This window comes from Lethenteron reissneri, chromosome 27 (genome assembly GCF_015708825.2).
Source record: "Lethenteron reissneri isolate LAM-NWPU_2019-01 chromosome 27, ASM1570882v1, whole genome shotgun sequence".
Lineage (NCBI taxonomy): Eukaryota > Metazoa > Chordata > Hyperoartia > Petromyzontiformes > Petromyzontidae > Lethenteron > Lethenteron reissneri.
Genome location: NC_083805.1, coordinates 17,685,842 through 17,830,020, shown reverse-complemented (window position 1 = coordinate 17,830,020; position 144,179 = coordinate 17,685,842). Strand labels below are relative to the sequence as shown.

General features: G+C 48.6%; 4 protein-coding genes across 4 annotated transcripts in view; all 4 read right to left on the bottom strand.

The window, feature by feature from the left end:
• LOC133348674 (bromodomain-containing protein 4A-like) overlaps positions 1-21,096 on the bottom strand; it is a 43,040-nt gene extending 21,944 nt beyond the window's left edge. Inside the window, 12 exon segments of the mRNA XM_061561614.1 lie at positions 713-939; positions 2,280-2,365; positions 2,959-3,202; positions 5,431-5,559; positions 6,479-6,653; positions 7,282-7,370; positions 7,373-7,672; positions 8,194-8,300; positions 9,730-9,856; positions 10,638-10,775; positions 11,405-11,619; positions 20,949-21,096. Coding sequence (XP_061417598.1) covers positions 713-939; positions 2,280-2,365; positions 2,959-3,202; positions 5,431-5,559; positions 6,479-6,653; positions 7,282-7,370; positions 7,373-7,672; positions 8,194-8,300; positions 9,730-9,856; positions 10,638-10,775; positions 11,405-11,619; positions 20,949-21,081 — 1,970 coding nt within the window. The 5' untranslated portion in view covers positions 21,082-21,096.
• A 50,672-nt stretch (positions 21,097-71,768) lies between these two features.
• Positions 71,769-89,497, bottom strand: LOC133348672 (ubiquitin carboxyl-terminal hydrolase isozyme L5-like). Its single transcript, XM_061561613.1, has 11 exons — positions 89,365-89,497; positions 85,543-85,606; positions 83,573-83,678; positions 82,257-82,382; positions 80,512-80,573; positions 79,921-80,051; positions 77,744-77,807; positions 76,065-76,167; positions 75,132-75,230; positions 73,708-73,806; positions 71,769-71,890 (listed from the first exon to the last, which is right to left on the bottom strand). Exons 1-11 carry the CDS (start codon positions 89,441-89,443, stop codon positions 71,846-71,848), a joined length of 978 nt encoding a protein of 325 aa, XP_061417597.1. The 5' UTR covers positions 89,444-89,497; the 3' UTR covers positions 71,769-71,845.
• Positions 89,498-92,062: 2,565 nt separating this feature from the next.
• Positions 92,063-124,536, bottom strand: LOC133348234 (bactericidal permeability-increasing protein-like). Its single transcript, XM_061560952.1, has 15 exons — positions 124,329-124,536; positions 119,777-119,864; positions 116,542-116,670; positions 113,923-114,078; positions 113,004-113,067; positions 108,947-109,007; positions 107,690-107,781; positions 107,092-107,268; positions 105,717-105,776; positions 104,115-104,282; positions 102,256-102,323; positions 101,234-101,276; positions 99,465-99,528; positions 97,143-97,219; positions 92,063-92,584 (listed from the first exon to the last, which is right to left on the bottom strand). The coding sequence occupies exons 1-15, from the start codon at positions 124,429-124,431 to the stop codon at positions 92,543-92,545; spliced, it is 1,392 nt and encodes a 463-aa protein (XP_061416936.1). The 5' UTR covers positions 124,432-124,536; the 3' UTR covers positions 92,063-92,542.
• Positions 124,537-133,141: 8,605 nt separating this feature from the next.
• On the bottom strand, positions 133,142-137,578 carry LOC133348497 (uncharacterized). Its single transcript, XM_061561335.1, has 3 exons — positions 137,527-137,578; positions 135,876-136,948; positions 133,142-133,290 (listed from the first exon to the last, which is right to left on the bottom strand). Exons 2-3 carry the CDS (start codon positions 136,936-136,938, stop codon positions 133,142-133,144), a joined length of 1,212 nt encoding a protein of 403 aa, XP_061417319.1. The 5' UTR covers positions 136,939-136,948; positions 137,527-137,578.
• Positions 137,579-144,179: the final 6,601 nt, after the last annotated feature.

Below are 144,179 nucleotides of genomic sequence, written 5' to 3'. Positions count from 1 at the left end.
ATTCTGGGTCTACGTGTGATACAGTACGTGGCGGCATACCCTCATCTCAGTTCTTTGTCTCGCCATGGGATGACGGCAGGCTGATTTTATAGTGCAAATGCGATTCATATTGGCAATGTTTAATTTACCTATTTATGCCCCTTCATGTATACATTAATTACTTGCTTAACACAGAAATTTTCAGGAACGCATCTACTGCGCTAGCAGCTGCCGACCATCGTCATTTAGCTGGTCTGGCCTATGCCTTCCAAACACTGCTGCTAAGTGCTAGCATCATGACCGACTCAGCACTGCCTGGACTTCTGTGGAACACAGGAGGTGCGTTGGACGTGTGCTGGGGTGGATAGTCCTCTACTCAGGACCGGAGACCATCAAACAACAGGGAGTTGCTCGTCTTGTCAACACATGAATTAACAGTATATGGGAACAAAGCGGTGGTGAGGTGTGGGATGAATCGAGTCCCAGGCTGCAATGGGCTCTCCTCCCCATCAACAGAAGGCGAGAAATGGTGGTAGTGGTGGCTTATGTTCCCCCCACCCAAGATAAACATCAGTGGAGTGATGCAGGCAAAGGTTGATGAGTAGGCTGCTTTCAATGACCTCTTATTCGCTAAAGTGACCCCGAGGAATGGAGTCACTTTATCGAGTAACGTCAATACAGTGATGCATATGCGCTCGCACACACACACGGAGAGACACCGTGAAGCACTTACTTTACTGGGAGGGCGGCAGTTCCTCTTTTCAAGTGCTTCTTAGAGGCCGCGACCTCTCGGCCCCGTTCCCTTTCTCGCCGTCGCCCCTTCCTCTCCCGCTCTCGCTCGCGCTCCCTCTCGCGCTCACGCTCCCTCTCGCGCTCCCTCTCACGCTCCCGCTTCTTGTTGCGAGGCTTCACGAGGGGCGCCTGGGACAGCGCGGCCAGCTGCTCGTGCACGGCTCGCAGCTGGGTGGCGCGGGCAGGCGACGAGGGCAGCGCGAGCGACGGGGGTGCACGACATCCGGCAACGGAAAAACAGAGAAACGCAGAGAGCAGCGGTTGGGGTGAAAGAGGATGCATGGCACCGACATGGCCCGGCGGTAGCCCCATTCGCCGCTTGTCGTCAAGGATCACGGTTTGAGTCAAGCGGACGCCCCGGTTAATACTGCAGTGCGGAATTAACCATAAAAATACCACGCGCCGTCTGCTTCACGCCGGACATTAAAAATCCCGTGATGCCATTCACAAAAGTGGCTTATTGTGTGTCGCAGTCAAAATGTGATAGGGGGAATTTGGTCACAGCGGGCAGAAAATATCTTTGGAAGTGAAACCTTTTTTGTAGTTAGAAAGCAACGTAGTGATGCGTCAGTTTTGAGGTTTGCCACTGTCCACATGCTCTTTGTATTTGCATATTCGCATGTGGGAAGAGGAGCACTGTTAGCATCGCCGGTGTAAGTGGTGAAGATGACATCGCAGCTGCTTAAAAGGTTAACGTTGAAGCCGGTCCAGTTCTCTCGTGTTTAACCAATGCTGCTCAATAAATGCACTCCAAGAAGGCCATGTGGCTGACAGGATGTGCAAAGACTACTTGTAATATATTATGAGGAGAATGCGATGATAAGGCGTAATCTGCATATTTGTTATTTATGTTCATCACAACGATGCAGATGATTATCGCGCGTTATCCGTTACATAGTTCTGTTGGTTTAGGCAAGCCTGACTGCTGATGGGACAATGAATGTCAAAACCAGTGCATACTTTGCTTGTATTAAACCAATGGTGCTGAAGAAATGAACTCCCAGAAGGCCGTGTAGCTGACGAGATATGTAATTAATACGTAGTCTGTTTTTCATTAATTCAGTAGTTGCATTCTTGAAGAACACCAGTGTTATGGAAAAATCGCGTTATAATTAACTGAAAGACCCAACGAATATGTAATATGTAATACAGGCTAAAGCACAGTGAGATGCATATGCAGACTGAACAAAAACTGAGGCACGTGGGTAGCATCTCGAAGCATCCTGCTTTGTGATGCTACGCCGGGGCTGCCGAATAATGGCATAGATCCAATTAGCATCTGCGTTATAAAAAGCATGTGATCCCTAAAACATTCACCATCGCGTTATATACAATTCGCGTGATGAAAACACACGTTACAGAACATTTGTTTTCTTATGTGGAGGGACAGACATGGGAAGGAGAATTGTCTGCTTATTAATTTTGTTACGTTGGTCGGAGCCCGGATTTTGTGCAAGACCAAGGGTGCACGCGGGTCAGGGGCATCGCTGTGTGGAGACAGCGGGTACCTGCTCCTGCAGCTGCACCAAGCGGTGAGTCCGGTCTTCCTCGCTGCCAGACTCCACGCTCCCCGAGCTCTCCCTGGCTCGCACCACTGGGAACAAAACACCCACAAATCCGGCACCAGCTTCCACTTTCAAACCACTCCCTTCTCGCTCGGTTGATTTTCCACGTCAACTTACGCGGAGATTCCCAACTCGTGATTTTGCTGATTTTTGTGGGGAGCGAGGATCAGATCAGGCATGAAGCCAAGACTGCACAATGCAGCTCAGCGACATTGGAGATGTTAACTACCTCCCCTGGTATACAGGCAGTTGCGAGTTCGATTCCGAGCTTGACGCCTGCTGTATATTTGGAGTTTGTGTGTCTCTCTCCCAGTGATCGTGTGGATTTCTCCTCGGGTTCTCTGGTATTTCCCTCCATATTTATAAACATGCATTCAGAGTATTTGGCCGCTATAAATGTCCACATAATAAGCCACTTCGTTGAGCTATCATTTGTGGCCTGGTCACTTCTGAAAAAGACCTATATAGCTCAGTGGGTCATACCTGATAATATAAAAAATAGTTTAGTAGTAGTTTACACCGAACACTACAGCCGAGCGATTATCGCGATCGTGTATCTAGTTTTCAAATTACATGACATACAGAGTTCCACTGAATACCCAAGGAAGAAAATTATTTGCACCATTTTTCACGATGCTGTTGTGATCATCAATGTCCTCATCCTCCTCATCAGAGGCGATGCTGCTGCCGTCTGCGGAGCTGTTTCCGAGCGAGCACGTGTCGTTGGAGTGGTTGACGTGGCGACAAATGCCGGGCGACAGGCTCCGCACGGCCGCCGGCATCCTGGCAGGCTGACCGCTCGCCGAGGGGGGCGGGGGGTCGACCGGGTCATCGGGCATCCTCGCAAATCGCATCTCAAACACGTCCTGCATTCACACAAAGACAATGACCCCCCCCCCCCCGTGCAGCCTTAACAAAATGTTGGGGCAAGTGCTGTTAGCGAGCAGCACCTATGAAGGCTGACACGGTACACGAGGGGATGGGTAGCCAGCACCACACCTGACCGCCATTGACTCCCCCAGTGGCGATGTTTGCACACCACACCAGATACACATTTGAGTCGACCTACAGGAGGCCCAGGAGCGGTTCAGATGATCGTCAATGGTGTTTGGCCATGAGAGGGAATCGAACTCGGGTCGCTGGGTTCATGGCGCAGCACGCTAACCGCTACACTACCGCTTCCCACACACACACCCACAGTCCTCAGTCTCAGCAGACCAGCTATCGGCATGCTCGATTCTGCTTGTGAATTTATTGGCATGTGCCACAGATCTAATTGGTAAAGTTGGTAACAAAATTAAATGTTTGAAGACCATTTTTTGTTATCACACCAATGTTGCCAATTAGATAACATTAATCTATATATATAAAATCGCAAATCTGTCTGTCTGTCTGTGTGTCTGTGGCGCCGGACCATACGCAATTTCATTGGACGAAATGTGAGGGATTTGCGAGACACGATTGGTCCGGCGGTTGCCCCTGGCAACGGGTAGCGACGCATTCGCTGCGGGGTGGACGTCCTTTTTAATTCCCGTTAAAAATATGCGCACGCATTAACACGCGACTCTGAGGTAAATTCATCAAAGTTTCACGTCCTCTTCACTCCGCCGCCACCCCAATGTGTGCAATTACTATTATAGGGTCGGTAGATAATAAAATTATAGCGATTAGACAGTATTATTGTAGAGCGGGGGGGGGGGGGGGTAACGGCCCCGGTACCCAGCCTCAGCCGGGTGGGCAATCTAGGCGAGGCCGGAGGCTCTGCATGGGACTAGGCCTCGACACCCCACCACACTATAGGCCGTACATATCACTGCACAGTGGCCGAGGAGCTCGTGGCTGGGGGGGGCAGGGGTAGCAGCCCATCTGTGTATATATGTAAGGTTATTAAGAAATATATTTTTCACCCGGGCAACGCCGGGTACTTCTGCTAGTATTCTCTACATATTTCACAGCAAACTTTCACTTTAAGGGGTTATTTGTGGAATTACAATGTAATACTTAAGGTAGAGGTAAAAGTAAATTTGACAAACGATGTGTAATGTTTATTGCTTTGCTTAATTCCTCATTGTATATACGTTAAATAATGTAATGTACACAAGCAACAACATGCCGGAATCAGCACTGCACATTGCGGATGTGTTGAATTGCAGTATTGATGCGTGTTTCGTGTGTGTTGTTTATGTTCATTGCTGTTGTGCCATGTTCCTCATATAATTGGCAAAAACGAAGATCTTGCTATTTTTCCTACTTTTGAGCTCGTATGAAAATTTGAACCGGTTGAAAGCAGCTGTCCGAAACTGAACCTTCGGAGAGAACTTTAGCTTAACCCAAACCGTCGCCAAAAGTGAATCCGTTTGACCACGTGATTCGCACTCTTCCCAGTCATGTACAGTTACAACATGCAGGCACTGCATGTGTCAGTCACGGGTACTGCAAGTTCCGACCATGTCCGTCCAGTGTTGTTGTCCTTCTCCTGCATCTCCGATTAGCACGGTTGGCTACATACGGTGCGAAAGAAGTTCAACATACATCCATGCAGTGCTCGCTGAGCTGCATTGGCTTCCGGTTGCCGAATGAATACATTGTAAGATCACACTCATGACACACAAAGTGCTTTCCACAACTGAATCACAATTCCTTGCCGATTTCGTCAAGGAGCATAAATTATCACGCAAACTCCGGTCCTCCTCGCAGCGGGGTTTGACTCGCCATCGAACAAAGACGGTCACCGCATCGCGTGCTTCCAGATGCACTTCTGCACCCGTCTGGAACGCTCTTCCTCCGATATTAGGAAGCCCCACTGGAGCTATGCACTTTTAAATCCAGATTGAAAACTAGTTTTCTTCTAACTGGTTTTAGTGTTTAGTTTACTGTCCTTTCCCCGCACCTCCGACTTGCGTGGACGGATACGTAGGGTGCAAAATAAGTTAAACATACAAACAATGCTGGGACATTCCAGGCACGAAGTCTGCTTTGCTGTTCTGGGCCAACCGCACTGTGGCCTTGTGGGTGAAATGCGGGACGGCATGTGCCACGTTTGACCCATCCTTGCGGACGATCCGACGTCGTGAGGTGCCGTGTGACCTCTGACCTGCAGTTTGCGGGCCATAGCCACCACGTCGTGCTCCGGCGGATTGTATTTGTAGCAGTTGGAAAACATGAGTCGCACGTCGCTCGCAAACTCTTGACCGTTTGCGTATTCGCGGGCTTCCAGCTTCCGCTATACAACACACACACACATGCGCGCACACAGGAACATGTCAATATTGATATTAGTGAGACTTTAATCATATATACAGCATGCCCGCCTCCATATGGCCATCCAGCTTATCAACATTTGACAACTGCAAGGTCTTGCATCATCTGTATCAAAGTTGTGTTAAAAAGTTTAACACGTAGGCTTTCGCGACCAATATTATTCATAATCAACATTTACAATTTTTTTTGTAAATGTTGTGGTTTCACGCTTCAACACACCGGTGGGCTAAAGCAATGAACTATTTGTCTTTTGTCAATGTGACACTTTTTTTGATGATTGGCCGTGTCGGGTGGTGGATGGTTACGACACATTTATAAATAACGCGATCTAAACCCAAAAACGTTGATTAGTGTTAAAAAGTCAACATTTATTTGGGCAACTTCAATACCAGTAGAATTGAAACAGATGAACATACTTTGCCAACATGAACAACAATTATCCAAGACATAATAATAATCACTTTCAGTTCTTTGGCAATCTACTGCTGGATGAAGGCCTTCCCATGCCATATGGGGATTTTAGACCATACTTCACCACGCTGGTTTGTGCAGCCAGCAGCCTCCATTGCAAAAACAAACGGACATCAGAGAAATAACCGGACGACACGATGCTTCAACAGAGAAATAAATAAATAAAAAGTTCAAATATTAATTACGTTCTATTCGCAGAGATCAGGTAAAACAACTCCATAACCACAGCTACAAATTGATAAAAAAGTAAAGCGTGCAATGCCTTATATTAGGAAATAAATTACGACGACTTACAAGTTTGATGACTGTAGGGTTTGTTTATTACTCAACAGCTACTATTCATATGCCAATTTAAGTAGGAATATTTGTATCATGGAATTCTCATGGTGTTATAGAAGTCTCCAACTCACCCTGATGGTGCCCAAGTCCATGGGATGCTTGATTATATCATGGTAGTCGTGCAGGCCAAGGGCGCGCGCATCGACGGGGTTGTAGAAGGGCCAGGCATACGCGGCGTGGTTCTTGCTGATGAGCTCCTTGAGCAGCGAGCCGCAGTAGCGAAGCTGCGTTGACGGGCGGCTTCTGCTGCAAAGCGTGAGGGCACACGACGCCACGCGAGTGAAACGCACGCACGAGTCACGCACATAAGTGCGCGCGCATTTACGGGGCACAGTATTCATCACACGTGCCCATGCACAACTTTCCCTGTATATTGAAAAAAATATATATATCTGAGCAAATGTACACAAACCAACACACAGCACTAACAAGCATCTTTGCTCGTCCCGTGATCCAATTACAATCGGATTAAGGAAACAATTTTTAACTTGGTTTAGAGACATGAACGCACATGAACGTGTGCAGACAACACAAGCACAAAGTAAAAAAATCCCCGTAGAGCCTTTAACAGCCTGTTGGGGCCAGTGCTGTTAACGAACAGCAGCTATGAAGACCGGCACGGCACATGAGTGGGGAAGGTGGCCAGCATCACGCCGGGCCGTCTTTGTCTCCCCAATTGTGATGTTTACACACCGCACCATTTGATTTAGTAGCTGGTAAATCGACCGAGGGAAAGCCCAGAACCAATTCGATAATCATCATGGATGTTGGCCGTGAGCTGGAATTAAACTCAGGTCACCGGTCTTCGTAGCGCTGCGCACTAACCAATGCGCCACCGCCCCCCACGCACGTATGCAGACGCGCATGTACATACCTGCGCTGGGTACTGACGTGCGTGGCCCCTACTCCTACTCCTGGGCCCGTGCCCACGCCCGCGACCGCAGCCCGTGCCCACGCCCGCTGCCCACCGCCACGTTGGCCATGGATATCTCTTTCCGCGGGGGCTTGATCACTCGCGGGCCGCCCCGCTCCCGCTTCACGCAGCCCTGGGCTCCCCCCGCCGCCTCCCTCTGCGCCCCACCAATGCCAGGAGCCGCCACGGGGGTCGCAGCAGGCAGCGTGCTGTGTGCCACGTTCGGGGAACTCTCCTCGCTGTTGATGCCCGGCGCCGTCAGGCATCGCCCTCCGGATGCCGTGGGCCCTCCGGGAGCCGGGAGCATGCTGGGCGTTGTAGTGTCCGCTTTCCTTTTGATGCCTTTCCTCACCTGTGAGCACGGTACCAAGAGACAGCGACGGCAGCCATTACTATCATTTATTTCGTTACGTTTGTTTATACCATTTTTAAGGAGGGTACGGACACGTATTCGGAGCAATAATCACCGTGTATCTTCCAATCGGGAAATTTGCAAGTCATTTTTCTAATTTGAACCATGAAGCCAGCACACAATGGGCCTACTCTTGTGAATGATGTCACCGGATCTTCACCGTCCACTTGTCGAAGCAGACTGCTGTGTAGTATTTGTATTTCATTTGCTAATCTACCCCTGCAGCATTAACCAGGGTGGCCGCTTGATTCGAACCGTGAAGCTCTGCAACAAGTGGCGAATGCACTACCGCTGGGCCACGTCACCACCCTGGAAGACTGCGTGGATACATACGGCGTACCAATGCTCACGCAAAGGGGACACCTGTGATTAGGATGAAGTTATTAATTGAGACTGCATCAATAACTGTGCTGTAGACACACGTGCGCACACACACACAGTCGTGGCTGTGCACATCATACCCTGGGTATTATGTGCGTCGCAGTGCTGGGGTTGACGCTGGTTGCTGTGGTAACTGGTGGCCCATGGACCAGTAATGGAGGAGGAACCCCAACCAACTTTGGAGCTGCTGTAAGAAATCACAGAAGTATTCACACGCAGATGTTTACAAATTAATAAAAGCGGACACTCAATGCCTAGTATCGTAGCGGTTTGCCCAAAAAACAAACATGCTACGCCACACCACTATATGTTCATTTAACAAAGTTATTTAAAATAATTAACAGGGCTATACTTTGATTCATAATTGATTTCGGGATAGGCCACAGAATGACCTGAATAGATTTGTGTCGTTAAGACCCTTCAGATCATTATGTGGCCGAATCCACAAAAAAATATTGAGAAGAATTTTTGGATGCCAAAAGCATAGGCATTCAGATAACCGTATTCTACTGATCCTCTATATAACTCGTAGTTGCTCATGGGTAGAGGCTCCTAGAGGGCCTGCACAGGGTAGAGACAGTGCCTACCGCAGGGGTTGCACCCGTAAGGGTCTCTCTGACCGAGGTTCCACGGTGGTGCCGTGGGAGGCTGGGATGCCACCGAGTCACAACGATCGCCCGCTGCACGAGTTACGTGTGGTAGAGGAGCGTCCCAGAAAGTGACGGCGGACTGGACTGCATTGCTAGCCCTTGACCTAATAAGACAATGGCCTGTTCATATGGGCATGAACATGTGGGAGATACGCGTCCCCCATCCGTAGCTTGCAGTACCTCCACCTCAGTGGTTCTCAACCTTTTTGGTACGGCGATCCCCCACTAAGGACCAGAACTTGAATTGACTCTTCGGTGCAGATATTACTTTTACGACAGATGATGAGATGAAAACTGCGATCAGTGTGTGTGTGCTCATGATTATCCTGTGTGGTCTAAATGTGAATGTAGAAGCGCCAGTATTAAACGTATTTGTCCTACAGCCCATATTCACTGATAATCACAAAGACCCCTCCCGTATAGTCTGTAACAGACTTTTGGGGCAAGTGCTGTTAGCGAACATCTATGAAGGCCAGCATGGCACATGAGGGGGTGGGTGGCCAGCACCACGCCCAGCCGCCTTTATCTCCCCCAGTGGCGGATTACACACCACACCGCACCAGGTACTCGTATGAGACTGCATCGACCTTGGGGAGGCCCTGGACCGGTTCAAATAATGGTACACTGGTGTTGGCCGTGAGCGGGAATCGGAACTCGGGTCGCCGGGGTTCGTAGTGCAGCGTAGCGCTAACCACTACACTACTGCTCCTGACAATCACATACACAAGCACACAGGCACTGGCACTGTCACCCTCATACACTCGCAGCCACCTTCCCCTCTGCGGAATCGTGGGAAACTCGGAATGGGAACCGTTTAGAAAAGTGCCGGTGTTACACATGTCTGGTGTTCCGAGTAGTGCCGGAATGGCATTCTGTCATATATCGAAACGTTTCCACGGCCACCGATTGTCCCTGAATGCCCATGAGGGGCCCAACCATCGTTTTTTGAGCCAATGTGAGAGGTACCAGGTTTTCGCCCCCGCCCTCTGGCGGCGCCTGTAGTGACAGGCGTCTCCTCCACTGGCATTTCTGTGATCTTCTGGAGGAACGCCTTTTCAAGAGCTTGAGCCATAATCGCGATGTCATCGCCAGGCTGGAAAAGCACACAAACACACAAACGTAATAGTTCATTTTTGGATGTCCCCAGCCCCAAACACCTGAGTGTACTGGAGTCTTTACATTGTATCTCATCTTAAAACATTTGAAAGGGCACACCCAGTGGCAACTGTCCCTGTGGGTACAAGGTGACACGGCATCTCGGCCTGCAAGCGGACATTAGTCTGCCAGTAGGGGGGCAATGATTGCGATAAAGTGTAATCCTAATTGAGTAGTTTGCAGGTAATGTTAAAATCTGGCAAATGTGAGCACACATTGGGGATTGTTTTACACGATATTTATATTTGTTTACTCAGGAAAACTACGCGGAGACTCATGACTCTTTTTGAGTAGGGTCCAGCCAAGCTTTCACGGATTCTAATTGGATAATCTATTAATACTAATGTGGGAAACTGTCAAGGGTGCAAGGAAGATACTTGATTAATGCACAATAATGCACGACATACAAAGACAAAGATCCCTGTATAGCCTTAACAGACTCGTTGGGACAAGTGCTGTTAGCGAGCACTTTTTAAGGCTGGCACTGCACACAACAGAAGTGGTTGGTCAGCATCATGCCCGGCCACCTTTGTCTCCCTCGTGGCGATGTTTATATACCACACCAGGTACTCATTTGAGTCAGAAAATCATCACTGGCATTGGCCACGAGCGAGAATCAAACACTGGGTCGCCAGGGTTCGTAGTGCAGTTCGCTAACCATTCCACTATGGCTCCCTAAGCAATGGGCAGCACACGCGTGTTCACGCACACAGCCTCACCTTATTGTACACGTAGCAGTTGTTGAACATCGTCTTGAAGTCACTGATGCACTCGCTGGCACTCCAGTAGTAGCTGCTTTCCAACCGCTGCTTGATGGTCCCCATGTCCATGGGCTGTTTTATAATCTTGTGGTAGTCCTGTAGCCACGCGCGCATTGCCACAATTATAATCACCTTCAATATCACTTGCGTTCAGATCAACGTGTGGGCATCTTTTGAGTGCGTGGCACGCTTAGTGACTTGACACCGGATGGGTAGCGAATGATACCGATCCCACTTCTGGACCCATAACCACAACCCGTACCTCAGAGCGGGTCGCTGCCTGAAACATCTGGCACTTCAGATAAGGATCAGAAGATATATTTACAATGGAGGAATCCAATGAGCTATGAAGCTCTTTTTCACAGATGTCCAGTAGGGGCGAGGAAGAAAGTTACAACAACAAACAATACAAAAACACGATACTAGTGCAAAGTACAAGAATGGTAAACAAACCAATCACACACATCCAAATAAAACTAAACCATCCCCATCCTGCCAGGCATAGCCCACTGACGAGAGACACTGCATGCCTAAATGGTCCAGAGTTTTGCTTGTCTTGAATCAATGCAGGTGAAATGACGTTCTCCCAGAAAGCCCTGCAGCCGAGGAGTTGTATAATAAAGACTCTTAACATTCACGCAGAGAGATTGATAGGTGCAGTAGACGCATAGTCTACTTCTCTATTTTTTTGTTACACCGAGGCCCTTCGTGGTTGCTTTGGGTACCGGCAAGTTGAGTGCAGCCGCATCCACTGGCTGAAGGAAAGGCCAGGCGAAGTGATGTCTCCACAAGACCTTGAGCACGCTGCGCTGCATGAACTGCAGCTGGTTGGTGAGCTGGTAGGGGGCCCCTGGCCGCGTGGTCTCGGGGGGAGGAGGGTTCACGATCTTTCCCGGAGGGTTTGTGGTCATTGTCGGTGTCGTCGTCATGGTCGATGAGCCTGCGAGAGTGGCAGCAACAGCAGCAGTGTCACAGGAGCTCCGCATCACACAAACACACCCACTTTCCGCATCACACTATGGATGCTCGCATCACATATAAGCCACAAGCAGGCCTATAAACGCCTCACGTGCAAACGATATTCTTTTCAGAATGGTCAGTCTACATCAGATTTTGAGAATAGGTCACAATGTCCACTGTCGAAGTCAGATTTAATGTTCCAGCGCTGTATATAACATCACCGCACCTCTGATTAGCACGATTGGCTACGTTCGGTGCTAAATAAGTTCAACATACACACGGTGCAAAAGAAGTTTGACATACATACATACATATCAGGGCAAGATGAGAAGTTAATATTCCGTTTGTTTACCCAGGAAAGCCTTACTGAGCTCAAGACTTTTTCATGAGGGTCCTGCCTACATTTGCCCAGTTGGGGGCGATGTTGCTGCTGTGTGATCCAAATTGGATATGCCACAACCCATCACGCAAACTCCGGTCATCCTCGCAGCAGCGGCTTTTGGCTAACCATCGAACAAAGACGGTCACCGATTTGTGCGCATTCAAATGAACTTCTGCGGCCGTCTGGAATGCTCTTCCGATATTAGGAAGCCACTGGGAGCTATGCGCTTTAAAATAATCGAGATTGAACACTCATTTCTATGGAACTGCTTTGTGTTTAATTTGTTGTCCTTCCCCCCGCACCTCCGATGAGCACAGTTGGCTACGTACGGTGCGAAAGATGTTGAACATTCAGTACATACACCCAAAGATATAGATTTTTCTTTACTTATACAGTAGCTGCAGTGTGGAGGGGAGGTGGATTGGGTAAAAGGCGGAGAGGCCCATGGTTTCTCATTTGCACATCAGGCAAGCTGCCAACACAGCCCGGATCCCAGTGCTCATGGAAACGAGGCACTCATTAATGCCTTGGCACCCTTCTTCTGCTGTGCCATTCCCAGAGTCATGACGTCACTACATTACCACAGCAATGAGATCACGTACGCTGCCACGTCGCTCACCTACTCAGCAGTGTGAGCGATAATATATGAATATGTACAGAAAACTAAATACGCTGCCTGCACTATTTAAACTGACGAAATAATAACATTACCATATTTTCTTACTTTCCCAGTTTAGACACTTGCCTACAGGGGCTGTGCCCTGCCAGGGGCAGTTGCTGGGTGGTTGTGGGTAGGGGAAAGGAAATAGAGAGAGAAACCCGATGAGGAGAAAACAAGAATGAGGTCATGCAAAAGCTGCGGACTATGGTTTGCAAGACAAGCCAGTGGACTCTCGCTCAATTCGTGAGCGAGGGTCCTGGTGTATGACCAGGCCTACATAGTAAGAGCTTGGGAACGCTGTCATACAGCGGTTCTCAACTTGTGGTGAGCAAACCACTGCGTGGTTCCACAAGAGCCAGGGAAAGTGCTCCACGGAGCTGTTGCGGAAACAGTAGTAGCCTGGTTAACGTCGGCTATGCATTCCCGAGAGGTGAGACAACGAATATCGAAACGACGTAAATTAAAGCGATTTTTCCACGAGAGATAAACAAAGACAGATGCGGGTACATGTTGACGCTGCGTTAATGCACACATCTTCATCCTAGACATACCCACATTACTTTTAATTCCTCATAATACTGTACAGCACTAAAATGTTAACACAAAATTTACAGGGTAAGATAAGAAAAAGTATGCTATAAAAATCACCAAAATACTGTACGTAAATAAATATATTGTACTCTATAGTGCAGTACATTTCTTCATGGGCGACGCAAAGTCGTTTTTCTACAGGGTAAGTGGAAGCGAAAGGCCGAGGAGACGGACACGAGAAAGGACGGACGATGATCCTGCCAGCGACGCGAGTGTGGGCTGAGGCGATGCAAATCAAGTCGCGGTGTTAATAATAAAGTGACGACATGTTTGGGAAACGACGTAAAGGGGGGAGGACGTAATACAGAGTATGTCCTCGGATATTTTTCACAACACAGTATTTTTTGTTACTGTCCATTGTGCAACTATTTAAATTAGTAAAAAAAAGAGTCATAAATTAGTTGCATGGCTGTTCAATTAACATCTTACGGGGATACCAATTTTGAAAAATGTAAATGGCACATGGTGGTCTGTGAAAATAGTTTGAGAGCTGGAAGCGGTCTGTTGGGAACAGATGCTCGAGGCCAGGTCTCGTGAACACGTGGGCTATTACTGTCAATCTGTCAATTGCAAACATAGAATGAATTATTTTCATTGTGATTATGGTCAGCCCACTGTCATCTCAACAGTGAAATCTCTGATTAGCACGGTTATCTGCTACATACGGGATGAAAGAAATTAAACATACATACAGTCCATTCTCCTATTACCCGGTAGTTGCGTTTCTGCAGCTTATCGCATTATGGAAAAATTACGTTATAATAAATAATATATAATATGGGGGAAAGCACAGTCCACAATAACACGTGAAATTCATATGCAGGCCGAACAAAGAGGCATGTGGGTAGCATCGAGAAGCATCCAGCAGCATCCCGCCTTATGTGATGCTACGCCGAAGCAGCCGTACGACCGCGTATTCGTACTCGCGCGACGTAGTTCCGTTTGCTCAACCACATTGCATCCAATTTGCATCCGCATTGTCAAATATGTGTTACCTAATACATTCAACACGTTACATCGAATTCGCGTGATGAAAACATGCAGCGTTATTGGGGAACAGACTGCGCATACAAGTTGCGGATTCATGTGGACAGCACCAGCCTATTTACAATACTGCTCAATTGATGCAAGGAATCACACACCAGAACTGGCTAAACCCGCCATCACCCAACACAGCAATATGTTTCCTTTCTTTAAATAGGTAGCAATAAATGCATGACATCAACTGACAGGTTGAAGCCAAGTAGACGTGTCAGTCTAATTACAACTCAAAACCAGGCTGGCAAAATTGGTTAACAGAAATGGCCGTGACACACTCATGTCTGTTGGTGTCATGGCCAATATTTCTACATTGAATTACTCAAAACAAGTTTGACAAAATGAGAATAAGCGCATTACCAAGGTTATATAGTTTCCATTATGAATCACCCAGTTAAAAAAACATTTAGACATCAAGTACTAGAACTCATATTAGCACCGGTGTGGTGATGTGGCCCCTCTGTAACACCTTCAGCTCGCCACTTGTTGCAAAGGATCACGCTTCGAATCCAGCCTTTGGTTATTCCAGCGGGTGTATGAACATTAGAGTGAAGCGCCTTCTGCTTCACAGTGGACGTTAAAGTTCCCGTGGCAAGAGAAGGCCATTGTGTGCCAGCTTCATGGCCAAAATTTGCCATGAAAAAAAAACTTACACCGGCAAATAAGTCAATTGGAATCTATATAGCAATCACGCAACCCCGAGTGAGAAAAATTGGCAGGACCCTCCTGAAAAAGAGTCATGGACTCAGTGAGGTTTTCCTGGATAAACAAGCGTAATCATCCATAAGAGTTTTTTTGGGTTAGAGCGCAAAAGCATAAATCTGTCGTTAAACCCGCCATCACCCAACACACCCAATTAGTAAGGTTTGTCACGTAAACAAAACATGCCAATTCGTTACTAGTTCAGCACACTGGGGTGTTGGAGAGTAAACCACAACATTTACACTTCGAGTGCCGTGACGTTTTGCGTCATCATAATAATGACAACCTACCCATCAACCGAGGCCTCAACAATGCACCTCACCGCTGACTCAAGTTCCGATCCCCCTTCTGAGAATCACACTGCTGTTACCATCCTATAATCTCACCCAGATACAGAATGGTAGTTAACATTGGAACAAAGCAGACGTCCAAAATAAACACCTATTTCAAGACCCAAACATAGCACGTCCTGGCTTTGACATTCCTCAAAGACACTGGTGTAACCAACAACTGCATCAGAACATCACCAGGCTGATGCGCACATCTCCTTCTGGAAAATTCAAGACAAGCCAGTCATGCGAATTTGGCCGTGCAACCCAAACGATGGATAATACCGTACAAGTAAATCAGTGGAGTCTTTGCTCCTTTAAGGGAGGAGGAATAAAACAATGACACAATCTCTCTTCTGAAGCCCTCTCATCAGGGCCAGCAACAGGCCTCGACATTGCCATGTAGCTCCTGAACATTTTGCCAGACACAAGAATAAAAGAGATTGCTACCTACATTCTCGGCCAGCTTAATGTTGGTGTCACTGACCTGTACTTCACATTCAGACATTACTTTCTTCTTTAATAAGGCCATACAGTCGATTGAAACTCCTTTCTTTGTATTTCCTAACATCATTTTATCCAGCGTCCTGTGAAAATCTCTCTCAGATTATGCAATGAATACATTATCATCTGCAAATCTCAAGTCTATTATTTGATCAGCAACCTCTACTCTATGTGTTGTAAAATGGAACACCTAATATATACTTGATGTTGAGTTAGTTTTTTTTTACAAATGAAGACACGCACAGCTGATGCATACAGGATCACAGGCCTCCTGGAATGGCGTGGTAGCAAGAGAGGCTGCACAACACAAATGCGGAATGCCTGTTCCCCACCCCACCAAGTAACTCGACGAATGGTCCTCCTCATCGTCATGAATTCGAGCACGCGAACTAAGCCCTCCGCATTAAGACCCCAGCTTCTTTGTGTGTGTCTTTGGCTGCAATTATTTTTCAAGAATCGTTTTAATATTTTGAACCAATTTTAAGTGCCGTAAAATCTAATAACACTGGGGTCATCTTAAGGATCTACTTTATGTAATACGTAGAGACCCCAGGTGTTACACGCAGCTAGTATAATACCATCAGGCAGCTCAGCGATAGAGTGGACTCACAATCGGAAGGTAGCGAGTTCAAATCCTGGTTGGAGGTTGACTCAGCCCAGCATCCTTCCGGGGTCAACAGTGGATGTCCTATGGATAAACTCGCCCCCACGAAGGGCAATGTGGAATGTCCACCACTGACTCAGGCCTGCAACCAGGAGATAAACACCAATGCCTCAATCCTGATTGTGGGCAGAAACTCACTCTGTTATATTTACTTGAAGCAACCGGGCTTCGACACGCACCCTCTGGCACACCATGAGGAGAGAAAAATACATCTTCAAGTCATTAACTTGCCAATGAGTCGATTTTGGGAAATGTTTTGTATAATCAAATAAACGAACCAATAATCGACTGAAAAATGTATAAACACTGTCAGTTTCAGGTAGCTCAATGGATGATTATAGTTAAGCTGCATATGCGACTCCTATGTTACATTTCGTGGGAATCAATCAATCCTAGATTTATAATGCAAAAAGCTGAGATAGAAGCACGGATGTCACAGACAAAATGTAAACTACTAAAACTAAATGAACGAGAAAATACATGCACCGATTGGCACAGCTGACCAGACTTTAGTTGGCAAGTGGTTCACAAGAGGAACAGTGGTGAAGTTACTCACTGAAAGAGATGGGACACCCCAAGGGATTGAGGGGACAAATGGATGGGGAGTCCAAGCGAGTCCTATTAGTGGGGGGCACACCCAGGTCACTCATAGGAGTGGGGCCAACATGATTTATAGGTGGGGGGAAGGGGGTTCAGCCATTTCCAGAAGGGGACCGAGCCGTCTGTGGTAGACAGGGGGTCAAGAGACAGATGGGAAAGGAAGCCACCCCAAGTAACTGACGCGCATCCCTAAGGACCTCATTCACTGCCCGGGCACCAAACGCCAAGCACTCAACGTTACCGTAACCCGACAGAGCAGGGCTCTTATCCTGTCGGGTATGGCAACAACCATATCAAGAACACCGTTCCTCAATCAAGACCACCACGGTTACACTAAAGGTCACATTACACATTGGGACCACATTTCCACATCCCTAGTCAAAGTGCTGTCAGTAAGGCATGCAGTGAGTTGTGTATCAGTGAGTTGTGTAAGGCATGTGTAACAGCGCACACACCGTGACACAGTGCACCCCCACGCACATACCCTGACACTGCGCACCCCACGCACACCGTGACCCCACGCACACCATGACCCTACGCGACCCGTGAAACTGCAAACACTATGACCCCACGCACCCCATGACATCACGCACCCCGTGACGTCACGCAGACCATGACACCAAGCACACCGTGACCCAACGGACCCCTGACACCAAGCACACCGTGACCCCGCGCACCCCGTGAACCCGCGCACCACATGACACCACGCACACCGTGAGCCCATGCACACCGAGACACCGCGGACACCGTGACGCCGCACTCCCCATGATCCCACGCACCCTGTGACCCCACGCACACCGAGACCCAACGCACACGGAAACACCACGAACATCGTGACACCGCACTCCGCCTGACACCTTGAACACCGTGACCCCACGCAAACCGTGACCCCACGCAAACCGTGACGCCGTGATACCGTGCACACTGCGGACACCGTGAGACTGCGCAAAACGTGAACCCCATGACACCGCGCACACTGGGTGACATTCCCCACATATCGTGACACCGCAAACACCAGCGACACCTCACACACTGTGACACCACAAACGTGACACCTCGCACACTCCGAGAACACAGCACACTGTGACACCGTGCACACCATACCACCACCGCGCACACGGTAACAACACGCACGCCATGACAACACGTACACCGTGCCACCAGGACACACCGTAACAACAACACGTACACCGTGACACCGAGCTCCCCGTGAAAACACGCACACCGTAACAGCATGCACAGCGTGACACAGCGTACACTGCCACTTCCACATCGCCGAGAGGCAGCTCCACTCGCCGCCGCGGCCGCCCCACAACAAAAGCACTGTAGGGAACTGTACGGAGCGAAAACCACATTCCAAGAAAACGAAAACCAGCAGCGCGCGAGACCCAACCCCATCAACCCCCCCCAGTGCCGGGGGCCCGTACGCCCCTTTCTCCTGGCCAGGTCTAGGTTCACTCGATACCTTCTGCTCCCAGCGGTGCGTTCCCTCCCGTCCCTGGCTGTCACCCCCTCTTGCTGGCTCCGTCCCCTCTGCTCCGCGAGGCCTGTCCCCTGTCCCCTATCCCCGTCCCCTGTCCTTGGGCCTGCCTCCTGTCCCTGGCCTTGTCCCCTGTCCCTGCCCCCTGGGCCTGCCCCGCTCCTCTCACCGCGAGGCCCGCGCCCACTGCTCCGTGCCCTCTGCGTGCTTCTTCATTCACTGGCGTGACCCTGCGCCCAGTCGCTCGCTGTCCGCCCCCGCGCGCTCTGCCCCTTCTTCCGTCTCCCCCTGCCCTGCCCCTTATGCTAAGTGCCCCTCTTCTATTCTATGTTCCATCTACTCCGATGTGCACTTCCTATTAGCACGGGTAGCTACATCAGGAGCGAAATAAGTTCAACATACATCCTGTTGACGTGCTGGAGGCTGTGTACTGTCCCCTGTGCTGTGTACAGTGCGGTCCCCTGTGCTGTGTACAGTACTGTCCCCTGTGCTGTCCCCTGTGCTGTGTACAGTGTAGTCCTCAGTGCTGTGTACAGTGCCGTCCCCTCTGCTGTGTACAGTGCTGTGTACAGTGCCGTCCCCTCTGCTGTGTACAGTGCCGTCCCCTCTGCTGTGTACAGTGCTGTCCCCTGTGCTGTGTACAGTGCGGTGTACAGGGCTGTTCCCTGTGCTGTGTACAGTGCTGTCCCTTGTGCTGTATACAGTGCGGTGTGCAGTACTGTCCCCTGTGCTGTGTGTACTGCACCGTCCCCTGTGCTGTGAGTACAGCACCGTCCCCTGTGCTGTGTGTACTGCACCGTCCCCTGTGCTGTGTGTACTGCACCGTCCCCTGTGCTGTGTGTACTGCACCGTCCCCTGTGCTGTGTGTACTGCACCGTCCCCTGTGCTGTGAGTACAGCACCGTCCCCTGTGCTGTGTGTACTGCACCGTCCCCTGTGCTATGTGTACTGCACTGTCCCCTGTGCTGTGTGTACTGCACCGTCCCCTGTGCTGTGTGTACAGCACCGTCCCCTGTGCTGAGTGTACTGCACCGTCCCCTGTGCTGTGTGTACAGCACCGTCCCCTGTGCTGTGAGTACTGCACCGTCCCCTGTGCTGAGTGTACAGCACCGTCCCCTGTGCTGTGTGTACAGCACCGTCCCCTGTGCTGTGTGTACTGCACCGTCCCCTGTGCTGTGAGTACTGCACCGTCCCCTGTGCTGTGAGTACTGCAACGTCCCCTGTGCTGTGTGTACTGCACCGTCCCCTGTGCTGTGAGTACTGCACCGTCCCCTGTGCTGTGTGTACTGCACCGTCCCCTGTGCTGTGTGTACAGCACCGTCCCCTGTGCTGTGTACTGCACCGTCCCCTGTGCTGTGAGTACAGCACCGTCCCCTGTGCTGTGAGTACTGCACCGTCCCCTGTGCTGTGAGTACTGCACCGTCCCCTGTGCTGTGTGTACTGCACCGTCCCCTGTGCTGTGTGTACAGCACCGTATCCTGTGCTGTGTGTACTGCACCGTCCCCTGTGCTGAGTGTACAGCACCGTCCCCTGTGCTGTGAGTACTGCACCGTCCCCTGTGCTGAGTGTACTGCACCGTCCCCTGTGCTGTGTGTACTGCACCGTCCCCTGTGCTGTGTGTACAGCACCGTCCCCTGTGCTGTGAGTACAGCACCGTCCCCTGTGCTGTGAGTACAGCACCGTCCCCTGTGCTGTGAGTACAGCACCGTCCCCTGTGCTGTGTGTACAGTACCGTCCCCTGTGCTGTGAGTACAGCACCGTCCCCTGTGCTGTGAGTACAGCACCGTCCCCTGTGCTGTGAGTACAGCACCGTCCCCTGTGCTGTGAGTACAGCACCGTCCCCTGTGCTGTGAGTACAGCACCGTCCCCTGTGCTGTGAGTACAGCACCGTCCCCTGTGCTGTGAGTACAGCACCGTCCCCTGTGCTGTGAGTACAGCACCGTCCCTGACCCGGCCCCGCCTCGGGGTTTCTCACTGGAACACAAAGTCCCGGCCGCCCTTCGTCCGCGAGCAACGAGGGGAGACACGAGGAGCCGTAGGGGGACCCAAGGAGACCGGAGACCCACCGAAGCCACAGCAGCGACACGGGGAGACGACGAGACGCCCGGAGACACGAGAGGCAGACACGGGGAGACAGAGAGCGACGACACGGGGGACACGGGGGACACGGGGAGCCTCACGAGAGAGACCGGGAGACGACGAAGCACACAGAGAGACTATCAGAGACGCGGGGCCGCGGGGCCGGGCTCAAAATGGCGGCGATGGCGGCGCGGGCCGAGGGTCTCGGCCACCTCCGCGTCTCTCCTCGCCCCGCTCCCCCCCGCGCGATTTCGGCACAAAGGACGAGGGTTTCGCCTACCTGGAGCCCGGGCGCCGCGGCCGCGAAGCCGCTGCGGCTCGGATGGCGACGCTTTGACGCCCAAACACAACGGATGCGACGCGCCTCTCACCCGGGCACAGCGCGACCCTGGCGGCGAGCGACTAGAATCCATACAGCGGATAGGCGCCTCCACAATACACACGGCGGGTAGGCGCCTAGAATACATACAGCGGATAAGCGCCACTACAATCCATATAGCGGATAGGCGCCTTCACAATGCATACAGCGGATAAGCATCTTCACAAGAGTACAGCGGAAGGGCGCCTAGAATCCATACAGAGGATAGGCTGTTCCACAATACAGGGCTGATAGGCGTCTAGAATACATAGTGCGGATAGGCGTCTCCACATAATACGTACACATTCCACATAAGCCACTTCGTTGAGCTATCATTTGTGGCCAGGTGGCTTCTGAAATATAAGCTAATAGCTCAGTGGGCTTTAATGGGTAAAATATAATTTATTTCCAATTTGTATTTTTAGTGAATTGTTTACAGTTCCTATTATTTGCACTCCTATCGTGTTTTGTATTGTCGTTTAAACGTTCTGACCCGCCCCCGTTGGACATCTGTGAAAGAGCTTTAGAGCTCATCGGATTCCCCCAGTACAGGATATTGCCTCTGATTCAGCGAACAGGATACTAGAATCCATACAGCGGATAGGCGCCTCCACAACACGGGATAGGCTACTAGAATCCATACAGCGGATAGGCGCCTCCACAACACGGGATAGGCTACTAGAATCCATACAGCTGATAGGCGGGTCCATAATGCATAGAGCGGATAACCGCCTAGAATCCATAGAGCGGATAGGCGCCTCCAGCAGAATTTCCTGCAGTTCATTTCCATTTCCCCTATAATATCCGAGCCAATCTGAGATGGTTCATGCATTCGCCATTAATATTCACGACTTTAATTTCTCCAATCCAATCGTTTCATGTCGCCGTGATGGCGAAAGCGTGTCCCCTTGCTCGACTCCCACTGCCATGAGCACAGCTCTTACATTTTTGTACATTAATTTAACTAATTAATTATGTTTATTTTTTTAGTGGACAGGCGCATCGAATATATACCGCGGATAGTCGCCTACACAATAACAGGAATCTCATGATTCCAGACACAGCTTAAAGACCCAGATGGGTTGAACTATTTGAATTAATAAAACATTAGTAATGTATATAATGTAAACGTAAGGCGACTCTAAACTAAAGCGTTGCCTCTCGCTGGACATCATCTCGTCGCTGTTGGCTTCTCAACTCGCAGAGCCACGACCGCGCCTCGGCCCGTCCCACGTGTCTCGTCACGTGACGCGGCGCCCCATCAGCTGTCTAGCGCTCCCAGCACGCGCCCCCCCCCCTCTCACCCCCCCCTCTCTCACCCCCACGTGACCACCCCCCCCTCTCACCCCCCCCTCTCACCCCCCCCTCTCACCCCCCCCTCTCACCCCCCCCTCTCACCCCCCCCTCTCACCCCCACGTGACCACCCCCCCCTCTCACCCCCCCCTCTCATCCCCCCTCTCACCCCCCCCCTCTCTCACCCCCACGTGACCACCCTACTCTCTTACACCCACGACTCGTGAGTGAAAGAGGGGGGGGCGGTCACGCGCGCCTCACGTGACCGCCCCCCCCTCTCACCCCCCCCTCTCACCCGCCCCCCTCTCACCCCCACGTGACCACCCTCCCCTCTCACCCCCCCCTCTCTCACCCCCACGTGACCACCCTCCCCTCTCACCCCCCCCTCTCACCCCCCCCTCTCACCCCCACGTGACCACCCCCCCCTCTCACCCCCCCTCTCACCCCCCCTCTCTCACCCCCACGTGACCACCCCCCCCCTCTCACCCCCCCTCTCACCCCCACGTGACCACCCCCCCTCTCACCCCCCCTCTCACCCCCCCCTCTCTCACCCCCACGTGACCACCCTCCTCCCTTACACCCACGACTCGTGAGTGAAAGAGGGGGGGGCGGTCACGCGCGCCTCACGTGACCGCCCCCCCCTCTCACCCCCCCTCTCACCCCCACGTGACCGCCCCCCAAAGACAAAGACCCCCCGTGTAGCCTTAACAGACTGTTGGGGCAAGTGCTGTTAGCGAGCACCTATGAAGGCTGGCACGGCAACCACGTCCGGCCGCCTTTGTCTCCCCAGTGGCGAAGTTTACGCACCAGGTACACATTTGAGGCTGAGTCGACCTAGGGGAGGCCCGGGACCGGTTCAGACACAATCGTCACTGGTGTTGGCCGTGAGCGTATCAACAAGATACGACACGGCAGATAGTCGATTAGAATACACACATTGGATAGGCGTCTTCACAATCCGCACAGCGGATAGGCGGGGGCATTAGAATGTGTAGAGTGGACCGGTCCCCTACCGCTGAGCCCGAGCCGGGGACGTCGTATGGGGAGTCGATCCAAGAAAGAATGGAAATCCGTTTAATGTGGTCCATATTGGAATCGACTCCACCACCCCCCGTTCTCTTAAAAAATGTTGTCATCGAAACGACACGCAAAAAATGTACTTTCAAACGTACTCATTTATTGAATTAACGGTCATAATTAATGCCCATTGTAGTCATGTGAGGTACATTGAGTGCCCCTTGTTAGGAAACGACACGAATCTACTGTGCACTTGTGGCACATGGCGTCAGTGAGAGTGTCAGTAGCTTCAGGTGCACGTGAGGAGGGGTCCCGCCATCATCACACTTGAGGCTCAGTTTATAACCGAGCAGACCCCCCCAACCCCCCCGGGGTATGCAATTCCTGGAAATTTTAAAATATAATCTTTCATGAGATTTAAAAATTTCTAAAATCATGAGGCCTCCTTTGCGGGTACCAATATATACTAATAGGGGTTTTCCCCTTTTTTATGGCAACAAAACTGACACCTAAATTTCGATTTAAAGCTTGCGTGACTGCAGGGATTCATCTTCTTGGTTCTTTCGGTAAAGTCACGTAGAAGGGAAATAATAAAATAATTAAAATAAACATAAAATACAATTTTCACGACGTTTCGGCTACAACGCAAGCAGGCGTCCCCTGACTTTAACGAAAGAACCAAGAATAAAAACTGACACCTTTTGCAAGGAATCATGTTAACATTAACCATAATACTTGCAGTCAAATGCAAACAAAAAACAATACTCTGATAATCAAGGGCAATGCATAAATGATCAGAGTATTGTTTTTTGTTTGCATTTGACTGCAGGTATTGTGGTTAATGTTAACACGATTCCTTGCAAAAGGTATCAGTTTTTTTGCCAGAAAAAATGGGAAAACCCCTATTAGTATAAGTGCTAAAATGTTTGAAGCAAACATTCAATTGTGTGGGGGTACAGTGCGACACGTGGTGTCGGTTATAGTCGGAAAAAACACTCCCTCCTATCAAATGAAACTTTACTTAACACAATTTGTGCAAGTAGTGCAATACAACGTGCTGTACAGTTCTAAATGACGGGATTGACTCATCAGGATGCTATTAAGCTGCATCCCCAGGCCAAGACATCTGATCAGAGCTCAGTGCTTAACCTATGCAGGTTACCACTGAGACACTGGCCGATGTAAAGGTGTACGGAAGCTGGGGGTTTGAGCTGGAGTCCCAGATTAAACGAAACCCACCTGTAACAAGTCTCCACGTCCATTGTTGTGCGCCTGTTGACATCAGAATTCACTCATTTTCTTTATGATTAAACTATTAATGCTTAGCCACCGAACTGGACATACGCTATACAGTTTGGAAGTGCTACACACTTAATCATAGGCGCAGTCGAGTGTTGTTGTAATGTTCTGACCCGTCCCTTCTGGACGGGTGTGAAAAAATAGCTTTATAGTTAATCGGATTATTCCAGTCTAAATAAATATTCTGATTTTGTCTCCTGCAAGGAACAGTGCGAGTGAAGAGAAAATACAGCAACATCGACTATGGTAGCTGTGTGGTGTTCACTTTCGTTTGTCGACGAATTTAATAAGAAGCTGAATCGTGGCATTTCCAAGAGACATTGCTGCACACAATGACACACGGATGTCGCCCACGTGGAAACACCACGGACTTTCCCATACCTGTCAACCCATACGGTTTACCCGTATTCTTGTCCAGAGAAATTGAGTAAAAACACATTTTGTCTATTTGTTTGTGTTTCTCCCTAGTAATGAAATTTCGTAGGATGAACGTTGAGATTTATAAGGGCACGTGGTGACCAATAAAGTTTCAATTGGTCTGTAGTAGGGTAGGCACCCATAAGGGGTTGACAGGTATGGTTTCCCATCGGACAGAAACATGGGCACAAATAAAATAAAATCCGCAGATATCAATGTTTCCCCGAGTGATTAAAAATAACATGAAAGCATGTAATTCACCCAGCATCGGAGTCATAATACTATACCAATGCAATTACAATATAATTTTACAACGGCAAAGTATTTTTTTATGGACAATCCAGAGACCTTGTGTGTGGCACAAGGCGTAAGGCAGGGGACTGAGAGAAGCCCCCTCATGTATAAACACTCTGTAATTGGCTGAACAAAAATCTTGAACAAATCTTTTTTAAATACAATGCAAGGACCCCTTCTAAAAAGTCCTACGACTGAGTGTGGCTCTCCTAGACAAGTACTCGGGCCCCTGGAGAGAGCATTTCAAAGACAGGCTCAACAATGAAGCCCAAGCAGGTCAACGTGACTCGCCCTGCGCTACAATCTGTAGAAGAAGCAGACACTATTGGTGTAATTGTTTAAATGCATGCCGAAACAGGTCCCCATAGTTCTGTAGTGACATAGAATTGGTCACATAGCAGCATAGCGCTCGCTGTTGGCGGGGAAGGGGATCGGAAGCTTACAGCAGCCCTGACTAACAGCAGGCCAGGTGATAGACCAGAGAGGGATCTAGGAGGAAGGTCACGGAAGGGGCACATCAATAACCTGCTAGTAGGTTCCAGTATAAGAGGGGCCCCTGTAGGGGACCTCGAGGCTGTCGTGTGGAGTGGGATCCCCTCGTACTGCTGGAGTCTTCGCCGTCATCTCCGTCTTTACCATCTCGGCGTCGCCAGTCAGGCAGTCTACCAGCTGGCCAGTCATAAAGTGTTAACTCTCAGGCCGTGTTAATAAACAGAGTGCCTCCTACTCTGAGTGTCTCCGAGTCAGTCACTACACTTCAATGGGGATTACCGTTGAACAGACAAAATCAGGTACTGCTATTTAGTGCACGCAATCGACAGGAGGTACAAGAACAATGGGCTTGCATAATCCCCATGCATTATGTGCGTTACCATACAAATAACCCAATTGGCAATGGATATGTGGTGCCACAGCAACGGAGCAACTCCGCCGGCGCCGCCATCCCCTCGCACCCCTCCACACGAACGCACGCACACCCCCACTAAACACACGCACCCATGTAGGGTCTCGAAGGGGGGTGCCTGGCCCACGGGTTTTCATCCGAAGGGCCCCTAGCAGAGATGTCCCCCGGTTTCCCATTGCCAGGAGATTGACCGACCCCCACCCCCCCCCCCAGGCCGGATCCACATGGTGGCCCCCCTGAAATCAACTTTAAAAAATCGTAGGGGTGCATAGAGCTTTACAGGCTGGCGGCGCTGAAGCACACACAACACAGGAGATAGGGCCTCGAGGGCAAACACTCAGCGGGCCGCGGATGTGTATTCCGCGGGACGGCCACCCCGACCAAACCAGTTGTGGCCGGGGTGGGGAGGACGGGTGCGTAGACAATAGGTTAGGGCGTAACGGAAAGCAATGCTCCAGGTAAGGGCGGGGCATCGGTTTCAAATCGGAAGGTAGGCGCCCGATTGGCCGCGCAGGGTAACACCACGTGACCCTGGATCGTCGGATTCCGAGGGCATAAAAGGAGGGAGCGAAAAAACGTTAGGGGTTCTCCTCCAGCCGTTCAGCCGCCTGGTCCGACTCCCAGCCGCATGCAGCGTCCGAGTGCCGCTACGACTCGACCCCAGGCAGAGACCCCTCGGATCATTGTCCCTCCGAAGTAGAGTGGGGGTACACCCAGGGATTGAATTGGGATAAGCTAGGCGCTGCTCGTAGAATATTTACTCCGGGCCGCACAGGGTTTTCTTTAGACGCGCCATTAATAAACTTCAGTTCAGAAGATCAGTGTAGTGTGCTTTCTGTGTGTGTGGGTGAACTTCGGCGTGGTGTCTGTGATTTCTGTGTGGGGCGACTGCAGGCGGGGCGGGGTGCGCGAGAGAGTGAGCGCGGGGCTGCAGGGTGTCGGCGCGGGGTTGGTGTGTGAGGTGCGCATCTATTACCATCTATACGACCGCCACTGGTTACGAGGGTTTTCGCGCGGTGTGTAGAAAACGTGCACCTGCTGCGCCGTTTGCGCGTAGATTACCATCCCTACGACCGCTATGGTTTACGCGGGGTTTCGCGTGTGTGTAAGACGCGCGTCTGCAGCGCCGTGCGAGTGATTTGAGTGTGCGCGTGAAGCACGTGTACTGCAGCACACATGGCCGCCATCGTGTGCACGTGCTTGCGCTCGTGTGCGTGTTTACACAGCGCGCTTTACGCAGCGCGCTTACACAGTAGAAATCGCGTTAACGGTGAGGCGTGCCCCCCTAGTCCTGTCCCAGCCGTTCCTTTCCCGTTCGCTCTAGCAGCTGTTTGCACAGCGGATTAAGGCTGAGGGGACGTCCATAAATGACGTCACGCACCTAGGGGGGGGGGGGGGTCAGACATTTGTGACGATGTGTGACGATGGGGGTGGGGGGGGGATAAATGTGACGTCACATCAAAATGCGCAACTTTCAATAAATATAAACACGTTCTACTGAATTAAATAGCCTTTTTAAACAGGACCCTGCGGGGTGGGCTGGTAGGAATAATACTAATACCGGTACAGGGATATCGACCGGGTATAGAGGAGTTAAAAAGAAAATTATTTGTGCATGGGGGGTGAGCGATGACGTCCACACCCCCCTCCCCACTGACCCGCGAGCCCACAGAGCAATGACGTCAACACCCCCCTCCCCACTGACTCGCGCGCCCACAGAGCAATGACGTCCACACCCCCCTCCCCACTGAACCGCGAGCCCACAGAGCAATGACGTCCACACCCCCCTCCCCACTGACCCGCGCGCCCACAGAGTGATGACGTCCACACCCCCCTCCCCACAGAGCAAGGATTGCAACAGGCGATGTCATTGGCTGTGCCGGATGCGACGGCCATCTTGTTTAGTTCATTTAGTTCACGGATCGCAGGGGGAGCAGGCGGCCATCTTGTCGGACAGACGGACGGCCTCGCGAAGCCTGTCGCAGTAGCCCTCGCGAAGCCTCCTGCACTAGGCCTCGCGAAGCCTCCTGCAGTAGGCCTCGCGAAGCCTTCTGCACTCGGCCTCGTGAAGCCTTCTCTGCAGTAGGCCTCGCGAAGCCTTCTCTGCAGTAGGCCTCGCGATGCCTTCTCTGCAGTAGGCCTCGCGAAGCCTGCCGCACTAGGCCTCGCGAAGCCTGCCGCACTAGGCCTCGCGAAGCCTGCTGCACTAGGCCTCGCGAAGCCTTCTCTGCAGTAGACCTAGCGAAGCCTTCTGCACTAGGCCTCGCGAAGCCTTCTCTGCAGTAGGCCTCGCGAAGCCTTCTCTGCAGTAGGCCTCGCGATGCCTTTTCTGCAGTAGGCCTCGCAAAGCCTGCCGCACTAGGCCTCGCGCCGTGATTTTCGTGCACAAATAAGGCGATTAAATGTATCTCGTGTCTGTGTTAATATAAATATATCTTGTCTCTGTGTTAAAAAAAACGTGCTGCGTTTCAGTAAAGTAAATTTGAAGCGAAGTTTAAGGTTTCGCCATGAGGCGCCGGAAGCGACGGCCATCTTGTTTAGTTCACAGATCGCAGGGGGAGCGGGCGGCCATCTTGTCGGACGGACGGACGGACGGACACATTAATCTATTGGTGGTCTGGTCCACTTCGTTCCTACCAGTATAAATGTTTTCTCCTACAACATCAGAGTGCAGTGCCACATTAAATACGCACTACAATGACAATTGTTTAAAGCGATTTAAAGCATGTTTTATATGGGGGGGGGGGGGGGGGGGGGGAGAGACCTTTGTGACGTCATATTTGAGGAGGGGGGGGTCTGACTTTTTGTGACGCCGTGTGATGAAGAGGGGGGGGGGTCCAAAATCGTGTGACGTCATTTATGGACGGCCCCTTATATGCATTAGTTAACCCCCTCTACTTCGCTCAAAAGGGCTCACATGTCATCACATCTACCCCTCTATTTAAGGAATGACACAGGATTTCTTCACAAATCTGACTGTCGCCTGATGACGCAAGTTGTAATTACTGGCGAAACGTCGGACTCAGATTCTAAATGTTGTGGATTTGCTCTCCAACGCACCGGTGTGCTGTGCTAGTAACGAATTGGCACGTTCTGTTTACGTGACAAACCTCACTAATTGGCTGTGGCGGGTGGTGGCGGGTTTAACGACACGCATATTTACGCGATCGAACCCACAAAACCCTGTAGGATGGATGATAATGGTCGCGAAAGCCTACAACGCGTCAATACACTGATGATGAGACGCTTCAGACATAAATATTGTGAGACTTGGATGGAATCGATTCCGAAATCGATTCCACGGACCCCAGAAATCGGAAGCCCCCACACTGAGCACGCGACGAGGCGGCTTCAGAATCCCTAGTGCGGATTAGCGCCACCGCGCTGAACCTTTTAGAATCTCTAGGTCGGATAGGCACCCCATTGCGTGCCGGACTAAGACGCTATGGAATCTCCAGGGTGGATAGGAGCCCCGGGGTCCACGAGTCTCTGTGGGTGCCGCGAATTATTCCAGCCTGTGCTTGTGTCTCTCTCTGTGCGTCCCTCTTTGTCTCTCCCTCACTCTGTCGCTGTGCGCGCTGTGGTCGCTGTTGCTATGGCGACGCGGGATTTCGATTCGTTGAGGCGCGTGCTGCGCGCCCATTGGCCGCGCGCGACCACGTGATGCGCCGTGTTGTTACTACACCCAGCCAACCCCCTTCCACGCACGCGGCGCGCGCGTAATGAACGAGACCGCGCATGCGCAGTGCGCACCGGGTACCCGAGAGCGGGCCCCTCCCACTCCCCAAGCCCCTCCCGCCGTTTTGGCCCCTCCTACTCCCTAAGCCCCTCCTACTCCATAAGCCCCTCCTACTCCACAAGCCCCTCCTACTCTATAAGCCCCTCCTACTCCCCAAGCCCCTCCTACTCCATAAGCCCCTCCTACTCCCTAAGCCCCTCCTACTCCCCAAGCCCCTCCTACTCCATAAGCCCCTCCTACTCCATAAGCCCCTCCTACTCCATAAGCCCCTCCTACTCCCTAAGCCCCTCCTACTCCCCAAGCCCCTCCTACTCCATAAGCCCCTCCTACTCCCTAAACCCCTCCTACTCCCCAAGCCCCTCCTACTCCATAAGCCCCTCCTACTCCATAAGCCCCTCCTACTCCCTAAGCCCCTCCTACTCCATAAGCCCCTCCTACTCCCTAAGCCCCTCCTACTCCCTAAGCCCCTCCTACTCCCCAAGCCCCTCCTACTCCATAAGCCCCTCCTACTCCATAAGCCCCTCCTACTCCCCAAGCCCCTCCTACTCCATAAGCCCCTCCTACTCCCCAAGCCCCTCCTACTCCATAAGCCCCTCCTACTCCATAAGCCCCTCCTACTCCCTAAGCCCCTCCTACTCCACAAGCCCCTCCTACTCCCTAAGCCCCTCCTACTCCCCAAGCCCCTCCTACTCCATAAGCCCCTCCTACTCCATAAGCCCCTCCTACTCCCTAAGCCCCTCCTACTCCCCAAGCCCCTCCTACTCCATAAGCCCCTCCTACTCCCTAAGCCCCTCCTACTCCCCAAGCCCCTCCTACTCCATAAGCCCCTCCTACTCCATAAGCCCCTCCTACTCCCTAAGCCCCTCCTACTCCACAAGCCCCTCCTGCTCCATAAGCCCCTCCCACTCCCTAAGCCCCTCCCACTCCATAAGCCCCTCCTACTCCATAAGCCCCTCCTACTCCACAAGCCCCTCCCACTCCCTAAGCCCCTCCCACTCCATAAGCCCCTCCTACTCCATAAGCCCCTCCTGCTCCATAAGCCCCTCCCACTCCCTAAGCCCCTCCCACTCCATAAGCCCCTCCTACTCCTTAAGCCCCTCCTACTCCACAAGCCCCTCCCACCGCCTGAGCTTCGCTCACTCCACTGGCCCTGCCCAATTTCGAGAAACGACCGCGTCAATCAATGTTGGTTTGTTTCTATAAAACAACTCAATTGTTTATTATTTTACCCGGTATGGCCCACTGACCTCTTTTTCATAAGTTATCTGGCCACAAATGATAGCTAAACGAAGTGGCCTATCATCATGTGGACATTTACAGCAGCCAAATACGCTCAACGCATGTTTCTAAATGTGGAGGGAAAAACCGGAGGATCCGGAGAGAGAGACACGCAAACTCCAAATACACAGCAGCAGGGGTCAGGGTCGGGATCGAAGCCACGACCTCCTGTACACCAGGCGAGGTAGTTAACATCTCCTAGCCACCGTGATGATGACGAGAGAGAGAGACACGCAAACTCCAAATATACAGCAGCAGGCGTCAGGGTCGGGATCGAAGCCACGACTTATTGTGTACCAGGCGAGGTAGTTAACATCTCCAAGCCACCGATATGAATTGGAGACGATTTAGAGGTGGCAGTGAAACATTTGTGCATGGGGTGTCGGGGGAAGGCAAGGGCTGAGCGGTGCAGCGGGACGAGGCGTAGTTGAGTGGGGCTGGAGGCGAGGCTGTCGATGAATACTCGTCAACGATGGGGAGGATGGTGGCTGCGACTCTGTCAGGATGGAGCTGAGGTGAGATATTCCGTCTCTATTTCTACAGAAATGCATCATTTGCTTTCATCATATTGGTTATACGATTAATGTGAGCCTTGAAGAACAATTTTAACAGTTTTGAGGCAATGAAAACGCCTAGGTAATTGGAGTTAATGACCTGTTCAATGGGATGTGAGTCCAGGAACACAATGCACAGGGAGGCCAGACTAGGTTCGGAGTCCCGGAGAACAACATGACTTTTTTTTTTTGCATTGAGGACTAATTTTAAAGTATTTCAGCTGTAGCTGCAGTTGTAAATCGTCCATTGGCTTCCCAGAGACCATCAGGGCTGTCACTGGCAGAGGGATTGATGCCCCAGTGCAGGGTTGAGGTACCTCGATTGTTGACGTACAGGAAGAACAGGCGTGGCCCAAGGCATGGGCCCTAGCGCTTGGAACCGGTCAGACACGTCGGGGTGTATCTTGTCGATTGCACACTTCTGAAACTTGGAGGCATTCTAATATTTGTAGCATTACGTCATGGTCAACAATATCAAATGATTTAGACAGGTCGAGGATCAGGATGGCACAAATGGCCACGCCATTCAACACTGGCGAAGATGAAGTCGAGGGTTTCAAGTGCTGTATTATTCTCTCAATCCAGATGGCTTGGGATGGAATACATTGCTTCCGAAACGTCGTGATTTAATTTAGCTATTTGTATTTTATTATTTATTATTTTTCACCTACGTGACTTGACCGAAAACTTCAAATCGAGAATACATTTCAAGTTTATTTTTTATTTGTTACACGGATGGTCCCGTTCGGCCAGTTGCTTGGATATTTAACAGGGGAAGATCCGTGGTGCGTGAAGACAGCAACAATAAAACAAAGACAACAACAACAACAACGTGAATATTGCAGGGAACACGAGTGCAGCAGGGCCTTCAAGGAGTATTGCAACAACTAACAAAACGAGGCGGTGAACGGTTGTAAACAAAACACGCGCGAGTCGGAAAAGAAACGCAGCGCAAATATAATGAGAGCAAGAGGCACCAGAAGAAAAGGCGTGTTTCAGGTGTAAGCTGTATTTATTTCAAAGTATAACAGTGACATCAGCACACCCGAATCGAAAAAGAAAGTGGAAGCGTGTGGGGGGAATAAAAAAACAAGTAAGGTGCACGTACGCTCTCTGTTGCTGTTTAACAGGAGTAAAGTGGGGGTGGGGAGTGAAGGGAGGGAATTGAGCTGGAGATGAGCGGCGAGGGGATTCAAAGACACGTGGAGAAGCAACGCGAAAATAACTTTTTTTTGACCAAAGTTTTAGCAAATGTAAGTTTTCGTAGGACTAAGGAGGCACTTGGTGAAAAATTGTCTTGAGACTCATTGAAGCTTTCCTGGGTCACCAAGCGTAATACATCATAAAGTGGTTCTAATTATGAATTGACTAACAACCTATCAGAAACTAACCAGACATCATTCACATATTCGATCCAGACCCTGACGCCTGCTGTATATTTTGAGTTTGCATGTTTCTCCCCGTGGTCGCGTGGGTTTTCTCCGGATCCTCCGGTTTTCCCCTCCACATTTAGAAACATGCGTTTAGAGTATTTCACTGCTATAAATAGCCACATGATAAGCCCCTTCATTGAGCTACCATTTGTGGCCAGGTCGCTTCTGAAAAAAAGCTATAGAGCTCAGCCGGCCTTACATCGGAGGTGCTCACTAACAGCGATCACCTACATGCTCACCACTGACCTGAGGCACTCTCCACTCACCAGCTACCATAACCTGACACACCAGACAGATTTATCTGACACAGCTGATACACTCACCCCTCATTAGACACACCAGGCACATACAGACAAAGATCCCCCAGGAGAGCATTAACAGACTGTTGAGGCAAGTGCTGTTAGCGAGCACCCATGAAGGCAGGAACGGCCAGCACCACGCCCGGCTGCCTTTGTCTCCCTCGTGGCGATGGTTACGCACCGCACCAGGTAATCATTTGAGGCTGAGTCGACCTAGGGGAGCCCCAGGACTGGTTCAGATAATCGTCACTGGTGTTGGGCGTGAGCGGGAATCGAACTCTGGTCGCCAGGTTCGTAGCGCAGCGCACTAACCACGACACTGCCACTCCCCACCACACACACACTCACTCGACACATTCACCTCTCACCGGCACACTCACGACTCTCCAGTGATGATGAACAAACACCCGGGGAGCATCGAACACACTTTTTTTAATGTCACACTTCACATGAGCATCTCCCAAACAACGCATCACATTCCCCACTCCACGTGCCCATGGCTGGCTAAGACATCACCCGCCACTGATGATGATGATGGTGGCAGCCGTGGCCTGGAATCGAACTCATGTCGCCGGGTCCCACAACACCGCGAGATCACCGTGGTCCCGCATCTCCTCGTCATGTCAACATCATACCGGGCCGATCGATGTCTGGAGCATAACAACCGGGGGTGTTGGGGGAGGTGGTCTGGGTACCGAGCTGGGCTAAGGGAACTCAGGGTCCCGGGTTAATGTCGTCTCGGGCAGGCGTCACAGTGGCTGCCAGGCGCTTCTCTATCCACGGCAGCCACATCCACGTGTATGTTGAACTTATTTCGCACCGTACGTAGCCAAGCGTGCTAATCGGAGGTACTTCTGGAAGTCCGCGAACTCCCCTCTTGTTCTGTCGTGGCTCGGGCGCTCCTGCCGGGGAGGCGAAGCGATGCGGCTCGCTGCTGCTGCAGCAGCGCGGTCGACGAGGAGGCTCGTGGCGTCTCCATGCGGTGAGAATGAAGCATCGTGAGTGTTTCTTTAGTCAGGCATTCCGGTTCTGCTGCACTCCCTCCCAATGGTTCACTGTCGAGTAGCGATTTCACCTCCCGATTGGCAGCACGATGGTGTGGCGTCATTGTAATCATCGTCGTCGTGTGTAGTTTTATATATCGCAACCTTCAATCAAATCACATCTCTCACAATCGCTGAGGAACCGCGGACCAAGTTGAAAGGCAGCAGCAGCAGTCAGGCAGTGAGCCGGCGCCACCAACAATTGCCAAAGCTCTGCTGTCCTCTATATATTAAGATGTTTTTAGCCAAGTAACGAGTGTTTATACATGTGGGAGGCAAGCGGCGCACCCGGAGAACATCGAACGTACACGAGGGGGCAACACTCTATCCCACACAGAAGGAACAGATGGAGATTAGTCCACACTTTGCTGTACTGTACTACTTTATCCTGGCGTGCCAGGCTATGCCACCTCGACACCCTACGAGGAAGGGAGTTTCACGTTTGTGTGCGGTGATGCGCTAACCCTCTCTGCTGTCTCCACAGCGCTGAATTAGAGGCAGCATCCACGTGCAGCATAGCGAACACCGCCACCCGACTGTTGAAATCGATTCCATTGAAATACGTTGTGACAGCCGAATACATTCCTTCTATTCGTGGGCATGTCCGACCAGTTTGCTTGTAGATTAACATTGCTCCACAGGGGATATATTTACATTTTATCAATTTCCCAATACCGTGCAGATTGACATTGAAAATGCAACACCTTTGTCAATCGCACCTCCGATTCGCGCGGTTGGCCATGTACGGTAGGGAAGAAGTTCAACACGCATATATGCAATCACCAATGATTTCCTTCGTCAAAAACCCCATTAACATTCACCCTCCATCAGCGCTTTCTCTTGAAAGGCAAAATGAACACAAACTTGAATCGCGAGCGTTGGGAATTAACATTTGTATTAATTCTAGATTTGAAGTTTTAGTGACTGCAAGGATCCATACTCTTTGGTTCTTTCGGTAAAGTCACGTAGATAAAAAATAATAAAAGTAAAAAATCTAAATAAAATAAAGAATAAAATAAATTAAATCACGACGTTTCGGGCGCAATACAAGCGCTCGTCATCAGGTGGGGCCACCACAGCCAGAAGCAACTGCGTGACTTTACCGAAAGAACCAAAGAGTATTGTAGTAATTGTTTTTCCAACATGTATCCTGACAACATGTAACAACAGCGTCGTGGCATCACGCCACGAGGAATCCGTTCGGAAATCTCGCGACCCTTCGAGCTGGAGACTGGCCTTGCAGAAGCGGATATCATTGAGCTACCTCGGAGATCCCTTCTGCCAGTGGTCTGTGGTCCACACGCAGTCGAGGTTAATGCTCGGAGCATGGCAGTCAAAGTGACGCTTTAATTCTCAGCGCTAGAATTTAGCCAATTTAAGTGGGGAACCACATTTAATTTGATCTTACGTTGTGCAGCCATTCGTGACCAGTTTTTGTACTGTTTGTTGTTGCAACTTTCTGAACATCTGTGAAAAAGAGCATCATAGCTCATGGGATTCCTCCAGTCTAAATATTAAACCCAGGATCTTAGCAGTACCAGCTGGGCCCTCTGCCGTGGCGCGCTACGAGGTTGGGACGCCTTAGCTCGAATCGAACGCTGTTCGAGCGTGACAGCGCGGTGACGTCAGGCACCCACTCTGCCAATGGGCGCGCGCGTTGCGTCCTTTCGCAGGAAGGTTATGGGCGCCTGCTGGCTGGACTTTGACACGCCCACCGAACGTGAGCTCCTGGGACGCTGATGCGCTCTGGGGCTGCTCACGTGTCGTGCAATGGGAGAAGCGCTCTGGAGCACTCTGCCCATTGAACGCGCCTCTGGCGATGAGGTGCGGCGGTGGCATCGACGGCTTTGGCCGTGACAACGTCTTGAACGATCACAGCTGTTCTTACCACAAATGCCTGTCTATAGGAAGAGCAGAGTATCGCCTTGATCAGTAAATAAAACACGAAATGGGTTAATCACACCGATATTGAATGTGCACTTCAACACAGCGGTGCTGGAGTTCGCGTCAACGTTTACACCGTGCGTTTGCGTTGCTCTCGAGCACATCATCCCAGCTTGCGCAACTTCAAGGACACCGGGACGCGCATGTTGGGGAGTCACGTAGTGTGGGTATTGCATCGTGGCGTTGTAGCGTGATGGCATGGCATGACGTCATTGCCCTTTGGGCATGGCTTTTTTAAAATATTGCTTTTGAATGTGGCTGCTGATCTCAGACACGCGAGTCTGCTGTCGTTATTCGTTGGATCTAGAACAAGGCGTGCGTCCTCTGCATTGCCGGTGTTCTTGCTGAAGTCGGACATTCTGGATTCCGCTTACCGTCGATGCGTGCCGGGTTTTACGGGCATCTTCTCTCCCCGGCACCCTCCGTTGTAACCCCGTAGCAGCAGCAGCAGGGACCCCACGTTATTACTCACGGTACGAGGCGACAGAGCGCGGCGCGTACCCCGGGAAATAACGCGGGGGCGCTGCCGGATTTCCCAAACAGCCCCCCAGGTCCAGCTGTGTGACGCGGAGACTTTTGATGCCTGCTGGCTCCATCCTGGCAGCGGTGTCCAGTGGGTGTCTAAGTCGGGCAGAGAAAAAATAGAGAAGCCGTGAATATTGTAAGCGTATTCAGATGAACGCGCTGTGGCAGGAGTCGGACTTGACAGGAGGATGATTCACTGCCATGTTCATGAGTTTCGCGGATTGTGAATGACAGACACGCCATAGCCAGTTACTCGAGCCAAGCTGGTATCAGAGTGAGTTGCTCCTCTTGATTGTCCCTGTCGTGACATTCCGCATTCTACAACAACACACCCCCAAGTGTTTAATATCTCACAACACGCTACGATTGCCGAGCACAACACTGGAATGGTCTCCACGTGTCCGCGGACCGAGGCGAAGGCTGAAGAGCAGAGGGTGAGGTGGGACTGTCAGGGCACACAGATCGTGGAGGTCTCTGCGTGTCTCGAAAACTAAACGATTAAACTATTTTTTATTTACCAAGTAATGTCCACTGAGGCTATGTAGCTCTTTTTCAGAAGCGACCTGGCCACAAATGATAGCTCAACAAAGTGGCTTATTGTTACGTGGAAATGTATAGCAGCCAAATACTCTAAATGCACGTTTCTAAATGTGAAGCGATAAACCGGAGGACCCGAAAAGAAATCCAAGCGACAAAGAAAAAAATACACAAACTCTAAATATACAGGTATCAGGGTTGGGATCGAACCCACAACCTTTTGTATACTAGGCGAGGGAGAAAACATTTCGCCACCGTGGCACCCAGTGGCAGCAACAGCACCTGCGGGTTCTGGGGAAAGGGAGAAATCCCTTGGTAGCAAGGTCGTTAAGATCTGCCCACTGCACCCTTCCACGCGCACCTCGATCTCGGGGTTGTGATCTTGGGGGGGGGGGGGGGGGGGTGATCGAGCGTTTACTGTGCACCACCCCCCGGGTGTGAAACTCCCGACTGGTGCCCCCCTCTACCCCGTTGGAGGTGAGGCTCTCGGATGGTGTTCATATATTTAAGTCCCGACTACAATCCGATTTGAGAAAACGTTTGTCCTTAATAGTGTTGTTCTTCTTTGGCTCTTATTTTGCCACCCGGGATTTATTTATTTATTATTGTTTGTCTTTTCATGCACGACGCGTGAAAGGCACACATTTAATTATTATTACGACAATCTTCGCGGGCCATGAGCAGCTCACCGCTGGAAATGATTCTTCAACGAACACCTTCGCACTACTCCATGGGAATGTCCCCGCTCACTGATGCCATGGTAATAATACATAATTACATTTATATAGCGGCTTTTCATCAAGGATCTCATAGCGCTGTACAGGACACAGCAACAGCAGACACTCAGCATACAAATAATATAAATACATTTAGAGACTAATGTACTAAAACAACTAAAATTTAATAAGCAAAAACGTATACATAGGTTTTAAAGCGCATTTTAAAAATGCCCACAGACTCAGAGGTCCCTCTGATATCTCGTGGAAGAGCGTTCCATAGCCTGGGGGCTACACAGGCAAACACTCGGTCACCCATAGAACAAAACCTCGACCTGGGAAATCAGAGAGAAGATCTGCATCCCCACATCGTGGGGCAAGAAACGAGTCACCACGACGGTCCTATTTGCTCTACCACCAACCCTCCAGAGGCGGCTGGCTGCTGAATTCATAGCCTCGATATCCACAGAACGTTGCTAATTTCCCCGTCATACATCAGACGCCGTACTTTTACTGTTGATATTCTACAGCGTATTGCTGCACAATTCGCTCTCTTCATCAGCGCAACAATTTCAACAGTTTTACGGATACGTTTTGGGAAAGGTCCTATCACGTTGAGTTCTATCGACTGCAGGATGAAGGCCTCCCCCACATCGTCAGCATCCCCAGCGGTCCTGCGATGCCGGAATTCGCCCCGCTGCTGCACGAGTCCGCGTCAGGGATGCGTTCCCGAGTTTTGGATTCATCGGAAGATGGAACCTCATTCTCGGGGTTCATCCCGTGAATATAAACAATGGTGTGATGTCACTTTCGTTCGCGTATCGTCACGTAAGTATACATTTTACATTTCTGCAGAATTTTAAAATGTGAACGATTCACAAATCGTGAACGATTCACAAATCGTTCACAGCGATGACCCACCATCGCATTTCGGATATGCCAAAGATATGAAATGTTTGTAAAAAAAAAATCTGAGAATATGAAAAGTGTAAATCTCAAACTCATCGCTAGTCTGAGGTTTCATTCGCCCAGGACCAGGAGTCGGCAACTAAAATAGGAAGAGACGTATTCTTTTTGAATTCTGTAACAAACAAATACAACTCAAAACATTAAGAGCCGTCTGTAGCGGAGTCGGCGCTGGGGGTCCGGGCTGGAGAGCCACGCGCTGGCGGGTCACCACGGGAGCGCGCCTTGCCTGACTCTTACAGTTTTACGTTCCTCTCCGAAAAGAATAATAAATTATCGTTCACTTTTTTATATTACAAATAACTTCTATCAAAACGTTACTTCAGATAGTGTTAGTTGCGTGGTTTAAATGCTCGGCAGCAGTGTTGAGAAGCCTGCAATGCAATACGTCTCTACAGACAAGTCAGCTCACAACCAAAATCCATCCGCAACAACCGCCGATTCGTGGGGTCCCCTCTTTCTAGTCCGCGCTGCGTGCAAGTTTAAAAACAGTAACCGATTCCGCTAACGGTTACCGGTTCTGAAAGTCAGGAAGCGCATCACAGATGCCAGCGGAATTCCAGCAACAATGTCCCTGGCTCAAGAAATGTACCCTGAATGTTTTAGCAGGCCGGGAGACGGGAGCCGAACCGGCGGTGGTAAGTCCGGTGGTGCGCTGCTGACGCCACTGTGTCTCCATCGCCACTGTGTCAACAGCAGCAGCAGCTGCTGCTCCCTGCACTGGGAGCTGGGCATGCACAGCGCAGCCTTTCCCCTATCCTCCACACACGTCAAATGTCGATTTAAAGCTTTCGTGATTGAAGTGATTCATACTCTTGGTTCTTTCGGTAAAGTCACGTAGAAGGGAAATAATAAAATAATAAAAATAAAAGATAATAACATTCTCACAACGTTTCGGCCACAACGCTGACAGAAAAACAGCGTCCGACAGCTCTGTTCTTCACCTGAGGACGGCTGCTTGCGTTGTGGCCGAAACGTCGCGAGAATTTCATTCTTTTATTTTTATTATTTTATTATTTCCCTTCTACGTGACTTTACCGAAAGAACCAAGAATATGGGTCCTGTCAAGTTTTCACAGTAGGGGGGGGCGATGTTGCTGCTGCTTTGTGTGATCCCAATCGAGTAATCCGCAGGTATTATTGTTTTTTTAGCATTACAATGTTTGGCCAATACCAGTTACAATGTGAATGTGCGTTTAGCTATGGGAGGAAATCGCTAGACATCAGAGGCAGAACGTACAAACTTCACACGGAAAGGAGCTTGAGTCTGGAATTGAACGCAGGAGCTTGTTGCTGTGAGGCACGAGCATTACCACTGCGCAATCACCCTGCCACCCACACGCACATTGAGTACAAATACACAAACACCCAGGAAGCCACACCGACTCCGCAGACTTTCAGCAGGATTCTCAACAACAGCTGAAACAAAATAAACCCGCACGAGTGCTCTATGTTGCTAAACAATTATAAAACGATCCCCGAGCAGAAACATAAATAAATTACCATTGGCAGCCGCACGCCTGGCGAACAAAAATTGGAATTGGCGACAAAGCCTTTGCCGTTGCAGCACCAATGTTTCGGAACAACCGCGTTGCCTGCCTTAACGTCGTAAATGTTCCTTCAAAGACTATCCGTGAGGCAGAAGAAGATTAGTGGTGGATACAGCAGTCACGATTGCAAATGTGATGTGCAACGTTGATCCTTACCCGTGTAGTATCGATAGTTCAACGTTAATGTGTCATGCTGTTGAGGGCCGACTGCTGCGTGGTGTTGTCTTGGTGAGGTCTCGGACTGTGTTGTTGTTGTTCTTGCTGCCTTGTCCAAGCTTGATAAATCGGACTTAAAATAAATATATATACTGACTAAAGATGTTTTATTGTTTATTGATATTTAGTGACCTGCTTCCCTTTTTCTCTATTCTGCACTCCCCAACTGCAAGAAGCCTCCACGTCCATTGTTGTGTGCCCGTTGACATCAGAATTCACTCGTTTTTCTTTCTTTCTTTTTAAACAATTAATGTGCAGACATCGAACTGGACATATGCTCCAAAGTTCGGAAGTGCTGCACCACTCAATCATCGGCGCAGCCGATTTTTGTAACGTTCTGACCCCGTGTCCCTACTGGACAGCTGTGCAAAAAGAGCTTCATAGCTCATCGGATTCCTCCTCCAGTCGAGATAAAGATTCCGATTCTGCGTAGGAGCTCACACAGCGCACCTGGGAAACGTGCAGCGGGAACAACGCACACGGCTCGCTGCCCTGCTGCTCGGTGCACAGTCCACGCGTGGATGCACCTGGGTTCGATTCCCGACTCGGGAGCCTTTCTGTGCCGAGTGTGTTTGACGTTCCCCGCCCGTACTGCGTCGTTTTCCTCCCTTCGCTCAAATGAACCATCCGCATGTAACTGGCGCTGAACAAAAACAAGCATCCCCCGATGCCGAAAACGTACACTGCACATTACTCGATGGAAGTATACACAGCAGCAGCAGCAGTGGCGGCAACACCGCGGCCCGCTTACTGAGAAAACTTGGCAGGACCCCCCGTGCTGACAGAGAGTCGTGAGACTCGGCGAGGCTCTGCTGGCTACACGAGTGGAGTCGAGATTTCGAGTGACGGCGCCAACTCCGCAACGAAGCGACTGCAGCGGGCAGCACTGCCCGGAGACACGTCACTGTGCCGCTTCTCCCAGGTCAGCCGCTCTCGCAATCAGAATATTTACTTGTACTGGGAGGAATCCGATGAGCTATTCAATCTTTACTCTTTGGTATACGTGACTTTATCGAAAGAACCAAAGAGTATGGATCATTGCAGTCACGAAAACTTCAGATCTAGATTTTAATTTAAATCTTGTCTGACAGATGTCCAGTAGGGGCAAATAAATCGGCCAAAGACGTACGAATAAAACGAAACCACCCCCATCATATCAGGCAAAGGCCACCGAGGTATGTACTTATTCTTCAGAAGGCACCTGGCCACAAGTGAGAGCTCAACACAGTGGCTTATCATCACGTGGGAATTTAAAGCAGCAACATAATCTCTCTTTGTCACCGAGAACAGATACGCTGCGTTCGTGCTCTAGGAGACTTGGGATGCTTACACTTTTTAAAAATCCATAATGTCCCCACTTCAACACAATGTAAACTCTCTTTTCCTTGTTATTTATATATTGTGTCACCCCCTCCACCCAGATGCTATCCCGACTGTGCTATCCGTGTTGCAAGCGTCGTGATGAAACGAAGCGCTCGTCTAGAAGTATCGCGCAGCAAAGGGTTAAAGAACGGCCCGTGGACGTGGTAATCGCAGAGCTACCTCTGAGACCGACTTCAAGTAACCTCTGGGCCCACACACGATGGTCGGCAGCACTTCCCCACCGGCTCTGCGTATGAAGAGTAACGTTTGTTCCGTGAAAAGTCAAACCGATATATACATTTTTGTCACAAGCTGGAATTTAGTCAATTTCATTGCGGAACCAAATTGAACGTGATGGGGTTTTTTTTGTCCGTGCGGTAATTTGGGACCTGGCTGAGACCATCAACTCCCTACACCACTCCCCGTTGCTCGCTCGTGCACTTACAGCTTACAAGAGCCTGGTCTGCTCGGGCACCGAGATCCGCTTACCCCACCCGCTGCACTTCTCACCAACTCGAAACCCAACACCGCCTGTAACGCATTAGAAAACCCATCACAACAGCAGCGAACCCTGATGACTGTGCACTACTGACGAGTCCTGAAGAGGACAAAAATCGGTCCACGGTTGTGTCACTGTTTCACCACTGTCTGACGGAACGGCCACGTTTCCTCCACTCTCGAAGCCGATGCCCGAGGCAACGGCACGGCCGTGCGGTCAGCTCTTCCGAGCGCGTGGACGAAGCCCAGAGTCCATTGGATGCAAGGCAGTGATCACGTGACATGCATGCAAGGCACGGCGGGAGTCGTTTCGATGTTGGGGCTCAAGGTGCAAGAGAAACCGGGGGACTCTGCACGCAGAGCCACCCCAGCACGAAACCCAGACGGCGAGACGGCAGTCAATCTAGACTTGAAGTTTTCGTGACTGCAGGGGTACATCCTCTTTGGTTCTTTCGGTAAAGTCACGTAGGTAGAAAATAAATTTAATCACGACGTTTCGATTTCAAGCAATCATCATCAGGTGGGAAAACCACGGCAAGAATTTTTTTTGCTGAAGTGGGAGAGAGAGTTGCGTTTGAGTATTTTATGTTTTACGCGGATGGTCCCATTGAGCCAGTTGCCCAGCTAATTAAGACGTGAAGATCCGTGGTGCGTGAGCACAGCAGCAGCAACATGAACATCGCAGAGAACGAGGGCATCACGGTCCTCAAGGAACATTGCACAACTTACAAACGAAACACATGCGAATTGAGAGAAAAAACTGAAGATGTGAGTAAGAGGAGTCAGAAAACAAATCAGGTATCGGTGCAGCAAAGATCCGCCGTCAACTTTAATTGTACAAGTCTTGGGCGTAATGAAAGTGCTGCAACTGCCCATGGACCAGTAGCGTAACGATCGTGGTAGCAGCGGGTGCCTCGTCCCCCCCTGGTGACCAAAGCTACTAGTTGGGGTCCCTTTTTGGCAACCACCATGGGATGTTTTCAACGACAAGAACGAAAACATCTAAAACGCGGTTGAAATTTATTCTTCTAAAAATGCTTTCAAATTTGCGTTCCATTAGAGCGGTGACGTAATACTGCAAAGAGTTGATACGGAGCTGCAGTGGCCGCATTTCGCTAAGACCGAGCACCGCGACAGCGTGACGCGTTCACGAGCCCGTGAGCGAAACGACGATGCGATTAGGGGCCATCCATAAATGACGTCACGCGATTATGGACGAATTTGACCCCCCCCTTCGTCACACGGCGTCACAAAAAGTCAGCCCCCCCCCCCCTCTCAAATATGACGTCACAAAGCTCTGTCCCCCCCCCCCCCCCCAAAAAAAAAAACATGCTTCAAATCGTACTCTTTGTTTTTTTCGGTAAAGTCACGTAGGCAAAAAATAAAATAAATGAAAACAACTAAATTAAATTACGTGACTTTACCGAAAAAACCAAAGAGTATGAATCCTTGCAGTCACGAAAGCTTCAAATCTAGAATTAATGCTTCAAATCGCTTTCAACTATTGTCATTGTAGTGCGTACTTAACGTAACGTGTTGTCTATATTTATTTAAAGTTGCGCATTTTGATGTGACGTCACATTTTTCAAACACCCCCCCCCCCCATCGTCACCAGAGGTCGCAACCTCTGATCGTGACACATCGGCACAAATGTCTGACCCCCCCCCCCTAGGTGCGTGACGTCATTTATGGACGGTCCCTTAGGCAAGAGGAGCCGCGATATATAACAGCCTCGAGGTGCGACCGTGCGAGACAAATCACAATGTTGGAGCCCCACCTGACCGATTGCCGCACCCCCTGAGCTGATGATGTAGTTACTACACCACTGATAATGTAGTCACTACACCACTAATAATGTAGTCACTACACCACTGATAATGTAGTTACTACACCACTGATAATGTAGTCACTACACCACTGATAATGTAGTCACTACACCACTGATAATGTAGTTACTATGCCACTGATAATGTAGTCACTACACCACTGATAATGTAGTCACTACACCACTAATAATGTAGTTACTACGCCACTGATAATGTAGTCACTACACCACTAATAATGTAGTTACTACGCCACTGATAATGTAGTTACTACACCACTGATAATGTAGTTACTACACCACTGATAATGTAGGTACTACACCACTGATAATGTAGTCACTACACCACTGATAATGTAGTCACTACACCACTGATAATGTAGTCACTACACCACTGATAATGTAGTCACTACACCACTAATAATGTAGTTACTACGCCACTGATAATGTAGTTACTACACCACTGATAATGTAGTCACTACACCACTGATAATGTAGTTACTATGCCACTGATAATGTAGTCACTACACCACTGATGATGTAGTCACTACACCACTGATAATGTAGTTACTACACCACTGATAATGTAGTCACTACACCACTGATAATGTAGTTACTACACCAATGATAATGTAGTCACTACACCACTGATAATGTAGTCACTACGCCACTGATGATGTAGTCACTACACCACTGATAATGTAGTCACTACGCCACTGATAATGTAGTTACTACACCACTGATAATGTAGTCACTACACCACTGATAATGTAGTCACTACGCCACTGATAATGTAGTCACTACACCACTGATAATGTAGTCACTACACCACTGATAATGTAGTCACTACACCACTGATAATGTAGTCACTACGCCACTGATAATGTAGTCACTACACCACTGATGATGTAGTCACTACACCACTGATAATGTAGTCACTACACCACTAATAATGTAGTTACTACACCACTGATAATGTAGTTACTACACCACTGATAATGTAGTCACTACACCACTGATAATGTAGTTACTATGCCACTGATAATGTAGTCACTACACCACTGATGATGTAGTCACTACACCACTGATAATGTAGTCACTACGCCACTGATAATGTAGTTACTACACCACTGATAATGTAGTCACTACACCACTGATGATGTAGTCACTACACCACTGATAATGTAGTCACTACGCCACTGATAATGTAGTTACTACACCACTGATAATGTAGTCACTACATACTGATAATGTAGTTACTTACTGCCACTGATAATGTAGTTACTACACCACTGATAGATGTAGTCACTACACCACTGATGATGTAGTCACTACACCACTTGATATGTAGTACACTACACTGATAATGTAGTCCACTACACCACTGATAATGTAGTCACTACACCACTGATAATGTAGTTCACTACACTGATAATGTAGTCACTACACCACTGATAATGTAGTCAACTACAGCCACTGATAATGTAGTAACTACACCAATGATAATGTAGTTACTACATCACTGATAGGTAGTCACTACGCCACTGATAATGTAGTTACTACGCCCACTGATAATGTAGTCACTACACCACTGATGATGTAGTCACTACACCACTGATAATGTAGTCACTACGCCACTGATAATGTAGTTACTACACCACTGATAATGTAGTCACTACACCACTGATAATGTAGTTACTACACTGATAATGTAGTCACTACACCACTGATAATGTAGTCACTACGCCACTGATAATGTAGTAACTACACCACTGATAATGTAGTTACTACATCACTGATGATGTAGTTACTACACCACTGATAATGTAGTTACTATGCCACTGATAATGTAGTCACTACACCACTGATAATGTAGTTACTACGTCACTGATAGTGTAGTTACTACACCACTGATAATGTAGTTACTACACCACTGATAATGTAGTTACTACACCACTGATAATGTAGTCACTACACCACTGATAATGTAGTCACTACACCACTGATAATGTAGTTACTACACCACTGATAATGTAGTCACTACGCCACTGATAATGTAGTCACTACGCCACTGATAATGTAGTTACTACACCACTGATAATGTAGTTACTACGCCACTGATAATGTAGTTACTACACTGATAATGTAGTTACTACGCCACTGATAATGTAGTCACTACACCACTGCCACGGACCCTAATTGGAATACTGTAGTCCAAAATAACCCTTGACCAGTGCGGTGTAACGCTCACATATGTAATCTTTCTCTTGTTGAATCACGGAAATTACGTCTTGGACATCTGCACGCTTAGCGAAAAAAAAGTTGACGCGACTAAGGTATCATGTCAAACTAAGCTAGAATCGTCCAAATCTAATTATTCCAAAAGTAATTAATACAAAATAGTATCCACGTGTTACGTGAAGGAGGCGGATTATTTGCGTATCTATTGTATTATTCTCCAAGGCGATTCAAATGATTACTGTTACGTATTAATTGTTTTTGTCCCAAACTAGGACCTGTGTCTAAGAGAAAGGCGGCCCTTGCCGACAAACGCGAGGCACTTCTCCAACTCGGCCGACGAGACACCGCAATGTCGAAAGCCGGTCCAGAGTCTTGCCCGTGATGAACCAAATCGCCGCTGAATGTGTGCACCCCCCAAACGGCGGCGCGGATGGCGGCGATGCGGAGCACGGACGGACGCGGACGGAGGCAAATCTCTTGTCCAGATGTATTGGTGCGGTTTCATGTCACGTGCCCTCTCGTGTTTGATGCGCCCCCCCCCCACTTCACCGCCCCGTGACTCTGAGTGGGAGACGCCGCAGCGTGACGGGGGGGGGGGGGTGCTGACGATCAGCAACTCGCAGACGGTCAAAATGACACCGACTGCTCTCGATCATCTCATACATACGCGTGTGGGGAACTTTATGCGCATCTCTTTATATATATAAAACAAAGTTAGTCGTACACGCTCCAGATGCGATACTCGAACCAGCAAATCGATGTATTGTTGTGAATGTTATTATGCCTGTTCTTTAACCCGCTAATGCCTCACAGAATGGTCTTGCCAGGATCTTTGCATTACGGCGTGATAATTGCTGCTGCTGCTGCGTGATCCCAATTAAGTGATTTGCGGTGTCATTGTTCATCATTGGGATGATGCTTGTCCTGTACCGGTTACATTGTATGTGTGCGTGTATATGTCCTGGGCCTCCCCAAGGTCAACTCCGCCTCAAACGAGCACCTGGCGCGATATGTAAACATCGCCACTGGGGAGACAAAGACAGCCGGGCGTGGTGCTGTCCACCCACCCGCCCCTACCCCCGTGTGCCGAGTCGGCCTTCACAGGTGCTACTCGCTAACAGCACTTGCCCCAACAGTCTGTTAAGGCTACACGGGGGGGGGGATCTTTGTCTTTAGCTACTGAGGAAACTCGAGAAACCGGGGGGGGGGGGGGGGACCGACGATGGAGTAGCAGTCAAAGGAGGGAACGCGCCCGAGGGGAAGTCATCTATGGAGATGGAGCAGTGAAATCAGCTAGACAGACGGCAGAGGCTTGTAGAAGTCTTAATCCAGCAGTGGATTAACACACAGCCTATGATAATCATCATCGGCTGTGTGTCAGTTTGTCATATCTCGCTGTGACGATTGTATTTATGTCGTGTTGTCGTCATCGCAATAGCCAGTGGCATGGTGATCGTGAGGGTTAGAGGTCATCGTTTCGCGCCGTGGTTGTGAATGAGTTCGCGTTGTCTCGTTGCATGAGTGTAATTGTCTTAGTATGAGATTGTTACAGCCCTGTTAGTTCCACAGGTGTTACAATTGTTAAAGTCTTTTCTGGATATTGTTTAGTTATGCAAGCGTGTGCACACTGTAAGCTAATTATCATTTGCCTAATCAATTATTACAATACAATGTAATATTTAATGGGGAGCTGAAACTACGTGTGCACTTCTCTCGAATGTGTTCAACAGTCAAGTGGCACTCCTAAGTTAAATATTAGAGGTCATTGTTACACTTGTTTTGGAGTCGGCCAAACATCCAAATGTAGGACTACAGAGCTTGGGAACATGTTGGTAACACCGGTTCTGGCTGCCTTCGCGCTCGTGTGTGGTTTTTCCCTGCATCCCAGAAGCGTTTTCTTTTGTCTCTCGAAGTGGGAACGTGAATACTGTGTGCGTTACAAACATTATATTATAATTATACGACGTAGAATTCTGCTAACATTTTATAAAATAGCATTATATATACACACACACCATATATATGCACACACATACAGTATTCGGCTTGGCATAGTTTTCTCCGCGGTTCCTTGTTGTATTTATTATGAGATGAAGCTGTAGTGGTCATAATTTGAGCAATGCATTGGCACGCATCTAAATAATATCTTTGTAAAGTGATACGCCTGTCAGGTGGTGGAGGGTTACCGACACGAATTTTGTCATGAAACTTGTCACCACCAAGGACGGCTTAGTCAAATCAGCCGATTTCCCGTGAACACCGTTATAGTCATCACATCAAAATGCAATTCCATGTCGGGTGGAGGAGGGTACACGACGCCGTATGGCGCTATATAGTAAACCCTCTCTACCCGTTAGGGTTACGTTCTTGAAAACGCTCGCAAATGCAGAATTCGCGAGTGCAGGAACCTCGTTCCAATGGGGAAAATTGGGTTACGTTCCTGGTACTCGTGCACAATAAATAATATATTTTTAAGAACAATGTTTTTTTTTGTTTACCTTCGACGATGATGATTGACAACGAAGGAGGTGGTGGTGATGGTGAGGAATTCAGGAGGATGATTCATCGGGAGATGCCGGCGTTTGACAACAACGCCTCACAGCTGATGTCATTCTTCTGGCCGCGACACTTCCCTGATTGCATTCGCGTTCATCTTTTCATGGACCTCACAGTTGACTCGCTTATACCAAAATAAATAAACGAGTCCACTATAAGTACTCTAAAGTAAACGAATGCAGAGGAGCGAGTTCAGAGCGGGGATGACTGCAACATGTTGATGTCTAAGTGGGTAGCCGAGCGGGCGTGCCTAATCTTCGGTGTCGATGGTCTGGCACCATGTACACCCGCGAATAGCGAAGCGCGGTGGGGCACGAATAGGGAATTGGTCTACAGTTAGTAACTCGCGAATATGCGAAACTCGCGGATAGCGAGGCTTTACTGTAATGTCGAGCTATAATCAAAACAACTATCACGAAACAATGCTATTCTGTTCCCTTCCAGCTGAACTCAAAGGAACAATAATTAAAATCTGTACAATTATCGAAATGTTTGTATATACATTGCACACCTTTGTCTGTTGTTAAATATCGCTGAACACACTCAGCACATTTCGTCTTCAATGCACACAAAGACAAAGATCCTCCTATAGCCTTTAACAGACAGTTGGGGCAAGTGCTGTGAGTGAGCCTTCAGATATTCGTAATTGATGTTGTCCGTGTGCAGGAATCAGACTCGGGTATCAGAATTAATCGCGCAGTCTGCTAATCACTACCCGACCGCTCCCCACAATACATGAATCCACACGCATACAAAGAAATGCAGGTAAAGACAGAGATCCCTCATATTGCCTTTACCAGACTGTTGAGGCACGTTCTGTTAGCGAGCACCTATGAAGGCCGGAACAGTGGCACACAAGGGGGTGGGTGACCAGCACCACGCCTGGCTGCCTTTGTCACCCCGCACCAGGTACTGATTTAAAGCAGAGTCGACCTAGGTCAGTCCCAGGACCGGTTGAAATAGTCACCAATGTTATTGGTTGTAAATAGGAATCGAACTCGGGTCGCCAGGTTCGTGGCGTGGTGTGCTAACCACTGTATGGTTCCCAACAATACATGTACATGCGTTTGCATACAAACAGACACATGTACATACAAACACACAGACATAGAAAAACGCGCAATGACACGTAAACAATAATGTTAAATCGATAACCTACACAGTATGCATTAAGCAACTTAATCACATCCACTTATAGTTACGATCAAGACCCCACTGTAAACAACTTGGAAATCACAACACGTGACGCCAGTTGCAGCCGTAAAAAAACGAAAAAATATGATTCTAGATTTGAAGCTTTCGTGACTGCAAGGATTCATATTCTTAGGTTTTTTCGGTAAAGTCACGTAGGTAAAACATCAAAATTAATAAAAAATTAATAGAAATAAAATAAAATATTATTTTATTTTTATATTTTATTTTATTTTTTATTAATTTTGATGTTTTACCTACGTGACTTTACCGAAAAAACCTAAGAATATAAAAAATATGAAGTTGTTAAAAAAAGAAAGAAGTTTAATTAACTCAACTCACTCGGATACACGCGGCGCAAGTTTGACTGGAGCCGAACAACGAGGGTCAAGCGTCGCGTGTGACGTCACAAAGCGAGGACGGTCACGTGCGCGGCGAGCCTGCGCGTGGTCACGTGCGCGGCGAGCCTGCGCGTGGGCGCCCCACCCCGCTCTGTGTGGCTCCCCCTCCCCTCACCCCCCTCCCCTCACCGCGCCCTCCTAACACCACCCCCTCCCCTCACCCTCCCGCCTCCCCTCACCCGCCTCCCCTCACCCCCCTCCCCTCCCCTCACCGCCCTCCTCACCTCTCGCCGCCTTGCGCCGCTGCTGCTGTGAGACTCGGAGAGCGCGCGCACCCCTTTCATACCCCCGTGCCGCTTCCGGTCGGGGGGCGGGGCTTCCGGTCACGAGGTGGGCGGGGAGCGAGGGTCGTGATTTCCGGTCCATTGTTCTCGTTTCCGGTCTCGACGAAAAGTGTGGGACGGGGGGGAGGGGCCCACGACACAGACACAGGGACACGCTCATAGACACAGGGACACGGGGACATGCTCATAGACACAGGGACCCGGGGACATGCTCATAGACACAGGGACACGGGGACATGCTCATAGACACAGGGACACGGGGACATGCTCATAGACACAGGGACACGGGGACATGCTCATAGACACAGGGACACGGGGACATGCTCATAGACACAGGGACACGGGGACATGCTCATAGACACAGGGACACGGGGACATGCTCATAGACACAGGGACCCGGGGACATGCTCATAGACACAGGGACACGGGGACATGCTCATAGACACAGGGACACGGGGACATGCTCATAGACACAGGGACACGGGGACATGCTCATAGACACAGGGACACGGGGACATGCTCATAGACACAGGGACACGGGGACATGCTCATAGTCACAGGGACACGGGGACATGCTCATAGACACAGGGACACGGGGACATGCTCATAGTCACAGGGACACGGGGACATGCTCATAGACACAGGGACACGGGGACATGCTCATAGACACAGGGACACGGGGACATGCTCATAGACACAGGGACACGGGGACATGCTCATAGACACAGGGACACGGGGACATGCTCATAGTCACAGGGACACGGGGACATGCTCATAGACACAGGGACACGGGGACATGCTCATAGACACAGGGACACGGGGACATGCTCATAGACACAGGGACACGGGGACATGCTCATAGACACAGGGACACGGGGACATGCTCATAGTCACAGGGACACGGGGACATGCTCATAGACACAGGGACACGGGGACATGCTCATAGACACAGGGACACGGGGACATGCTCATAGACACAGGGACACGGGGACATGCTCATAGACACAGGGACACGGGGACATGCTCATAGTCACAGGGACACGGGGACATGCTCATAGACACAGGGACACGGGGACATGCTCATAGACACAGGGACACGGGGACATGCTCATAGACACAGGGACACGGGGACATGCTCATAGACACAGGGACCCAGGGACATGCTCATAGACACAGGGACACGGGGACATGCTCATAGACACAGGGACACGGGGACCTGCTCATAGACACAGGGACACGGGGACATGCTCATAGACACAGATATAGATACACAGAGACATCCTCATAGATACAGACACAAAGAAACACATAGACGCAGTGACCTGCTCATAGACATAGATACATTGAAACATGCTCATAGGCGCACATCCAGACACATAAATACATGCTCATAGACACAGACAAAGAGACACGTGTGTGATGACGTGACGCGTGGCTCTGTGTGTGTGTGGATGTGTCGGTGTGCTCTGTCGTCACACAAAGTGTTTGTTCCCAGTAACGAGAACTCTACATTCTAAATTCATCATCAGCCATGGTCCATCCACTGCTGGATGAAGGCCTCCCCACGTCGCCACCATCACTCGCGATCCAGTGCGACCACCGAAAACCAAATCCCGTCGCTCCATCTCCGCTGTGGGCTGCCTCTTGGCGTCGGCTGCCATTTTGCCGCCAGTCTCGTCCATCGGGCCTCGTCCCACGTTCAACGTCCGACACGATGACTCTCTCAATTCGTGTTTCTTCCCCCCGTGGCCCGTGACTTCATTTCGCCGTCGCTCAACGTCAGTTGCACGACAGCTCCCGCACCCGCGTGCGCTTCTTTTCGCACGTGCGACCTTTAGTCCCGTTTTGTCTGCGCGTGGTGTGTCACGTGTGCCACGTGTGCCACGTGTGTCACGTGTGTCACGTGTGTCACAGCGGGCAGGATGCACCGGCTGAGAACTGCCTCGTCCAGACGCGGCAGCATCCTCCTCTTCACCATCACATTCACCATCACCATCACATTCACCATCACATTCACCATATCCACCACGCATCCACCTTCCCATGCGGCTCTCGTTCTCCTGTGTGGTGCTGCTGTCGTTTAGATACCAAACCGCTTTCAATAATTGCCCAAGGTAAAATCTAATCTGATGATGCAGTACTCACTGAGTCACTCCAAAGACAAAGATCCCCCGTATAACCTTAACAGGCTGTTGGGCCAAGTGCTGAAGGCCGGCAAGGCACACGAGGGGGTGGGTGTCCAGCACGACGCCCGGCCGCCTTTGTCTCCCCAGTGGCGATGTTTACATATCGCACCAGGTACTCATTTGAGGCTGAATCAACCTAGGGGAGGCCCAGGACCGGTTCAGACAATCGTCACCGGTGTTGGCCATCAGTGGGGAATCTAACTCGGGTGGCCGGGTTAGTAGCGCAGCGCGCTGACCACTGCGCCACCGCTCCCCACTGAATATCTCCAGGCGCACACTCACCGGCGGTCAGTCGCCTCCTCACCACTCTTCCATGGCGACTACAACTGCTACTGCTGCTGCCACCAGCGTGGCATCTGTTTCAGTGTTGACGAAGCGGACCGCTCGGGGCACATGGCAATGTCCCAGGGGCGACGTGAGGTGATGCATGAAATGTGTGAAATTATATCGTAAGTTGAGATCCATTGGCGAATGATCACGTATGATTCTGCCAATATGAAATGACCGCGAATAAATGTTTTTAATCCACGTGGTAACCTCGAACGATATAAAAGACCTTCATAAACTCATTCATGGTAAACGATGTGGTTTCCAAGAGGAGCCAGCGAGCGTGAACACATTGCGCCACGCGTGCAGAGCGTCCGTTGACTTTGTCTTTAAAACGCGTGCAGTTGCTCGCAGCTAGCTTAGGGTATACCTCAAACAATGCACAATCGTTTAAATATATCGATGTTCATTATTCATACATTTATTTCTCAGAACCATGTTGGGTCAGTCAAAGGAGGGTGGGGGCTGGGGGTACTCGGTTGAAACAAAATTCAACAAGGGGGGTAACAGCAGTCGCCGAACAAGGTTTAGAACCACGGTGTGAGAGTGTTTCATCTCACCCACACAGCGTTCAGCCACCCGTCTGCAGCTCACACCAGCAGCTCACCCACCCACGCATCCACTCGCCATGCTGCAGGTCAACAAAGACAACCATCTCCCGTACAGCCTGAACAGACTGCTGGGACAAGTGCTGTTAGCGAACCTTCATGGGTCCTCGCTAACAGCACTTGCCCCAACAGTCTGTTAACGCTACACGGGGGATCTTTATCTCTGTTCTGTCATGCAACAGGCCCATTACTCCCAACGTCGACAACATCCCAGCACAAGAATGAGTGGTGGGTCGGGTTGTTGAGGAGATTGAATCTGCCTCAGTAGCCCGTGACCACAAATCACTCTTTAATTCTCGCAAAAAAGTTAACTTGCAGCGCCACACCTATCACCATCCTTAGGGGGAAAAAGGTGATCCGGTCTCCGACCCCCAGGAACAGATTTTCAGTTTTGCTGAGCATTTATGTGAGTTATTGGGGTTGCTGTACTTCTAATATCGGAAGAAGTAGCCACCCCCAGTGAGTGGATGGCTGAGGTGCCATCTGTAGAGGAAGTATGAAGAGCGATCTAGAGTCTAAGACTAGGAAAAACCCCGAGCAGAGATGATTTCCCAAGCGAGCTGCCGAGGGACGGTGGCGTTTGTCTGCAGACTGGACTCTATGACATCATCACAACTGTCTGGACAACAGGATGGGTCCTTGCAGAATTTAAAGGGTGCCCTGCTGGTGCCCATATTTAAGAATGAGGATTGTACTGATTAAAATAACTACCAGGGCATCTCCATCCTCAGGGTGACAGAAAGGTCCTGGCAAGGATTATTCAACATCGCCTTGCCATCCACACGAGAAGAAGCTTGCATAGCCCAAATTTGGTTTCAGGCCTGGGCGGTCCTGCACAGACACCATATTCTCTGACCCGACTACTACAGCAGAAGTGTAGGGGATTGTAACGGGACCTTCATGCTTTCGAGGTCCTTGATTCTCTGCTCACAATCATTAATGACCTTCATGATGGTGAGCAGGCCCGGGTAAATCTAAATGGCCGGGAGTCAGAGCCATTACCTCTTCACCTTAGAGTGTAACAGGAGTGTTATCTGGCTACTAATTTGTTAAACATCTTCTTGGTTATTTCGGTAAAGTCACGTAGAAGGGAAGTAATAAAATAATAAAAATTAAACATAATACAATTATTCTCACGACGTTTCGGCCACAACGCAAGCAGCCGTCATCAGGTGAAGAATGAAACACAACCAAGCTTGGAGCGTATGTTGTTAAACATCTTTATTACCACGTAGTTCGGGAAGCTTTCTATGGATGTACCAGACGAATTTCCACCGGAGACTGATCGATACCCGGGTGTGATCAAGGGATAGCTCCCTATTGGTCAACCATGCTATGTATCCTGATGATCTGGTTATTGCTGCTCGCTCTGAGGAGATGGAGACTGTTGCTGAGGCTGGAGCGTGCCAATAAGAGCTGGGGGCTTATCCTGAGTCCCACCACACCTCACCACCTGCATGGGTATGTTGTGTCATAGAACACTGAACTGGCATTGTCTTTTCATCAGCTGCATAATGCTGTGCGGAAGCTTCCTGGCTTGTCGCTCCACACGAAACTCCAGGTCGTCGCGGCCACAGCCATTGCCCTTCCTTCGCTACGCTTACCAAGCGTGGCCTCCCTCTAATGGGACGTCTGCGCCGGTTTGAAACACTCAGGCTGGTCTGGCGATGATCCATCTTAGGGTAACCAGACGAGATGATGTGAGTTGCTCACACATATTTGAAAGATCTGGACAAAGACCCATCGGTGAGCTCCTCTGGTAGGCAAAGTTGCACTGGCTGGGTCATGTCGCCCGCATGCCCAACCACCGCATGCACAAGCAGATTCTGTTTGGCCGGATCAAGTGGGATAACGGGCGCAGCACGAGCTAGAGAAGTGCAATGATGTTTGACAGGAGGAGGTGGAGTTGAGTGCACTTGCCAGTGGCCGGCAGCAGTGGTGTGAAGAGCGGCCCCTTTGGTGGAGGCTCGTGAAGGACGCTTCTGGGCAGTTGGAGGCAGTCGATAGCGGAGGGCAGAGGAGCGACGCTCACAACGAGCGGAGCGCGGGGGGGTTTAAACGCAGCAGTTTGGCCCAGTGAGGAGCACAGGGCGGTGCATCTGCCAGTCATCTCAGTCAGTCAACTCATCGCACCTGGGCCTGTCCCGTTACCTCCTGCCACACAGAGCCTTCGACACTTCACGTGGCCTCAAGGTGCATCGAGCCTGGCACAAGCGCCGTGGGGACGTCACTTCGACTTGGTGGCGAACGGCGGCTGCTGTTGCGCGTGTGATGAGTGCGTGTGAATGCGCGTGCACGTGCGGGCCGTCGTGTCCCCGCCGACTCTCCCAGTGTGTCTCTCTATCTTGTCGCCGAGGGTGTGGCGGAGCCAGCGCCACGCCCGGCCGCCTTTGTCTCTCCCCAATCACCAACCCAGCGTCTCGATTTGGATTTCCGCTCACGGCGAGCATCACTTGCGCATATCTGAGCCGGTGATGGGCCTCCCTTAGGTCAACTCAGTCTGAGACGAGTACCCGGCGCCGCGAGTTAAGCGTCAGCATTGGGGAGACAAAGGCGGTCGGGCGTGGTGCTGGCCACCCAGTCCCTCGTGTGCCGCCGTTCCGGCCCTTCGTGGGGTGCTGCGACTCGTGAACGGCACTTGCCTCACGGGCCGCGTGGGCTACACGGGACACCTTTGTCTGCACACGCGGCGCCCATTGTCTGCGTCGCGTTTCCGTGCTTTGTGGGTGCGGCTTCCTCCTCCCGCAGGAAACATCGCAGACAAAGACAAAGATCCCCACAGTGTAGCCTCAACGGGCTGCAAGGGCAAGTGGTGTTAGCGAGCACCGAGCTGGGCTGGGTGGGCACGCGCACGAGTGAGTGGGCCTGCGCCACGCCCGGCCGCCTTTGTCTCCCCCAGGGGAAAACGCTAATCTTTTACAAACAGAACCGGACTCCCTTGTTTTTAAGGCTGGGTCGACCTAGGGGAGGTCCAGACGCCGGTTCACCACTGGCCGTGAGCGGGTATCGAAGTCGGGTTGCCGCAGTGCGCTAACCGCTCCCAAAAACACACACAGCACCTCACAAAGATAAATATCCCCCGTATAGCCTTAACAGGCTGTCGGGGCAAGTGCTGTTAGCGAGCACGCCACACAAGGGGGTGGGTGGCGAACACTACGCCCGGCCGCCTTTGTCTCCCTAATGCACATCGAACCAAGTACTCCATTGAGGTTTAATTGATCCAGGACCGGCTCAGATATTTGTCACCGATGATGGCCATGAACGGGAATCTAACCCGGGTCGTCGGGTTCGTAGCGCAGCGCACTAACACACAACCACACTCACTAACACACAACCACGCACACACTAACACACAACTACACACACTAACACACAACCACACTCACTAACACACAATCACACACACTAACACACAACCACACTCACTAACACACAACCACGCACACACTAACACACAATCACACACACTAACACACAATCACACATACACACTAACACACAACCACACTCACTAACACACAATCACACATACACACTAACACACAACCACACTCACTAACACACAATCACACTCACTAACACACACTCACACACACACTAACACAACCACATACACACTAACACACAACCACACACACACTAACACACAACCACACTCACTAACACACAACCACACACACACTAACACACAACCACACACACACACTAACACACAATCACACACACTAACACACAACCACACACACTAACACACAACCACACACACACTAACACACAACCACACATACTAACACACAACCACACTCACTAACACACAACCACACTCACTAACACACAATCACACACACACTAACACACAACCACACTCACTAACACACAACCACACACACTAACACACAACCACACACACACACTAACACACAATCACACACACTAACACACAACCACACACACTAACACACAACCACACACACACTAACACACAACCACACATACTAACACACAACCACACTCACTAACACACAACCACACACACTAACACACAACCACACTCACTAACACACAATCACACACACACTAACACACAACCACACTCACTAACACACAACCACACACACTAACACACAACCACACTCACTAACACACAACCACACTCACTAACACACAACCACACACACACTAACACACAACCACACACACACACTAACACACAATCACACACACACTAACACACAATCACATACACACTAACACACAACCACACACACACTAACACACAACCACACACACTAACACACAACCACACTCACTAACACACAACCACACACACTAACACACAACCACACACACTAACACACAATCACACACACACACTAACACACAACCACACTCACTAACACACAACCACACACACTAACACACAACCACACACACACTAACACACAACCACACTCACTAACACACAACCACACACACTAACACACAACCACATACACACTAACACACAACCACACACACACTAACACACAACCACACTCACTAACACACAACCACACTCACTAACACACAACCACACACACTAACACACAACCACACTCACTAACACACAACCACATACACACTAACACACAATCACACACACTAACACACAATCACACACACGAACACACACACTAACACACAACCACACACAACCACACTCACTAACACACAACCACACACACTAACACACAACCACACACACACACTAACACACAACCACACACACTAACACACAACCACACACACACTAACACACAATCACACACACTAACACACAACCACACACACACACACTAACACACAATCACACACACTAACACAACCACACACACTAACACACAATCACACACACTAACACACAACCACACTCACTAACACACAACCACACACACACTAACACACAATCACACTCACTAACACACAACCACACACACACACACTAACACACAATCACACACACTAACACAACCACACACACACTAACACACAATCACACACACTAACACACAACCACACACACTAACACACAACCACACTCACTAACACACAATCACACACACTAACACACAACCACACACACACTAACACACAATCACACACACTAACACACAACCACACTCACTAACACACAACCACACACACTAACACACAACCACACACACACTAACACACAACCACACTCACTAACACACAACCACACACACTAACACACAACCACACACACACAACCACAACAACAACAACCTCCATTCGCCACTAAGTGGCGGTGACGTCACCACGACGTTTGTGCCAGGCCATGTGCACCTTGAGGTCACGTGAAGTGTCGAACGCCCGCTGTCAGGAGGTCACGGGGCAGACCCAGGTGCCACGGGTCGACTGACTGAGATGATCGAGATGACTGGCTGATGCACCACCTGTGCCCCCTACTGTGCCAACTTGCTATGCTTTAGCCACCCGGCGCTCCGCTCGTTGTTGTGAGCGTCGCTTCTCCGCCATTCATTGTTGCTGGAGGGCGAATGCCTCCAACTGCCCAGTAGCGTCCTTCACGAGCCTCCTCCACAGAGGCCGATCTTGACACCGCTGGTACTAGTCATCGGCAAGTCCGCTCAGCTCCATGTCCTCCTGTACCACATCACTCCATCTTTTCTCTAGCCCATGCCGCGCCCGTTTAGCCCCCTCGATCCGGCCAAACAAAAGCTGTTTCGGCATGCGGTGGCTGGGCATGCGGGCTACATGACCCAGCCAACGCAGCCTTGCCTGCCGGAGGAGCTCACCGATGGGACTTTGCCCAGATCTTTCAAGGATTTGTGAGCTCCTCACACAATCCAGCCTGGTTAAACCCAGGATGGATCGTAGGCAGGCCAGCCTAAATGTTTCAAACCGGCGAAGATGCTCCATTAGGGGGGTCCACGTTTCGCAAGCGTAGATAAGGGAGGGAATGACTGTGGCCGAGAAGACTTGAAGCTTCGTGCGGAGCGACAGATCAGGTAGCTTCCACACAGCGTTACGCAACCAATGAAAAGATATTGCCGCTCTACTGATTCGGAGTGAGACCTCTGTTGTTAAACTGGAGCCCGTCATAAGCACACTGCCCAGGTATGGGAAACTCTCCAATCTCTCCACTACTGCCCCATCACCGATTGGGAGTTGTGGGGGTGGAGTGTCCGATCGTACAAAATACCCAGGCAGGTGCTTAGTTTTGGTGGGGCTGATGGTAAGGCCCCACCTCTTAGTGGCACGCTCCAGTCTCAGCAGCAGCGTCTCCAACTCCTCCTCTGAATGAGCAGCTATTACCAAATCATCGGCATACATAACGTGGTTGACCAATAGGGAGCCATCCCTTGATCGCACCCGGGCATCGATCAGCCTCCCATTATATCTGTACCAAATGGAGATTCCCCCGGTACAGATATTGAAGACTTCACGAACTACGTGGTCAAAATAGATGTTAAATAATGTGGGAGCCAGAGGACATCCCTGTCGCACCCCAAGGTGTACAGGGAAAGGCTCTGACTCCCGGCCACGTAGTTTAACCCGGGCCCGCTCACCATCATGAAGGTCCTTAATGATCGTGAGCAGAGGGTCAGAGACTCCGAAAGCACGAAGAACAACCCAGAGCCCAGGCCAACTCGTAGTAGATGCACTTACACACACACACATCAAACTCGTAGTAAATGCACTTACACACACACACATCAAAGTCGTAGTGACTGCACTTACACACATACGTTACCAACATATATTCAGAAATAGGAGCGCGGGTTCAACTCCTAACCAGGGGCGGCCTAAGACCATCATCCTCTCTGTGGTCGATAAAATAGCAAATTCAACCGTGGATGTTGTCTGGGAAGATCGGGTTTCTGCAGCAGGAGCTCTGCGTGGCTCCAATGAGTTAAAACCAAGACTCAAATCCTTCTTTGAAGTTTTCAGGACCATTGGTTTAATAGAGGCAAACTCTGGACATTCAACGTCTCATCGGCAGAGTCCAGCTTCCTTACGCCAGTTTGCTTGTACGAAAACGAATGCTTGGCGAAATGATGCACTCCCACACGCCCGTGTGGCTGATGGGATGTGTAAGACATTATTTGTTTTACGTGGAGAGCCGTACACATTACACTGAGACACAGAGGACCACGTGAATTAGGGAACGTAGCGTTTGCTGGACTTCTTTCGCACCGTACGTAGCCAACCGTGGTAATCTGAGGTCGGAACACACGCAAGTTAAGATACATCTTGTTGACTGTTAAGCAAAGTGCAGCCTTACCCCGATGTACGTCTCCCCCTGTTACGTCGTTTCGCAAACACGTCGTCACTTTGTTATTAACACCTCCACCACCACCACCACCACCTCCTCCACCACCACCTCCTCCACCACCACCCACTACCACCACCACCACCACCTCCTCCACCACCACCCACTACCACCACCACCTGATTTTCGTCGCCTCACCCCCCCCCCCACACACACTCTTAACGTCGCCGACAACATCGCCCGTCCTTCCTCGTTGTCCGTCGCCTCTCAGCCTTCGCCTCCACCACCACCCACTACCACCACCTCCACCACCACCACCTCCACCACCACCCACTACCACCACCTCCACCACCACCTCCACCCACTACCACCACCTCCACCACCACCCACTACCATGTACATCGCTTTCATTGACGTCGTTTCGATATTTGTCGTCGCACCTTTCAGGAACGCATCCCCGACGCAAACCGAGGTGTTACCGGTTTAACACGTCCTAGGTTTTCGCGACCAATATTATCCATAATAAAGGTTTTTGTTTCGGTTAGATCGCGTCAATATAAATGTGTCGTCAATATAAATGTGTCCTTAACCACCCGACACAGCCAATTAGTCAGGTTTGTCTTGTCACGTAAACACAACGTGCCAATTACTTCTTCAGCACACTTTATTCACAAACTCTGGTAACATCGCCTGATGAAGCTGGCTGTAATGACCAGCGAAACGTCGTACTTGAATTATAAATGTTGTGGCTCTACTCTCCAACGCACTCGTGTGCTCAACTTGTAACTAATTGCCACGTTTTGATTACGTGAGAACCCTTATCCATTGGCTGTGTCGGGTTGGTGGCGGGTTTAACGACACATTTATATTGACGCGATCTAACCCCGAAACAAACCATCTGCGGTATTACCGCACGCGGGGCTTGAGAAGACCACGTCACGGCCACACGGGACGATGGCCGATGGCATCCAAAGAAACGGGAGCACCTCCCAGAGGACAAACAACGAGAGGGAGAGAGAAGAGGCGAGCGCAGGGGCGAGATCGGCTGGGGCATTGCAGGAGCGTGAGGATGGTGGAGACGTGGTGGAGGACTTCATCCGGCAGGGCAACGTTCATGGTTGTTGGTGTGTGTGGGGAGCGGTGGCGGAGCGGTTACGTGCGCCGCGCTACGAACCTAAGGCGACACGAGTTCCGATTGCCGCTCACGGCCAACACCAGTGACGATTATCTGAATCGGTCCTGGGTCTCATCTAGGTCGACTCAGCCTCAAATGTGTACCTGGTGCGGTGTGTAAACATCGCTACTGGCGAGACAATGGCGGTCGGGCGTGGTGCTGACCACCCACCACCTCGTGTGACGTGCCGGCCTTCATAGGTGCTCGCTAACAGCACTTCACCCAACAGTTTGTTAATGCGACACGGTGGGGGGGGGGGATCTCTGTCTTTGTTTGTGCTGTGATTGTGAATGAGGTGAGGCCTAGCCATGAGCGCCTCACTTAGATCCAGGCTTCAGGCTTTCTATAAGTACAATTATTTAGTCATGTTTCATTATCGATACATATTAAAACACATTTTAAAGTCTATTTTATCTAGTTAAAAAACATTTAATTAAGTACTGCAATTATGTTTAAGTGGTTGAAGTAATGGTGTTGTAGATTTCATTGCAATTAAATGAGGTTTATAATGCATGCATGTGTTTATGTCTTTGTATAAGTGTGCATACACCTAGCCTGGCACAGGTGATGTAATAGGTGCTAAGTGTTTAAGGGACATTGGTATGTGCGTGTATCTGTGCGTCTGTTTGTCTTTTTATCTATTTGTGTGTGGCGGTGCTCTATTATGTCATATATTTTTATGGGTGTGTTTTATGAGCGTGTGTTTTTTTATTATCAGCAAAAAAGTCGCGCCCATTTAAATGTTATGAGATGACTATCCTACATGCCAGTGGTGGCGTTGAAGCAGCGATACAGCGGCACGTTCGTGCACGTGACGATTTTACGAATTGGCCGTGTCGGGTGGAGGAGGGTTGATGATACATACATTTTAGGCAATGTGTCCCACAGTCTGTTATGACTCAGCTGCTGGACTATACGGTAGAGTGAAGAGACAGTGGATGCGTGCCTCTGTTCTTGACACCAGGACCTCGACTGTGAAGATTATCTGCGTCCAACTAGAACCTCATTCAAACCCGTAATGGCGTCAGTCTCGGCTATCTGATGAAGATTGCAAATGAAAATGTCATCATCGCTTGCAGTTGGGGTTGGCATTGTCCCCCCCACCTCCTCCTGATGCCGAGGGGAAATCGCGAGGTTCGGCATGTGGCTCATGCAGCTGCAATGGCTGCATTGGGTACACGGCCCAGAGCCTTCACAGAGATCCTGACGGAAGGAGGCGGTGTTCCAGCTCGTTCAGGGGTGGACAACCTGCGGCTCCGGAGCCGCGTGCGGCTCTTTAAGGGCGACATTGCGGCCCTTTAAATATTGAGTTTTTTTTACGGAATTCGAAAAAAATGCATCTTGTTATTTTGGTTGCCGACCCCTGACCATAAAAGTCCAGTTTACCATGGGAGTCCAGTTTACGAAAATACAGTTTACCATGTAAGTCCAGTTTACCATGGTAATACAGTTTACCATGGGAGTCCAGTTTACCATAGAAGTCCAATTAACCAGGGAAATCCAGTTTGCCATGGAAGTCCAGTTTACCATGGAAATACAGTTTACCATGGGAGTCCAGTTTACCATGGAAATACAGTTTACCATGGGAGTCCAGTTTACCATAGAAGTCCAATTAACCAGGGAAATCCAGTTTACCATGGAAATCCAGTTTGCCATGGGAGTCCAGTTTACCACAAAAGTCAAATTTACCATCGAAGTTCAGTTTATCATGGCAGTCCAGTTTACCATGGAAGTCCAGTTTACCATGGAAGTCCAGATTACTATGGGCAGAAGTCGGCAACCTGCGGCTCCGGATCGGCATGCAGCTTTTTGAGGACTGCTTCGTGACACGTCATGTATTAATGACCACCGTGTCGTATTCACCATTTGCATTGCGGCTCTTGAAATATTGAGGTTTTTTAAAAACCAAATTTGAAAGAAATGTCTCTGCTTATTATTATTTAGCTTGCCGATCCCTCTGTGCTAGCTGGTATAAAACGGCAGGCCCACTCCCACTGTCTAAACTATGCCCCAGTGCCATAGCTATTACCGTTTTGAAGGAACACGTTTGCAGGCTTGCTGAGCATTTCTGTCAGGGCTTGCGGGATGGGGAAATTCCTCAGCTGGGATAAGATGGGGGCAAGTTGGGGTTGATGTTGTCGAAAGTATCCAATCTCGGTGAGTGGCTGGTACAAGGTGCTGTCTATTGAGGAAGTCAGAATCAGTGTTGATACTGTAGGAGGAATCCGATGAGCTATAAAGCTCTTTTGCACAGATGTCCTGTAGAGGCGGGCCAGAAAGTTACACCAAACAATACACAGACACGATACGAGTGCAAAATATACGAAAGATAAACAAATCACTTACAGTTTAACACGTACAATATACAAATAAAACTAAACTATTTTTTATTTTGTCAGGTAAAGCCCCCTGAGCTATGAGCTTCTTATTCAGAAGCGACCTGACCACACATAACAGTTCAACGAAGTGGCTTATCACGTGGACATTTATAGCAGCCAAATAATCGAAATAATCTAAACGCACGTTTCTAAATGTGGAGGGAAAAACCTCGAGGACTCGGAGAAAAAAAAATCCACGCGACCAAATATAAGGCAGCACGTCAGGGTCGGGATCGAACCCCCAACCTCCTGCACACCAGGCGAGGAAGATCACATCTCGCCACCGTGGCACGAAGGTTGATCCAGAGCCTGCGAACAGGTAAAGCGCTGGGCAGACATAACCTGCCAAGCGAATTGCTGAGTGGCGTTCGTGTGCAGGCTGCCCTCTATGACATCATCACAACTGCCTGGTCCACACGATGGGTTCTGCGGCATTGGAAGGATGGCCGGGTTGCCCCCCTCCCTTTTAAGAAGGGGGGCCCCACTGAATGCAACATCTATCGGGCATCTCCCTCCTCAGTGTGCCAAGATAGGTCATGGCAAAGGTGATTCACCATCGCCTTGCCAGGCACGCTGAGGGAAGTCGGAGTCCCAACGTGGTTTCAGACCAGAGTGGTCTTGTACGGACGGCATATTCTTCGTCCATCTGCTACAGCAGAGGCGTTGGACAATTTCAACAGGAGTAACATCTATGCTTTATTGACATGGTCAAGGCCTATGATACCATCATTATGCCAAGACTCTGGGTTATTATTCGTGATTTTGTTGTCCCTGACCTTTGCTCACAATCAGTAAGGACCTTCATGATGGCGGGCAGGCCTGGTTAAAGCTGCGTGGCCAGTAGTCTGAGCCATTTTCTGTTCACCTTGGTGACAGGGATGTGCTCTGACCCATACACTATTTCACATATTTTTGACCATGTAGTTCGAGAAGTTTCCCTTGGCTGTAGCAGAGGAATTTCCATCTGATGCACATACAATGGGAAGCTGATCTGGTAATTGATGCTCACTCTGAGGAGTTGGAGACTGCTAAACCTGGAGTGTGCTTCTCAGAGATGGAGCTTTACCATCAGCCCCACCAAAACAAAGCACCTGCCCTGGGTATTTTATGTTATCAAATGCTCCACCGCCTCAACTCCCCATGAGTGATGGGGCAGTTGTGGAGAGAGTGGAGAAGTTTCCGTACCTGGGCAGTGTGCTTCTCACTAGGTCAGGTTGGGCAGCGGAGGCATTATCTTTAACATCGCTGCCACTTCATGATGCACGGCGGTGGCTTTCTGAACTTTTGTGTGTGAAGGCTATACGGGGGGATCTCCGAATATTTGTGCGACTGTGAATGTGTTTATGGGAGCGGGCAGTGTCGTGGTTAGCGCGCTGCGCTATGAACCCAGCGACCCGAGTTCGATTCCTGCTCACGGCCAACACCAGAGACGATTATCTGAACCAGTCCTGGGCCTCCCCTAGGTCGACTCAGCCTCAAATGAGTACCTGGTGCGGTGTTTTAACATCACCACTGGGGAGTCAATGGCGGTCGGGCGTGGTGCTGGCCACCCACCTCTCGTGTGCCGCTCCGGCCTTCATAGGTGCTCGCTAATAACACTTTCCTCAAAAGTATAAGGCGACACGGGGGACCTTTGTCTGTTTGTGTTCACGTGTGTACGTAACTGTGTGTGTGTATATGTGCTGTGTGTGTGTATGTCTGCACGTGTACATAGGCGTGTGAGTGAATGCACGTCACAATGAATTAATGGATTCCCTTGTGGATAGGGAACAATGCGAGTTGGTCGAGAAGGGTTTGTGTGGTGTGTTTATGTTACCGAGATTGTGTACGCGCTGGCATTCGCAGATTGCAGTGATTGTGTTGTCAATGCGAGCCTCTCTGGTCGAGCTGCACGTATGGTGGAGACCAGCATGATGCCGCGGTGGCGAGATGTTAACTCCCTCGCCTGGTATGCAGGAGGTCGTGGGTTCCATCTCGACCCTGACGCCTGCTGTATTTGGAGTTTGCATGTTCTCCCCGTGGGTCGCGTGGATTTTTCTCCGGGTCCTGCGGGTTTTTCCCTCAACATTTAGAATCAACATCACGCGTTCAGAGTATTTGGCTGCTATAAATGTCCACGTGATCAGCCACTTCGTTGAGCTATCATTTGTGGCTCGATCGCTCAGTGGGCCTTACCTGGCGATATAAAAAGTTGGTTAAATCGTATTCCGTGTTGTGTATCATGTAGGTTTGCGTTCAGCTATCTTAGAGATTAAAAACATTGTAATTGGTGCTGCTGCTGCTGCGTTGACCGTGGGGCAGAAATAACATGAACTCAACACACGCGTCTATGACACTGTGGCCTTAACAGGAAAGGTACACAGTCGCCGACGTTTCGAGCGATGACCCTTTTTCACAGCACACAGACAGGCCAGAGAGGAAGAGTCAATGCATATCTTAAAGAGCGGGTCCTTGACTGTAAACATGTCCGTTCAGCAGCACTGATTCAAGAGACTCGCTGATGAGACCCCGAACGTGAATATCGGTGCAGAGTTTTGCTTCGTGTTGGACCGACGCTGCTGGAATGAGACGCCCCCAAGGCGGCCGTGGGGCCGATGGGTCGTTGCGAGAAACACGGCACTCATGTGGCCACGAGCAGAGACGGAGACGCGGACACGTTGTCCGCGTCTCCGTGCTGTTGCTGGCTGGGTGGATGTTGTGTCCAGTTGCGATTGGGGGGTCACGTGGCGAGGACAGTTAAAAATGATGAACTCACGGGTAACCGCATTCATAAACCGGTTAATACCGGTTTTGCCGCATATGCCGAGAGAAATAAATGCCACACCGGTGTGCTGAACTCGTAACGAATTGGCACGTTTTGTTTACGTGACAACCCTTCCTAGTTGGCTGTGTCGGGTGGGAGTGGGTTACACGACGCATTTATATGTAGTGACATAAGAAGGAAGGGGCTGCTGGGGGCTCTGGGACCCTGGGTGGGCCAGTCGCTTAAGCCTCTTGGCACCAGGCGCTGGGTTCCCAGGCGCTTAATTCCCTTGGCGCCGCCAAAGGGGGGGGCTGTGTGTGCTCTGGGGGATATCTGGGGGCGCACACGGCCCCATCCCTCGTTGGGGACTGCGCATAAAAGGAGAGCTCCCTGGACGATCGGGGCCCAGTTGTAACTCAAGACCCAAGACCCACGACCAGCCATCTGAAGACCCTGGGATGCTGTGAGAGCCAGCGCTGGGACTCTGGAACTCCCGACTCTACGACCTTGTGAGGGCGAGTTCCGGAGCGTAGCCAGAGTAGAGTATCTAGGCTGTGTACCTAGGCTGTGTACCTAGGCTGTAACAGAGTATCAGGACTGTTGGAGAGTTGGACTGTTGTATTGTAATAAAGAAGTTACCTCTACAAGTGTCTCCGGAACCCGTTACATATAGACACGCCATCTAACCCAACACACCTCTACTATGGATAATATTGGTGGCGAGTCTCCGCTTTCTCGGGGTTAAACGAATAAATGCCACGTGTTTACCTTTTTTTTTAAAAACGAGAAAGGAAGGCAGCTGCCACGGTGGCGTAAACGTCAGCAGCAGCAACACCAACTGGACTTGCAAAACCAGAGGTTCTCAGTCCGATTCCAACTCGAGACGCGACGGTTGCAACGATGCTAAATGGTAACGGGTAACTGCTTTCAGAATCGGTTACCGGTTTCCGAAAGCGATTATTTACCTTCTAAAAAACAAATCTGGCATGTCTCGCACACCCAGGGGGTAACGTGCATCCCAGATGAAGAACCACCCACTGGCTTAACCCAATGCTGCCGAGAATTATGCACTGGCAGAAGGTCGTGTGACCGATTTTATGACGTGTCAAACAAAAATACTTAAACATTTCCACGCCAAGGCACCGATTCGTGGAGGCCGATTGTTTTTTGTATTTCGCGTTACTTCGGAATTAAAACGAAACGATGTATTTTTGTTATTCACAAAGTAAAGCCCGCCGAGCGAGCAGCTCTTTTCCCGAGGCGACCGAGCCACAGACGATCGCCCAGCGAAGGGGCTGCCATCATGGCACGCGGGGAAATTGTCGCAGCCACACGACGATCTAAACGCGCGTTTCTAATTGGGGAAAACAAACTGTGGGATGTGGATACAAATCCACGCGACCACGGGGGGAGAGAGAGAACACGCGCAAGTCAAAACATGCAACAGACGTCGGAGTCGGGATCGAATCCAAGACCTCCTGTGATAGCATCTGGCCACCGGGGCATATTCTCCACGGAGCGGATGATGATGATTGAGGTTTGTAACAAATTGCACTGGATTCTGAATGGGCATCTCAGCAGATGTACCGCAAACAGAATGCCGTCTCATTGTTCCTCACGTGCACACGACTTCTAAGGTGGCTGGAATTGACGCTTCTTTACTCGCAATAACACCGCAGCCCACGATTCGTCAACAATACACAATTCGCCTCCGTCCCGTATCTGTCCCTCTACATAAAAAACACGTTCTTGTGTTTTTTTAAACACATCCCATCGGCTACAACGGCCTTCTGGGAGCGATATTTTTTCACCCGCATTGATTCAACGCAAGCAAAGTTGCCCAGCCGCTTCGACAGCGTCGCGGTCTGCCCCGTTCGCGTTCTTCAGCGGTGATGTAGGAAGCATTTGGTGTGCGCATGACTCCGCCGCCTTTTCCACTCTTAGAATTCTGCCTCTCTTCCTCCTCACCCTCATTCCCTCAGGAAGCTCCTCACAATTCCAGGAAACGCCTGCCCTTATCTCGCCTGTCCCCCACACACGCACACCGTGCATGCACGGGAAGTGTGTATGGGTTTCATTATATAATTACTCAGCCATTAGCACTTTGTGCACATTTGGCAGCGCATGCAACGGCAACTTACAATTACTGTACGGCACGCAAGAAGCGCTTTAAAATCAACTGCAATCTAGATCGTTGACGATCGCAACAAACCAATGCATTGTACGATTATTTATTTTGCTACTTATATTCTCCACAGCGACGCCAGTTATTACGTTGTGTTCTGTATTAGAGTTTTTGATTGAAACGAGGACCCACGTCAAACGGAGAGCGCCCTTGCCGACAAACAAACAGGCAGCGCATCAGCATTGATTCAGCGAGCCCGATCCCGAAGATGGAAGACGATGTCGAAACCGGTCCGGTTTGTTTGCATTAAACCGAAGCTGCAAAAAAAATCATGGCACTCCCAAAAGGCCGTGCGGCCGATGCGATGTGTAAAACTGTTTAACGTTGTCCTGTGTGCGGTGGGGGGGGGGGCAGATTTGGGAAGGAGGCGTCTTGTTTGCTTGTTTATTCAACTCGCTCATTCACACTGCAGCCTCCACAGGTGTAGAGCAGCAGGCGGGGAGCGCGTGGGGAGCAGAGGTGAGAGATGAGCGGGTGATGATGGCAGCGTTGGTGAGCAAAGCCCAAAACGTCAAGCGGCTAGCAACAAACATCACTATTCAATTTGTGATTGACACACGTGTTGATTTGATAAATATTATGAGAGCTTGGGAAAAGAGACGACGGGAAGGGAAGAAGCAGGAAAAGTTAGGTGACCTGCAGTGTGGCGAGTGGGTGGGTGGTAGTGTGTGAATGAGTGGGTGGGTGTGTTGTTATATTTGGTTTTTTACCCTTTTATCTGCCAACAAAACTGACACCTTTTTTTACAAGGAGTCATGTTTGCATTGACCACAATACCTCCGGTCAGAATTCAAACAAAAAACACAACTCTGATAATATATGCACTGTCCTTGAAATTGATTGGTCCACACCCGAGACAACTTTTCTTAGAGCCTAGTCTCACATGGTGTTGGACCAGATGACGCCAAAAGGCGCACAATTCAAAGACAATGCACCATCAGAGTATGAGAGCTCGGGGTAAAAAAGGTGTCAGTTTTGTTGCCAGATAAAAGGGTAAAAAACAATTATCATATTTTGCTACTGGCAAAGGAGGTTCCAATGGAGTGTGTTGTTGTTGTGACCTGCAGTGTGGTGAGTGGGTGGGTGGTAGTGTGTGTATGAGTGGGTGGCTGAGTGTGTTGTTGTTGTTGTGACCTGCAGTTGTTGGTGGTTGAACAAAGTGTGGATGAGATGGAAGTCAGTGTCTGGTCGACCAAGTCCTCAAGATGGGTAGAGGAATCGAGTGAAGTACATGGGAAAAGTGACCATGGCAGGTAGCGACAGAAGAGTGATGAGGAGGTGACTGAACGCTGGTCAGCGAGTGACTGCAGTGACTCAGCAAGAGCTGGGTCATCGTATGGAGATGGCGTAGGCAGATGGAGAGACGCGCGCACGAGGTCGTGCAACGTGGACGCGCGCGGGAGGCCGTGCGGTGAGTTCGCGAGTCTCACTCGAACCGCGCCGTGGCGGCGGCAGCAGCAGCACCGTGTCAGTTTTCATTTTTATTTTTTCACCAAATTCACAGAGGCAGGAAATCTACACACACGACTACGAACGACGACGACGTCATTTGGCCTCCTTCACCTTGCGGGCGGCTGCCTTCTCCTTGGCCTGCAAGCACACACACAAAGAAAAAGATCCCCCGTGTAGCCTTGGGGCAAAGTGCAATGAGCGAGCAGCACCAATAAAGCCAGAAGGTCCGGAGAAGAGCCCACAAGACAGCCAGCTCCTTCTGGTGAACATTCCTGTGGCCCCAGCATCATCATCATCATCGTCGTCGTCAGCTGAAGAGGCAGGAGATCAAAGATACGTACAAGATTTAGCCCTGAGAGGTAACATCTCCATGCGATCCTGAGAGGCACCGTGGGGATAAATGACGACTCACGTACAATCACGCGTGTAGTTCACGTGCATCTGGCCAGGTTGCTCAGCGGTAGAGCGAGCTCCTCGCAAATGGAAAGGTCACAAGTTCAAATCCTGCTCAGGCATGGTTGACTCAGACCATCATCCCCTCTGGGATCGCGAAAATATGTACTGCTATGTGGGGAAATCAACAGTGGTTCTCCTACGAATCGACTCGCTCTCACCAACGGAACGTGGAATTTCCACCAACCGGTTCAGGGGCTGTAAAACGGGAGATCAGCACCGATGGCTCGCAATTCGTTTGAGCAGGAAGTCGCTGTGGCTTGAAAGTTCACATTTACGCATGCACGGACGGGGGAAACAGAGCTACACAATGCGTCGTGCGTCCCCGGGTACGGCCAAACACGCACGCCCCGCCTCCGACATTCCTCTGCGCACAGAATCATCGTCCACAGCCAAGGCCATGCCGTTGTTCTGTTGCAGTGCCTACACAGACAGATCGCGCGCGGGCAGCGATGGCGAAGCGCAACCTTGACTGGGCTTAGCCGAAAGCAAGATATCCGGACGGCAGGGCGGCGGTACGCTGGCCTCGCAGGAACAACGGGGCCTGGGTTTCATTCCCGACCCGGGCGCCTTTCCGCGTGGAGTTCTAAGTTCTCCCCCTGTTCTGCACGGGTGTCCTCCAGGATCTCTGGTTTCTTCCCATAGCCAAACGCACAGACAGAATGTAACTGGCATTGACCAAACAGCCCAGTGTAGCATCAACTGCTGGATGAAGGCCTCCCAAAGACTCCACCACCTCTCGCGATCCTGCGATCTAAAGATCCGTCTAGCTCCTGCAGACGGCCTGGTTTCACCACTCCATCTCCGCGGTGGACGTCCTCTTGGGCGCATTCCCTTTTTTAGCTGCCACTCAAGAGTTGGTTTCTACCCCTGGACGCTATCTCTCTTAGGCGTGACCCGTCTTCCCCCAAGTCCCATGTCTTAGCGGTTGGTGTGGTGACAGAAGCGGCGTACACGAGCGAGTACTCGCGGGCTGTTGAGCAGCGAGATAATTATTGCTTCGTGAATAACAAATGCGAGAATGAGTTTATCTTGCTAAAAATGTAAGGCTAGAAGTGCAGAGGAGCAGCGGATCATGTGGTCAGGCCTGCATGCACGGTGAGGATTACACAACACGCACAGCAGCAGGGCACGGCTACCATCATGCCCTGCATGCACGTCATGTGACCGCCGCGCTGCTCATGATGCTCTCAGCCTTGTCCAGACCACCAGCTCGGAAGAGCTGAAAGCGCGACCCTCGAGTTGCCAAGGCCACGAGCTCAAAGAGTTGAGGAAATGTGGCCGTCGCTTCGGCCAGCAGTGAAACACAAGACACAGCTGGAGAATGGTTTTGTCCTCATTAGGACTCATCGGTAATAATCACTGCTGCCCTGTGACTGTGGGAGCCCCGTATATAAAGGGGCCTGCAAGCATCGGGCCATGTCACTCATGCTAATCATTGTTAATAATGTATATGTAGTGGGAAAAAACACGAGTGGAGTGAGTGTGCTGGGAGGTGCCACCTTCTCCACGAGAGGCAGCAGCTGCTGTTGTTCTGCCAGGGTCTTGAGCAGCTCCATGATGAAGGGAAGATAGTTGTGCTTGCGGCGGACGTTTTCCACCTACAGCATAAACGGCGGCAATGCGTGACCACAGAGGCCTTTCCCATCTCTCACGAAGACAACGGTTCCCCTTGTAGCCCGCACAGACTGTTGGGGCACGGGCTGTTAGTGAGCACCTGTGAAGGCCAGGCCTGCACACGAGGGAGTGCTGTGGCCAGCACCACAATGCTGACGTTTACGCACCGTACCAGGTACACATTAAAGGCCGAGTCGACCTGGGGGAGGCCCGGGAACTGTTCAGACATTTGTTACCGTCATTGGTTGTGAGCGGGAATGGAACTCGGGTGACTGGGTCCGTAGCGCAGTGCAGCGCTAACTACTGCGCCAACGCCCGCCCCATACATGCACAAACGTCATACGCCTCTAAGTGGTGGTAACGTCACCACGGCGTTTGTGCCAGGCTATGTGCACTTTAAGAGGCACGTGAAGTGTCGAACACTCGTTGGCAGGTCACGGAACAGACCCAGGCACCATGGGTTGACTGATTGAGATGACTGACATATGCAGCACCTGTGCCCCCTACTGTGCCAACTTGCTGTGTTTTAGCCGCCCGGCGCTCTGCTCATTGTTGTGAGCATTGCGCCTCTGCTCTCTATTGTTGCAGAATGGCAATTGCCTCCAACTACCCAGTAGCGCCCTTCACGAGCTTTTCCCAGAGGCTGATCTTGACACCGCTGGTACTTGTCATTGGCCAATTCACTCAGCTCCATATCCTCTCATACCACATCATTATATATCTTCTCTAGCCCGTGATGTGTCCTTTTATCCCCCTCTATTCAGACAAATAAAAGCTATTTAGGTATGTGGTGGCTGGGCATGTGGGCTACATGACCCAGCAAACACAGCCTCGCCTGCCGGAGGAGCTCACTGATGGGACTGTGTCCAGTTTTTTCATGGATTTGTGAGATCCTCACACAATCCAGCCTGGTTTAACCCAGGAGTGAGTGTAGGCAGGCCAGCCTGAATGTTTATAACCGGTGAAATTGTTCCATTAAGGAGGGTCCACGTTTCGCAAACAGAAAAGGGAGGGCATGACTGTGGCCAAGAAGACTCAAAGCGTTAGGCAGCCGATGAAAAGATAATGCCGCTCGACTGATTCGGAGTGAGACCTCTGTTGTCAAATCGGAGCTGGTCATAAGCACATTGCGCAGGTATGGAAAACTCTCCACCTTCTCCACAACTGCCCCATTTACGTTTACACATGCGCACATTTATGCACAAACGCACGTGCGCACAAGCGCAAAAGCACGCACAATCACGCACACACGTGCAGGAACACGCACACTCGCGTGCACTCAAGCGCACACACGTGCACACTCGCGTACCTTGTGTCGCTGCATCTTGAGGTTCTCCTCCTCGATGAGCAGCATGAGCTCGCTTGTCTCGGCCAGAGACCTCGCGCCTCCGCCCTCCCGCGCCTCGCCCTGCGGGGACGGCACCGGCCACGCTCTCTCCGTTCACCGCACAAGCAGACGCTTGGCAAGCGTCACCTTGGTGCGCGCGCATCGTAAATGTTCACGGAAGCAGCGTTCTAAAGGCTCTACGTGAGCAATGATTGGTCAATACACCCGCATGTATGCACGTGTCATAAAGAGAGGAATTCAGTAAAAAATCTGCCTTTTCGGAGGGTTCTGCTAGGTCATAAGGGGCGATGTTGTTGCTGCTGCGTGTAATCCCAATTGAGTAGTTTTCAGATGATCTTTCAGCACTGGGATGTTTGGCCTGTACCGGTCACCACATTGTGTTATTTTAGTGATGGGAAGAAACCAGAAAACCCGGAGTAAAACATTGCAGAACAGGGGGAGAACATATATACTCCACGCAGAAAGGTGCCCGAGTCGGGAATCAAACCCCGTCTTGCTGCGAGTCACAAGTGATCGATGAAAACTTTCCCAGCTTCAACGTTGTCAATACGGAAGTCACCGTGTGCACCCCCGCTCAGGCGTGACATCGCAAGGCAACGAGTGACCGGCAAGAAAACCAGTTTGCACTACGCGGACACTCACATTCTGTGTAGGTTAAACATCCAACACATTTGCATCTGTAGTGCCGTATCCGTGCGTTTGTTTTATCCGCGCCAGGCCCCGTATAATCACGTGCTGGGTGGATTTCTGCATCGCAGGATGGTGGGAGGTGGCGGTGGCTTGGGGAGGCCTCAGTTTAGCAGTGGACGAACCATCGCTGATGATGTCATATTAATTATATATCACTCACAAGAGGTGAATGACACAGACAGATGAGAGGGAGTGGGTCCGCACCTGGGTGAGGCCGGCTTGGAGTTCCGCTATTCGGCGCTCGTAAATCATCCTCCGATCGGACACCACGGCCATGAGGCTGAACCGGATCTCCCCCTCGGTGTACCTGCACAGTAGACAATGTGTGTAATTATTAAACGCATCACATTTCTTACGAGCAATCATTGGTGGGAGGAACCCGGAGAACCCAGAGGAGACCCATGCAGTGTTCAGGGGGAGAACATAGAAACTCCATGCCGAAAGGCACCCCGAGTCAGGAACTGAACCCAGGCACGAGTGGTGTTACCATCGCATCAAATGCTCGCAATGCTGCGAGGCGATTAAAGGAAGATGCTCTTCTTGCCACGTCACGTGGACACTTTTAACTCAACTCTGGGCACGTGTGCCGCTGCCGTGAGCCACTCCACAGCCAGGGGACGCGACACTGACCCACGACTGGAATAGCAAGGGCCAAACTCAATTGTAACGATGGTAATAATAATCTTTGCACATACGGCGCACTTGCTTAAATCCCCGAGCATCGCATCTCAGCCATTCAAAGGGAACTCCCCCGAGCGGCAGCTATCCGTGTGCGGCACAAGGTGACTCGGCACCGGCCTGAAGGCGGCCATTAGTCTGCCAGCGGAGGGCGATGCTGCTACACGCAATCGCAACCCAGATAATTCGTGGGTAAATTTTTTTTAGTTTGGGAAATTACGACCGTGACGAGGGCTCACAACGGCCTCATCGTTTTGGAGTCACTTGGCAGGATCTTGTCATTGGCCACTGTGAAGCAGATGCAGGGCCGTAATATCCAATAGGCACAGTAGGCACTGAAAATTTTTTTGTTTGTATGATAAATAAAATGTAAGATATCTTCTTGAATACATATATTTACAGAGCAAGGATAGGCACAGTGTGATGATATCCTCGCCCAACCCACGTCTACAGTAGATTTGATCAAAATAACCACCTTCTGTGAAGCTATTTCCGGACTTGAACAGCTGTGCGAAATTACTCAAAATCAATAAACTGATTTGGGGTAAAAATATAAATTACCAACGCTTCAGCTTATAACTATATATTTGTGTTCGCCTGTCAGCCAAAACCGCATACTGAAATCATGTCTAGAAACTAATTTGATGGTAACGAGAAGCCATACATCCCATGCAGCCCTAATGCCAAATTTTACGCTCGGCCATGTTGTGTCCATCAAGTCAACTTAGAACAATTCACGACCATTTGTAGTGGGGGCACAGGCCCTTGCACGGTTACCAACGGCGCTCTAATCATCACCGGCCGTGCACGGCTCGGCGAGCGGACGAAACAGGGGGCAGAATGAGCGAGAGAGGCATTGTTCGTCCGCTCTTCGCCCGCCGTAGACGCCGCTTGCGTTCGGGCCCTGCCGCAAGTCCAGGTGGCCCCCACTCGCCGACATTCCCTCTACAGCAGCCGACACCTGCACGGAGGCGGCGCAAGCATCGCCAAATTGGCCACGGCCCTACCGAAATCTGACGGAAGAAACTCCGCTACTCGTGGTCTCCACTACCCGCAGCCTCAGTCAACATTGCAGGCAGCAGCTGCTTAGGTCGCCCGCATTTGTGCGTTCCTGTGGTTGGAGCAGACTGCCGCGTATTCCACACGACGCGTATTGACACTGCAGCGGTCTGCATGTCGGCGCGAGCGTGGCCTCGCCTCCTCACCTCTGAATTCGGCGCTCGATGACGGGTCGCACAGATTTTACCCAGTCCTCCTGGTCACAGGCGCCTGACAGAAACACGCGCACGTTGCCACAGCTGGTGGGCAATCCAACTCAAGTGAAGACGGTGTGTTGCGCGGCAGCAGCCGGCGGTGATGCGTGTTGCTGACAGCAGAGATTGCTGCTCTGGCCAAAATGAACAAAATGCCAGCTCAAGGTGGTGAAACAAACCAGAGCAAAATCGATAAAAGAAAACGATTCCCGAAGAAATTCGACGAGATATTTAAAAGCGGAATCCAAGAGGTGTAAAGGTGAGAGACGCCGTTCCCACACTGCCACGTTCCCAGTGCGACGCGCGCGACGCCTGCCGGCTCCTCTCATTGGCCGATGGAATTCACAGGAATGCGGCCAGGAGGCCCAGCGCCAGAGCGAGGAGCGGCTCGCCGTCGGAAGGTCACGAGGTCAAATCCTGCTTGGGGGGTTGACTCAGCCCATCGTTCCTCTCGGGCCGATAAAGCGAGTACCACTCTTTGGGGAAGTCAACAGTGGTTGTCCTGTGGATGGATTCGCTCCTGCAGCAGCAATGTTGGACTTTCTTATCACTGGATAAGGGCTGCTGCAATGGAGATGTGAACCAATGTCTGAAGGCTCGTTTGAGCAGGAATCCACTTCTTGTCACTCATTGTTTTGCATCCAATGAAGCAACAGGTGTGTTACTTTGCATGTCCATAATGATAACAATCCATTTCCCCACTCCTGCTTTACCGCTGTATGAGTCACCGAATTGTATTTGAAATACTTCCTAAACATGCCGCTGTGCAGTCCGAGACTCCGACTGCACAGCCAGGTGGCGGTGGTGGCCAAGCTGCTGCACGTGGCTGCCTATAATCCAGCACTATGGAGGCAGTAGCAGCAGCAGCAGCAGCGAGGGTTCGTGGACCACACAAGTGTCGTGAAGCCCCCTCCCCATTGGTGTTAAGGAGGTGCCATACCCTGATGCGCCAAGGTAAGGTAGTAGAGTACAGCAAAGTGTGGACTAATCTCCATCTGTTCCTTCTGTGTGGGATAGAGTGTTGCCCCCTCGCGTACGTTGATGTTCTCTAGGTGCTCCGCTTACCACCCACATAAATAAACACTCGTTACTTGGCTAAAACATCTTTATATATAGAGGACAGCAGAGCTTTGGCAATTGTTGGTAGCGCCAGCTCACCGCCTGGCTGCTGCTGCCTTTCAACTTGGTCTGCGGATCCTCAGCGATTGTGAGAGATGTGATTTCCATGAAGGTCGTGATATATAAAACTACACACGACGACGATGATTATTATTACAATTAGTGCTGCCCCCTCACACGTGTGGATTTTTTCTGGGTGCTCTGGTTTGTGGTCTCCCGTGTCCCCCGTACGAAACCTGTGAGCGTCCTCACAAATCCTAGAGTGGCGGTTTTCAATCAATCAACATTTATTGGTCGCATACACAGTGAAGCTGATGTTATAGCGGGTGCAGCGAAATGCTTGAGTTGTCAGCTCCACAACTTTTCAATAGAATGTCGAAGAAATAATCAACAAAAATGAAAAAAGAAATAATAAATAAAAAATCATGAAATATCCAAACGAATCCAATTACAAACCAAATAACACTGCAACAATAATCCAAATAACAAACTGTAAATATATGCATGGGATGAATGAACACAGAGATATGCTATGAATGATATGTACAACAATATATATTGGAGTGAGCTCTGTCGGTTATACGGTATGTAAATAAGCTGTGTTTCATTTTGTGATGGACTCTGCACAAATGATGACATGTACGAAAAAAAAAATCAAACTTAAAGGTTCATATTCTTAGGTTTTTTCCGGTAAAGTCACGTAGGTAAAAAATTTAAATTAATAAAAGTAAAATAAAAATAAAATAAAAATCACGACGTTTCAGAGGCAACACAAGCTTCCGTCTTCAGGTGGAACCGTCACAGCACGATAGACTGTTCCACCTGAAGACGGAAGCTTGCGTTGCCTCCGAAACGTCGTGATTTTTATTTTATTTTACTTTTATTAATTTAAATTTTTTACCTACGTGACTTTACCGGAAAAAACCTAAGAATATGAATCCTTTCAGTCACGAAAACTTCAAATCTAGAATCTAAAACATAAAGGTAACAAAGAGAAGCTTTGGACGTACCCAGATCGATGGGCCCATCGCGAAGGCCATCCAGCTCGTAGAGGCGACCTTGCTTGGGCACAAAGGCCACGAAGTGGAACGCGTCCTCGTCTTTGCCAGCTGCACGGCCGTCCCACTCAAACATCTGCTGCCTGCGCCAACACCACGGGCATTTGCTCATCCGCGCCTCGCCACCAGGCCAGCGAGCGAGAACGCCTTCCACCGTTAGCATGATAACATGAGCCACCTTATTTCGTAACCATCACCGACCGATATGATGTTCCACTTCGAGAGACCACGGATATATACTCTGCATGCGCTTTGTTCACCGATCGCGCCCATCTCCCACGAGCCGAGCTTGTGGTGGCAACACGCCACCGTCTCTCTCGCCCAGCCATACGAACGCCGTTCAACCTTTCTGACAGTCTATTGTGTGTTTGTATTTACGTTGATCTTCTTTCGCACCGTACGTAGCCAACCGTGCTAGCCATCTGTGCGAAGCCGCGTTTGACATTCGTGTTGCTTTACGCCACTGAAGTGTCTGGCGAGCAAAGACGTCGCGTCGCCGAGCCTGCTCTCGCTGCAATGCCGGTGACCCGCATCTGCACGCACCTGGCGAAGCTGTTGTGGACTTGGCGGATTGTGTCCGAGTTGCTCAGAGCCAGTCCCTTCATCTGCGCACGTCAACAAAAATCCACACGCACAGAAGCGCCACTTCCGTCACAAGCCAAAACAAACTATTATATTTTTAGATTTGAAGCTTTCGTGACTGCAGGAATCCATTCTCTCTGGTTCTTTCGGTAAAGTCACGTAGGTAGAAAATTAATAGATCACGACGTTTCGATCGCAACACAAGCGACCATCTTCGGGTGAGAGAGAGAAAGCTACAGAAACAAGGTCTTGTGTAGGCCTGAGATGGGGGCAGCCTCAGGTTAAGAGGGCGGGGCTAGAGATGGTCTCCCTGAGTCTGTGGAGGTGGCTATTGTATTGTGAGAGATCTGCATGTTAATGCACCCCACCACTCCTCGCCACATTCCTACCGTGTCAGCTGTCCTTACCGAGACACCGAATGTGGAAAGCTGCTTGTGTTGAACCAAAGCTGCTAAATTCATGCACTTCCAGAAGGTCCGTGTGTGGCTGATGGTATGAGTAAAAATTTATTTTATTTGTTAGGTGGAGAGGCAGATCATATGGGACGCAGCTTATCATCTATTTGACTGTGAGGTGTTGTTCAGTTGGCGATGCATCAATTGATCAACACGTGTATCAGGTCACGTGTGTGTGTGGTACATCATCATCACGGCAAATATAAATTAAGCAGTTACACCCAGCCAAGTGGCTCATTGGGAGAGTGATGGGCTCTCGCAAGGTCACGAGTTCAAATTCGGGGATCGATATGAGCACCACTCTGTGGGGAAGCCATAAGTGGTTGTCCGATGAATATAGACTTGCCCTGTCCATGGCAATGAGGAATTTCCACCACTGGCTCAGGAGATGAGCACCAACGGCGCCTCGTTTTGATTAGGAACTCTGGAATGTTCCTTTTTGTCGAATAGAACGAGATGAACAGACGAGACGGGAACATCGTGAAACAGAACAAAAGATAAGAGACGATGCAAACGAGGCATGCAGTACAACACGATAAATACGAGAGAGACAATACAAACAAGTTGGTACAAATTAGGCAGAGAGTATAAACAATACGAGATGAGATAATACACGCACGAGACACAATACATTGCTTCTTGAGTCAATACGTAGCTCTGAACAGCGAATAGCATCCTTCAGTGGGTCACACGAGACAGTACTGCAACATCGCCGGGATGTGGTAGTCCAGCACCGTGGAGGCAGCGAGGGTTGGTGGGTCACAACATGTTGTGACTGTTGAGGTTTCGTACCCTGGCTCGTCAGGAGATGGCAGTACAGCAAGTGTAGAGTAATCTCCAATGTTTATTTATATTCTCCACAACGATGCTAATGAGCATGTTTAGTAACGTATGGGTTAGAGTCTTCCCCATTGAATGTGTGCGTATTCTCTGGGTGCTCCGCTCTCCTCCCAAATGTGTAAACAACTCATTGACTAAAATCAACTTAATACACAGAGAACCGTAGAGCTTCATGGGGGGTGAGCCTAGCACCGGCTCACCACGTGGCTACTGCTGCTGCCTTCCCACTCATCTGTGGTTCCTCCTCGTTCCTTCGAGCGATTCTCTCTTCGGCAGCGAGCCTATCCTGTACGGCGGTGGTGGTGGGGCGAGGCAACTCTAAATGGCTACAACTGTGACGACGGGGAATGAGGCCGGCTGGACTGCGCGCACGTGCATGGGCGCGTAGGGTCGAGTGGGCCGCGAGCTCACCGCCGAGTCGAAGCCGCTGGTGAAGTCGCGGAAGGAGGTGAGCGTGTGGCCCAGTGCGACATCGCCGTGTGTCACATTCAGCAGCACGCTCAGCAGCGCCTGCGTGGCGCACGCGTTGCTGATCACCTGAAACAAAGACAAAGACCCCCCATATAGCCTCAATAGACTGTTGGGGCAAGTGCTGTTAGCGAGCACCTATGAAGGCCGGAATGGTACACGAGGAGGTGGGTGGCCAACACCACGCCCGACCGCCTTTGTCTCCCAAGTAAATGTTTACACACCACACCAGGTACTCATGTGAGGCTGAGTCAGCCTAGGGGCGGCCCAGGACCAGTTCAACTAATCGTCACTGGTGTTGGCCGTGAGCGGGAATCGAACTCGGGTCGCCAGGTTCATAGCGCAGCGCACTAACCACTATACTACCGTTCGTCATTGCGTTGCTAATCATCTGTAACACATGCACGCACAGGCATTACGGGTGGCAGGGTGGTGGCGTAGTGGTAACGCTCAAGCCTCTCGGTAAGAAGGTCCCGAGTTTGATCCAAACTCAGGTGCCTTTCTGCGTGTAATTTGTATGTTGTCCCCCTGTTCTGCCGAGTGAATGAAAGTGAGTGTGCGAGTGTGTGCGCTAAGAGTGTTGGGAGCTGCGACATAGCGGTTAGCGCGTTGCGCTATGGACCCGCCGGCCCAAGTTCAATTCCCGCTCGTGGTCAACACCAGTGATGATGATATGAACTGGTCCTAGGCCTCCCCTAGGTTGACTCAGCATCAAATGAGTACCCGGTGCGGTGCGTAAACATCACCATTAGGGAAACAAAAGCGGCTGGGTGTGGTATTGGCCACCTACCCCCTCATGTGCCGTGACGGCCTTCATAGGTGCTTGCTAACAGCATTTGCCCCAAAAGTCTGTTAAGGCTACACGGGAGATCTTTGTCTGTGTTGGTGTGAGTGGAGTTTGCGTGTGATCCCCCTCCTCTGCTTGTGTTTCCCCCGGTTCTCTGGTTTCATCCCATACCCAACAAAAAACCCACAATGTAACTGCTGTTGGACAAATCTCCCAATGCCGACATGTTACCTGCAAATTACTCAATTGGGATCACACACAAAGCAGCAACATCGCCCTCTATCGCAAAGACTTGCAGGACCCTTCCTGAAAAAGTCTTGAGTCTGGGTGACACTGTATTGGGTGAACAGCGTTAAGAAGGGGGAGACCACATTCTGACATACATCGCAAAAGTTCCCTGTGACCGTTCTCCCAGGCGCTCCCCTGTAATGTCCTGCCCGCGCTGACGGCGAGGCACCGAGCACGCGTGTACCTGCTTGGCGAAGAAGAGTGTGTCGTTGCGCGAGTCGCGCACGATGGAGCCCTCCATCTCCTCCCCCGCGGTCCACTTGAACAGGAAGATCAAACCGTGCACCGGCCTGCGGCAGCCAGAGTCGAGCGGGTCACGCCACCGGCTTACAAATGTTCCTCACTCATATTTTAGGTTTGAAGATTTTTGATGGTGGCGCAGTGGTGAGGTGTTAACTACCTCGCCTGGTATGCAGAAGTTCGTGGGTCCGATCCCAACCCTGACGCCTGCTGTATATTTGGAGTTTGCATGTTCTCCACGTGGTCACGTGGATTTTTCTCCAGGTTCTCCAGTTTTTCCCAACACATTTTGAAACATGCGTTTAGAGTGTTTGGCTGCTATAAATTTCGACATAAGCCACTTCTCGTTGGGCTATTATTTGTGGCCAGGTCGCTTCTGAAAAAGAGCTACATAGCTTCGATTTTCGACTTTGTGTGAAGTTTGTAGGTTTCCCCACCTCTTCTTCCGAGTGAGTGCAAGTTTTTTTTTAATGTTCTCTCCCTGTTCTGCATAGTTTTCTCCAGGTTCTCCGGTTTCCTCCCATAGCTGAAAACATCCAATGCAAATGGTATTGGCCAAACATCCCAATGCTGAAACACTCCTGCACATTACTCAATTGGGATCACACAACAGCAGCAGCATCGCCCACAACTTCAAAACCTTGTCAGGATCCTTCTGAAAGAGTCATGAGACTCACCGAGGCATTCTTGGGTAAACAAGCATATTAATAACAATTGTCAATATTGGGGTGTGCCCTATCAATTCAGGAATATTTGTTTGTCTCGTATTTACTGTCTCATGTGTTGTTTATTCCATCTCACTGCTTTGCATGATCTATTAGTCTCATGTAACAAAAGAAGATGTATTCACATCAACACAACTTGATAACACTAATACTCGCATTCAGGCACCGCGATAGCGAGATGTTAACTCCCTCGCCTGGTATGCAGAAGTTCGTTGGTTCGATCCCAACCATGAGGCCTGTACATTTGGCGTTTGCATGTTCTTCTCGTGGTCGCGTGGACTTTTCTCCGGGTCCTCCGGTTTTCCCCTCCACATTCAGAATCAACGTATTCACGCGTTTAGACTATTTGGCTGCAATAAGAGTCCACGTGATGAGCTACTCCGCTTCTGAAAAAGAGCTAAATAGCTCATATTCTTTGGGTGTTTCGGTAAAGTCACGTAGATATGTTAAAAAAGTAATAAATAAACCAAAAACTACGACGTTTCGATCGCAACACAAGCAATTGACATCAGGAGGACAAAAGGGATTTACAGCCTGCCCCCTTTTGTCCTCCTGATGACGACCACTTGCGTTGCCATCGAAACGTCGTAGTTTTTGTTTATTTTCATTAATTTTTGAACCTATCTACGTAAATTTACCGAAAGACCCAAACAATATTAATTCCTGCAGTCACGAAAGCTTTAAGTCAAGCTATATATCTCAGTGGGCCTTATCTAGTAAAATAAACACGATATATTGCTTCAACGTAATCAAAAGTCTCGGCGCAGTTTTTTTTTTGCCCAGGAGATGCTCTAACGGCAGATGTCCCTGTGTGGCACAAGGAAGCGCTGCACCGGCCTGCAAGCGGGCATTATCCTGCCAGTAGAGGGCGATGGTTGCTACGTGTAATTACACGAGTAATTTTCAGCACACCTTAAAACAATTTGGCAAAATGGTACCACGACGTGGGCCGGCATACGTCGTGGGCTCTTCAACGTCCACTGTGAAGCAGATGTCGCGTGGTATTCTAAGGCTAATACGCCCGTGGTATTATCCGGGGCGGCCTGCTTGATTCGACGCGTTAACATTCCGCCACGTGTGGCGAATGTCCCGGCCGCTGGGCCGCATCCCCTCCCCGGTGCCACGCACGTGCCCGGGCGCGAGAGTCGGTTTGCGCCGTGCCCGGAGGGACCGCGTGCGCAGGACCCACTTGAGTTTGCTGAAGCTCTCCTCCTCCAGGCTGTAAATCTCCTCCACCTGCGCCCCTTTACAGCCTGCACGCGCAGATTCACACAGGCGTTACACTCCGTCAACAAGAAAGCATGAATTGCACGCGTCGATGTTCGTACCAACACAGCCGCGTACGCCGCCCCCGGGACGCCCGTGCGCACGCCCATACACGTCCCTGCACGACCACGCTCCCACACGTCCACGCTCACACACGTCCATGCTCACACATCCACACAATGCGCCGGGCGGCTGTGGTGGCCACCCCCGGCAATGTTGCTGCCTGTAATACGGCAGTGCAGGCAGCAGCGAGGGTCAGTGGATCACCGCACAAAAGTCGTTAAACTCCCTTACCCGTGAGCATCAAGGTGCCAAACCCTGGCTCGCTATCTATAGGGGATAGTGCGGCTCCGGGTTTCTCTCATGTTAAAACAATCATTGGTTCTAAACAGCTTAATATGTTGAGGACCGCAGAACTTGAGGGGGGGGGGGGATTTGGTTCTGGCTCATTGCGTGGCTGCCTTCCCGCTCGTCTGTTGTTCCTTCTTGCGTCTTCTCTCTCTGAGAGTGAGCGAACACTGTGTCGAACCGTTACAAGTTGACATTGTTATATATGCCCACACTTGCACGCGCCTCAACAAATCCTTACATGACACATTCACACACCAGGCACATCCACACTCTCACGTACACTGCCATGTGAATACACAGAAACACCCCAGCGCGCACAGAAAACAACACGTATAGCCTTCGCAGACTGTTGGGGAAAGTGTTGTTTGCAAGTAGCACCTATAAAGGTTGGCATGGTACACGAGGGGGTGGGTCGCCAGCCCCACGCCCGACCGCCTTTGTCTCCCCAGTGGCGATGCTTTTACACACCGCACCAGATATTCATTTGAGGCCGAGTCGCCCTAGGGGAAGCCCAAGACTGGTTCAGATAATCCGTCATTGGCGTTGGCCGTGAGCGGAAATTGAACTCGGGTCTCCGGGTTCGTAGCACAACGCACTAACCGCTACACACCCACATGCACACACACACCCACATGCACACACACACATGCACACACCCCCACATGCACACACACACACCCACATGCACACACACACGCACACACACGAACTGAAACCCACACACGCGGTTCACCACAAAGTGGCTGTGATGTCACCACGGCGTTTTTGCCATGCTTGGTGCACACTTTGGGGCCACGTGGAGTATCGAAGGCCCACTGGCAGGCCACGGAACAAACACATGTGTCATGGCTTGACTGACCGAGATGACTGGCAAGTTGCACCAACTGCACTCCCCACTCCCCCTACCGATTGTTGGTGCAAGTGCTGTTAGCGAGCACCTATGAAGGCCGGAACGGTACACAAGGGGGTGGGTGGCCAGCACCACGCCCGACCGCCTTTGTCTCTCCAGTGGCGATGTTTACACATCGCAGCAGGTACTCATTTGAGGCTGAGTCACCCTAGGGGAGGCCCGGGTCCGGTTCAGATAGTCGTCACCGGTGTTTGCCGTGAGCGTCGCGCAGCGCGCTCACCACTGCGCCACCACTCCCCTTACTCACACAAACACACGTGCACACAAACACGCGTGCACACAGACACGCGTGCACACAGACACGCGTGCACACAGACACGCGTGCACACAAACACGCGTGCACACGTGCACACAAACACGCGTGCACACAAACACGCGTGCACACAAACACGCGTGCACACGTGCACACAAACACGCGTGCACACAGACACGCGTGCACACAAACACGCGTGCACACAAACACGCGTGCACACAAACACGCGTGCACACAAACACGCGTGCACACAAACACGCGTGTGCACACAAACACGCGTGCACACAAACACACGTGCACACAAACACACAAACACACGTGCACACAAACACACGTGCACACAAACACACAAACACACGTGCACACAAACACACGTGCACACAAACACACAAACACGCGTGCACACAAACACACGTGCACACAAACACACAAACACACGTGCACACAAACACACATGCACACAAACACACGTGCACACAAACACACAAACACACGTGCACACAAACACACAAACACACGTGCACACAAACACACAAACACGCGTGCACACAAACACACGTGCACACAAACACACAAACACACGTGCACACAACACACGTGCACACAAACACACGTGCACACAAACACACGTGCACACAAACACACAAACACACGTGCACACAAACACGCGTGCACACAAACACACAAACACACGTGCACACAAACACACGTGCACACAAACACACAAACACACGTGCACACAAACACACAAACACACGTGCACACAAACACGCGTGCACACAAACACACGTGCACACAAACACACAAACACGCGTGCACACAAACACACAAACACACGTGCACACAAACACGCGTGCACACAAACACACAAACACACGTGCACACAAACACACGTGCACACAAACACACAAACACACGTGCACACAAACACACAAACACACGTGCACACAAACACGCGTGCACACAAACACACGTGCACACAAACACACAAACACGCGTGCACACAAACACACAAACACACGTGCACACAAACACGCGTGCACACAAACACACGTGCACACAAACACACAAACACGCGTGCACACAAACACGCGTGCACACAAACACACGTGCACACAAACACACAAACACGCGTGCACACAAACACACAAACACACGTGCACACAAACACACAAGCACACAAACACACAAACACACGTGCACACAAACACACGTGCACACAAACACACAAACACACGTGCACACAAACACACGTGCACACAAACACACAAACACACGTGCACACAAACACGCGTGCACACAAACACACGTGCACACAAACACACAAACACGCGTGCACACAAACACACAAACACACGTGCACACAAACACACGTGCACACAAACACACGTGCACACAAACACACAAACACACGTGCACACAAACACACGTGCACACAAACACACGTGCACACAAACACACAAACACACGTGCACACAAACACGCGTGCACACAAACACACGTGCACACAAACACACAAACACGCGTGCACACAAACACACAAACACACGTGCACACAAACACGCGTGCACACAAACACACGTGCACACAAACACACAAACACGCGTGCACACAAACACGCGTGCACACAAACACACGTGCACACAAACACACAAACACGCGTGCACACAAACACACAAACACACGTGCACACAAACACACAAGCACACAAACACACAAACACACGTGCACACAAACACACGTGCACACAAACACACAAACACACGTGCACACAAACACACGTGCACACAAACACACAAACACACGTGCACACAAACACGCGTGCACACAAACACACGTGCACACAAAACACGCGTGCACACAAACACACAAACACACGTGCACACAAACACACGTGCACACAAACACACGTGCACACAACACCAACACAAACACACGTGCACACAAACACGCGTGCACACAAACACACGTGCACACAAACACACAAACACACGTGCACACAAACACACGTGCACACAAACACACGTGCACACAAACACACAAACACACGTGCACACAGCTCAGGGGTCGGCGTCGCGCCCCGAGCATGGAGAGAGGGCGAGAGAGGGAGGAGGAGGAGGAGAGGGAGGCGATAGAGGGAGGAAGGAGCCGGGAACTCGCGCACGCGGAGCAACTCAACACCGGCGCTCTGACACGCGGCTCGGCCCGGCTCGGCCCGGCTCGGCACGCACCGAATCCCCGGATGAGTTCGGTGAAGACTCCGGGGTCGCTCTCAATGAGGCACCACTCGCCCGCGCTGCGGTCCGCCATGCCGCCTCCGCCTGGATGACACTCGCGATTCCCGCGACATCGATTCGCCGGGTTCGTCGATTCCCACTCGCAAAACGCAGAACCTCTCAGTTCGTGGAATCGATTCTTGTGGGAGTAATCGATATGCCTATGGAGTCGATCGTCCGGGTTCGCACTTAACACGGGGGGTGGGAGCGGTAATCGATTAATCGATTCGCACCGACTCCATCGCAGGCGACACTCGCGTGGATTGTCTGCGTGTGCTGTCACATTGTGCGGGATCGCTCCCTCCACTAGAGGCCGCCACGGTCACCAACAAAATAACGCCGCCTCCTCCTCATCCTCCTCCTCCTCTGTATCATCATCTTCATCCTCATCCTCCTCTTCCTTCTCCTCATCCTCCTCATCCTCCTCATCTTCTTCATCCTCCTCCTCATCCTCCTCTGTATCATCATCTTTATCCTTCTCCTCATCCTCATCTTCCTCCTCCTCATCCTCATCATCCTCCTCATCCTGATCCTCTTGATCCTCCTCATCCTCCTCATCCCCCTCCTCATCCTCCTCATCCTCTTCCTCCTCCTCTTCTATGAGCTAGTATTTGTGGCCAGCTCGCTTCTGAACAGGAGCTATATGGTTCAGTGGGCCTTACCTGGTAAAATAAAACTTGTCATTTTTTTCTCTAAACCGTGATATGATGCTGGCCTCACAAGAAGATATCTGGATCTTTTTCGATTTAAAGCTTTCGTGACTGCAGGGATTCATATTCTTGGTTCTTTCGGTAAAGTCTCGTAGAAGGGAAATAATAAAATAATAAAAATAAAACAATACAATTCTCACAACGTTTCGATTGCATCACCTGATGATGATTGATTGTGTTGCAATCGAAACGTCGTGAGAATTGTATTGTTTATTTTTATTATTTATTATTTCCCTTCTACTTGACCTTACCGAAACAACCAAGAATATATATCTGGATCTCTGGCAGCCGAGCAGGGCTCGGACTAATCGTGGTGGTGTGATGTTGGTCTCGCTTAAACTGAAGATGTTGGTCTCGCTTAAGACACATTTCAAATGAAGCCCAGATAGGCAATACAAGTAAATACGTAAAAACGATACAATAACGTGATCAATAACACAAGAATTTTAAATGTAAAAAAAAATATTCAACCTGAACTTGTATACTCTTTGGGTCTTTCGGTAAAGTCACGTAGATAGAAAAATAAAAAAATCACGTTTCGTTCTCAACACAAGCAATCATCTTCAGGTGAAAAAATACAGCAGGCGAACTGCTGAGATCCTGCCTTCAGCAGTTCGCCTGCTGTATTTTATTTACACGCTTTTATTTAACTCTGTTGTTGTTGTTGTTATTTTATTATGTTTTATTTTTATTATTTTATTACTTCCCTTCTACGTGACTTTACCGAAAGAACCAAGAAGATGAATCCCTGCAGTCACGAAAGCTTTAAATCGAAAAATGTTGTTGTATCCTCAAATCTTGTAACTCAATTTTAACCCACTTCCCAATGTGGTATCGACTGCAAACTTGGTATACTTATGTCATGCTGATGACAATACTATATTCTATAATAATAATAATAATAAAAAATTGTAAACAATATTTTTGACATGTTATGTTTCGGCTTGGGTCTAATTATCCACCGTCAACTGACGTTGGCTGTAACTGACCACGGTCCCTTACGTTATGGCAAGCTTCGGGACCACTTCCTGGAGTCGTGGAGTTCTTCCATTACTCGCACGATACAATTCATTAAAGCGTGTTTAAAAAAAAGTTTTTAACATAACTTATTTCACCTGAAGACGATTGCTTGTTTTGCGATTGAAACGTCGTGATTTTTACAATTATTTTTCTATCTACGTGACTTTACCGAAAGACCCAAAGAGTATGAATTCCTGCAGTCACGAAAGCTTTAAGTCAAGACTCAACTTGTATCTTTCGTTAGCTGAATTCAGGGACCTCTCAAATACACGGTTTTGTCCAGATCCTCACCCGCCACGCGTGTTCCCCCCCCACCCCTCGCACCGTCGTGCCGCAGGGGCCGAGTCCCCTCCGCCCGTCTTCGCTGCCCATGCCGGGACTTCATCCCCTCGGTTCACCCGAAGAGTGTTGAGCGACTCTCCATACAAGACCTCAATCCTTTTATATGCATAGACACGGTCTTATATGGATATTACACTGGCACGTAACGAGCAGGAAAGTTTTTTTACTTGTATATCCAGGACAACCACACTGAGTCACTGGACTCTTTTTTGGGTATTTATTTTAAGATGTTTTCAGCCAATTCATGATGAGTGTTTATTACACAAGTGGGAGGAAACCGGAACACCCGGAGAAGACCCACGCATGTGAGGAGGCAATGCTCCATCCCCGTACAGATGGCAACAGATTAGTCCACACTTCCTGTACCGCCATCTTCTGGCGAACCAGGGTATCGCAGCTCATCGACGACAATGGGAATGCAGCGTCACAACGTATGTGCAATCCACCAGCCCTCAATGCCACTACAGCAGTGCTGGATTATAGGCCACGTGAGTGAGCATCCTGTCACACACTGTGGTCATCGCATGAGCCGGGGCCCCTGGTTAATATTGCGAGATGAATTAACCATAGCACACTCCACATTTCATCATCACGGTTTATTTTGCAAAAGCAACACACCACACCCATATTTCCAAACAGACAGCATCGGTCACAACATGCTTACATATGCTGAACCAATATACTAGACAATGAATGGAAAGTAGCAAAACAATCATGAACCAAGTTATGATTATTGTATTTTGTAATCACATAGAATAATTCATTTAAAGAGAGTTAATTAGCATACAGTAGTTATATTTCCACAATCAATATTACGATTCATAATTACGTCGGGTAGTGGAGGGTTCAATACCTGGCCGAACCCTAACATCATTTATTAATTATTGTTATATTCTGGTAATCAATGAATGATAGTCCCCCTCAGGATTACCAAATAAAACGTTCCCAAGCAGAATGACCCCACACGCTGCCATGTGAGGCCATGAAGCATCGGTGACACCACGGTGGCCGATCCCATCCAAGGCGACGTGGGCAGCTCTGGTGGCCCCCGGACCTCCCACCTATGGTTCGTACTTCAGGTCCATGCCCACGACAACAAATTTCTGTCAAAAGAAGATAGTCATTATCAGAGTGGAACAAATCCCAATGCAAAGCTTATTAATGGTGGTGAATATTTATCTTCACACATGTGTAGAGACAGTGCGCCGACTGGTGGTCAAAAGGACTAATTACGGGTGGGAGAATTGCACACAAACTACAGAAGAGAGTATGCACGTGAGCAACCACAAGGGGGGAAAACTAGGCCAAGGGTCAAAGAGAGGATTTATCCGGAAGCTCCCAGAACCCGCGGGAGAGTGCGAGAAGAGGGGCGTGGCCAGGGGCGGGGCATGGCCATGCTGGGAGGATAAAAGGCAGAGAGGAATGGGGTTCTGGGCACCGAGGGGTTCGGGGTTCTGGTGGTCGCCGCTGTCATCGTCATCACTGTCGTCTCTCCGTCGCCGTCGTCGCTATATAGTCAATCAGCTATATAGTTAGGCATCGCTGTTGTCGCTGTATAGTCAGCCAGGTATATAGTCAGTCAGCGCTAAATAACCTGTGACTGTGTCCTTAAGTCGTAGCTGTATGCCGACGAAAAATAATAAAGAAGCCCTCTACAGACAGTGTCTCGGAAGTCGTTACGTTACAGATGTAAAGGAGTCGAGCACAAGCTTTGCTTCAAGAAGGGCTATCTTTATTCAGTCAGTAAGACAGAACATGCATTCATAACGGGTGTCTGGAAGGCGCCTCAAGGGACAGTTAACCAGGCTTTTTATTTTTTGCGTGGCCTTCTCGACCATACTCAACCGAGCTAATGTAACTTACCGATCCAACTGACCACCCCTTTCACTTGGAATTTGACGGCTCATACCCTTTCAATCCTCACACTGCTCCGTGGCCAGTCAATCAGTGTGTGCAGGATAACGCCGGTGGAGCGACGTGTCTGAACGGCCAACCTCCTTAAACGCTTTGCATTTTAACAGCGAGGCTGTTAGGCATGCCAAGTTTCACTGCAAATAATCCACTAATAGGATATGCACATAAACAGGTCCCTGTGGGGTGGGCTGGTAGGAACGAATACCCAAAGAATATAAACATAATGTATTATTACACTTGTTTAGCCAGGAAAGCCTCACTGAGTGTAAAGGTTTTTGTAGGGTCCTGCCAAGTGTTTGCAGTAGGGGGCGATGTTGCTACACCTAATTGGACGATACAAAGGGAGAGTTTGAGGCCTAGTTCTAGGCTTTAGGCCTAGCTGTAGGCTTTAGGCCGCTGTGAGTTAATTTTTAATTAAAATGTTTTAATTATTAATGTAAAAGGTTTAAATGTAAATGTTTCTATAAAAAAAACCATCAGGGAATGTAACATTGTTAAACATTAACTCCCTTTCACACACGCGGGGGTACGATACGAAGGGAGAGTTTGAGGCCTAGTTCTAGGCTTTAGCCCTAGCTGTAGGCTTTAGGCCGCTGTGAGTTAATTTTTAATTTAAATGTTTTAATTATTAATGTAAAAGCTTTAAATGTAAATGTTTCTATTTAAAAAAAAACATCAGGGAATGTAGCATTGTTAAACATTAACTCCCTTTCACACACGCGGGGGTACGATACAAAGGGAAAGTTTGAGGCCTAGTTCTAGGCTTTAGGCCTAGCTGTAGGCTTTAGGCCGCTGTGAGTTAATTTTTAATTTAAATGTTTTAATTATTAATGTAAAAGCTTTAAATGTAAATGTTTATATTAAAAAAAAAACATCAGGGAATGTAACATTGTTAAACATTAACTCCCTTTCACACACGCGGGGGTACGATACGAAGGGAGATTTTGAGGCCTAGTTCTAGGCTTTAGGCCTAGCTGTAGGCTTTAGGCCGCTGTGAGTTATTTTTTAATTTAAATGTTTTAATTAAAAGCTATCTCAGGGAATTATAAGGGAATGTTACACTTGTTTAGCCAGGAAAGCGTCACTGAGTCTAAAGGTTTTTGTAGGGTCCTGCCAAGTTTTGCAGTAGGGGGCGATGTTGCTACACGGACGGACGGACGGACGATATAATCTATTGTAGGCTGGTTCACTTCGTTCCTACCAGTAATAGTACTTCACACACCACCCACCGAGCTTTGGGCTTCTGAATGTGGTTGTACTTTGGGCGCACCTCGCGCAACGCCTAACTCAGTTGATGCAGTTGCAGTGGATTGAGCGCATGTCGCAGAATTTAGCAGTTCGAATCACACTGGCTGTCCAGGTTATTAGCGCGGTGTACATTCACCATAAAATACTCTGTGCCGTCAGCTTCACCCATAGTAGACTATAAGATATCGTGACGTCTTTCAAAATGAGTAGGCCATTGTGTGAATTGGCATCACGGTCCAAATTTGCCAAATTCGTAATATTTCACTGCCGATTACTCAATTGGGATTACACATTGCCACATCCCACCCTCGTGTAAACATACTGCAGACTTGTCTATCAAACACAACTTTTCCTTCACGACCATTGCCTTGCGCTATAAAATTCCGCAGACACCAAGTGTACAAATACCAAATAGTTGCGGCCGACTGTGGCTGGAAACAAGGTCGTTCAACAAAAGTGATTGTTGCGTGAAGCTCCTTAAAAGCCCAGCGAGAAAACTGATTTGGACAACAGAGCAGCTTCGGAAGAGGTGTCTGTCACCACAGACTCGGCGGTGCCTGGATGTGTACTGTGAATGGGTTCGAGTTGAGGTCTTCTCAACCTGTGTGGTCTGGTTTATTTGCATGATGTTTCCCAACTTTTTATTGTCTTACAGAAGTGTGGCAGCTGTGGGTATCATTGTTGTCGCGTTGTGCTTGTTTCACATCGAGCTATTCAATCCATGCACGGTACAGGGCCTCTTCTGTACACAGAGCTCAGCCCCTCAGGAAGAAGAGTTTTTCTTGGAGGCCACAGCGAGTGACAAGGAAACGTTTCCCTTTGGAGAAACCGGCAGTAATCCTAGTATCCCAGTGCCCAAAATAGTCGAAAACTTTAGCATAAGTCCCTAAGGCTGCGATTGCAGTCAGATCCGACGTGACTTTAGACAAAATAACACATTCCTGCGGAGGGAGTTGGTAGGAACGTTGGGTTGCTCGGTCAATGGCCAGGGTCAACGGTGGCGTGGTGTATTCCGCAAATATGGCCGACTGTGAGGGCGGGCACAAGCCGGCGTGAGTAGGTTAAACGTTGAGTTTTATAAGGGCACCACGGGGTGACCAGCCCCTCCCCACCCATCCCCACCCCTCCCACCCCCACCCAGCCCCACCCTCCCCACCCAGCCCCTCCCCACCCTCCCCTCTCCACCCAGCCCCACCCCTCCCATTTTTGGATGCACGACGGACGGACGGACACAATAATCCCCTGTGGGCTGGTGGAACCAGGTGGTTCCTACCAGTAAAATAATTCTCGCAAGAACGCAACGTTCCGTCACATAAGCGTAAACGCCCCCATTGCAACAGCCAATCAGCTGCCAGGAAGACAACCCCCATGCATCATGGCCGCCACGACGTCACTCAAGCAACGTGGTCACCGTGGCATCTTCACTGCGTTCACTTCAGCCGGTCTGTGTCTAGACGAAGATATATTTACCTATGGGACAGCTTTCGCAAGTACAGGTACTGTATTAAGATGTCGAATACTAATACAGGCGTGTCTCGCTTAACGAGCAAGACACGTTCCACGAAAATGGCTTGGTAAGTGAACACTCGTTAAATGACTCCCGCGTTAAATTGCTTAAGAAATGTTTCACCGCCCAAGTTTTGCACTCAACTTTGAACAACATTTTTAAACATAAGAAATACAAATGACTGCATAATTTTAAAATACAGTAATAAAACGTCAAATGTAACACCACACATGAAGAACCACAGTGCAAAAGCCCCCATATAGCCTATGATATCACCTCCTGACAGCTACATACAGTACAGTATTTGAAATAATCACTCCACTCAATCACAGCCCTCTTGCTCACCGACACACATATTACAAGGCATCAAGTCTGCATTAACCACACACATGTGGCAAAGCATGCAAACAAACATGCTTTGATGATGTATGCATTGTCCTACACCAGAGACAACCTCCTTGATGACTTTGTCTCACCGGTGCGATAGAGCAATGAACGCCAACTGGCGATGGAAACGCCAACGCATTATTAGCTGGGGTTGAGCAGTTTGACCTACGGGACCATTTTTGTCAGTTTTAACTGATTGTAGTCCAATCAGTTTCAAGGACAATGCATATATTATCGAAGCATATTTGTTTGCATGTTTTACCACGAGTCTGTGTGGTTAATGCTGATTTGATACCTTGTAATAGGTGTTTCTATACGGTCTTTGAACATCTTAACACTTCCTGTATTATTACCATATTAATACTGGCAAACGTATGTTTACGTTACTAATGATGATTATATTCGTGAATGTTATTAATTGTGTCATAGTTTCAACTGCTGCGGCATGGGAGATGGGATCAACTGGCGACTTCTGCATTGCAAGTCCAGCATGGCAACCATTACACCGTGGCAGCTCCTACCATCGCTGTTCAGAGTAGGAATTGCTCGATCCCAACGAATAATCTATCATTATTTCCAAATTCTCCCGGGAAATCTGACCTTACCTCCTTGTTGAGCAGCTGCGCATTCACGAGCCTCACATTCTTCATCATGGGCAGAGGGATGCCCTTCTGAAGTCTCCCTGCGAGGTCCACAAAGGGGATCACACCGCTGTGGTCAGCACTGGTAAAGCCGGCTGGAGCAACGCAGTAAACGCAGAGGTAGCTGGGTAGTGCGGCACTGCCAGTTAGAGGTACCACTAAACTTTTGTTAGCAACGAATGAGAAACGCTCGGACCAACGTTGCACAATTATTTCAATCATATGGACCTCAAGTATTAAATAAGATAAATAAACGTCACGTGATTCCTGTTCAAATTAGTAGTGGCGAATTGGTGCTCATCCTGTCTACATCCCTGAGCCAGAGGTGGAAATTCCACATTCATATTGCTGGGCTACGTCTATCCGTACTATAAAAACCAATGACTTCCCCACAACGTGGTTCTAATTTTGTCGATCTGACCAATGCATCCTTCTGCCAGATGACCGCCCATCATAACCACCTGGTTCTAAGAAGTGCGGTCCACATGATTAAAAAAAGAGGCAATCAACATGGTCAACTAGGGCATATTTCCATTCCTAGGGAACCCATCATGTGGTCCAAGCAGCTGTAATAATGTCATGTCACCCTCCTTAAGCGGTTCACTTAGGATGTAAAACCCTGCATGCCGCTTTACCCGTGTCTGATTCTGGATCGCTCATCTTTCACACTCAGCAGATGGCACATCAGCGAGCTATTCACAAGTGGTGCCTATCTTTTGAGGTTCCATGGCCCTAGCAGGGTCATGACATTCGTTTGAGCTGAGTGGTTCCACCCTCCCCAAGATATCAGAATACACAGCAAACCTGCAGGTTGGTGCTGCAAGTTATTTTTTAAATGGTATGAAATAGTGATTTGTGATTGTGGCTGATAAGGCAGTTTCCATTTTCTCAGAAACGCATGATCATAGTGCAACCTTTGCAGCACTGACTATGTTTGCAGCTCAAGGTGAAGACTGGTAAGCCTCCTCATTCTCGGGTGTCAGGCATTATATGCAGGGAAATGGCTGCAATGTTTTCCTCAGCAGGCTGAAATATCTGCTTCAACAGCCAGGGTTTTTGGGAAGGTCTGGACTGCGTGCCCATAACACAGTTTTGAACCTCACCTATATCCCTCATCATCAATGTAAGCCTTGTATGGATACGGTGTTGTGGCTGTAATTACATGTAGTTGTAACCCCTTAATATCGTTAACACATTTTGGTCAGGAAAGATTTCACCGAGAATACACTTCTATGGCCACGGTAGTTTTATCTCCAGACGTTTCGATAGCCAATCCCGAGACGCTTAATTCCTGCCAATCCACATGCCAGTTGCTTAGAGTTAACAGCTCCGGAGGTCTACATTGGTGCACATGCGGTCCGCTTAAGTCTAAATCCTAATGGCCATAAATTAACGTGTTGAGTCAATCTTTCCATGTTGCACTGGAGCTCGCATCACTCGTAATGTAGGCTGTCCAGTGATTATTATTGAGACGTACATTTTAAAATAATTATTGCTTCTAAATAACCTTCCCGGCTTCCATCTTCTACAGGAATAATAGGCAGCACTTAACCAGATCGGCACAAACCATGGAATATGCACTGGACACCGAATGCACAAGTGGAAAATCAGAGACTCCTGTGTGGCTATGAATGCCAACACCATAGACCACAGAAATTTGCACTGCCCCATACATAAGTAAATGTGAAGGTGGAGGGTGGGTGTACATGCACTTAATCAACTCTCAGATAAATAAAGTGAACGGCTACATCACTTACAATTTAATATCTCATGGTTGCTCTACAAAGGCGATATCAAAGAAGAAGGTGACCATAACGCAAACTCCGGCCATCCTCGAAGCGACTTTTGGCTAACCATTGAACAAAGACGGTCACTGCATCGTGCACATTCAGATGCACTTTACGGCTGTCCTGAATGGTATTCTTTTCGATATTTAGGGAGCCACTGGTGCTATGCTCTTTTACATCCAAATTGAAAACGAATTTCTTTATCACTACTTGTATTGTTTAGTTTGTTGTCCTTTATCCGCACCTCCGATTATAACATAAGATGTGAAAGAAGTTCATACCCTCTATTCTCTTGGGCCCAGACAGTGTAGATTTGCCGTTAAGTTCTGGTCGTAAAGTCGTGTTCATCATAAAGGTGTAGATGTTGCTTGAGTAACGGTGTTGCCACATCGATGAATAAGTACATTAACTTATCTTTGGGAATGCTTCCCTCGCTTTCACAAATGTGCAGACACAAAGTGCAGTTGGACAATGATTAACTTTACAATTTATGAATTACCGTTCACTTTTGGTAGGACGATCTTTTCAGTAATGAACTTTATGCCCAACTGAAATGCCATCACCTGCAGTGAAAAACACACAAAGAGGTCCATGTTTAGCAGCGTACTTGGATAAACAAGATGATGAATACCAGTGATACCTCGGTTCACGAACGCTTCGGTTCACGAACAACTCGGTTCACGAACAAAAAAGTTCATAAAAATATGCTTCGGTTCACGAACTGGAGCCGCGGCCATTTTAATGCTATTTCCAGGCTGTCACATGGTCGTGACTTCCTGTAGGAAGATCGTGGAGAGAAGAAGAGACACAGAAAGAAGTACTGTGAGTACTGTGAAGACACTTTCAGTGACTTTTTGCTTTTTGGTGTGCTTTTTAGCACATACAGTACTGTACTACTGTACTGTACAATACTGTACTTACTGTATTGTACAGTTCACCCGTTTGATTGCTTACTGTACTGGACTCCCAAACAATAACCGCCTCCCACCCGCCTCCCACCTGCCTTCCTCCATGCCAGAAGTCATCTCAAGCAAGGTTAGTGTTCTCTCTTTATACATTACTATACTGTACTGTACTACAGTAATGTGTATTGTCATTTGTTTCATATTTTTGTGCTTCAAAAACCAAAAAAAAAGGTCAGAACGGATTAACCGGATTTACATTGAACCCTATGGGAAAATGTGCCTCGGTTCACGACCAATTCGGTTCACGACCAGAGTCAGTTCACGAATTAAGTTCGTGAACCGAGGTATCACTGTACTTCGTTATATCATGTATTCAATTTCAGAAAATCACTAGGATAGATATGATTTATCTTTACCGAGGTTACAGACAGTCCCTCCACCTTCACCCATCCTCCAATCTCTCTCGTATTCCTCCACCACTCTCAAATCCTCACATCCATCTCCACATCCGTATCGTCTCACTCCATCATGTTCCTAGATGGCCCCTCGGTCTCTTTCCCTGTATTTCAATGGCACTCACATTTTTCGGCACCCTACTGGTTTTCATTCGTTTCACGTGTCCACTTTGTCTACAACTTCCTAACCTGCCAGCTTTCACAACCGGAGAATGTGTGCAGGATATAAACAAGTAAATATAACAACACAAAGGTGTGCTCACAAACAGCAGGAAGGAATGACTCCCATCGCGTCTTGCATACATGTCACATGACCATAATGTTGGAAGTACAATGCGCTCAGTCTTGTTAAGCCACTAGCTCGACAAAGCTGAATGCGTGAACACTTTGAGGCCCATATTCTTAGTCGCGGATCGGCTCAGGCTTGACTCTGGCTCAAGTGATCAGCCAGCTCGAAGCTGTGCTCAACTTGAGCCGACTCTGAGCACGGTCCCAGCCATTTTCAGGTTTTTCCATGAGCTGAGTCTGAGGCAATCCATGGCTGAGCCACTAATGAGTCTTTGGAAGCAAGACAGTGCCATCGAGCAACTGAACTGAGCCTGAGAACATTGTACATGCAGCGTGGTAGTCAGATGGCATGCATGCACGGCATGATGACTACGCCTCTCTGTGTTGTTAAATCTTCCCTGAAATGTAACGTCCTTAATCACTTGTTTGTCACTGGGCCAATAATCTAGTGCTTTGAGTTGAAATCCTGCGATGAGCATAATTTAAATTCCCATAATGGCCTCCCGGTTAGGATTCTTATTTTCACCGAGATGGGCTCATTTACATCTCTAACATTTGAATGTTGCTGTGTCAGGAATTTGGTCGCACAATTTCCAAGATACAATAAAAAACACACTTACCGGTACAGAACCCACTGCAGACTTGAGTTCACTGATTTTAATGCTGTGTACACATAATCATATACAAGTTAAAAGTACAGAAATATCACTTTTCCAAATGTCTGGAATGCAGTACTGCATTGTAAGCATTTATATAAAAATTCTCTATATGTTCGTGAATATATAAATAATATACACATTTTTGTCATTGTAATTATGGTGCTGAGCAGGATAATTCAAATTTGGGAAAATTAGACCGTGATATGGACACACAATGGCCTAACTCTTGTGAATGACGTCACATGATCTTTTCCGTCCACTGAAGTAGACAGCACGCATGTTTTGGTTATTACACCGACAAAAACAAACTTCAGCGGGTTTTGTAGAAATGCATCGTGGCCCTGGACCTGCCGATGGCTCTTGAGTAAAGCTCATAGGCTGAGCGCTGTTGACACGTTGCTCTGTGTTGTTTTAAACGAATGGTTTTCTAGCCCAAACTATTTTTCTGTCATGATTATGAGGTTTTATCGTGTGGGGACACAATTATCCTGTCGCCCATGTGCTGCTCATTGTGGATGTGAATTTAATATTATGTTGGCAAAAAGGGTACGCAACCTTGGGATTCATAATCGAGGTTTTTTGGGTGAGATTGCGTAAATTTGAATGTGTCGTTAAACTCGCCACCACCTGACACAGTCAATTAGTTAGGTTTGTCACGTTAACAAAACGTTCCAATTAGTTACTTGTTCAGCACACTGGTGCGCTGGAGAGTAAGTCCACAACATTTACAATTTGAGTACGACGTTTCGCTGGTGATTACAAACAGCTTCATCAGGCGATTTATATTTACGTGATCTAACCCAAAAAAGCCTTTGTTACGGATATTATTGGTCGTGAAAGCTTACATGTTAAACTAAATTTGGGATTATTTTAGATCCTGAGCTTTCATTAACACATGTACAATAATACATTTCAAAGGTTAGATGTGCATCAACGTGTGTTTTGTGTGACAATGGTGTCGCAATACAGTTCTTGCAATTTACCTGTCCAGCTCAAGGATGCCATGTAGCTTGTCAGCATCGATTGTGAGTTTGGTGGTAAGAGAAACATTCTGCAAGAACATGGCAACCCATGTACATGACCCACACAGAGAGTGGCGGCAAGCGAGCACCACGCGTATCACAGGGGATGGGGAGGGGCATGCACCCAGGGATTCAGAGTAAAGCAGCCAGGGATGATTGATGATCCAACACTCACTTATTCACTCCAGTCACTCGCGGTCAGTCACCTCACACTTTGACAGTTCTACTATCATATTAGCTGTTTTGTCTACTGGAGGTCACAACAACACAGCAACAGCCGCCATTTGCCACTAAGTGGCGATGACATCACCTTGGCGTTTGTGCCAGGCCAGGTGCAATCCGAAGCCACTTGAAGTGTCGAAAGCTCGTTGACAAGAAGTCACGGGACAGACCCAGGTGCCATGGGTTGACTTACTGAGATAACTGGCAGATGCACCACCTGTGCCCTCTGTTGTTGTTGGAGGGAAATTGCCTCCAACTGCCCAGTAGCGTACCAAATGGAAGTTTCTCTGGTACAGCCATGGAAAGCTTCTCGAACTATGTGGTCAAAGATTATGTTAAATAGTGTTGGTGCCAGACGACATCTCTGTCACACTCCAAGGTGAACTGGGAATGAATCCGACTCCTGGCAACGTAGCTTTACCCGGGCCTGCCCACCATCACGAAAGTCCTTAGGTTCTTAATGATTGCGAGCAGAGAGTCAGGGACTTGACCAGGTCAATAAAGCAGAGATGTAGGTCCTGTTGGAATTCCCTACACCTGTGCTGTAGCAGACAGACAGATAATATGGCATCCGTGCAGGACCACCCTGACCTTAAACCAAATTTATACTCCGCAAGCCTCTCCTCAGTGTGCCTGGCAAGGGAGATGCCCCTGTAGTTGTTGCAATCTGTATGATCCTCATTACTAAAGAGGGGGGCCACCAGAGTATAATTCCGATCCTTCCATTCCTGTTGAAGCTGTCCTGTATCCCAGGGGAATGTAATGATGCCACCTCGGGGAGCTTACACAAAATTTACACCCTCAATAATTCGCTTGGGAGGTAATTTCCACCTGGCACTTTTTCTGCTCTTCTTACTTCCTCAACAGATGACACATTAGCCAACTCCTTGCAGGGCCGGATATTTACTCCAATATTTGAGCTACAGCAGCCCCAGCAAAGTCAAGCAATCCTTACTCAATCCTTACTCAATCTGTACTGTAGGGGTTTCCCTTCCCTAAGCCATCAGAGAAATGCTCATAAAACCTGCAGACATGTTCCTGGGGTTGGAGATCAGATCACCACTCTTTCCCTGAAATGCATTAAAAGGTGTGGTGCTTCAAATAATTTTGTTGATGAGATGAAATAGTGAATTGTGATCGTGAGCTCCTAGGGCAGTCATTCACCGTCTCACCACTCACGCACACACTCACCCTTTCATGCACTCACCCATTCGCCACACTGCAGATCACAACACTTATCTTTCCGCTTCGCTCGCACCAATCCACATTGGAATTCCATTCCCGTAATCTAATTTCTCAAACTCTTATATTCAAACTCTCAATTCATAAAAAACGCATTGACTCCTATTGTATTCATTACTTCAAGAGTTATATTCTTTGTTATTTCGGTAAAGTCACGTAGATAAAAAAAAAATAGAAACAAAAAGAATACATTTAAAATAATAAAAGCAACATTTATTCCTGCAGTCACGAACGTTTTAAGTCTAAATTCAACAGTTATGTTGCTTTCTGGCCATTTGACGTTTTTGAGCTGTTGGGCTTGTGCTCAGCAACTGTTTGAAAACGAAATAATCTCGGCGACAGTTCCCAATGCTTACCACGTCGAGGGAGAAGAGGAATGCCTGTGAGCTGTTGGGCCACACGGCCACAACGTCCACCGCTGCGTCGACGCACAGGGAGAGGTTCCCCGCAGTCATCAAGAGAGACGGGGGCTCGCGGGATGCAATCAACAGCTCCACGGGGAGATCGGGAAACATCTTCCGTAACTAGAAACACAACGTCACGTTACACCAATACAGCACGGTATAGCTTCTCTTCCCTTGATAATTAGAGCCCTTATCTACGTACATCTCATGCTACAAATTTTCAAAAAGTTATTTGGAACATTACTCAGCTGGGAATTTACGTAGCAATTATCGTCACCGACAGCAGACACTTGGCAAGCCCTTCCTTGGAGAGAGAGTCACAAGACCTCGTGAGACTGGGTAAATAAGCATAGTTATAATAATACATGTACAGTCTGTTCTCCAATAACGCGTGCTTTCATGACGCAAATTGGATATAACACGATTGAGTGAATATCACTACGTCGCGCGAGTAGGAATAAGGAACGGAAGAGTTAGACTTCTCCACAGATATGGCTGTCGCCTGATGAAGCTAGTTGTAATTACTGGCGAAACGTCGTACTCAGATTGTAAATGTTGTGGCTTGGCTCTCCAACACACCGGTGTGCTGTACTTGTGACGAATTGGCCACGTTCTATTTACGTGACAACCCTGACTAGTTGGCTGTGTCGGGTGGTGGAGGGTTTTAAAGACACATTTATATATTTACGCGATCTAACCCAAAAAAAACTCTTATGGATGATATTGGTCGTGAAAGCCTCCTACGTGTTAAACAGGAATAAGCTGTTGTGTGGCTACCTCGGTGTAGCATCACACAAGGTGGAATGCTGTTGGAAGCTTCTAGATGCTACCCACATGCCTCAGTCTTTGCTCAGCCTGCATATACGTAACTGACGTGTTATTGCGGACTGTGCGTTACCCTGTGTTATATATGATTTATTACAACGCGTTCTTTCAGTAACGTGGTGTTCTTCAGGAACACAACTACCGCGTTAGAGGAGAACAGACTCTACATATATTACATTGCATAATTATCAGCAGAGCTGGGCTGCTATCCGATTATTTAGGTAATCGATTGCCAATCATTGGTCCGATTCGTCGAGTTATCACAATCCATTAAATTAATTGACAAAAAAGTCTCAACTCCGGGGAAGGTGATGGGCAGTGTTCGCTGAAGTCTCGGGCTTCACTGGCCACGTCCTGCCGGGCGTGGGTCACGTGGGGGGAGGGGGGGGTCCGCCTTCGGCAGGCAGCCGGTCCCAAGTCATCGAGCAGTTTATTACGAGTTGAGTCTATTCGATGTAAATCGGCCGACTGTCCCAGCTGTAATCATCAGCCCGAGTAATAAACACACCTTTGTCACGCATCGTAAGCAATCGTGCGAGGCACTGTCTATGGCTCTGTCGACAATGTTGATTCTCATGGAAAGTTGTTAAGTCGCGTGTCTGCTGGGAATCTGCACGATATGGTTAATTTAAAGGAATGTGAAAATGGAAATTTGCACTCGTATGTAAATAGACGAAGATATATGCCAAAAACATCCCACCAGGACAGGCATAAGGAATGGAATCATACCTTGGGCATCAGTATAGCCAGGCTGGAGATGTTCAGGTGGAGAGGAGCATCTTTCGGCAGCTACAACAGAAACACACGTGTCCATGCAGCGTCACAGCATGCACTTTATGGGCAACATCTCTACCATAAGGTGAACAGCTGATGCCATTACTTGGAGTGAACTTCAAGTTCTGTAAATGTGTGTTGAACTTATTTTGCACCGCCGTGCGTAGCCAGCCCGTGCTAATCGGATGTGTGACAACAAACTAGACACAAAAAGCAGTTCTAAAAAATGTAGTTTTAAATTTATAAATCAGAAGCAAACTTTAAAATGTAACAAAATAAACGAGAAGACAATTCGCCTCCTTCACATATCTGTCGCTCCACACAACATTTAAAAAATATATTTTACACATCCCATCGGCCACACGTCCTTACTATGACCCATAACTAAAGGACAGGGTCCTTGCCTATTAACGGCTGGCAGTTCACCAGCATTGGTTCAAGCAAGTGTGACTCTGCTGATGAAACACTTCATATTGAAACCGGTCCAGATTTTGCTTGTATTCAACCAATAGACGAAATTGACAGTACATCAGTGGCAGCATAACACATGGGTCCTCATAAAACAGCCTAAAATCCGACTAAGTCCACCGCACGAGTGAAATCTGCCTTTGGAACACGGAGCCAATATTCATCAGGCTGGGTGCTGCTATACGGCAACATACTGTGAAGCTTCGTGTTCAGCTGCTCATTGAACATTCGTCTTCCGACTGCTTCGACATCATGAGAACTGGTTTTTGACGCACTCCGCAAGACTTTCTGACTGGGGTTGCGAATCGTGGGAAAATAAATGATGATTACGACAAATGTGCTTTTTTTATATCGCCACGAGGCTGAGCCGACCTAGGGGAGGCCCAGGACCGGCTGAAATAATCGTACACCGGTGGTGGCCGTGAGCGGGAATCGAACTCGGGTCGCCGGGTTCGTAGCGCAGCGCGCCAAGCACTGCACATGCGCGGGCGACATGACAGATGTGACGTCACAGTTCACTTGACGTGCAAAAAATATGCATTATTGCGCCCCCCCCCCCCCAAAAATATAAAAGTCTATTTTTATAATTTTTGCATGGTGTACAGTCTGGAAAGTACCCACATGGCAAATTTCAAGTTTGTTGCATGTCGGGAAGAATGCTAAACATTTTGAACAGACACACAATCACAAATTTCCCTTTTATATATAGATAGATTACGTTCCAATGCTGCTTACAAAATTTTACTCCCAGAAGGCTGCGTGGCCAATATTATGCATACAAAAAGTTTTTTTTTTCTGTATGTGGAGGGAGAGGTATAGAAAGAAGGAAGCAGTCATTTCATCCACATATGGATTTCCTCACCATCTGATCATTGACGACGCATTTGAGGGCATCAGAGGTGTGGTACGCGAAGCCGGCACTGTTGAACAGGTATTGAGATAGGCCAAAGTACAGCATGCGGTCTGCTGAGGCCCCGAGGTCCATAGGGGGCGGTGGCTTTGGGAACTCCGCTCTGTGTGCCAGGCTGTAGAACTCTCCCTGTGGGAAACGAGAAAACACAATGGCTTTGATTATCATTGTTATGACTACGCTTGTTTAACCATGAAACCCTCACTAAGTGTAAATACGTTTTTCTCGAGGGTCGTGCCATGTTTTCAGAGCAGTGGGTGATATCACCTGAAAATTGGGTAATTTTCAGGTGATTTTTCAGGTTTTGGATCATTGGCCAATATCAGTTACAGTGTGTGTGTGAACAGGGGGAGAACCAACAAATTACACACAGAAAGGCACCAGAGTCGGGGATTGAACCCAGGACCCTTCATTCCGTGAGGTGCGAGCGTCGTCGCTGCGCCATCCTTCCTGAGGACGCTTCCCGACGTGGAGCGCAAACCTGGCAGCGATTACCACAAAATAATCACGCGTGCCATCGTGGAGAATATCAGCAAGAGAATGGAGTAACCTTGCAGTTCATGTCGATGGTGATTGCCGTGATGTCGGGGGGGCTCACGAGGGTGTAGTCCACCTCTGTGAACTCGTCCACCTTCGACGTCACTGCGACACCAGCAAACACAGCGGAAGGATCAGAACTCGCGAAACGTACAATGCACGCACACGAGGAACATGCACAGCTCTGCATTCGTATATGTCGGGTGACAACAAGAAGGGCGTGTGTTTAAATCCTGACGAGGGTATCTTTCTGTGTGGAGTCTGTTCTACACTTGTTCTGCATGGATTTCCTGCGGCTTATTTGGTTTCTTCTATAGGCCAAGAAAACCATTACAATGTAACTGGTATTAGCCAAATATCTCAATGCTGAAAACGTATTTGCAAATTACTCGATTAAAATAGCACACAGCAGTAATACTGCCCCCGACTGGAAAAACTTGGCAGGATGCTCCTGAACAATTTTCTTGACACTCAGTGAGGCACTCTGGGTGAGCAAGCAGAACAATATCATACTTTCTTTTACCATACATACTTAGAAAACATACATTGTTGTGATAATCAAAACGTAAAAACTGGAGAAAAAAATCCTCTTAAAGTTTCACTTTCAGGTCTGCCGACCACAAACACTCGAATAAAATATATTTATTTAAGCTAGTTTACCCGGAAAAGCCTCCCTGAGTCCTGCCAAGTTTTTGCAGTCGGGAAATATTTTGTTAAGTCGCTGTGTTGCGACTGTGTGTGATCCCAATCGTGTAAATGTTTGACAAATACGAGTTACATTGTATGCTTCCTTGACCTATGGAAGATAATTGGAGAATCCAGAGGAGCGTAATGTAGAACAGGGGGAGAACAAAGAATCAGAAATCAGTCCTAAAGGCACAAGCGTTATCACTGTAAGTCAAAAGAGTATTTAAAACCAAAAAAACACGTGTACATTTTCGCGTGTACAGCTGTTTTTTTTCTGCGTGTGAGCACTCTTTAGCGTAGTGGCGGCAGTTGTAAGTAGAGCTACACGTGTATATACGTGTAATAGGCTCCATTAGTCCACGTGCAGCCCATAGTAACCATGCCACTGTGAGCCACATTTCATCGACTTGCTTTTGCGCCACTGTCTGCAAAGTGTTGTTAAAGTGCCTTCCCCACTTTTGTGCCACTCGTGAAAAAATGTATTTCATGCAACTGTAATCTCGTTTGTAAATGTAGACTGAGCCCATTTTACAAGTGGACGAGCTCATGCAAGGTGGGATCTGGTGAAGTGGGGTCCTCTCACTTGAGATCTCCTGAAGATTCCGTTCCAGGTTACTGATGCCATCAAGTACTGTTTGGCATATCTGAAATATATAATAAAACAACAACCAAATTAATAAAGCGATAATAAAACAGTTGTCTGTTTAATGTTTTGTGTAACTTCAAGTTTCATTTGTTTAACCAGGTGAGAACTCAAGAGACCAGCATAGTCTCATTTGCAAGGGCGATCTGGGTTACCAAAATTACAAAAGAAAAATAAGTCAAATTAAATATACAATGAAGCAAATACATAGAGCAAAGACAATGGTGTCACATGAGAGATCGAAAATCTTACACTCTCCAAAGTGAGTGTGAATAAAGCTGACCTTGAAGCAACTCTACTTATGTGTGCTGCACTCTTCCACATCTGGTGGCAACGGTGGGATAACATTCTGTATTCATACATGGAAGTGGAGAAAGATGGCAAGCTACCATTCTTGGATGTTCTGTTTGAGAGGAGGCCTGATGGCTCTTTGGGACATTCTGTTTACAGGAAGGCCACCCACACAGATTCCTACTTGAAGCCTGATTCCCACCACCACCCAGCTCAAAATAATTCCCTCATCAAAACACTATACCATAGGGCTCATTACATCTCAGACCAACACCACCTGGCCAGTGAATTAAAACATTTACATCTGGCCCTCAAGATGAACGGATACTCTGACCGTATTATCCGCCAAGCTGTTTCTCCCACCATGCAGAAACAACCACCTGAAACTCTGATCAAAATCATCACGTTGCCATACATAGTAGGCGTTACCAAAAATATTTCCAAAATTCTAAACAAACACAATATCCAGGTCCGATTCAATACAGTACACAAAATCCGTGATCTGATCCCATCCGTAAAGGATGTCATTCCTGACTTACAGTACCCCGGTGTTTACAAATTGAGTTGTACCTGTGGTGACTGCTATATTGGGGAGACGAAACGACATTTCTGAACGAATTCGCGAGCACAAATCAGATTTGAAACACGGCAGAACGAATTATTCGGCCGTGGCTGATCATTGTTTCAACACAGCGGGTTCTCATGATATTGTTTTCTCCGATACCAAAGTACTCTGCAAACCTCCCGGGTACTACCAAAGATTTGTCCATGAAGCCATCCAGATATACAAACATAGACACAACTTCAACCGAGAGGATGGTTTTAAATTAAGCAATCATTGGAAAGATGTCATTAACCAAGCCAAACTCTAGCTGCCTTATAATTGTACAGCCATAATAGTTTTTTTAGCTTTTCACACACTGCTTGCCTGCTTTGGAATATAACCCACCGGCGAGCATAACAAAAGGTGGCTTAATCCGAGCTCGCTTATCTACTTCCGCCATATACATCACCAAGCTCCAGGCGTAGCCGCAGCTGCAGCACAGGTCGTCACCTCACCAGCTTATACCCCCCCCCCCACGGCCCATCCTGGCTCCTCCCCTTAACCAGTATATAAGGTTGTGTCTCTTAGAGCTCTCTTCACTTGATACAGTCATTTTGTTGTGACGGTTCCACCTGAAGACACACGCTTGTGTTGCCTCCGAAACGTCGTGATTTAATTTATTTGTTTATTTTTTTAATCTACGTGACTTTACCGAAAAAACCAAAGAGTATGGATCCTTGCAGTCACGAAAACTTCAAATCTAGAACCCACAACACAATGGACAAGTTGAGCATATTAATAGAATGGATGGCGCCTCTCATCGTGACCCTGAGCCGGAGGGAAGATGATCATGATGGGATGACAATATGAAGATCATTGAATGCAATCTAAATTGTGCTGTCAACAGAACGACAAGGGAGAGCCCCTTCCAACTCGGCCATGGTTACACAGCTCGTTTTGAAGATGGAGTTATCATTGTGCAGACATGGATGACGTCGGGCCTTGGCAACCACCAGCTGAACTTCAAGCAGTTGCACATCAACGTATAGAACAGAAGCGGTGGTATATAAAGAGGACCTATGATAAGCATCACCATGGTAACATGAAGTGCACCATGAGCGATGTAATTTTCATGTAATGGGAGCCGATGCACACCATTCTGACACGCATGCACCCCAAGTTCAAGGTACAATCCGTAGTCAATAAGGTGCAACCTTTTGACACGTATCGTGTTGAGAATTGGATCAAGAAGCCAACTGAAGGTACACGTCGCTACGCCACGTGTCTAAACTGAAGTTGTAGCATCATCGATGAGAGGATGAGAATGACAGGTTGCAGTGAGGTGGAGATGTCACCCGAATTGCCATCGTGACAGCATCAGATCGACATCGGCAGTGCTAATGTTTTGATTTCTACAGACATTACGTCAGATAATTCAACCTCTCCGTCATTCCATAGATGGCAGCGGCGTCGGCGTCGTCCGTCGCTAATAATTTGACGCCAATGTTCTCGGAGAAATTGTGAACATTATGGCCCGAGAGTGGTTTAGTTCGCTGATCTTTAACATCGATATTGTTTCTGCTATTGTTTGTAAATGACAGTTCTTCATTCTCTCTAAATCGAGGCCGATTTAATTGTCAGGACATGGCATGTGTAGAAAACGCGCACGTACGTGTAACATTAACAGGGGGTGAGATAGTTGAGGAAGAGAATGGTTACTGTTGCTGTAAGGTTGGCTTCGTTGTTGCTACTGAAATCTACTGAAGTTGTTTAATAAAGACTTATGTATAGTTACGAGACAAATCCTGAGTATAATGACCCTAAACTACATCGTTACTAAGGTGCTGAGGAAGAAAAAATAAACAATCCTAACACTCCTCAATACTGATCTGTGATTAAAATCTGCGACGAGAAAACCCTTCACAACAGAACAATTAGTGCTGGTCAGAACACAGTTGATTTAACAATATGCACAGGTGTGCAGAATCACCTTTACAAAATATCTCGGCTTTAATCAGACCACCTGCTCAAAGAACCGGCAGGCTAGCCCACATTTTCTTAACTTTGCGAGTCGTCTAAAACGACACAATTTCTCACACATGCAGTTTTTTTTATGAGCTGGCGGCCTGCACGAGACTGAACGCTTTAGTCGATGCAATTCCCATCTCTGTGTGCTGGTCAATCTGCATTCATCCCTCCAACCAGGCTAACCTACAGAATCAAAGCAATACCACCCCTACTTTATCGAGCACCCTCGCATTTTCCAGTCTTGTCCGTGGGAGCCAGGGCAGCCTAGATATCCCCATGACCCAAGGATCCCCACTGATTCACGGCTACTTTGTGTCATGGGTAAGTGTAATAAAGGACTCTCAACCGATGTTGTTCTCCGTGTCCTTTATTGGGTTCTTGCTCGCACCCCGCGATGTCTCCGCTCCGACCCGCACCTTCTCCGCCTTGTGCCTCCGCACGTCGTCCGAGTCCTCCGCTCCCGCTCTCTCTCTCTGCAGCCACCCCGCTGCCCGTGTGCTCTGCACACTCCGCAGCCCCCTAGCTGCTACGTGTGACTCCGCACACCCAGCAGCCACTCTGCTGCTCCGAGTGCTCCCGCACACTCTGCAGACACCCCCGCTGCTCCACGAACACCGCTGGCCGACGGTGCCGTGACTCCAGCCTCGTGGCAATCGCGCCACTCCTCGCCAGCTCTCCGCGTGGCCTCTCCCTTCTCTATCCTGTCTCCACTCCCGATCCCCTTCCGGTTCTCCCCTTATATCCTCCCCCTCACGTGACCCGGACTCCTCCTCCTCACGTGACCCTGACTCCGCCCACACTCACGTGACCCTGTCCTTGCTCGCATTACATAAGTATAACTACAGGTCCAGCTGCAATGCTGTAACTAAGGCATCAGCCCCGACACCAGACATTCAATTGGGTTTATAGCCGACTCTTTATATCAGTGCGGTGTGTGATTAAAAGTTAAATTACAAGTCGTTAAACATTCTAAATCTGTAACTGAAAGGTTAACTGAAATACAAGATATATTTGGTCAAATTGGGTATGTATGTACTCTTATGTATTTTTGCATATATGATAACGTGAAGAATCATAAATAGAAAACACGTTGCTGATGTGTGAGTAAAAGGCGTAGACTAGAAATGCCCAAACCTGATTTTGCAGGTGATCTCTGATGCTGTTTTCCACGAGCGGAACAAAGATGTTGTACAGCCAGCTGCGAAAACATCTCCTGTTTTAGATAATCCTTAGAATGTATTATTATTTTTCAATAACATTTAATTCAGCTGAGAAAATCCTTTGAGATGGCATGTCCCATTTGCAATGGAGCCCAGGGTGACAATTCAATTCAAATTCACTGCAGCTCCTGATATTTGCACATGTGTGCTGCTCACCTTCACCAGCCCGCACTTGATTATCATAGTGAAGTATATTGACAAATAACCTCCCACAACCCGCACGGCATATTGGTTCTGCGGCTGATGCTGATGGTGGTGTGATCTATCCACAAAAGCCTCAACGATTCCCAAGACCCTCTTTCTGGAGGGTCCTGCATTGGGATATGGTATCCATGTATTTATGGGCAGAGGATTTGGTGATGCTGCGTTGGCAGAAAATATAGAAGAGGTGACATTGCAGACAATGGCCCTTCTTTGCAGGAACTCAGAGCAAACACAGAAAAGACAATAAAGCACAAATGAGCAGACAATATTCCTTCTTCCAATGTCTGTCCCTCTGCATAAAAAATATACGTATTTTTTTGACACATTCCATTGGCCAAACGGCCTTCTGGGGATGAAGTTTTTCAGCAGCATTGGCTCAGCACAAGCAAACTGTGGACAGAAACAAACAGTTTGCCAATTGGGCTATGGGACTGAAACAAACAAGGTCGAGGGAAATGCAGCGATGCCGACTGTCCTACGCTGCAGCGTCTATGCGCCCCACCTTCATACAGCCCGGGACTGGCCAGAATGGTGCAGAATGGACAAATAACCGCCACAACTCGAGCAGCATAGGGAGGCCCTCAAGCAGCAGTGGATTGGCAAAGGGGTGCAGCACTCGTGCTTCAGACCTTGCTCCGCCATGAAGCGTGATGTCAATATTGGGGATCCAGCAGCCGCATCCGTTCTCACTGACAGCTGGCCGCCCTGTTGCGTCACTCGTCACGTGCACCCCTAAACTCAGTGCCATGCCACTTATTGTTGCGTCGAATGTGCCACTGTCACTCCTGCAGCATCGCAACACAAACAAAATGCATGTATCAATGTCTTTATAATGTACTGGCAGCCATTTCCCTCCTCATCACTGCTATTTTTCCTATCATTGTTACCGGTGTCATGACATTATATCATGTGATTCATCCACCCATGTCGAGAACTCGGTCTATCAGGTTATCCATTTCATTCCATTCATACTATGTTGAACTACCACACTGTCACAACAATACACTCACTCAACCAATCGCTCAGTCACCTATTCACTCACTAATTCACTTACCCACTGAACCACCCCCTCAACCACCATGCTTCCGGTCCCCTCACTTCTATTTCTGCTTCTTCCCTTGCACTGCTCAACTTTGGAATTATCTCCAATCTTCTCCCGTCCTTCGATTAAAAACACGTGTTGACTCATCTATTTACAAGTATTGTTCATTGTTGGGTGCTTGATGTGTTGGCCCTTTGGGTATGTGCTCAGCAACGCTGTTAAACACATGTATACAGTTCCCACAACTAGAACGGTATTTCTATCACGAACTTCCTCACCGTCATCTGCCACCCTCCTTACTCTTACACACGATTTACTGCGGTACACCTGCGGTTTGTAAAACAAACCATCACCAACATGGATCTTTAGAATTACATGGAGATATTAGATAAATACAGTATTGCTAACTGAAAAAATTAACCCGTTAAAACAAAGTTTTTCACTATAAATCCTTTATATGCGTGGCGGCTAGAGTCCTCTCGTCCTCTGGCTTGAGATGGCTGCCACCTATGGGTCAGATGATTGTCTGCCACCATTAAGCAATTGGTAATTAAATATTTAAAAAAATTTCCCTAAAGAGTGTAAAATTTTGGAATTTTTTTTCACGAATATTAATTGTCACGTACAACGAGTCTGTGTGCAAAATGTCAGCTCGATTGGATCACGGGAAGTGGGTTAAAAAACGACTGAAAGATTTGCACGGTCCTAAGCAAGCAAGCAAGCACGCAAGCACGCAAGCACGCAAGCAAGCAAGTGAACTTAATATAAAGGATTTAAAAAGAATTGCAATCTCAATTGAATCTGAAAATGTGCACACTTTAAACATAATTTTTTACAATCCTAATACTGATTCATAATTTAGTTTTTGAGTTATGTTGTGTAAACAAATGTAACATAAACCATAATCCACCTGACACAGCATTTCAATTATTTATATTATTTTGCTGCTATAAATGTCCAAATGATGGACCACTTTCTTGAGCTATCATTTGTGGCCAGATCGCTTCTGGAAAATAAGTTCACATCTCAGTGGGCTTTGTCTGGTAGGATGGGAATGATTTTGTTCCGTTTGTATGCATTTGGGTGATTTGTTTACCTTTATAGTAATTTGCAATACTGTCATGTTTTTGGATTGTTTGTTGTTGTAAAGTTCTTACCGGCCCCTACTGGACATCTGTGAAAAAAAATAACTTTACAGCTCATCGGATTCCTCCAGTATATTCTGATTCTGAATAAAAGTGTCACGTGAACAAACGTGCCAAATTGACCACTGCTTTAGCACCACCGTTGTCGCTGGAGAGTAATCTTAGATCATTTAAATGGCCACGACGTTTCACTGGGGATTACATTCAGCATCGTCAGGTTATCCCCTCAGATCTCGAGTTAAAGCCCTATTTGATCTGGGTCCTTAAGTAGATGTCATGACGTCATTGGTACAGTCATGCACGTGATCTAATAATTCGTTGTTTGTGACTGGCAATTACATTTATATTTGCCTAAAAAACTAAGCAAATATAAATTGTCATGCTTTATTCAAGAAAATAGAGATACATTTTGTTGACTGGCTTAATATTACTCATTTAAAATATTTCACATATAAAAGCCCTTGGGGTGTCCATTGTGTCAAGTGACGCTCACAGAAAAGACCTAATAACATACAAACTTTTAAATCTATAACTTACACAGTGTATTTATATAATACCCAGCAAAACATGTTATTAAATTGCACACCTCCAGTTCATGTAGAATACATTCCATCTCTAACACTGGCAAATGTTGCTTGAGTGAATGTTGCTTAAATTTTTAAATGAGTTGGTGGCACAGTTGAGTGCATCTGGGAGTTCCTTTCATTTTAAGTGTGCTCAGAAGAGCCTCACTAAGTCTCAACAATCTTTTCCAGCAGGTCCTGGCAGATCTTCTAGTAGGAGGTGATGTTGCTGTGTGTTAACCCAATTCCAAAATTTGCTCGTATTTTTTTCAAAATTGAGATGTTTTGGCTAATACCTATATTGTGTGTTATTTAGCTATCGGAGGAAACCAGAGAGAAAAACCATACAAACACAAGGACAGCATATAAACCCCATACAAAAAAGAGCTTGAGTATGGAATTGAACCCACGCACTAATTACAGCGAGGAACCACCCTGCCGCCCATAAAGTATACGTGAATAATGTTGATATTAATCTGCGCAGAATTGAACACATACACGAAGAGCATCTCATAGTGCCAATGCCCAAACACAGATGCATAGGCGTCGGTGAAGCTGAACTTGAAGCCAGATCCCGGAAGGAGCCCCAGAGCTGTGTGGGGCAGCTGGAAGTTGGTGATGTACATTCTGCAAGAAGCACACACACACAAAAACAGGCAGAGCAGGTCAATTTAACATGTAGGGGTTCGCATCCAATATAGAATGAAGTAATTGTGTTAATATAGCGCCCTACATGTCAAGTAATGATACGTATCAAAGCTAGGTTCCCCCCCAGTGGCAGATGTACCTGTGCGGCACACGGTGATTCAGCACGTGGCTCGGGGATGGGCATTCGCCTGGCAGTAGGGGCGATGATTGGTATGTGAGACATTTGTGGGTCATTTTTCATTTTTGTTCTTCAACAAGAATGAGGTGGGGCCTCAAGAGGAAGGGGTAGCACCTAAAGAGGAAACCCAAATAATCGACTTACATTTAAAACAGCAAGCCCAAAAAACACAAACCCAAAACTCAAAAAATTTAAGCGACTTAAAAAGAGACAATTTCACGTATAAAGGAGGGCTTCAACCGTGAACTTATATTTTTGATTTAAGGAAATTAAAGCATAGGATCAAATAAGTGCAGAAAATAGCAAAAATGTAATCCCACAGATGGCGGTGACATGCCAACAGGTACATTTAAACTCAAATATTTGTAATAAACGATTTCCATGACGACTCTTGAATGGTGTCTCTTTATTAACTGAATTTCTGCACAGCTCCGCCCCTTCTCTCTCCGGGTATTCCCCTTGTTGTCACTGCCGTGGACGAGGTGTTCTCTCCGTCCCACCGTCGAGGTTCGCCTCCCTCTCTCTCCGATCCTGCCGCTGGCTGGTGGCGTGCCCGGGAGGAGAGGCGAGCTTCGCTGGGGATCTGCCACGTGGTTACTGGTGAAGAGAGGCTAAGCAGCGACGCGGTCCAGACTCGAGGCTTCCCACACCGAGCACGAGTCCTCCCCTGCCTCTGCTTATATTCCTCCCGGCGGAGCTCGGTTCCGCTTCTAGCCACGCCCCCTCGTGGAACCCTCCCGGTGGTTCCCGAACGTTCTCTCTGACTCCGCCCATTACCTTTGGCCCAGATATAATCCCCGCTCAGGATTGGATACCGGTTACCAGTTAGTGCTCGTGCAATTACCCCTTGGTGCCCACTCGATGGCGCTCTCTCATTACACATTTATGAAGATAAACATCCCCTATAGCCGTAACAGACTTATGGGACAAGAGCTGTTTGCAAGCACCTATGAAGGCTGACACCGGCACACTAGGGGTGGGTGGCCAGCATATGCTCGGCTGCCTTTGTTTCCCCACAACAACAACTGTCATTCACCACAAAGGGGGGCTAGGGGCACTTTGAGGCCACGTGAAGTGTCAAGGGCTCACTACCAGGAGATCACAGGATAGACCCAGGTGCCATGGGTTAACTGAGATAACTAGCTGATGCACCACCTATAGCAACATAATGTATTTTAGCCGTCGGGTTTATGGGAAGGTTTGAACTGTGTACCCAATGCTGCCATAGTAGCTTCATGAGACACAGCCCTGAACCTCACGTATTTCACCTCGGCATGTGGAGGAGGGGGGGGGGGGTGATGCCAACCCCAGCTGCAAGCAATGATGACATTGTACCTGAAACATTCATCAGCTACCTGAGACCAAGCCACTGTGGGCTTGAATGGGGTCCAAGGTAGAAGCACACCGCTGCAGTGGAAGAATTGTAGGTGCATCTTACAAATGGCAAACTGATGTAATGTGTGAAAATCAGCTCCATTATAGGTCCTGGTGTCAAGGACATGGGGCCGCACCCGCTGTTCTGTCACTATGTAGTCCAGCAGATGTTCTTGCTTGGACTCGACATGCATCCATGATGTTGTGGGGATGCGCCGATGTCGAAACATCGTGTTTGTGATGACAAGCCCATGGGCTGCACAGATGTCTAGCAGCCTCTGACCATTATTACTGAGCTGATCTGGCCCATGCCTTCCAATCAGTCCAGGCCAGGTGTCTACATCATGATCCACTCATGCATGAAAGTCACCCAACACAATTACTCTATTCCAAGGGGCTACTTTAGTCAGCACCTGGTACAAGAGGTTATAGAAGGTATCTGACGCATTGGCCTTGTCTGCGACCCTACAATAATGTTCATCTTCGGTGAGGGCGCAAGCTACTACCTCCACCAATCCTCGCTACTTGTTGAAAGGGTGGTCAGTCCACAGTAGCCTCGAACTTCCAGATTCCCACACCTCGCCTCTACGCTCCCACACCTCCTTCATTCTTTTGTTTAAAAGCAATGCACCTTCTTTTTGCTTGAACGTTTCCTGCCCCCGAGTGGAGGAATGTCCACCCTTCATATTGATTGGAGCCACAACAAGTCTACCGGACCTCTTGTATTCTACAAAGGTCTGCATGTATGTTTCTTGCACTTGTTTCGCACCGTACGTAGCCAACCATGCTAACTGGAGGTGCAGGGGAAGGGCAACAAACTAAACACAAAAAGCAGCTAAAAAGAAAATATTTTTTAATGTCTAGGTGGTACTGGTCAATATCCCCATAAAATGAATGGCAGCCTATGCAGCGAGCCTTCGAATGCCAAGAGCAGTAGTTTCCTGATTCTGGATGACCCCCAGAGGAGGGTTAAAAAGCGTCATAAATGCACAAGCTTAGTTGGTTGTTTCCACGGTGGTATTTTGGAGAAATAGTGGCAGGTGGAGGGGTTACCACCCTCTCACTCCTACCAATATAACGACTGCACATACACCCCCACACTCGTACACACACCACCAGCACCACGGCCTACACACACATAAAGCCTTTGCCACTTACATACATACATACACAAAAATAAAGATTCCCCCATATAGCCTGAATAGACTTTTGGGGTATATGCTGTTCGCAAGCACCTATGAAGGCTGGCACGGCTCACGCGGGGGGTGGGTGGCCAGCACTATGCCCAGTCGCCTTGTCTCCTTGGTGGCAATGTTTAAACATAACATCAGGTACTCATTTGAGGCTAAGTTGACCTAGGGGAGGCCCAGAACTGGTTCAGACAATCGTCAATGTTGTTGGCCTTGAACAAGAATCGAACTTGGGTGGCCGGATTCCTATAATAGTGCGTTAACTGCGATACCGCCGCCCCCCACTTACACACACACAGAACCATTAGAATACAGCAATGTGACAACACAATGATAAGCTCACCCACTGAGGGAGTAATGAGAGCCGCTGCGGTCTGGAATCTTTTGGCCATGAATCTTCTGAAGCAAGATGTTAACTTCTACTTCCTTAGCTGTAAATACAAAAAAAGATCAGTTATTGTTGATGTTGAGGGACAGATATGTGATGGAAGTGCAATGTCTGTTTTTATTGCATGACGTAGTCTCCCCAACGACACGGATTATTATTTTGTGTTGTGTACAGGTGAGTCTCACTGAATGAGCGTTATTTCCATGAGATGTTTCTATGACGAGCAATTTGAATTCAGACCCATTTTTTTCCCAAAACGAGCAAAATGTTCACTTAGTGAGTGGAGGCTGGTCGCCTTGCATCCCGTGGCGGCAGGGGGCGCCCGGCGGCCCGCAGATGTTTGTTTACTCGCTGCGCTGTTTGCCTGCGTGCTTCGTCGTGTGGGGGAGGGGGCCTCGTGGTGGCACTTTAATTCGCGATTGTGGGGAGAGGTGAGTGGCGTTGCTAATTGCAGGCGCCCATGAGAACAGCAAGTCGCGCTCCATCTCGCATCGTGGCTCTGAGCCCAGCAACCCTGGTCAGATTCCCAGCCATGGCTAACATTAGTGGCGAGTGATATTTGAACCAGTGGGTCCTGCATGGCCCCTGCTGCTCCCTCAACCCACTAAAATCTACCCTTCAAATGACATATATGCCATGCCCCTGCAAGCTCTGTGGTTCTTCATGTGCGGTGTTATATTTTACGTGTTATTACATTATTATAACATTTCAATGTGTATTTCTCATGTTGGGTCTGAGATTTATGTCAGATTTTCACATAGGAGTCAAAGGTAAAACTATGATTGTTTCACGAGTTATCGATTAGCGAGCAATGTTCGCGGAACGTATGTTCGCACTTAAAGCGAGACAACACGTGCACAGTAATACCTCGAGTCATGTCTACCCCTTTTACGTTGTTTCGCAAATACGTCGTCACTTTATTCATGCCACTGCCTGATTTGCGTCACGTCAACCCGCACATTGCTGACAGCATCATCCGTCCTTTCTCATATTATGCCTCCTAAGCATGTTTTAAGTGACAAGGATATATCTGTGGCTAAGAAGCAGTGTAAAAGTGTAACATACCATTCTAGATTTGAAGTTTTCGTGACTGCAACTATCCATACTCTTTCGGTAAAGTCACGTAGCTCTGTGTGCGTATGTGTGTGTCTCTCTCTCTGTGTCTCTGTGGTATATCTCTGCTTATGTGTCTGTCTATGTGTCTCCGTGTCTGTGTTTTGTCTCTCTCTCAAATTTTGCAATCTTTGGAAGAACGTAATCAACCAGGTAGGGTGTTGACTGTTATGTTAGCCGACTCTGTGTTGTATTGCATTATATTTCTAAGTTTACTAGGTTTGTTTTCTCTTTCATTTGTACCTGATGACGATTGCCTGTGTTGCAATCGAAACGTCGTATGCTATTATTTAATTTATTTTTTCTTTCGACGTGACTTTACCGAAAGAACCAAAGACTAATTCCTGCAGTCACGAAAGCTCCAGATCAAGTTTGAAATTAGATGTTATTCTGCGCTGCCGGTGAGACGAGATGCAGACGCGCTCGCTCCTGTGAGTGTGTGTTTGCGTTTGTATTTTACATTCTTTCGCACCGTACCTTGCCAACCGTGCAAATGGGAGGTGTGTGAGGAGTGTGTGCGTGCACCTCCTCGCGGTGCCGGACGGGCAACTCTGTCGTGGACAGTGCTGTGGGGGGCGGGCCAAATCTGATCGGCCTCTCCCCTCATGGCATCTGTGACCACCACAGTGGCTAAACGGGGGCTCTGGACGGGTGCGAGGGGCTGGTAACTCCTCCACCTTCAATTAATTACCACTAAACCGCGACTTAAATATGTATTAAGCTTGTGCCGGAGGCCCTGGGGGGACAGGTGTCTATGACGTCTCCTAGCCAAACCACAATTGGCGGAGCCAGGAGATTGAATCTAAACCCTCGGGGCTCCTCCAGAAACAACGAAAAGCCACTTCGTGTGGCCACGTGGAATGTTTGAACGCTCACTGCGGAGGAGAGGCTGCTATTCCTCTGTTGGGAGCTGGACCGGTACCGCCTGGATCTCTGTGGCATTCAGGAGGTCAGGTGGACCTGGCTAAAGTGGTCCCTCAGGATAGAGTCATCTTGTTGGGTGACTTCAATGCCCGAGTTGGTCATGATGCTGGCACCTGGTCTGGAGTGACCAAACTGAATGCCTTTTTGTATTCGATTAGAGGTTTCCACAGCCTTGATTCTGCATCATTCTTAACTTCTGTAGTGACTGTGTGTGTGCGACTTAATCACCAGTTGCGGCTTAAGCCGCCATCCTTTCACAACTAGCAGTAGCCTCTGTCTCACGCACCGCACCCGCGATGGTCGATGGACGAGCCCCGTGGAGGAGAGAGTCTCCTCGTGAGCGGCCGTAGCCCAGAGCAGCACAACTCCAGCAGCACCACGAGAAACAGCGGCAGAACATTTCCCTGCCTCTCCTCCATCTGGCCTCCACCGCACACTTTACTGGATACGTGAAAGGGAGTTCCCCCCCCTCCCCCCCGAGTCTGTTACGGGAACTTTTGGGGCAAGTGCCGTTAGCGAGCACCTGTGAAGGCCGGTACAGCCGATGCTGAGAATCTAACACGTGCCTTTATTTTCTCGGTGCTCGTCGACTGTAATGCTGGCTGGCGTACCTAAGAATGCTCTCCGTAATCTGGAGTATGTGCAGAAAACTCAGCTACCCGGGTTTTGACGAGATCAAAGAGTGTTGAGTATTCTTGATTAGAATCTTTTGTGACTGCAGGAATCCATACTCTTTGGTTGTTTCGGTAAAGTCACGTAGATAGAAAATGAATAGATCACAACACAAGCAACCGTCATCAGGTGAGACAAACACAGCAGGAGAACTGCTAACGCAGAAGAAAGAGCTGCTGTAACAAGAGGTTATACTGCATAGGCTTGAGGTGGGCTCAACCCAAGGGTAAGTGGGCGGAGCTAGAGATGGAATTTGTATGAAAGCATTAATTAAGAGATTAGCATGTCAATGTGAGACGGCTCCAGCATCATTGATATTATTACTGCAGTGTTATTGACCAATGTGGTGTTATTTTATGTGGCACAGCAGAGGCAATTGTCCGTGACATCTCACTGAGCTCCCAACACGACGGAAGGCAACATGTTCACAATCGGCAATTTCAAACTGAACACCAGAATTTACATACACCAGCGAAAGTCCGCGGGCTTTGCGATAGCCGACGCTGTCTCGAACAAAAACAACTCAACACATTCATCAATAACACTGCGGTCTTAAAAATATAGGCTGACTGGAAGGCGTATCATATGTATATAAATATAAACATCGCAGCACTTGACACTTCTAACGACCTCCCACTGTTTAATTGCATCGCTTTCACTTTGAACGCAAACCTTTTTAAAAGCTGCTCTTCTGCTGCCTGCAATAAGTACAGTCTGAAACCGGTACGACTGGAAACGCCAACTTTCAACAGCTTGCAGAAGCGAAGCATCATGTTCGTACGAGGAACCATTTGCAGAACCGATTGAAAAAACACCCAGAATAAAATCACAACTACCCTCGTAGTGTCACCAAGCAAGCAAGCCTGACTGCTGATGAGACACAACAGTTGAATCCCCCCCTCTTCCTCTTAACGACGGCGCTTGGCTCCACGAAACCGGCCGTTACATTATTTGGTCGTTAAGCGAGTATAGGAAATAACTGGACACCTTAAAGGCCTAATTCGTTCCGATAGCATCGAAAGTTACCCTTTTTCACCCACAAAAAGTACTTTAAATATATAAATAATGTATATTAATGCATAAAGACACTAACAACATTATAAACAATAAAGAAGCGTGGTTAATCAAAGCATTAATTAATATCTACTTTACCTACACCAGTCTGTCTAAAACATGGGAGTGGGTTCGACTGGTAACTGTTCAAACTGGCCCAGCATTTGCTTGTGTTGAAGCAATGCTGCTGGAATTACGCGTTCCCATAAAGCTGCGAGGCTGGCAGGATGTGTAAACAAAACCGACTTATTTTTTTATGTGGAGACAAACACCGTGAATGCATCTCTACAATATTGAGCAACGTGTGTATTTGCACACGCAAATATGCCAACTGGTCTGTACAACCAACATCACTGTTTCACTTGTCTGATGTAGAATTTAATTCTGAGCAATGCTAACGTATATCAAATAATAAAGGCAAACCATATATTGAGTTGAAGCCAAGAAACAAATAAATGTGTAATGTTCAGTATTATGATACGGAAGTTGAACTTCATTATTAATTTACAATTGGACCAAACTGAATGCCTTTTGTATGCGATTTGAGGTTTCCACAGCCTTGATTCTGCATAATTTTGAACTTCTGGAGTGACTGTGTGTGTGACTTCATCACCAGTTGCTTCTGAAGCCGCCATCCTTTCACAACTGGCGACAAAGTCACGCGTGTAGTCACAGCCTAGGAAGTTGAATGAGCATGTGCTCTTGTCCCGAGGTAGAATGGTAAAGTGCGCACGTGTTTTATTACCGTAATCCAGGCCGCGTTGGGTGATGCGCAGCTCGAAGCCGGGTGCCGTGCACAGCGCGGTGGCGAGGAAGCAGCAACACAGGACGATCTGTATAATGATCATCGTTAAATCTGGATGACCACGCACTCCAAGGCTGGACTATAACCGTCTCCTCTGTGGAAGCGAACAGCAAATCTGCAAAGACAACGATCTCCAGTGCGAGTGACCTTGTCGGTGAAGTGCAATGCAAGAAATAGGAGGAAGTCGCCGTTTTCAGATGCCTGAAAACGCCCCCAAGATTTGTTTCCCATCTGTTAAGCCCTCGAGAGTCACCGAACAGGAAAAAAAAAACCCCCAAAAAAACCCGACGTGGAGTGTTCTCTAATATCAATATCGAAACTGTACTGTTTCTCGCGAGACATTTTTACGGACAGGTTCATGGTGCCATCAAGATTATGCCATTTAAAATAAAACCAGGCTAACGCCTCATGCAAGCATACGTGTTAACAAAATGTTTACCAAATGGTTAGGAAAGCATCAACGTTTGAATTGCAAGGTCATGCAATTAAAATAAAACAAGCTAACATCTCCAAGTGCAATATTCATATTGTACAGATATGCATGACGCGGAGTGGATGTGTGTATCAGGGCGGCAATTATGCGCGAGGTTCACGGGTAATGATATGTAGTGTGCGTGTGATTCATAATATAGGTTTTTGGGTCAGATCGCGTTATCTATAAATGTGTCGTAACCCTCCACCACCCGACACGGGCAAACAGTAAAAAAATGTGTTACGTTATTCAAAGGACAAAATAATTCACCGCTTTAGCCCACCGGTGTGCTGTAGAGAGAATCAACAGCATTTAAAAATTTGAGTAGCACGACGTTTCACTGATAATTGCAATCAGCTTCATCGGGCAAGAATGGTGAAGCTCTCCTGTTGCTTCCAGTCTTAAATAGAGCAGCATCAGGGTGACGTCATCATTTAATTCAATTCAATCTGGTGCAGTGATTCGAGGCAAAGAGGGGGAGGGTATTGTAATTATATAGATTGGTAATCATTCAATTGTTATTCATTGGTATGTTTCCCTTATAAGGAATTGTAATTGTATTTATTTAATAATACGCTTCCAGGCCGCACTAAGATTCCAAGAACACAGGATGAGATGTTACTATCCTTTGTGCAAGCACTTCCAAGAGTTCATGAACAGTGAGCCTGGTGAAATTTGGGGAGCGCATCGTCAGTAGTGTACCTTTGGTTCCTAGGGTGTTTCGGCCTTTCACACTATACACCCTCCCCAAAGGCGGCCAGCGACAGGGTGATCAATCCTACGCTTGCGTCCCATTCCCAATTAGTCATAGGAGTTGCCTTGTTGTTGATAGCCAACAAGCTTGTAGCTGTCAGAGCGATTGAAGTTATTTCTTTTTCTCTCAAGTTTAATGGATTCTCTAATTAGTCTTTGCCAGTGTAATAAAAGACTCGACCACGATGTCTGGCTTGGTGTCCTTTATTCGGTTCGTTTGCTGTCTCCCACACGGCTGTCCTCCTTGAGACTTCCACACGGTGCCGACGCTGTTGTTACACCCGTCACCGCTAACAGCTCCGCTGTTGGTCTCCGTCGTTCCCGTAGCCTCTTAGCAGCCTCGCTGCTGTTACCCTCACACAGCCCCCCCTGGCTGTACTCGCTGCAGCTTCTCCTCGTGTCGCTCCCGTAGCCTCGGACAGCCTCGCGGCTGTCCCCCTGTCGCTCCCGTAGCTCCTAGCAGCCTTGCTGCTGTCTCCCATACACAGCCTCCCCGGCTGTCCTCGCTGCAGCTCCTCAACCGCTCTCTCTCTCCAGCAGCCCCACTGCTGTCTCCTCCCGCAGCTCCGCTGGCTGCTCCCTTAGTTGGTCACCGCTGGCCGACGGTGCCACTCTTCCCTGGCTTCGCCCTGCGTGGCCTTACCCTTGCTCAGTCTCTCACTCTCTCCCGTCTCCTTCCGGTTTCATCCCTTAAGGACCCGGACCTTGCTCCCACGTCACATAACTCCACCTCTCCGTGACGTCACATCCGGGAGGTCGCTCGCGCCCGCATTACACCACCCTCCCCCGTAGAGAAAAACCCAGCCGACCTCGGCTGAACAATACCAACAGTAATGCGGGCGAAACCGACCCTGACACACCAAAGGACACCAAGCATGCAATATAACAGTAAGAACAATCAACACAACATAACAATCAACGAACGTACAATAAGCAGGCAATAAATATAACAGTAAGAACAACAATGCAACATAACAATCAACGAAACACAAGGGATTTAGAACGTGTGCGGGTCGCCGGCCCGTCCCGGACGGTCGGCGGCCCACCCGCAGAGCGGGAACGTGATGGAGTTTAAGGAGTGACAGGGCGTAATCCTCCTGTCGATGTTGGAGGTCCACCAACGTCCCGTGTCCCTGAAGAATTAGCCCCGGGCGTGTCCCGCGACTGTGCCTGCAACGGGGTCGGAAGGGCCGCAGGGCCCGGAGTCCCCGCAGTCCTGGCAGGCACCCTCCGAGCAGGGCTCTTCGTCATCTGCGGCGTCACGGCCAGTCTGTCTGGAACAGGCACGACAGGCGCTCTCGCAAGATCAATGGACGCAGGCAGGGGAGAGTCGGCAGCAACAGACCCCGGCTACCATACGCCACGACGCGCTCGACGCCCCCTTTAGACTGGGATAATACCGCGCCAATACCTGTGTCACTCGCGTCCGTATCAAGAATGAATGGGCGATCGAAATCGGGATAATCCAATGTTGGGGCCGTAGCCAACAGATTGCGCAGACTCTGAAAGGCCGCCTCTTCCGGCGGTCCCCACGCAACCTTACGTCCCTTACCCGTAAGGAGGTGCAAGGGCCTCGCGATCGTCGCAAAATTCGGCACAAATCTTCGATAATACGAGGCAAATCCCAAAAACCGACGTACATCCCCCACGGTGGCCGGAGTTGGCCAATCCCGGACGCACGCCGTTTTTTCCGGGTTCGTGGACACCCCCTCAGCACTCACGATGTGCCCCAAATAACGGACGGAGCGTTGCAGTAGGTGACATTTCTTTGGTTTGAATTTCAAATTCGCGGAGCGCATCCTCGTGAACACCGTCTCCAGCCGCCTTAAATGTTCATCAAATGTGCGGCTGAAGACAATAATATCGTCCAAATATATGAGACGTCTCCCACTGCAACCCCGTCAACACGAGCTCCATGAGCCTTTGAAATGTGGCAGGGGCCGCATTCAGCCCCATCGGAAGGCAGTTGAATTGAAACAACCCCTGCGGCGTACGGAATGCGGTTTTCTCCCGTGAGGGCTCGTCAAGGGGAAGCTGCCAAAATCCCGAAGAGAGGTCCAGTGTAGAAAAGAACTTCGCCCCCGATAATGCATCGAGGGAGTTGTCTATACGCGGCAGGGGATACGCATCTGCCACCGATATCTTATTCAATTTGCGAAAATCAACACAAAATCGCAATGTGCCATCCTTTTTCTTAACCAAAACCACAGGCGCGCCCCATGGGCTGTTAGATGGCGATATAATGTCCGCAGCCAACATGTCTTCCACTGCCCCCCGAACGTGTTCCCGCTCGGCAGGACTCATTCGGTGCGAATTCAACCGAATAGGGGCAGCGTCGCCTGTATCAATATGATGGGAAAGCAACGAGGTGCGTCCTAAATCCAAATCATTGGAGCTGAACACATTCGAATACGTCAATAACAATTTGTGAAGTGCACCACGTTGATCCACGGACAGGGAAGAGTTTCCGTCACACAAGTTAGCAATCCAGCGATCATCTGAAGCCACAGGCTCAGAAACACCAGCAACCACCCCCTGGCTATGCGAACAATCCTGAGCCGTAAATGCCGTCGTGGCATGTGCCACAACCGTACCAGCCGGGACGCAGACGTTTTCCGCACCCGCATTGAGCACCTGCAAAAACGGTAATTGATCCGGCCGGACGATGGTCTGTGCCCCAACCAGCGCCAATCCGGCCGTAATCGAGGCTGACGGCGACAACAAAACCCCAACCGCTCCTAGCCGATCAGGCAGGGGCTTCCGATACCGCAAGGGAATAAGCATCTGTGAGCCAGGTGGGATGTCAACAGATGCCACGGACAGTGCCTGCACTTGTGCGGCTGAAGCAGGTCACCCCCAGGGCGACGGCAGAAACGAGATTTGACGGCCACCCGGCAGTTCAATACAATTCTCATTAATTTTGATCAAAATAGGCATCTTAGCCAGGAAATCAGTGCCCAATAAACAAGGAACTGCCGAGGACCTTGAAATCAACACAATGCCCGAGGCCGACACCTCCCCAATAGATATTTTAGCATCCACCTGGCCCACGATGCCCATGCTACCCCCGTTCGCAGCGACGCACGACCCGTAAACCGGACGCACGGCCCCGGGTGGGATGCCCAACAGATGGAAAATGACATCTGAAATAATAGTCGCGGACGCCCCGGAATCGACCAAAATGCGCACGTCCACCCCTTGTATAGACCCCGGTACAGTGGACGAACCCGTAGCGGCCGCGACAACCCTCCGTGCCAACTTGCGCCACTGCGTCACCGAGCGACAAGGCCCCGTCGATGGCCTCACCTCAACAACAACATTTGAATCGCGCAACGAAGGTGATGGGTGAGGTGCAAAGCCTTACCGGGTGTCTGGTGTGTGCCGACTTGCCTGTTTCGGAGGTTCCTTGGTCGGCTTGTCCGTTGATGAGGCCTCCTGTTGCGGCGGACCCGGGATGCGGGCCCAGCAGTCCTTTGCGTAGTGGCCCTTCCGCCCGCAGCGGAAGCATTCGGCGTCGTTGCGTCGAAGCGCAGGCCTTGCATCCCGCCGGCCCCGTACCGGTGGTGCGGCACGCGGGCCCGGCCCGCCGCGTCCCGACCATGGACCGGAGGCGGCCGTCAGCTCCTGAGGGCCCCCCCCATCCAGCACATAGACCGCCTTCGTAGGGTCCCAACCCAGAGCGCCACCCTCTGCGACGGGCCCCCCCGTCCACGCCACGACTTGTTTCCACCGTCGGAGGTTGAATTGTGCATCGAGACATTTTGCCGCCGCCCGGGAAGTGAGCTTCTCATGCCCACACACAGGCATGGGAATCCCAAGATCCCGAGACAGCTCGAGCATCTTGCCCAAGATGAGAGGCTCGAGCAGGTCAGGTGTTGTCTCTGGATATGCGGCCATGGCCAAATCAAGCACCGCACCCCTGTATGCAACGGGCGATTCCTCGGGCGCTCGTTGTCGTTGAGCAAATCGCCGATGCGCATCGTCAGGTGGCTCGTAGGCGTCGGCCATTTCTTCAAAAACTCCATATAATGTCTTCTTCTTTTCGGCCTTTATGGAACGAAAAAATCTAACTGATTCGTCGTCCAGAAGAGTCGGCAACACTTCTAAGGCCTCAGCATCGGTCCACCTCGCCGAATGGACCACCGCCAAGAATCTGCAGGCGAAAGCGCTCCAATCGCCGCCGATGGCGAATTCCTTGACTGTGGTAAGATGGCGACTCTGACTTCTCTTTACTCCGCCCTCCACCGATGGCTCCTCCGGTGGTAAATTCAAAATGGCGTCGAACCGCGGCGTGGTCAAGATGGCGGTTTCCCGCCGCGGAACGCACAAAATGGCGGCCTCCTGCCGCGTGGCTGATGGCGTCGGAAGCGAAGACAATGTGGCGGCCTGTGGGGCACTCCCTGCTCTCTCCGTCTCCGTCCTTGGCGCGACGAGATGACACAACTGCGCCAGGACGTCCTTGAGAGTCTCCAGTTGCTCCGCCATCTGCTGCCACCGTGGATCAGCGTCCGATGATGTTGGCGGGCCCGCCACCGCGGCGACATCTTCAACTCCAGTCCCCGCGCTCGCTTCAGCAGGGCTCTCCTCCACCACCCCAGCAGAATCCATGGTTGGAGGGAAGTCGTCGTCGTCGGACGAAGAAGCCGATGCTGGCGCCGGAATAATTTTCTTTCTCACTTGCTTCGACATGCCGTTGCACTTCCGACACCAATGTAATAAAAGACTCGACCACGATGTCTGGCTTGGTGTCCTTTATTCGGTTCGTTTGCTGTCTCCCACACGGCTGTCCTCCTTGAGACTTCCACACGGTGCCGACGCTGTTGTTACACCCGTCACCGCTAACAGCTCCGCTGTTGGTCTCCGTCGTTCCCGTAGCCTCTTAGCAGCCTCGCTGCTGTTACCCTCACACAGCCCCCCCTGGCTGTACTCGCTGCAGCTTCTCCTCGTGTCGCTCCCGTAGCCTCGGACAGCCTCACGGCTGTCCCCCTGTCGCTCCCGTAGCTCCTAGCAGCCTTGCTGCTGTCTCCCATACACAGCCTCCCCGGCTGTCCTCGCTGCAGCTCCTCAACCGCTCTCTCTCTCCAGCAGCCCCACTGCTGTCTCCTCCCGCAGCTCCGCTGGCTGCTCCCTTAGTTGGTCACCGCTGGCCGACGGTGCCACTCTTCCCTGGCTTCGCCCTGCGTGGCCTTACCCTTGCTCAGTCTCTCACTCTCTCCCGTCTCCTTCCGGTTTCATCCCTTAAGGACCCGGACCTTGCTCCCACGTCACATAACTCCACCTCTCCGTGACGTCACATCCGGGAGGTCGCTCGCGCCCGCATTACACCAGTAATAATTAGTTTTACACAACACTTCAACGTTATCAAAATCAATTGAGTGTCCTTGTTGACAAGCATGCTCTGCCACTGCCGACAGTTGTGTTTGAGATAATTTAATGTTTCTTTGGTGTTCTTTTAATCTTACGCTGATGTTACGTCCTATCTGTCCAATATAGCATCTGCCACATAAACAATTAATCCGACATACATATTCTGTTGATAATTTAGGTAATTCGTCTTTAGTGCCAAATACCAGTTTTTGAATGTTGTGCACTGTACCAAAACTTACTTTAATGTTTTGCTTTTGCAAAACCCGGGCTAATTTGTCATTTGCTCCTGAGATGTATGGTATTTTGATTGTTTGAACAATCTTATCGCTTTCAGCAGTGTTGCTTTGCGTTCGTGATTTGGCCTTCAGTGCTCTGTTAATTTGAGCATTATTGTAGCCATTCTGTCTTAGTGCTTCTTTAACATGTTTAATCTCTTTCACTAGACTCTCACCATCTGACACTGTTTTAGCCCAATGTATGAGTGTTTTGATAAGAGACGATTTTTGAGCTGGGTGATGATGTGAATCTGCATTCAGATAGGCATCAGTGTACGTTTTCTTTCGGTAAATGCTGTGTGTCATTTTGCCATTAAGACCACGTCCCAGCAAAATATCTAGGAACGGGAGTATGTTATTTACCTCCATTTCCATGGTGAACTGGATAGCCGGGTTTTGTGCATTGAGATGATTTAGAAAATCATTAAGTGCATCTTTACCATGTTGCCAGACAACCAAAGTGTCATCAACATATCTAAACCAAAAGGATGGTTTTAATGTACTCGAGGCAAGTGCTCTTGTTTCAAAGTTCTCCATTTACAGATTGGCTATAGCAGGAGATAAAGGAGAGCCCATTGTGGCTCCTTCCCTTTGTTTAAAGAAATCGCCTCTCCATAAGAAGTGTTATTTAAACAATGATCAGCTAGTTTCGGAATATCTTTTGGTAAACCTGTATTCTTTACCAGTGTATCAAGTAATTTAAGCGACTCGTTCACTGGAACCTTTGTGAATAGAGAAATCACATCAAAACTCACCAGAATATCATTAGGGTCTATATAATTACAATACCCTCCCCCTCTTTGCCTCGAATCACTGCACCAGATTGAATTGAATTAAATAATGACGTCACCCTGATGCTGCTCTATTTAAGACTGGAAGCAACAGGAGAGCTTCACGATTCTTGCCCGATGAAGCTGACTGTAATTATCAGCGAAACGTCGTACTCAAATTTTAAAATGCTGTTGATTCTCTCTACAGCACACCGGTGGGCTAAAAAAGTTAATTATTTTGTCCTTTGAAAAGCGTGACACATTTTTTACTGTGTGGCCGTGTCGGGTGGTGGAGGGTTACGACACATTTATAAATAACGCGATCTGACCCAAAAACCTATATTATGAATAATATTGGTCGCGAAAGCCTATGTGTTAAAGTGTGGTGTGAGTTGGTTCATGTGTGATCCGTGTGTATTGTTAGTGATACGGAGACGAGGTTTGCAGGAGGCACCTTTAATTTAGAACATTCACGGTCTCGCCTGCACACTCTCAACAGTCGCTTGGCCTAGCCTATACACGACGCTAGCCGTCTAACACTGACGGCGCTGAGACAGCCAACAACTATCTGACAGCGCAATATCGAGCGAAGACGGCAGCGACGACGAGACGAATCCAATCCCAAAACAGGCAGCCTCGAGCTCCCACTCTCGGCTCCTTTTATCCTACCAGCGCGGCCTAACTCCGCCCTGGCCGTGCCTCCCTTCCCGAACCCACTAGCAGGTTCCAGGGGCTTCCAATGGGGTCCTCCGTGACCCTTGCCCCAGTTCCTCCGCCCTGCCAACACACACCCGTGCACATGCTCATCGATGTGTGTACTGTCTGTCCACCACGGTTGCCGCTGCTGTCCACCAGCTGGCGCTATTACACTACACGTGTATGAGGTGGCGTCACCGACTGTAAGCAGGGTGGTCACATGATGTAAGAGTCGGCGTTCATCTTCTGTCTTCTCTGTACCCGAAAATACCTCCAGTCCCACAAGGGAGTGTTGATCGGTAGGCTTGGACCACTGCTGGAGCGTGCTGTGACCACGCTGCTCGCTGTCCACTCAGGGGCTGTCCGCCTGTCAGGCTTGGTCCACAGCTGCGGCCATGCTGACCCAGCGCTTGTAGCGCGTCAGCAGAATGGTTGCACGCCACAACACTTGACCTGGCACGCCGTGAGTCGGTCACCAGCAGCTTTGAGAGGAGCTTGGTGTGCGAGCACCCGTTGAGGCCCACTCTCGGCGATCAGGGACGTGTAGGCGGCCACTGGTTTGGCGAAGACTGCACATGGCAATTCAGACAGACTCCCGACCTTTCCACACCTCGTACAATATCAGTCAGGTCGACCACTATCAGAACTTCACAGCCTGTAGCCTGGGCAATATTTCTGTGCACACTCGATACTGGTGTTTACCTCAAGTCTCCACTTGGGGAAGTTGCTCTATGCCAACAATTCCCTCACACCTCTCCGCTTTGCACAGTATTATATCGAGAATTCATTTGCACAATAGCATGAGGGAGAGCTATATAAAGCCACCTTGCCACGAGGGGCGCTTATCAACAATTTTCCTTGACCACGCAACTTATCGCAACACTACTTTGCGAGGTCCTTGACTCTGCAAGGGAATCAAAATGTAAAGAAAAATATAAAATAACACTTTCAGGGACACTTAAGAGTCTGCTTTAGCAAATTACGAGGCCCAATCCCAGAGATTGCCTCTGCAAGACTGATGAATATGATTTGTGTCTATTGTTTTTAGGAATTTCTACTTTTTTTCAGTTATTCTCTAAGTCATGTTAGAGCCCAGAGCTCCTCCCACTGTCACGCCCCTCGAGCATTCATCGGCTTGGCCTTAGTTAAACTTTCGTCCTGGCTCTCGACATATCCTGGGGCCTGATGTCATAAGCGCCATATTTCCTTTCTTCAGAGGTCATCCCAACACTTGTGTGAACACAGACTCACTTAATTGCCCTTTGTGATGTCTCTCAACTCATAGATGCGGTGTGTGTGTGTCGAGCACATGTGTTTAAGTGTGAAAACGGCCTCTCCTCTGGGTATTAATGTCCCCCCACAGTGGCGGTTATCTGAACTGGTCCTGGTTTTCCCCCAAAGGCCACCCGGCCTTAAAGCGAATACCTGGTGCAGCATATAAAGATCACCACTGGGGAGACAAAAGGCGATCGGGCGTGGCTCTGGTTATAGCCCTTGAACACATTACTTTTCATCATGGAGAATTGCATGATTAGGATTATATATTGTTCTAAATGATCCTTAGGTTTAATAGGAACTTCCATAATTCATTATCAAGTTTAATATGCTTAACCCAGACCTTATGACAATTATGTATGGATAAGTGGGTGTTAATAAAACATGCAAACTAGTCATTCAAAACCTCCTGACCCTACGCTGTATTATCATGTAATAATACATCCTATCATTAAATTGCCATTTAGTACCACGATGTTTAAGATTATTCATATGCGGCGGTTGTCATTTTGAACGTTTCAACTTTCCAGACACCAGGGTTTGTTAATTCACAGTCGTTGAAACGGCAAGGGACATAATTGTCTCTTTTCCCTGTATATGGCCTCGGGTCGCCAGCAGGTTTTATGGGTGTGTTTAAAAATAGGTCCTCTCTTGCACATCCTGTTCTGCTCTGGTTCTTTGGAGACGGCTGATACCTGACACCGCCCGTAAAGTCTCTCTCAGAAACAGATGCTGGGTCACTCCTTGCCCACGCAAGGGTTATTTCCTCTATGGCCTGCCATTCCCCTGTTCCCCCTCTGCTGCATGAGTTGGGTTCATTCCTGGGAAGCAAAATACACGACAGCTTCACACGACCATCATCAGCTCTGGTGATTCTTATCATGCCCATCTTATCAAAGCCTCTACACTGTAAAAAAATGTGACACATTGTTACTTAAAAAAATTATGGCAACAAAGTGACACGTAATATAATTGAGTAGATTTTAAGCACTACAACTTTGAATAAAAAGTGTTGAATAAATTAACTAAAAAATAATAATAAAAAATAAGTACATGGTAATAAAAGCAACAGTTAAAATGTGTTGTATTTAGTAATATGATTCCAAATGATGAGTTATATAGCCTAAAAAAAATTGTGTAAATCCAAATAGATTTTACAAGGAAAAGTGATTTATATTTACTTAATATCTGAGCAATGGTAATTTAGATTTACTAAATATCTGGTGGAATCTGATTAATATTTATTAATGATCTGGGTGAAATTGATTTACATTTACTAATTGTCTGGGTGAAATTGATATAAGCTTACTAAATATCTGGATCAAAATGATTTGGATTTACTAAATAAAATACTTATATTGAAGGTCTGTTGCCATAACTTTTCTATTTCTAATCCACCCAATATCATGCCTTCGTGGTGCCACAATTCACTTACGTTAAGTCAACCGATCACCATGAAAAAGATAAGAACCATGAAAAGGAACAGCAGGTTAACATTTATTCGTGCAATTTTGTCTCAACATATTACAAGTACAAAACAAAGACAGAAATCATGTATGTGTACAATAGGGATACAATACTGGAGGTATTTATAATTTGTGGGCATTACAGGCACAGATTACTTTTTTGGATGTGATTCAAGGTTTAGTCTTTTTAGCACATTTAAATTACGACAATGTTTTAAAAAAAAATCTGTAAAAAAACTTTCATATTATTTCTTTTTTATATGCGCAAATTGAAATCCTAAGGGCCAATATGTTTTTCAAACAGCTAAAAGAGATTAAAACATCACCTGAATTGACTTGCATTCCCTGTACTTATACTAGTAGCCATAATCCACAATCCGGGTGGACCTATCTTTTTTAACATGCATAATTACAGTCGTCAACGTAAAGGATTATAGACAGTCTTGTTTCTTCCCCAGCATAAAATACATTTTGCTTGAAGGATTTTCCATCAAAAATTGACTTAATATATCCAGTACTATTTGATTTTCTGGATAAAATTATTTCTGCAATGTCTTCATTCTTCAAGACTTCCTGCAAAGTCTGGAGAATAGGCACATATTGAAAGGTCTTGTTCTTTTCAGTATCAATAATATATTCAATGCTATCAACACACTGGAAATGCACCTTAAAATACTTTCTTCTCTTAAAAGCCGAACCAAGTGGACCACCTACTCCAAGTGCTGTACTAATGGGATGGAAGTTGCACAACTGCTCTGACAATTCAGTTACGATGGCCTGGTCAACAATGCATTTATTCACCTTCAATGTTGAATCTAGTATGTTCCTAACAACTGCAACTGATACTGAAGATGAAATGAACTGAAGGTCTTCAACCAAGGCATCAATGCACTTCACTGAGGCATTATAGATGGTTTCTAGCTTCAGCAGAAGTAAGCCAATTCTTTGAAGAACTAAGTATGATGCACTTTCCTGATCACAATCTAAACTAGTGCCCTCACCATCATTGGCCTCTGGTAAATCAGAATGGTCAACAGTCTGATTATGGCGACTCTCATACACATCTTTCTTAAAATCACTCAAAGAATAGGATTTGTGTCTTTTGCTTTTGTGTTTTAGAAATGTATTGTATATATTTGTCTGAAAGCTGCATCCTTCAAATACACAAAAGACAGTTTCCTGGCTCTTCAGATGATTTCCAATATGCTGAAAGTAGTCCTTCTCTATAGAACAACAAGCATTGCAAACTAAACACTTAAAAGCAGAGATGTTTCCTGACCGTAGACTTTCTTCATCTGAATGGTATCTGGACAAATGTGTGCGAAGGGCACTCTGCGTTTTAAATGTGCAAGGGCAACTGTCATATAGGCATGGCTGGGATTGGCCACGACCAAATATTGCGTGTTGTCTGTAATGCTTTAGTAGATTTCCTTTTGTGGCAGACAAAGACTTGCAGATCTTACACTTCCATTCCATAAGCAAAAACCTGAGGCAGAAAAAGGTCCATGCATCAGATGCAAGGCCACCAGGTCTCTAATCACATGAGGACAATATAATCGCATTTACAAGATAATTCTTTATTATTTTTAATATTCAAATTTTCATGCTCAAATTTAGCACATCAACTTCTTGTCACTCACATCATCTAGCTAGCTAGCAACTACACAACAAGCTCGCCACAACGTAAAGGTGACGCTAACTGACTGGTGGCAAGCTAGCTAACGTTAGCATACTGTACGTACATCAACACCAAGATATAATATACTGGATGTGTAACGGCAGGTACAGGACTTTTGGTTCGGTACACGCTGTGATCCGAATGAATATAGTCTAGTTTTAATCACGCACGTTACTTTTTCGTGTGCGGAACAAAAATTATAGTCTCGTGCTTTTAGTCGAATCAGACTGACTTCCAAAGGCCTAACGTTGTGCTAGTTAATTCTGATATACGTTACAGCCAGTTAAATTGGCATGCTGGTAACATGCAGTAACATAAAACAGTGTTCAACTGCTACCACACCTTTGTTAAAAAACTGTTCGCTAAAATAATAAAACATGTCTTACCTTTGGGAGAACGGCGGTCTCTGAAACGTGTCTGTTGAAGAAGATGGTTGACATGCACGTGGCGCGAAAAAATGCCTCGAGTTTGGGCGGGAGTGTAACGTTATTAAATTCAAAAACCTCCCGCTTAGTAAAATTAATAAATTTTTGGCATTTTTGACTTTCCTGATAAAATACAATTAAATTCTACTCAGTTTTTGATGGCTGATTTTATTTGAACAAAACTGAGTAAAATACAATTAATAACTAATAGAAAGGTGTTGAATTCAGCTCAATGTGATTCTAAACTACACATAGTCATTATTTTTATGTATAGGCTACTCCTATATATTTACTAAACATTAATTAACCCCAGTCTCGGTTTTTACAGTGTACTATTCTGTTTCCCAACTTCCCATTCGGGTGCTGATTGGCTTTGTCATCTGCTTTTTCCGACTTCGGCATGCAGGGAACGCATATATGCCTACAAGGTACGATGCCATTCAGAATAGACAATATCACATTTTAATAATATTTTTGGAACAGGCATATATACATTTCTAAATTTGTAACATAATGAGTTGCATATTTAGGAGGTAGATAAACTTGAGAGAAAACTATTAGTGCTGTGTGAGTTTGTCGAAATAAAATTGATACATGCTCAATTGGTCCATCACAGTGTCTGTACATGTGACGGCTAATCAATATGGTTCGTCTCCAACTATATAATCTCTATCTTTTGTTTATCATTTTAAATCTCACTAATCTGTATCCACAGTTTTGCCTCGTTTTATTCGGTTTCAGATTGCGCTATTTTGTGTATATACGTGGCTAACCTATTTCTATCCAAAATTTACTATATGCGGTTTGAATTCACTCATATGTCCCTATGTGGTCAGTCATGGGACAACATTGTGTGTGTACTGTAGACGCTACTCAGCAGCCAGTTGACTCGTGCAATTTCACTTTGTGAGGCACATAGGGACAGGATAGGGATCGTCTCCCGGCTGCTGTGTCCCTATGGCCCCATGCCGATCCTCTACAGACTGAACCACTTTGCCGCCATCTGCACAACTTATGCTGCAGAAACACACAACGCGTACACGCGAACGTGTACACATCAAACTCAAAAACGACACAATGGACGTGTTTGTGCACACAACTCAAAACACATACATGACACAAATACCACACTCAGCACAAAGATAACACGCACTGCACAATGCACCACACGAAGTGCATAGTGGTAATGGTGGTGGGAATGAAGATGATGTTGATAGTGGTGCCAATGAACTTGGCGATGATGCTGAAATTTACGAAAGTTGGTGATGATGGTGGCAGTAATGATGGTGTTTATGATGGTAAATGAGTTGGTAATTGACCATGCTGGTGAAGGCGACACTGGCTAGAGTGATGATGCGACTGGTAATGGTTCAGGTGTTGATGATGGTAGTCGTGATGGTGACAAATATCGTCGCTATGACAGTGACGATGGTAGCAGCGATGGTGTTGAAGGTAGTGATAATGGTGATAATATTGCAGCATTATAATCGAAGCTGCGGAGGAAGGACAATAAATTAAACACAAAAAGGTCTGATTAAATAAGTTGTCAATCTAGATTTAAAAGTTAACAGATGTTTTGAGAACTTTTGTCAAGATGTGAATCTAGATATGAAGCTGATTAGGGTGAAATACTCTTGGCCCCGCTCACGACTACCCCACTTATTTCTCATTCATATGCAGCTACGCTTACTAGAAGTTACGATAATATAACCTTTGCACTTAATGCAGGACAACAACAAAAATAGAGAGCGTAGAGGTGGTCGGGTGTCAGGCCCAGGTTCTCAGCAGGGCTGGCGGCTGAGAGCACAGAGCACTGAGCCGGTACTGCTGAGATCACGGGTTCCAGTCCAGGTTTCAGCTGGATGTGTTTCAGCCACGCTAGTAAGGATCATCACGGTCATTATTTAATGAACAAAAAAGCCGGAATATATATATTTTCAATCTTGATTTGAAGCTTTCGTGACTGCGGGAATCCATACTACAGTATTTGTTTTTTTCGGTAAAGTCACGTAGGTATAAAAATAATAGATCACGACGTTTCGATCGCAACACAAGCAATCGTCATCAGATGGGACAACCACGGCAAGAAAAAAAACTGCTGAAGTAGGCGAGAGATCTGCCGTGGCACGAGGTTATATAGGCCTCGGCAGTAGGGGAGGAGGGGAGGGAGAAGTGGGGAGGAAGGAGGCGGGGCAGAAAGTGGACCTTGCAGCAGCACTGGAAAGATCGGCTGCAGGGGGCGGGGGGGAGAGAGAAGTGGGGAGGAAGGAGACAGGGCAGAAAGTGGACCCCGCGGCAGCACCCGGGTCACTGGAGTAGACATTGGAGAGAGATGCACAGAGAGAGAAAGACACACAGAAAGTCGGAAATAACAGCTGACATAGGCAGGTAGGATGGAAACATCACAGCCAGTTAAGACTTTACCTGGTTAATCACGTCCTTCCAATGACTGCTCAGTTTATACCCATCTTCTCGGTTGAAGTTGTGTCTGTGTTTATATATCTGGATGGGTTCATGAACAAATCTCTGATAACAGCCGGTGGGTTTGCAGAGCACGTCCGTCTTGGAAAAGGCAAGTTCGTGTGAGCCCACTGCGTTAAAACAATGATCAGCAACGGCAGAGATATTGGTCCTACCGTGTTTCAGATCTGCCTTATGTTCGCGAACACGGTCCGAGACATGTCGTTTCGTTTCCCCAATGCAACTGCTGCCACAGCCACAACTTAGTTTGTAGACACCAGGATATTGCATGTCAGGAATCACATCCTTTACAGATGGGATCAAATCATGGATTTTGTGTACTGTGTTGAAACAAGCCTGGATCTTGTGTTTGTTTAAGATTTTGGAATCTTTTTGATAACCCCTCCTATGTATGGCAAAGTGATGGTATTGGTTGGATCCTCAGATGGTTGTCTCCCCATGGCTGGGGAGACAGCTTTTGCGGATTGTACGGTCAAAATATCCGTTCATCCTGAGGGCTTGGTGTATGTGCTCCAACTCACTGGCTAGGTGGTGCTGGTCGGAGATGGTGTAGTGTTTTGATGAGGGAATTCTTCTGGGCTGGATGGTGGTGGGAGTCAGGCTTTAGATAGGCATCCGTGTGGGTAGCTTTCCTGTAGACAGAGTGTCCCAACGAGCCATCAGGTCTCTTCTCAATCAAAACATCCAGGAATGGTATCTTACCATTTTTTTCCACTTCCATGGTGATAGATGGGTGTATGAAATTGTTGTGGTTGAGAGATTGGTTTAGTGCTGGCAGGCCATGTGGCCAGATGACGAACGTGTCATCTCCGTATCTCTTCCACAAGGATGGATGTCTGGATGACATCTGTCTCAAATTTCTCCATGAAAACATTCGCTACCACTGGCGATAAGGGAGAACCCATTGGGGTACCCTCAATTTGTTTGTAAAATGTACCATTCCAGGTGAAGTAAGTGTTGGTAAGGCAGTGTCTTACCAAAGTTAGTACATCTGGATTCAGTCCCTGTTGGACCAAGTCTTCAATGATTGCAATGGTATCAGGTACATCTATCTTGGTGAACAGGGAGACTACATCGAAACTAACAAGTAAATAATCTGGAGACGGTGAGATGTCCTTGATTAGAGAAACCAAGTGAGCTGAGTTAAGTACAGCTGAGGTGGTCTTGCCCGTGAAAGGAAACAGGGACTCAGACAGAAATCGGGCCAGTTTGTAGGTGGGTGAGTTAATGGTGGAGATGATAGGACGGAGCGGGATACCTTCTTTGTGGATCTTTGGAAGGCCATAAAATCTGGGTGGTCTAGCAGCTGAAGGTTTTAGAGAGCGCTGCTTGTTCGAATCGATAAGAGAAGTCGAATTAGTGATGATATTGTTGTTTTTTGTAGCTAGGCTGTTGGTGGGATCTCTGTTGATTTTGGTATAGCTGCCATCATTAAGAAGGTCCTGAATTTTGTTGTTGTAAGTGGTTTTATCTATGAAGACAGTGGCATTGCCCTTGTCGGCTGAGAGGATGACTATGTCATCTCTGTTTTTGAATTGAGAGAGATCAAAACGCTCGTCCTTGCTGATGTTGCAAATGGGTTTCTTAGCGTTTTTGAGGATAGCAGCGATTTCAGATCTAGCAACGTCTGCCGGGATGTGTACCAAGCCTTTGAGGGCTACATCGACCTGGGCAATGATATCATCCATTGGGATGTGTTTAGGGGTGACTGCAAAATTCAACCCTTTAGCTAGTACCGATTTTATGCTGTCGGAAATAGGGATGTTACTATGATTGATGACAATCTTGTTAACATCTAACTTTTTAGCGTGTGGCTCTGGCTTATTTTTTGACAGGAGGTTGAATATAGCAATCAAGTTAACTTTACATTTGGTTGACATTGAAGTAGCTGAAGAAACTGTCGTGTTGTCTACATGGTCCCAATCAGATGTGGACATTTTTTCTGTTAATTATAAGTGTGATTGTAAGAGAATCTTGTCTAAATTATCAAGTTCAAATCGGAGCAATCTTATTATCTCTGTTGTGAGCAAGATGGCGCCGATTATGGCAGCCTCGGCCGGTCGGTGCGCCCTGTTGTCTTGTTTTGCCTGTTAATTCAGTGTTCTGCCAAGTTTTTCGGAGTTCTCTAACAAGAGACAAACTTTTAAACATCAGGGAAACAACTCCTGTGGATTTATTTCCCACTTTTCTGCTTCCAGCGGCAGAATTAGTGGGCATTCTAGTCAAAGCCGCGCTAAGCTTTGCTCAAGCAGCAAAACCCCGCCCAAGGGGTAAACGGCCCGGGGCTCTAGTGCGGCTACGCAGACGCGGGATCCGAACAGTGCTTCCAAGCTTTTTCCTCTCCAATGTACGTTCACTGTGCAACAAAATGGACGAACTTCAGCTACTGATGGTGAAAACAGAGACTTTCTTTCATCTTCTGTGTTGTGCTTCACGGAGACATGGCTGTGTGATTTGATCCCGGATACTGCGTTACAACTGGCAGGCTTCCAAATCGTAAGATTTGATCGGGACATAGCATTCTCCGGCAAGATGAAGGGCGGTGGTATTTGTTTTTACACTAACAGTGGCTGGTGTGCAGATGTAACAGTGATTCTGCAACATTGTTCTCCGGACCTGGAATCATTTTTTATCAACTGTAAATCTTTCTACTCGCCTCGCGAGTTCGCGCCCCTCATTTTTGTTGGAGTTTATTTTGCCGCCGAGTCCTCAGGTTAAAGAGGCCCAACGCATGCTCGCCGACCAGATTCTGAGTGTGGAGCGAGCAAATCCGGATTCCCTGGTTATCGTACTCAGCGATTTTAACAAAGGTAATCTCAGCCACGAACTCCCCAAATACAGACAATTCATTAAATGCCCTACCAGAGAAGGGAACCCTTTCTGATTTTGATTACAGCTAGGCTGGCCTTACATAAGATCCGTTTCGAGTTAGGAGAAGTGACAGCAGCCCCCCCCCCCTCTTCTCTCCCCCCTCCCCCCTGCAGCCGACCTCTCCAGTGCTGCTGCGGGGTCCACTTTTCTGCCCCGCCTCCTTCCCCCCCCCACTTCTCATCCCCCCCCCTATTGCCGAGTCCTATATAACATCGTGCCACGGGAGATCTCTCGCCTACTTCAGCAGTGTTTTCTTGCTGTGGTTACACTTTATATACATTTATACACACTCTAACATTTTAATTATGGAGCTTTCGTGACTGCAGGGATTATTCTTTGGTTCTTTCGGTTAAGTCACGTCTAAAGATAAAATAATAAATTAAAATTTATTATTTTTAATTTATTATTTTATCTTTAGACGTGACTTAACCGAAAGAACCAAAGAATACTCTAACATTTCTCAATTGTCCTACAGACCCTGTTATCTGGAATCATGTTTCGTCTTATTTACTGTCATTCGTGAAATGGCCTGAATACTGTTAAATAGAAATGCATGATATCCAAATAATTCATGGAGTGTTGCCTGTGCATGGTAGCGCCACAGAGGGTATGAAAGGAATGATTAAAACTCCTTCCAATCTCTGTCTTACAACATCGTATTGGGATTTTCCACTTCTGTGTAAGATCACTTCCCGCCACATTTCGGGCAGGACAGGGTGAGAACATCACATTGGAGATGCTGGCGGTAAAACTGCGACTGATCTTCCACTTAACCCTATCAGAGCTGGTTCATTTTTTCTCGGGACCTGGTGATGCCCTCCTATGGCCGGTCCTGAAATTTCAAGCGACTAAACGTATTTTTTTGCGGGTCAGACTCGTAATGTATCTGCTGCCTTTATAGTGAAAACATCTGGAAAAGAAAAAGATTGCACATAAGGACCAGTTATGCCCCATTTTTTCAGCACATTTTTTCCAAAAATCAAAGTGACCTAGTTGATAGAATTAATTTAAAGAGTGACTGCACTGTGCAGTGGCATAGAGTTGAAAGTTGCTCAGCTATGACAAGGCGAAGGAATATTGTCTTCTTATTTTTCTCCAGTCGATCATTCCTTCGGAACGCCCGGCTACCACGTTCCTGAGGTCTTGCTGGGGCTGCCGTTTGGAACAGCAGTTGACATGTGGACTGCCGGCTGCATCCTAGCCGAGATCTCTGTCGGGAAACGAATGCTGCCAATCAACAACACCATTCAGGAGGTCGCTGG

What these genes read in the sequence shown, in the direction of transcription:
- LOC133348234 (XM_061560952.1), bottom strand. Translation starts at nt 124,431, where the DNA reads ATGATCATTATACAGATCGTCCTGTGTTGCTGCTTCCTCGCCACCGCG. An exon ending in GGCATCCTTGAGCTGGACAG is followed by an intron (nt 101,277 to 102,255) that starts GTAAATTGCAAG and finishes ATGTGTACACAG; the next exon opens with CATTAAAATCAGTGAACTCA. An exon ending in CGCAGCTGCTCAACAAGGAG is followed by an intron (nt 92,585 to 97,142) that starts GTAAGGTCAGAT and finishes TTCTTTTGACAG; the next exon opens with AAATTTGTTGTCGTGGGCAT.
- LOC133348672 (XM_061561613.1), bottom strand. Translation starts at nt 89,443, where the DNA reads ATGGCGGACCGCAGCGCGGGCGAGTGGTGCCTCATTGAGAGCGACCCC. An exon ending in GTCCACAACAGCTTCGCCAG is followed by an intron (nt 80,052 to 80,511) that starts GTGCGTGCAGAT and finishes GTGTTGGCGCAG; the next exon opens with GCAGCAGATGTTTGAGTGGG. An exon ending in TCCAAGCCGGCCTCACCCAG is followed by an intron (nt 75,231 to 76,064) that starts GTGCGGACCCAC and finishes CCGTCCCCGCAG; the next exon opens with GGCGAGGCGCGGGAGGGCGG.
- LOC133348497 (XM_061561335.1), bottom strand. Translation starts at nt 136,938, where the DNA reads ATGGAATGGAAGTGTAAGATCTGCAAGTCTTTGTCTGCCACAAAAGGA. An exon ending in AATCCTTTACGTTGACGACT is followed by an intron (nt 133,291 to 135,875) that starts GTAATTATGCAT and finishes TGCCATGTGCAG; the next exon opens with TCTTCGCCAAACCAGTGGCC.